This window comes from Plectropomus leopardus, chromosome 2 (genome assembly GCF_008729295.1).
Source record: "Plectropomus leopardus isolate mb chromosome 2, YSFRI_Pleo_2.0, whole genome shotgun sequence".
Classification (NCBI taxonomy): Eukaryota; Metazoa; Chordata; class Actinopteri; order Perciformes; family Serranidae; genus Plectropomus; species Plectropomus leopardus.
This window is the reverse complement of record NC_056464.1, coordinates 19,138,981-19,283,159: the sequence shown is the minus strand read 5'-3', so window position 1 is coordinate 19,283,159 and position 144,179 is coordinate 19,138,981. Positions and strand designations below refer to the sequence as shown.

At 39.5% G+C, this 144,179-nt stretch overlaps 6 protein-coding genes across 11 annotated transcripts; 1 reads left to right on the top strand and 5 right to left on the bottom strand.

Moving 5' to 3' along the window:
- Positions 1–43,518: 43,518 nt before the first annotated feature.
- eefsec (eukaryotic elongation factor, selenocysteine-tRNA-specific) lies at positions 43,519–56,868 on the bottom strand. The gene is made up of 7 exons (XM_042504032.1): positions 56,092–56,868; positions 53,702–53,909; positions 53,315–53,411; positions 51,978–52,142; positions 49,799–50,443; positions 48,098–48,254; positions 43,519–45,114 (listed from the first exon to the last, which is right to left on the bottom strand). Exons 1-7 carry the CDS (start codon positions 56,393–56,395, stop codon positions 44,933–44,935), a joined length of 1,758 nt encoding a protein of 585 aa, XP_042359966.1. The 5' UTR covers positions 56,396–56,868; the 3' UTR covers positions 43,519–44,932.
- A 135-nt stretch (positions 56,869–57,003) lies between these two features.
- On the top strand, positions 57,004–64,086 carry ruvbl1 (RuvB-like AAA ATPase 1). Its single transcript, XM_042504044.1, has 11 exons — positions 57,004–57,295; positions 58,492–58,578; positions 58,686–58,818; positions 59,743–59,894; positions 60,572–60,661; positions 61,364–61,513; positions 61,614–61,677; positions 61,767–61,965; positions 62,048–62,150; positions 62,232–62,323; positions 62,934–64,086. The coding sequence occupies exons 1-11, from the start codon at positions 57,155–57,157 to the stop codon at positions 63,091–63,093; spliced, it is 1,371 nt and encodes a 456-aa protein (XP_042359978.1). The 5' UTR covers positions 57,004–57,154; the 3' UTR covers positions 63,094–64,086.
- A 27-nt stretch (positions 64,087–64,113) lies between these two features.
- mustn1a (musculoskeletal, embryonic nuclear protein 1a) lies at positions 64,114–65,427 on the bottom strand. Its single transcript, XM_042504055.1, has 3 exons — positions 65,291–65,427; positions 65,055–65,184; positions 64,114–64,719 (listed from the first exon to the last, which is right to left on the bottom strand). The coding sequence occupies exons 1-3, from the start codon at positions 65,297–65,299 to the stop codon at positions 64,622–64,624; spliced, it is 237 nt and encodes a 78-aa protein (XP_042359989.1). The 5' UTR covers positions 65,300–65,427; the 3' UTR covers positions 64,114–64,621.
- Positions 65,428–66,826: 1,399 nt separating this feature from the next.
- Positions 66,827–70,922, bottom strand: rft1 (RFT1 homolog). Its single transcript, XM_042498532.1, has 10 exons — positions 70,687–70,922; positions 70,489–70,574; positions 70,226–70,348; positions 69,052–69,343; positions 68,834–68,968; positions 68,451–68,711; positions 68,215–68,359; positions 67,728–67,833; positions 67,402–67,651; positions 66,827–67,258 (listed from the first exon to the last, which is right to left on the bottom strand). The coding sequence occupies exons 1-10, from the start codon at positions 70,747–70,749 to the stop codon at positions 67,094–67,096; spliced, it is 1,626 nt and encodes a 541-aa protein (XP_042354466.1). The 5' UTR covers positions 70,750–70,922; the 3' UTR covers positions 66,827–67,093.
- Positions 70,923–71,811: 889 nt separating this feature from the next.
- prkcda (protein kinase C, delta a) lies at positions 71,812–89,920 on the bottom strand. 3 transcript variants are annotated; one of them, XM_042504023.1, is made up of 18 exons: positions 89,802–89,920; positions 85,406–85,568; positions 85,044–85,243; positions 84,888–84,954; positions 83,749–83,905; positions 83,240–83,271; positions 82,991–83,076; positions 82,309–82,438; positions 82,126–82,226; positions 80,693–80,789; positions 80,396–80,526; positions 79,604–79,777; positions 79,427–79,518; positions 76,295–76,357; positions 75,294–75,432; positions 74,970–75,158; positions 74,515–74,643; positions 71,812–72,840 (listed from the first exon to the last, which is right to left on the bottom strand). In XM_042504023.1, the coding sequence occupies exons 2-18, from the start codon at positions 85,512–85,514 to the stop codon at positions 72,682–72,684; spliced, it is 2,055 nt and encodes a 684-aa protein (XP_042359957.1). In that variant the 5' UTR covers positions 85,515–85,568; positions 89,802–89,920; the 3' UTR covers positions 71,812–72,681. The 3 variants fall into 3 exon arrangements, with proteins under 3 accessions (XP_042359957.1, XP_042359949.1, XP_042359941.1); XM_042504015.1 differs by having other exon boundaries at positions 85,406–85,538; XM_042504007.1 differs by having other exon boundaries at positions 85,406–85,535.
- Positions 89,921–96,956: 7,036 nt separating this feature from the next.
- LOC121959243 (FYVE, RhoGEF and PH domain-containing protein 5-like) lies at positions 96,957–140,309 on the bottom strand. Of its 4 annotated transcripts, none has more exons than XM_042508494.1 (21): positions 140,247–140,309; positions 119,781–122,298; positions 114,710–114,860; positions 114,154–114,212; positions 114,014–114,044; positions 112,163–112,314; positions 111,919–112,075; positions 107,694–107,784; positions 107,531–107,581; positions 106,216–106,274; positions 104,459–104,530; positions 104,171–104,239; positions 102,079–102,162; positions 101,133–101,212; positions 100,532–100,628; positions 100,223–100,360; positions 99,991–100,093; positions 98,582–98,718; positions 98,261–98,386; positions 97,955–98,109; positions 96,957–97,432 (listed from the first exon to the last, which is right to left on the bottom strand). In XM_042508494.1, exons 2-21 carry the CDS (start codon positions 122,222–122,224, stop codon positions 97,396–97,398), a joined length of 4,293 nt encoding a protein of 1,430 aa, XP_042364428.1. In that variant the 5' UTR covers positions 122,225–122,298; positions 140,247–140,309; the 3' UTR covers positions 96,957–97,395. The 4 variants fall into 4 exon arrangements, with proteins under 4 accessions (XP_042364428.1, XP_042364405.1, XP_042364422.1 ...); XM_042508471.1 differs by lacking the exon at positions 140,247–140,309 and adding an exon at positions 123,445–123,609; XM_042508488.1 differs by lacking the exon at positions 140,247–140,309 and adding an exon at positions 123,445–123,609 and having other exon boundaries at positions 98,288–98,386.
- Between the last annotated feature and the right edge of the window lie 3,870 nt (positions 140,310–144,179).

Below are 144,179 nucleotides of genomic sequence, written 5' to 3'. Positions count from 1 at the left end.
ATAATGGTAAGATTCTCTGTCCAGTTGCATTTTTTTAAATACTAGAAATAAGCAAATGTGCAAATGATAATTGTCAGTTTTCATATCACGGTATACCTTGTAACCTGTATATTGCTTCAACCCCAGTCATCACTATGATTTTCCTCTTAAACCAAACCACATTATCTTTACTTACCTAAACTTAACCCTGTAAGTTTATGTTTAGTACAAAGCTTTACATTAAGTACATAACATAATTTGTGGGGCGCTAATTCGTAGGATGCTCATTTTGCAAATGCAGCGTTCTCTCTTACTACTGGACCAATTTCAAAAACTGTTGTTCACTTTTGTCATTAGGACACAAAAACATTGGAAAAAAGGGTCCAGATTGAAAAATACTTAAGATTCCCTTTGTACTTGAATAGACCTTTTTTAATGTAAAAAAATATATCAGATATTTCCGGAACATTTGTCATGGGACCTTTATATAAACAGTGTGATCTTTTAAAGACTGTGTCTGCGAGAACAAGGGAGTTTCACCAGACTTAAAGAGGAATGCAGGGACGGGGAGAATTAAAGGCTATGAGAGGAAAAAGGAAAAGCAGAGTCCCATTAATAGGGCGAAACTTCAGAGCCAAATTACTGAGGCGCCGCAGAGATAGTGATCAGAGCGCAGCCGTACACCCTGGGTCTGTTAACGCAGCACTCAGTGCATTTACATCACCATCATTACCGTCCTTATCATTAACATCATTCAAAGCTACACATAAAGTCCATATAAAAGCTGTAATGGAGTACATTAGTTCACATTGGGAGAGGTGAGCGCTTTGGTTGGGTCCAAACTCGTCTCACAGAGAGGGGGATTACAAAAAAAGCAGCATTTTGGAGTCCCCCTTTCTTCTTTCAAAGGAGGAAGTGGTAGAGCCTAGGCGCTCTATGATTGGTCCCTGCAGACCAGCCCCGCGGCTCATTCGCTGGCTGGACCGTAATTTTGTTAAGGGCATGGGTTGCTTCCTGTGCTGGCTAAACATATCTGTGTAAATGAGGTTTGGGATGCCTGAGGGGAGCGGGGCTGGAGAGAGGAGGGGGGTCTCAGTTATGGAGCCAGTTGAACAGAGCACCACAGGGAGACAGAAGAGGGGGATTGAGGAGGGAGGACAGGGACGTGGAATGAGGAAGCAAGGCCGAGGTAATGGAGAGTAAATGAAGTGGAGATAGAGGTAGAAATACAGCTGCATCAAACTTGCATTAGCTTTGATTAACATGCCTGGTTTGAGTTACTGCTCTAACATTTCCAGACGTCAAACACAGTTGACCCAGCGAGCTGAGAGCTGTGTTCTCGCTGACCTCCCTGGGTCACTACCAGCCTAATGTCTCTCACAAAGCAGAACAAAAACAAACACGCCACGGTCCTCAACGGCTGAAAGTGCTATGACTCAAAGGGGTGTTATATGTCCTTAACCTCAATAAAACCTTCAATCATCTTTAGTTCAACTGAACTTCTCTCACTCTTAAGTATGTCAAATCCTCATGCAGCTCAGGAAGTGCTAATGGACTTGGACCAATTGTTCTTACAATTTAAAAGAGACAAAAGAAGACAGTGAATACGAGACGCCCTGAGCTGAGCAGCTGTTTTATGTTTGCTAATAAATACTGATCAGATCACTTCTCCTGCTCGAGTCTGCATGGCAGGAGCAACTCTACCCAACGGTCCACTCCAAATGCAATTACAGCTAAACAGTGACAGTTAGCGGCCCAGGAGCCAGGTACCCTCCACTCCCCCGTCCCCTGAGGCTGACACGCCCCTCTCTCCATCCCATCCATCCCTCCCCGGGCTCCATTGAGGCCCTCGCAGGCCCATAATTGGATTGTTCAGCAGTTAACTCCATTACAGCTGAGCAGTCAGGCACTTGATATTTCCAAGTTGTTGGCAGTAATTTGCTCCTATTAGCAGCTTTTGCTGAGAATAAGAGTCACCATGTAAACAGTCAACTAAGTAGGGTTTCGGTGTCCAGTCTGTGTGTGTTTGTGTGGATGCTCATGTGCAGAAAAGGGTGTTTGTTTCAGAGGGAGATTCAATTTGCGGAGTCAAATCTAATCAGAGGACACAGAAGTCTTGCAGGATAGAGTGTGTTGAAGTGGGTGTCACAGGGGCCTGGGTGGCTCTGGTTACCCCAGAAGTGATGCAGTAATGGGGCTGGGAGGCTGACGGCTGGTTCACCTCACGGCTGGTTCACCTAAACAGTACGCAGAGGAGGATGTAGACATGAGATATTTGAATAGCGTGTGTGCCTCTGTGTGTAGGAAAATTAAAATCACAATGCAAATATGCTCAAAGGATGGTTTAAGGCAATATCTCATGTCAGTGTCTCTGTCAGCACAATATAAAGTAAAATGATGCTTGTTATGAAATAAAACAATGAGATGCATGCAAACAGAAAAACTATTTAATTATCACATTCACTGTTTTGAATATGGTTGCTATTTTATTTCCATATTCTTGTATCTATTCTTTAACTAGGACTATCGTAGTTACACAGTGTGTTACATGGCTCCAAGGTATGACAGCATGTGGATCTTATTTGGAAAGTAGTAAAAGCTCATCTTACATGAAAACAGAAACCACAGACTAACATTATAATTTGTAACCAGAACTCCAAATATTACTGGAAAATATAGAGCCTGGATAAGACACAGGTCTATAGTCTTTGTAATCACAATTCTTTTGAATATAAAAGACCCAGCATAGTCAAAAATATAAGAAAAACTGTTTGCCAGAGTCCATCTATGTAGAAGTTTTTTTTACTACAACTGCATACGTCACAGGTTATATGTAACTTAAGAAGTAAAGGTGTTGTCTTTAAGAATATTTTACTTTGTTAAAGTTATATACAGAGCCTCACTTAAGTTATCGGCCGCATTTACACTAACTGTTCAAGGTGAGAATATTACACCATTATGCCACCTCGCCGTTCTGTGTGTAATGTGCAATCGCAGAAAGGGAGGAGCAGAGAGGTCTCACCTCTGAGCTGGGACAGGTGGTAGTAACAGTGCCATAATGACGTCTGCGTAAAACGAAAAGATGGAAAGCGAAAAAAGACTTGACCGTGGGTGGGAAGGTGGAAGATTTTAAAAGCAGCTGTAAGCAATTAACAACTAATTCAAAGAAGAAGAACAGCAGTCCTAAAGGTCCGCAAATTGAGAAAACAATGACATTTCGGAGCTTCTTACCCTCTGAGCAGAGGACAAGATCAGCCATCATATAACAGAGAAGGTGAACGATTATTTTTGACATATTATGTCTTTGTTACAAATGTGCTGCAGACATAGATATTATATGTCACACTGGAGGCTTTTGTGATACATGTCACACCTGTCATGCCTCTTTTGACTGAAGTATGCCGTGATGCAGTGTATAATCACACACTGGAGCTGAATGATGCCGCTGTCAATTGGTGTAAAAATGCAAGAATAAAGAAGGGATTTTGTTGCAGCCTTATTGCACGATCTCTGTATAAAAGCGGTTACCAACTTTTGTCTAACAATGCCAAATGAAAACATGGCTTCGTCGGAAATCCAAACCAACAAACAATTTAGTCCACTAAAAAAATATGTCCTAACCCTTAGTATGAGACCAGTCATACATGAAACGCATACTACTTCCACTTAAATACAATATATAATAACACTGGACACTACGCTGGCACAAAAATCTCAAAATGCGTTGCATCAAATATCACAATATTTGTAACAGAACGCAAACAAGACAGCTCACTAGTGTATCAGTTTAAGTGTTGATATAAGATTTCACTTTGATTGGCATAATTCATTTATTATTATTATTATTATACCAGTAGAGCTAAGGTTAGCATGGGTTTCCATGGTCAAAAAACAACATATTTAATACTCACTGTGACATATTAGAACAGTATTATCTTGTTGCGTGTGGATAGTAATTTGGCCTTATGCTTCGTCCAGGAACATGAGGAACATAAAACTGAGAGCAGCAGCAGCTCCAGGTCTCTACAGGAAGCAATAATCTAACTGACGATAACGATCTGAGTGAAGGAAAGAGGGTGGTGGGTGAATGGGGGGGGGGGACCTGACAGAAGGAGGGTTTTTTTCAGCTCTACTTTAGGTAGGTTATTTCTCCTGTTTAACCTGGAAAGAAATAACCTGTCTGCTCTAACTTCTTGCTGAGGTAGACCGAATGAACCTAGGTGCTGGAACAAAAGGCAAGTTTTTTCCTGCAACGTCCTGACAGTCCATCTGCAGAAGAATGGGAATATCTCTCTATACGTGGTGACAATGGTGTCCAAACCCAATCAATCACGGAGGAGGAAGGAAAAAAAATAAAAGGAAATGCCTGGAGTCTTGTTCTCATGTTAAATCAACCTTTTCTCTAGTTTGTCTACCTCCCTTTCACCTCGGCTCACCATGTGCAGAGAGAAAAGAGGAGAGCGGTTTCCTGACATTCATTCTGAGGACACAGAGTGAGGGGGAACTTGAAAGAGAGGGACCACGCAGGGTGCAGTGGAGGCAGAAAGACTAGTTGACTGAGAGAAAAAGGGGGATGGAGGAATTTTGGGGTTGTGTCTGGGTGTCTGTCCCTGTGGAGGACCTCTCCACCTGTCGGAGCCCACATTCCTGCACATTCCAGGGATCCCACAGACAAAGCGTGGTGAGAGGGCCAGGAACTGACCTTGGCTCTGCCTGTCAACAGCAGATCTCTCTGATAGAAATTGCAAGGGACCCAGACTCACATGTGCTTGATACAAGATGACACAAAAAAAACACATGACCAGGCAGGTGCAGATACACACACAAGCTAACACAAACAAAATACACAAAATTGTTCCATTTTTGGAAACAAATTGTGGAAACATTAAGATGATGATGATGAGCTGTCACCTTTGTTCAACAAACAGTTTGACATTTTGGCATATAGGCTTGTTTGCTTTCTTGCAGAGAGTTAAATAAAAAAGATCTAAACCCCTCTCATGTACATGCAGTAAATATGAAGCTACTACCAGTCCTCATCCCAAGGTCATCAAATACTAACACTTTGTCATGCCTCTTAGCGTCTAATACGGAACCACAAGGAATCCTTTAGCTTCTCAGTGAGAAGTGTCTGGCTTTTCACTACTCCAATGTGAACTCATATGTGACATTTTAGGCGATCTTAGCTGCTGCTGTAGTATAAAGAGCGACAATGTCAACATGGGTACGGGGTCGGGGTGGGTGGATGGATAGGTAAAACAAACACAGGACTTTTATTTTAACCCAATTCATGACCTTTTCCTGAACCCAATCATTGAGTTGAGAAGTTTCTTTTAAAAAAACACTGCATGCGTGAAACAAGTGAAAACCTATAAGTCTAAATCTGACATTAGAGGGGTACAAAAAGCATCATAGTTTGAAGTATAGGACCACTGACCAAGCTGCTGTATTTGACGAGCTAACCTGACTCTGTCCAAAGGTAAGCAACAAGTTTTTCAACAGTTAGGGCAAGCTGCTTCTTTCTGTTCTCAGTCTTAATGCAAAACCACACATTGCAAACATAAAAGTTATTTTAATCTTTTAGTCTCATTCTTGGCAAGAAAAGGCATACATCCTAAAATATTGCTTTAAAATATGACTTCTGTTGTTTTATAAATTCAAGTTAAATCAAGTTTGTCATATGTACAGATTGTCTGGATGGTTAAGTAGGGTGGACAACTGACAAAGTTATCCTAGAGATTTAATGTAAGCAAAACTTAATTATTATTAATTCTTTTTTTTTTTTTTGAGCTGAGACAGTGTAACAACCCGTGTTGAGACCTCTTTGTCTAACATCATGGTAAACAATACTTGGTTGTTTGTCTGACAGAAAAAGCTATTTGAAAACGTCATTTTGGGCTCCAGAAAATTGTAATGGCAATTTCTAAAAACTAATTAACTAACTAAAAGGTCTAACAATTAATTAGTTGAATATTCAGCTGTTTAAAAATCTAATATGATTGTAGTTGCCTATGTTATTGAGGGGTGGTCAGTTAGTCAATTAGTCAATCCACTGGTGAATATCAGCAGTTACCGGGGTTAAGGATGGTCATATTTTCACACACACTACAGTATATTCATATCAGATGAGCAGGAAACTAAAAGCCACAACAGGCTACAGCTCCACACAGACGGAAATATCCTGAAGCTATCTATCATATTGCTGTCTGTCCACTTCAGTTTCATACCAGTACGAGCTCTGAGCCATGCAGCATTTCAGCTGTTAACAGAGTGGAGGGACAGCAGTGATAGGTGGGGCCGGGAGTGTGGAGGGTGCAGTAGCTTATGAATGGAGTTCATTCTCCCTGAGAGGACTTCAAACAGGCCCGTATCAATCAGCCAGGTGGAGCACCGGCGGCTGAGCCGTGCCCGCCGGCCATCAGCCCAGTGGTTTCAGATGCACCGAGCATGCCCTCTCACACGACAGACTGACTGACACACTGACCAGGAGGGAGCCGACTGGACTGCAGTCAAACACACACACACACATCCACCCAAAACCTCAGGTCCTCTGGGACTCTGACAACAAGCTCCAACTTGGAAGCGCCAAGAATGGCTGAATGTCAACTCCACTGCAAGGCGCGTGCACACACACATCCAAATCTCATCCCCATCTTTTGTCTCCACTTTGTCTCTCATATGTTTTGATAGTAATACAGATACTTGACAACTGAAGGCAAAACTCCAGTCCTCTGCATGAATGTTAGACATGCTCATGCAGCGCTCCATCCGACATACCCTTACTTCTCACCTCACTACATAAAGAGCTCAACACTTCCCATAATGGTACTAAAGAATAAATCACAAGACGCAGAATCTTCTAATATAAACATAATTGCTTGGGATACTGGGCCTGTTTTTCATCATTAGTCTTGATGTTTATTATCATCATCACTAGGTCATTAAATGTATTGCGCATTTCAAACATGACAACATAAACTTTTAAAATGGATCCAAGTGTATTTCCTGTTGGAGTGTTTGTCAATGCAGTAGCTGACAAGAAGTAAGCAGAGACCTAAGCTGTTGCCATAGTAATGAAATAGTAATAAAATGGTTGATACAGACATGGCTCTACTCATATAAGGTGAAATATCTTAAATATTAAAATGTATTAAATGCACACATACCCACAGGTACACACAATAAGTCAACACATTGTCATCTCAAGGCTTTTCACGGCCGTCGTCATGTAATTCAGATGGCGAAGACACCCTGTGGCAACTCTAAGGGTCACAACCTTTTTTGTTCATGTGTAAATCACAGCTGTCTCCTGGGTGAAACACACTGTGGCATGTAATTAATGTAGTCAAATGGTCACGGTCAAGTTTAGGCAACAAAACTACTTCACCATTAACATCATATTTTGGGTTAAAAAAAGGATGTAACAGGGACGTACATGACATAAGAACGTGATGGACAGACGAAGTTACATAATGCTACATTAAAACAGCACTGACTTATTATTTTAATTGTTATTATTTATTTACCCCCCCCCTTTTTTTTCTATCAAGTATATACATGTTTTCATATGTCAAATGATTATTATTATTCATGTTTGAAAACATAACATACAAATAAAGTTGTAAAACAGCCTTGACTTTTGGTCTCAAACCGGACACAAACAGCAGTCTCCTGGGTGAAAGTCAGTGTTTGATATACCCATCCACTTCTCTCCCACCAAACTTCCTGGCCCTTCATCCTACCGCAGCTGCTCTGAGTAAGAATATTGCAGTGAATGGTTGAAAGCAAGGTGCGTCTCATAGGCCCGCCAAAGCATTTTCTAGTAACTGTCTTAGTTCCTACATTTTTCTCATAACTTATTACCAACTCTCCAATAAAAGCCCTAAAACCCCTCAAACATTTCAAAACACAAACAGTAAGAGCAAACACTCAGAGTTTGACCTAAAACATCTCTGAGTTATGTATGAGAATCATTTTACATTACGTCAATTTATGACAGGGATTTATAGGCACAAATGAGTGCTTAAAACACAGCATTACAGTACTCAAGATTGCTCTTGGTCTGAAGTACACTTTTTGAAGATCTCGATCTCATATCAGATTCGATTTCATTTTTACTTGTCTTGTCTCAGTCAGCCAAAGAGAATTTGGGATTGAAAATGACTTTTAGTTATTTTATCAAAACATTTGTCAAGGTACACTTATATATACACGCATGTATACAGTATGGCAATGGTGAATGAAGGTGAATGAAGGTGGAACTTAATTTGTATTCTGTGGTTGTTTTTATGGGAATGTGAATCTTTCAGATCAATTTGAGGACTTGCACTGGTTTCGTCTTGACCTGACTCTGTCTCAACCCCTCAGAGCCTTCATCTTGTCTCAGTCTCAATACACTGGTCTGACTTTGTCTCGGTTTAGGAGGTCTTGATTAAAACACTACTTAAACGTTAATTCTATCTATGAACTATCTATCCATCCATACAGCACTCCATCCATTCTTGTGTAACTCCAAACAGGTATCTGTGCTTCCTTCTTCCCTCTATGGAAAACAATGTTATAACTTCCTCTGCCTCCAGGCTTTAACCAGTCAACAATAGATAATAGATCAAACCAACAAAGCGGACAGACACACTACTGTACAGCTTCTCCAAGTTCAAACTGGCACGATGGCTGGGCCTCTCCGTGGGATCGTCTTTGTGTTTGTGCTGCAATTATGCGCTCTCTCTCATCCACCCTGCTCCCCTCGTGACCCCTGGGTAAGGGTCAACATCCAAGACGTCCCTTCCAACACATACAATGGACCTCCATTCACAAGCCAGGGGAGGACGTAAAGGAGGAGGAGAAGAACGTTCTCTCAGACATCAGACTCCCTATCACTCCATCTCTCCATCATTTCCCCTCATCTGTCTGAGCTGAGCAGACATTGCCCACATCCTCCTACAGCTACCAGACCCTCTGTCTGCCGCCCTCCTCTCAAACAAACCCACTCAGCCTATATCCTCCTGCTCTGCAAGACCAGGTTGTACACTTTGTGTGAAACCGTGCCAAAGCTGACTGGGAACGGCCTGCAGCGCCGAGCATGTCGAGCAAACTGCACCATCAAGTTTGCATCGTAAAAACACACAATTCATGATTTTCCCAAGTAGCAGCTGATTCCAAAGCATCCATGTGTCACCTGCTGCCCTGTGTGAATTCAGCCTGATGCCAGCGTCACAGTCAGACTGAGGGGTGGTGGAGGGGTGAGGGAGGGGAGAGCAGACCCTCAGGGCTAAGGGGGATAGAGGAGGGGAGTGGAGGACGGCAGTGGAGGGTGTACAGGGCTGGTGTTGATGGGTGGGCGGGGAGGCAGTGAGGATTTAAATGGAGATTGACGCCCAAGGGGTAACCTGGCAACAGGCAGGAGCTGCTGTCAGATTAGGATCTGAAAGAGAGAGATAACCACTTTACTGCCCCCTGGACTGAGGAGAGCTGGAGGGCTGCAGCGTGTGTGTGTGTGTGTGTGTGTGTGAGTGTGTTTAACCCACAGTGCCATGTAACAGGAGGCAGCTGCAGTGTTGTTTCTAAAGACCTGGTTAAAATGCCACACAGCAAAGCACATCCATCCATCACTGACTTCTATCTCTGAGACATAATGTATGAAGAGCACAAACACAATATAAACACACACGGGCATTTGTGGTACTTCACCTGCATGATTTAAAAATGTATGAAGAACATTTACTTAAATAAATACAATCTCTGTCTGGAATTTGACATTATGACAACACAGACAATAGACCACCAGCAGCCTGTATTTACATGACAATAGTCTATCGGGATGGTTTTATAACATCCATACAACAGCAAAGACAAACACCAACCTCTTTATGCAATGTGAAAGGTCAAAGGTCAGGCATGAAAAGACTGCTGAAACCTGTTAGCTGGGGAAAAAAATGTTTCTGAGAGCAGAGTAGCCTCTGAGCAAAATGATGTGGAGTTGTATTACTGATGAAAAGAATTGTTCAGGTTTAGGATGTCATGTGTTTAGAACAACAGACCAAAATTACCAACCATAGAGTCCTGAGACCTGCTGGTCAGTATGTCCTTCATTTTGAACATTGCCAGACTAAAAATCTCAATGATTATTTTATAAGATTAACAGAGACATTCTTGGTCCCCAGGGGATGAATCCTGCTGATTTCTATGGTACTGACCACTGTGACATTCACATTTGTGGTTTTTATAAATATCGAAACAACTATTGGATGGATTTTCTCATGAAATATGGTCCAGCCATTCATGTTCCCCTCAAGATGGCTTTTAATAACTTTGGTGATACCCTCACTTTATAGACCAGGACGCATGCATCTTTAACTGCCTGGAAAACAGATGCTCGGTGCTATTCTTGTGTGTAACTCTGTTCAAACTTTCAAGGATGTGTCTGAGGTTCCCAAGTGACTACAACCAGCATGGTATAATCGCCTACTTAGCAGAAATCCTGAGTGCGGAGCTGACCTTCCAGGTGTTTTTTTTTTTTTTAAATAAGCCCTTTTATATTGTCTGTGGTACAGATGTAAAGCTCAGGGAAGCCCTACATAAAAATGATCAACTTCTCTTGCGTATTTACCAGAGACTGATATTTACAGAAGAGAGGAGGAAAAAAATCTACCACCTGTGACTGTCTGATCCTCATCACATGACATGTAGTTCCAGAGGTTAAGACACTGCTGTCGCACCCTGAAAACAGATGCTTGGGAACACTTGCACATTGGGATGGTTTCACTGTGACTTGTGAGCACCCCTCCCACATTTCTTGAAAACAGTCATTTTGAGGGCGTAAAAATGTGGCATGTGAATGCGCAACACATTCTCATCCCAACTCATCATCACATGTCGCCACTTTTTCAGTGGACTTCCGCGTCATTATATTATGTTTTAGATATCCTTCTGCGTCTGCTGTTAATGCTCCGGGATGCCACTACCATGATGTCAACAAATGCCTGTGGTGGGGTGATATGGCACATGATTATGTTTAGACAACAGGAGCACATGTCACACACATCCAACCTACACCTAACTGTCAACAAACACACATGCTGGTATGGATGGTTAGGTTTAGGAGAAAGATGCAAATGGTTAGGTAAAAAACATCACATTCAGGTGGAGGTGAACACCAGACTCCTGCATTAAAGTCCACTGTTTGTGGGAACCATCCAGTGCCCCTCCCACCCACCCTATAGGCGCCCTTGTGCTTCAAAGCGGCACTATCTTACGAGTTCAGAATGAGAACAGGTTGGGCCCTATCTCAAGCACCATCATCAGGTCAAATTTTACAGTTTATCCAATACTTTGGCACCTGCAAAACTAACAACATTCCAATCTGCCTCTGCTTCATGTTTAGTACTATTTAGCAAATGTTTATCATACTAACACACTTAACTAAGATGGTGAACACAGAAAACATTGTACCTGCTTAAAATCAGAAGATTTGCATTAACATAATGAATATGTTAGCATGTTGACCTTAGCTCAAACCACCACTGTGCTTAAGAGATACTCTATAACAAAAGATTCCTCAATACAAGCTGTGCCAATGATATGAAATAGTATTCACTTGCAGTGGGCGTGATTGTCTCTCCCCCACATATATACCCCCACCTCCTTTGGAAGTGTAGTAAATGTTGTATGGATGAATGAAATATGATTTAAAACAAAACAACGCTATATACAGTACATACACATTTGTTTGTTTCTCATTTTGCCGCTCGTTTTTAATCTGCTATCTTAATTTCTGATATCAACCAATGTCAGTTGTTGCCAAATCTTGCCAAAGAGTATGTAGCAAAAAAAAGGGACATGTCTAAAACAAAGTTAATTTTCTCCTGATCTTTCTTTCTGAAAAAATGCCATTTCAGTGTCAGAATGTTTAGAGGGGTTGGGGCTTGTGACAAATGGGTCCAATATTTACGTCACTGACTGTGGGACCCAGGGAACAAACATAATCTGCACTTTCATTCACTTTTCCCATTGAAACAGATAGATTCAAGGCTGCTGCTAGTCTTCTCATGGTGCTGGGCAGTAGCAAAGCCCACGTGATGCAGGAAATGAATCTAAAGTGGGCTGTCTCAGTTTAGCAGTGGTCTCTGGCTTAAGAAGAGCCTCACAGAGATGCTACCATGTTGCAGTCTTGTTTTCTACTGGACTTAGCAATAAATGCTGCAGTTTATTGGATTTTACAAACTTAATTTACTACATAGACACTACACCTTAGTGGAACTTTTTTTTTGCTAAGAAAAAAAGATAAAATGGATTTATAAGAATACCAGTCCACCAGATAGACACATTGATTAATGAAGATCGACAAACTGATCAGACAGAGGATTGATGAATGCAACAAGCTGGCTCACAACAAACTTGTATCTGATGTCCAATACACTGACCGCCTCTCCAAGTCAATCAATCGAGTGAGTGACTCTCTTTATAAAAGTAGTAATCAATTAATCCGGATGACAAACAGCATTAAAATAATCCTGAATAATGAATGAAGACGGTTTGAGGAAAAGTTTAAATAGACACAACATTCAAGGAGCACGACAATCACAAAAATGCAAACCCTGTAAAATATACTAATGTGCAGGCACACACACACACACACACACAGACACACACATGCGTGCACACGTACACACACACACAAACACACTCGAAAACTGAAGACAGTTTCAAAGACACACACAAGCCCACTTGGGGCCTGCTGGCTGGCGGATTGAGAGGGATTTGTTGGACGGCACGCGACTGTGTCATGGCAGCGCCTCCACCTCCTGTCAGCTGTGTTTGTGCAGTGACCGGGTGGGAGGGGAGGGGGGGTCTAAAGAGGAGGACAGTCTGCATAAAAGAGCCAGAGAAAAAGAGCATGTAAATCTTCTCGACAAGGAAGAGGGCCGCAGAGACAGAAAAGAGGGGGCACGGGTGAAAGTTGAAACAATCACTTTTTCTTTTGTGCAGGTGTTTTTGTGTGTGCACGGGTGTAAAAGACAGAAAAGACAGTCTGCGTGGAGGGTGAATGACACAGACAGACTTAATGGCATTAACCAAATAGGCCGAGTTCAGATCTGCTTTCTTCTTTGGTTTAACTTTCTGATGATTTGCATTTGCCCTTCAGCAACTGCAAACACTGCTTGACTGTGTGTGTGTCTGTGTGTGTAAAACAGAGAGATGAGAAGAGTTGTTTAAGTTTACTTTTTTGAGTGCAACAAAGTGCATAAATCATCCTTATGTCATATTATATCTCTATACAAACTGTAGCTCTGCTTAATAATATGATATTTGTCTTAACAACTGTTTGATAAAATAGGGCTGTAATGAATGCCATGTCCATAAAAGAGTCACACAAAACCACACAAGGGTGCAAAGACAGATCTGGGCCATTACCTTCATTACAACCAAAAACCAAGGAAAAGCCAATAAACCAGCAGAGGATGGTCAGTCCATCTAAGAAGGAATACTAAAGATAAACACAGAGTGTTTTATTGTGGAGCCATAAAAATCAATTTACATTTTGACTATAAACCTAATCCACCATCAGAGCCATGAGTGTGGTCCGAGAATCTTCAAAGTGCATCTAACAGTACTTAATAACAGTGTGTGTCTGTGTGGTTGTTGCTATGCTGTAACCAAGCAAGCCTTTATTTACAAAGTAACATGCATTAAAATTTGTATCAACAGGTCATTCTTTTCAGTCATTATTAGTCAACAATGTGTTAAAGTCTAAAACAGCAACGGTTTAAGGTTTCTCTATTAGTACCCAAGGGTAAATTTGTTGCCTCAAATATAATGGAACTAGATGACACTTGGCTTGTTGTTTTAAAAAACAACAACTCAAAAGCAGTGCCTCTTTCTAGAAATCATGACCAGGTTACTAAAATTTACTAAACTGTTTAGCACTTATACTCCACTACAATTCAAAAAGAAATGTTCCTTTTACTCAGCTAGATACATCAAAAAATACAGTTGCTTTGATATTTGATATTTCGATGTCTATGTTGATCATATCAAATACAATGAATTTAATACAGTAAATTAAAACAACCAGAGTAAAATAAAATAAGTTGCAATTAGCAGCAAAATGCTTATGTAAATGTATCAGTAAAAATAATCCAATAGTATAATATATAATAATATGACATAATGCATAATGAGTATTTTAACTTTTATACTTTAAGTACATTTTGCTGATAACACTTTCATAGTTAAACTTAAGTGCAGGTTATTTTTACTTAAGTTACACATTTGAAACCTTTAACCACTGATGTTATTTTCCCAGATTTTGTTAAAACAATACAAACTTTAAACAGTTCATGTTGTTAATGTGAAGACTTTGTGATTCAGCTCATAAATAAATCACAAGCTAAAAGGCGGTATAACAATTTCTTTAAAAATACCTGTCTTTAAAATGAAGCCTTCTGGTACATTCAAACAACTATTGGACAAGATTGGAAATAAGTTTCGGAGCAAACCTGTTATAAACACAGTAAATAACGGTCAGGATTCTGTCATTTGATTATTAATATTCAACAGAGAGCAGGGATGGGAAGGCGAGGGCCATAAAGATGAGGGGATAAAAGAAAAAGAGGCCACTCTGGTTCTCATTTCCAGTCTGTGGACATTACCGCTTCATTAGCAGGCAGCATGTGCTAAATATTATTCTGACTCCGATGGCTATCACACTCCTATGTAATGAGATACAGGCCCTGTGAACACACACATCTTAGACGTTTTCTCTTCCCCTCCAACACCTCCTGACCCTCCTTTTACCTCTCAGCATGTGTGTATGTTAATGTGTCTGGAGTATATACAGTACACTTGTGAAAACTGTAGTGCAAACACCAGAGAAACCGAAGTGTAAGGAGAAGAGAATGATACAGATCCCTAAACTCTAATCCATATCATAGGCTACTACGTACATCTCCCTCCCTGCGATACCCAGATCTCATTTCAGCTCCAGGACTTTAGGACCTCGCTCTTCACTCTCATATCTCCCTCTGGCCGATTTAGGAGAATTATTCAAATGAAGGAGAAACTTTGTCCGATAAAGAGCCTCAGATGTTCTTTAAGGACCTTTGAAGGTTGCAGATGGAAAGGGGATTCCTCTAGAGTCGTTCCCTCATTAAGAATGATAATTGAGATCTGGATGTGTTTGATATACACCATTAAACTAAAGGTCTGAGCCAGTTACTGAGGGAGAGGATAGTTCAGGGCAAAGGGAAATTTTCCACTGTGGGAAGCCTCATGAGCATTTTAAATAATTCGTCATACACTTCAGTTCAACTCTGTTCAACATTTGCTACCATATTATAACAGAAGACAAAATCAGTTTGTAATATTAAATTAAAAGTTCTCTAAATCTAAATGACAGAACAGAAGTGTCTGGTCTGGTGTGTAAACACTTATTACTAAATTCATTTTAATGTGTAGCTGTGTATAGTTTCTTACTTTTCTTAGTTTCCTAAATTTTGGGGGTTCTTTTCATTGCAGAAGAAAATTTGTACTCATCCTTTATGTGAATTCACTACATGTGAAGTGAAGTCAGCGCTCGTTTTGCTCCAGCTGTGTCAACACGTTCTCAACTCGTCACATGTGCTGTTTGTGTTCATCATTTACCAAAGTTAAAGCACAAATATCACACAATAAAAAAAAAATACTGTTATAAAAATAAGAATCCCAAATTCCAAATGGCCACTGCCTGTGTCATGTGATTATTATTACTGATGCTTTTAACATGTAAGCAGTACTTTCATGTTGTAGCTGTTGGAGGGGAAGTTCATTGTAAGTACTACTACAACTGCAATAAACTGATAAACTTGTAGCTAAAGCTTAAAATCAGTGTTTCATATTTTATAAACACGTGTTTTTATGTAGAATCAAATATTTAAAGTATTTACATGACAGGTGTGAAATAAATATGATATAGCACCATAATTCTTTCAGTGATAGTGGTCAAGTTTTGCTTAAGTTTAAACTCAGTTGATTTTAATAATAACATCTACATTTTATCAAAATTTTGGATGAAAATCAATATACTGTATGTTGGAAGTAAAGACTGTTAGCACTTTTACGTTATATTATGTAGTCATCAGGGGAGAAAAAAAAAACAAATGTTGGGTATATTTTGAGGAGATCATATTAAGTAGCGAACAAAGTGTTAAAAGTGGACAGTATGAAATAGATTTTAGCACAGACTACATACATCCAAATTGCCCACTGTAAAGTGTAATCACATGACACACAGGATTTATAAATTTATAGTTATTTAAATTACCAGCAACATGGATGTAAAATTGTAGCAAACAAAATCACTGATAATAATCTGTCTCAACTCTCATCAAGAAATCAACAACTGTCAGAGAAGCATCTGGAGTGCCGGTGTTTCATGTGAATGCAATTAAACTTGACTTTCTGTTCCTTAACTCTATCTCCTCTTTTCATTTTCTCTCTTCTCAGAAAAGCATGCACACGCACACAGACACACACACACACACACAGACACACACACACACACACACACAGACACACAGACACACACACACACACACACACACACACACACACACACACACAGAAATCAGTCACTGGGTCTTGATTACTACTACCCCCTAGAGGTACATATTACAGCACAGGAATATCTTAAAGATAAAGGTTGGAACTACTGACATTAACTCTCAGTGGGTGAACAATATTTAACAGAGAAGAGTAAGTAAATAAACAACATGTGACACAAAAATCATCTAGCACAGAAAAATGGTTTCAGGGCAGAAAGTTTTATTTTTAATTTTTGTTGTGATTTATCGTGCTAGATATGTGTTCAGTTTGGCTATTACACAATAAGGCAAATATATAATTTACCTTAATTATGGCAAGACGGCAGCTGGAAATATGAGCTATTGTTATGTAAGAAATAGTTCAATGTAGTTTAACTCATTTAACTCTAACTTTCTCATATCAACAGGAAGTTTGCATTTCCAGTGTTTTACATAGGCCCAAAAAAACCCTCTGACTGCAGTAAGAATTAAAAATTGGAAAATTCAAATGTTACTCTGTGATTATGAACTATCGTGTCATTTTTTCGCAGAGCCCAATATCAGAAATCACAAATTTGCCTCAAGGGGCTTTACAATCTGTGCAGCATCTCTGTCTTTTTTTTTTTTTTACCTGTGCATCAGATAAAGAAAAACTCCCAAAAAAAACCTTCTAGCAGGGGAAACAATTGAAGAGACTTTGTGAAGAGCAATTGAGAAGGGATCTGTCTCCCTGGATAGAAAGACATGTAATAGACATTGTGTGTAAAGAATAGTAGCGGAGGAGGAAGCACTCAGATCCAAAGTAAAAGTACTGCAATATAAAAGAATACTCCATAAAAGTAAAACTCCTGCATTGAAAATGACAATAAGTAAAAGTATTAAAAGTAGGCCTACTCTCAGAGAAATAGCCCTTGTATGTGCTATACTATTCTTTATTGTGTGATGATCATTATTTTTGTATAAACAGCAATTTGCTGTTGTAGTAGGTCACTATGGAGCTAATCTGAACTTGTCATATTATGCTATTTTTTGCATGTAAAATCCCAGTTAAGCATGTACTGACACTTACATTCCACAAGGGCTGGCAAAAAAAATTTTAATGACTACATGATTGTTGTGGCCAATAAAAATATCACAATATAGAAAAAAGGAAAAAAAGACAAAAACAAACAAATAATGGTATTAGTCAAATTCATCTTTAACTTTGTTTACTGTGCATTTTGTCTCTTTTTTGGTAAATCAATTACATTCAAAATATGAGTTTAGGGATGTAGGGAGGGAGACAAAGCAAAAATGAAAAGTAACAGAAATTATTTAAGAGGTGCTGATTATTTACATAATATTATCAAATGTGTGTTATTAATGTGATATCAGTATTTCTTTTTCTTTTTTTAAAAAAATTTTTTATTAATACCATATCCACTACAAAACAAAAACTGCACTACTACTCTACTGGCCACATTCAGTAATACTGAAGTATATGTTACATAACATCTAAAAAGTAGGCTGGACTGCATGTGGATGGAGAAGCAAAGGATGTGTGGAAAAAGGATGGGGGTCAGGATATAATGTTGGGTATTATCAGTGTGTTGGAGCTGAACTCTGGTATCAGAGTGTTATCAGGCCATTTATGCCTTATTGCAGTGAGGCGTTATGACCTCCCAATCAGAGCCGGACTCAGAGATAAAGACCAATCAGAGCTCAGAGGGCCGATAAAAGCCAATCAGAGAGGAACAAAGTGATAAGGATGCAGACCTGGACCTGCAAGGTGATGAGCTCTGGCCTCCAAGCCACGCAAACCGCATGCAAATACACACACACGCAGACACACACACACACACACACACACACACACACACACACACACACACACACACACACACCCACACACACACACACCCACACACACACACACACACACACACACACACACACCCACACACACACACACACACACACACACACACACACACACACACACACACACTAGTGCAGTTAAGCTTTTTGCTGTGCATAAATATATTATAGCTGAAGTTTGTATTTAATATCCTAATCTATACAGGTCAGAGTTTGTTTCCCCTCCCTTTTCTTAATAAATTACAATATTTATGTTGGTCCTATTAAAATTGGTCTTATAACAGTAAAATACAGTACAATAAAATAGTCTGGGGTTTTTTTACAATACCACACAGGACAAGACACCTTCTGAAATTATCTGCACAGTAAAACATGGTGGTTCAATTATTTTTGTCACAACTAATAACTTGGAAATCATAACAAATTTCAAGACATTTTCTCCACTAAATTTTACTTTAAATGTAATACTTTTTAAAATAAAATTTAGTTTAATATTCAGTGTATTTAAAACAAAAATAACAAAAAACTAACATATGACCCTCTCACAAACACATTCACATTGAGAAAAAAATCACTTGTACTGTGTCATCCCAAACCTATTAAACCAGTTGTGTTATTTTTAACTTGAAAGTCTAATTAAAGGTCATGCATACAGTCGTGATGCCTTTAGCCTCAAACAGATGTGTAAACAGTAGGAGAGAACACAGAATATAAAATTTTGATTTCACAGATTCTCTTTGAATTGAGACACTGAAATAAATGTTTGTGCCTCTTTAAGATAAGGTAGAGACAAAACACAGCTCACACTTCAACCTTAAACCATGACTTTGCTACATACCTCATACATTTTGCATGCCTCTGCCCCGGCCAGTACAAACTTACAGCACAGCATGTTTTCTTTGGAAAGCTGTGAGACTATAATATATTCAAAGTATCTAAAATACTCCCCCCAATCCACTTCATTCAAAACTCTGACCGAGCAGCAGTCGACAAAGCACAGAAATGTTAAGCACAAATCAACAGAAATCAAACATTATCAAGCCTGACTCACTGTTTGGCTGGTCGCTCATTATTTGCAATGTTTACAATAAATCACACATGTAGTTCAAACACAGACCTGGCAGCGCTCAGCTAGTGTTCTTTCAGCAAAGAACCTGATTCTTATTTTCAACTATGCAAAGTGAAAGGGTTGAAAGGTGACAACAGGGTGGAGGAGAACATTTGAAAGACCTTCGGAAAAAATGAAAATGAAAGCTCGGAAAGAAAGAGATCACAAGCTGCAATTACAACGGCGTATTGCAGTGATGGAGGTGATAACGTGTGCACTGGGGCGAACAGAAAGCTGGAACTCTGAACCTCACCTCACCCCGTCTTCCTCCACCTCGAGCCCAAAGCGGCTGAGCAGAAGTCCTCGACTTCTTTCAAAGGGGTCTCCCTGAGGTCAAGCAAAGGTTGCATACAGGAAGGAGCTGAGAATTGCACAACGCAATCAGAACCTCTCATCTAATGGTAAGCCTGCTTCGTTTTCTTTTGTCTTTTCCATTTAAGCTGATTTTTCTTTTTTCTTTTCTTTTTTTTTTTTTTTTAAGCTGAGACTTTTTGGCCGAGGTTTTCTGTGCAGGCGATTATTGCACAATAAGTCACCCCTGTTAAAAAGAAAACTTTGCAATATGAGTAGGACGACATCTGCTGCTTTACAATGTAGTCAGACAGGAGATTGGTAAAAATCAGCTATTGCCAAAAAGCAGATTTATCTCCAAAATTTAAGACTTTTCTCTGTAAGATGTACTAACATCAAAGGGTCTTTATGTGTGTGTGTGTGTGTGTCAATAACAAAACTAAAAGGATGAGAGGACGTAGATGGTCTTCTCTGCTGCCATGGCAACAACCTCCATGGTCCTGTGTGCTCTTACAGTTGCAAAATGCTCAACACCAAATATGAATTAAGGTTGCCATGTGGAGTTTTCTGTCAACAAAGTTTTACTTTCACTGTTACTCACTGCACCCTAAGTGGGCCTCCTTGTGGCCTCACATCAATTCAATGATCAATGATGCAATATTATCAATGCAAAGTGAAAACATCAGTACATATTGTCATCTTTAAGAAATGCCTTTCTTTTAACATTTCTCAACATTCAAACAGTGATGCAGACTAGCATGAGGCAGTTAATGGTAAACAGACAAGAAAAAGACAATGAGTATATTGCTGATATGGTTTTGTATCAATCTCAGGCCTCTGGATTTAATCAAATTTAAATCATACCTTGGCAGACTTTGTGATAATAGGAAATGTCGTCCAAAGAATCCATATAATCTCATACCATAATGAAACTTGTGATCTTCACCTCTAGTGTCTGAAGACCCAGAGGCACGGCACTGGCAACACACTGGCTCTCGGGTAGCATCTCCACCAAACTTAAGTGGACTGGTAAATTGTCCAAATTTTTAGAAATCTTTGGTAATTTCAATGATTTCTGTTGTCTTACTACAGTATGCAGCAACAAGCACTTCTGCCAATGTTCCCCAAAGCACCTGCCTGTAGCAGGTGTGGACTGTAGCAGCAGCAGCAGCTGCTTTTAAAAAAACACTACTTTTTGGGGTGAGGTTCTTGTTGGTAGGCGGTTGTCAGGAAGCAGCTTTACATATATGGAGGCAGGCGAACCAAATGAAAATTGACATTACTGCCAATCAGCAGAATAGAATGAAACTGTTAGCCATAGTATAATGCCTCCCTCACATGCATTCTCATGTATACATCTGCGACGCAAACTAAAAATGGATGCCAATTTACCCATGTAGCAGTGGTCAAAAACTCCAGAGTATCTTCAAATACTGAAACTCACATCGCATGAGGCACATACTGTAGTCCATATACCGTATGCCTGAACATGCGCACGCACACACACACAAACACACACACACACACACACACACACCAACACACATCCATGTGCACGCACTCACAATTCACCTCCCTCTCACCCCTCTTCCCTGGGTGGGAGTCCATTTCCGTCTCCTGATACATAAATAAATAAAGGGGTATATAGTGCCCCAGGACTGAGATGGAAGAGACAGAGTGTTAAAGCCAGAGAGAGAGAAAGAAAAGAATAGTGGTGGACAGACGAAGGAGAAATGAAGAGGAGGAGGGGGGAGATGTAATTGTTTCCCAGCTCAGGGAAGTTCAGTCCCGATGCGACCGGGCCGTCTCTCCCCGTGGAGCCCACCTCCCCTCTCTCCCAGACACGAGAGGGAGGCCTCAATCAAATATACGAGCCACAGAACATGACCTGGCCAGTTCAGCAGGAAAAGAGGGGAGGAGGAGAGAGTCAGTGTGAATTGATTGAATTACACTCAGCCAAAAACACCATGTGTGGGGCTGAGAGTGGAGGGACTGACAGGCTGTGGTTCATAACGACTCGATACACTGATTAAGGCTGCTGTTGCGACTGCTATTTAACTTTAATGCTACACTACTGTCATTATAATATCAGTATCAGAGCCAAACGTGTGTGTGTGTGTGTGTGTGTGTGTGTGTGTGTGTGTGTGCATGCGCGTGCACGCTGAATGAGTCTTCAAGAAATAGAGAATTAAGGGGGAGAAATGAGGTTAATTGAGTTTGTTTTGTTTGGAGCCAATCTAATGAAGGGTGAAAGAAATAAAGTTACCGGTATGCCTATCGGGGACTGAAGGAAAGACACAGAAGAAGTGAAAAAAAAATTAGATTTCGAGCAAATACATTTGTCTTCTAGGGATCATATATCCTTTCCCTTTCTCTCATCTCGTCCCTCACTTTCCCATAGAGGAGAATAATAGCTCAAAGCACCAAAAATAATTAAGCTTCCAAATTTATTCATCTAATTTAAAATGGCCGTCCGCACAGAAGCATTGTGTACGGTAAAAAGGGGGTTTCCTTACGCTAATTCTCGCTGTAAGTGTTGTTTGTTGTCCTATCTCTTGCAGTCATATCAGTGTGGGCAACCGAAGTAAACTTCACCTGCCACTCATAAACAACCCGCCAGCTACATTAATTACACAGGACACATCGAGCGACATCAGTGGAATACGGTAACATGTCACCGTAACACAAAGACTGCTCTGTGGTATATCTGCAGTCTACTTATCTGCAGAGTCAAATTCACAGTAAACTTCAGATCTGCTTCAAACTTGAAAATGTTTGTGTCACTGCATTTTATAAAGTTAAGCCATATTCACACTGTATTTCAAATAGCTTTACGAGTGAACCTCATGTTAATGAGCAACACATTTTCAATCCGAACTTGTCAAATACCGACCCTTCGTCCGTGGCCCTACACATCAAAATATGACGCAGAAGGTACCCCTCAAGAGTCAGTTTTGGATGCTCAAGGATAACGTGTCAGTATGGGCTCATTACATACAATGTCTTATCAAAATAAACTTCAGTTTCCACAGGAAATGTGCGGTTTCCATTAAATGCATAGAGCCTCATTATGAAATAAAGTAAAGCAACAAAAGTGCATGCGTCACTAACATGTAATCACATCATTCTGTATTCTCACTCTAAAATCTGACGTTTTTGCGGGACCGTGAATGCAGCGCAGCAGGCTAAGTTTCCATGAGTTCTTGGAAACCTGATCTGTAGATCCCCTCACAGCCGATCAGATCACATCAATGGATGTGAGGAGATGTGTGCAGATGTTTGAATGAAAGCAAACTTCTAGACCCAGCAGAATTAACTTTTGTTTCAACTTTTCAATGTGCCTGATGTTCTGCTGGACTGTCTTTCCAAAGTGTGCCATAAATATACAAACAGTACATATATTCCAATATAGCGCCTAATTAATAGCCCAGCTCCAAAAACATATTTGTGGCAGCAGATTATTTAGCTATTGCGACCCACCACAAATACATGAGTGTGTGGGAAACCCTGTCTTTTCGATCTTTAGACTGCAGCACTTGCTCAGAGCCTCACATAATGTGGCCCCTGGTGTCTTTCATACAGATGCTAAAGGACGCCTCGGTGCATTGGTAACTGACGCATTGGGCCACTGACCATGTGTTGATATTTGATGAGTGGGGAATGAGACCAGGTTGAAATTAGAAATTACCGCCAAACGTCTGTGTTTCATGCATCGTTTTTGCACAGAAAAAGCTAAGTCTGTATTATCCAAATTTACTGACGTTATGCCCTGAATATGATGCACTATGCAATATGTCACACACGCCTCCAGGAGCAGTGCCAGACTATATGACAGAGTGGCCAAACTTACTTACAGCCTCTGGGCCTCTCATGTGATGTCATGGGGCCCAAAATACTTTTCTTGTGACTTACATGTCAAAATAGACATCTGTAAGTCAGCAAACCATTTTATTTATTTTTTTGTTTTTTTTAGGTACATCCACTTCCCGCTACAAAAACATGAACAGCCCTCATCATCTCCTAAAAGTTTAGAAGTTGAATCCTAAGTCATTTTTCCACTGTAAATCATGTGAGGTTGGGTTTGATAGAAACTTAAGTGGGCTCTTTGGGCCCATGGATGCAGAAGAAGTGGGTAATTTTATATTCGGAAAGTCAAACTTTTTAGGTTTAATGCGCCACTGAGCAAAATAAAGGAATGAAAAGGGCAGAAAATGGGCAAGGCGAAAACAAAAAAGACCAAATATCACAATTAAAAAAAACAGAGACGCCAATTTTCACAGGGTTAATATTATCACATGACCTCAGTGTTTGGGAAAATACTGAAGGTAATTTTCAGTATGATTTTTACTTGACAAATATGAACATGGCATGGGATTAAGATCACAGAAAACCTTAAAAAGTATTATAAGTTACTAGAGCTCCCCAGGTAATAGTAGTCTCATGCAAATAGAGCTTCATGTTATTCTATCCTCCATTTGATTTATATCTTTACTTTTTAAATTTTATTTATGTGTTGCCATTTATATTATTTGGTATCATTTTTCTTAATGCCTTTCTGTCATAAAGCAAAGGCGTGATATACAAACCCTCCTTGCCTTTCAGACTACAACGGCCAATAGATAACACACAGGCTTGCATACATGGAGTATTTGCTTACATTTGCATGAGTGTTATTTTCGGACTGGGATATCCAGACTGCATGAAGCCTCCATTGTTCTTAACTGCTGCATTAAACGCCTCAGGGTCTGCTTGGGACACATTTTGCTATAAAACAGAAACTGCCCTCAAGCATAGAGGCGAAATCCATCGTGTCATCTCACTGACCAATGAAAAGACTAACTGAGTGTTAAATCTCCAGTACAGAGCGACATTCGTGACAGAGGGCACCAGCCATGTATAAAAACTGGGGCATACAAACATTTTTTTTTTTGTCCTGTAAGATTCTAGAAAATCCAGCGCAGCAGTCATCTCCAAATCTCCAGCATCAGTGGGATATTGGGGTTTGAATGTAATTACTCTATGACCACTTAGTTCAGGCTGTCACTGCTAAGGTCACATGAATAAGCCTCCATATTTGTCCCTAATCGAGCCACTAATCTGAAAGATCTAAGAGCCTGAATCAATCCTCCATTCTGCCTTTATTGATCTCATCTCCTCCGTCTACCAGTTTCACTCCAGCTTTTACGTCTCCGTCTCCTCCTCACCATGCTCTTTGCAGTAATGGATACTGAAGATGTCAGGCAGATTTAACATTTATTGCTTATTTAAAACGGCCTCTGACCCACATACAATACCCTCCACCACGTCCCTGCAGACATGCCTAAAAAAGAGAAAGCAGCACGTCTCAGTGAGCGCAGTTAACGTTAAGGGGCTGTCACTTGCATTGTTGTTGCAGTAGCCATGAAATGATCAAGCTTGGCTAATGGCTGCCTTATCTCTGCACCAGGCTTAATAATGGCTGTTCAAAGCCGGCTCCTCCAGGTGGGAGTTATGTCATTAAGCCTCTATATTACACTCGGACTAACCACAATAACCATATGGTCTGAGCTCAGAGCAAGATACTGAAAGGTTTTTCAAAGCCTGGAGGCCTGCACCGACGGATCAAAGTAGGGCAACCTGATTGTAAATGCCTACATGTGTCGGTTGCTCCTGTGGTAGCAATTATGTGCATGCCTATTTGTGCGCGTACAGTCGCTTCATACCTTGCCTGCAGTGTTTTCATAGGCGGCTAAAGTGAGTAAAATTATTATTCAACATGTTCTAATTAATCAAATTGCACACGGCCAAACTGCGTGCTTCATTCATATTTATACGAAAAATTTGAAAACCCGGGGGGAAAATCATCCATGTTACAGAGTAACAAAATAGCAGGACAACAGTGTACAGAGGTTCATACATCACTAACAGAGTCCAAGACTAGACGACAGAGCGAGGACTGCAAAGGATGAGGCTTATAAAAGGGTACGAATTTATGCTTTTGAGATTAAGAGTGTTTGAGCAGGATAACAAGATGGACAGAGACAGACAGAGAAAGAAATGGACGAATGATGATGAAGAGCTCTTCCTCCTCTTTCATCCCTCCTTAATTTATATTGCAAGCCGTTAGTAAACTATAGTGGTTCAGCAGTGTAAAATTAACATTACTGACATAAGAGTACATCAAGAAGACAGAGTAACTGTCAGCAGTGCTTTAATTATGCAGCACAAATGTAAATACCCTTAATGGTATATAAGGATATACACTCACAGTTAGTGCATAGTGCTGATAGCACCCCCATGGGAACTTTTGTTTTGTTTTATTTATTATTAATTTATGCAGAAATGTTTTATTGACTATGGTGATTTTCATGTTTTTCACACGTGTTTTATGCCTCCATGAAGTCTTTAGGTTTGGTTTGTTTTGTTTCATATGAGCTCACCAAAGCAAACTCCATCTATGTTTCAGTGCCCAACAATGTATTATGTCTTTATTACTCCAATTTCTGTATATAATTAACATTAATCTCAATAACTTCTGTCCAAACTGATCTGCAAGATCTTTTTGGTGGTATTATTTTATATTTTTTTTACCACATTTTCTCTGTCATGCTCAGTTAGGATTACAATTGTTATTGTGGTCATCTGAATCAGAATCACATTTTACTTAGATGGCGACATATGTTGACAAGTAAAGGAAAGTAAATTTGATTTGATGGGTCTCAACATAACTATACACAATAGTGTAAAAAGATGTGTATAGGTTTTAGGCATTTTCCTAACAACTAATCTTGCTGACATTTGAAGGGAAGCTGAAACTCAAATTTGAGCATAATTTAATGTTATTTTGGTTCAATATTGTCTGGAAAATGTAGCATATATCATAATAGCTGTAATAATTAATCACATTTTTCAGTAACCACATTGTATTTTAAATGCTGGCGCAGTGTGTGGCAGTTTGCATTGTGCATTGTGAACATTATCCTACAAAAAAATTAAGACAACTCTAAAATCTCTAAATCAAAGTTAACAAAAAACATTCATTGAAAACAATATTTTTTGGGGAAAATTAATCTTCGTGCCTGATTATTACATTGGCATTTACATCACTGACATTCTCATTGGGTGAAAGTAATTGAACAATATAAAAAACATTTTAATAATAAGTATAGCGAACTAGTATTTCTGGTGCCGACTAAAAATGATAGCAACATTTAATCCTACAGAGCTGTAGAGCCTTTAGAACTTGTTTTTGACTGAAGTTAGGATTAGAAAGCTTAATTTTTTGCTTAAGGGTGAACGGCGTCTTTACAGAAAGACAAGTGCAACAAAAACACAAGTGTTTTTTTGTTAAAATGTTGTCACTTGATAGTTAAGAATAAGCATTGAACTATCAAAATAACGTGTTACCAAAAATGAGAGGAGAAACAGAGAAGAACAAGGGAGAGTTGAGGTCCCCTCTGACAGAAAGAGAAAGATGAGAGGAACAAAGCAGCGATGTTTGTGTTTGCTTCATTAGGATGAAGAGGAACGCACAGATTAGCTGAAGGAAGGAAATGACCTAAGATGTGTCTCCTGTAAGTCAAAACAACACCCAGATGAGTGAGCCACTCAGCTCACGCTTCCCATATGAAATGATCTCGATGAATAGACATCAGGATCATTTCATACAGAGGCTGCTCTCAGAGTTCACTGAGGCTTCAAATCAACCACACATTTTATTACACAGACACAGGGATTATAAAGATTAATACACAGAGAGATCTTATGGAGAGCGATCAGATCATGGCAATGACCATCACAGTTGTGGTGAGCGTGGTATTTACATGAACCCTGGCCAATCCAAATCACTGCTGCAAAAACATACACGGCAAAACAAAAACATACAGTACTGCAGTGCTAAATATAAATGTGTTAACTTCTAGTCTCTAATAGTCTCTAATAGCCAGACATTGTAAACATTCAAGGCTGAGCCCAAACCTAGATCTGGGGGCATGCTCCACTTAGGAAGTTTTTCCCCAATTACTAGCCGCTATATGCACTCTTTTTAAAGCAATTTGAGATAATAAAACACCTAAAAATCTGTACATCATTGTGGGAAAAACTTAATAGTTGCTGAGGGAAAAAGATCACCCTATAGTGCTGACATTGTATTTTGTATGTAATTGTTCCCCAACTGTCTTCATCATTCAAAACCAGTACAAAACAAATGCTAATTTTCCCTCCTGCCACCAAAAAGAGTCAAAAATCACCTGATGTTACTATTTTAAAACACATAACTCAGGTAGGAATTTGGCGTAAACACCCAGTGAGATGGCAGTGTCAGCAGCTGGGATTGGGACATTTTTTTAGCCACAGTTTTATCATAATTTATCTCAAGTCTTAGCCATGTAGGGGAACCAGATGTGGTATGACTTATTTATTGCGTCACGCCTAGTCTGGGCCGATGCTGGGCCACCTGGGCAGCATTATTAAACTTGCAACCTATTTTTGATGAGTACAGTTCACAGAATTAATGTCTCTTACAAATCTGCTACATTTAAATTTCTGACATAATAATCTGCTGCTCTTATTGCAAATCAAGATCCCAAACAATGACAGGTAACTGTGTTCTTCTCTGAATTGGACTTTAGGCCAACCGATTATTTAAGATTTCTTTAGGAAATAGCAAAGATTTAGAGTTTTTAAGAAAACATCCCGGGCCAAAGCCCTCGAAGCCACCCCACTGCTCCACCCCTGGTCTCTGAAATTGTGGATGAGGGAAAAACTTCAGTGTTTCATTTCTGATATTTACAGAAAACACAACCAGTAACAAGACTGGTGAGGGTGTTTTACAGTTTGTATTTGTCCCGTCAGCAAGTGACCGTTAGGCTGTATGAAAATATTCTCACTTTGTTTTGACTAAAAACACCCTTTCTCTCTTCTTCCGTCGCCATCACATTCTATTGCACATTGTCTGAGATCATTTTTAAAATGTATAAAATTAGTAACAGTTTTGACTATTGGATGGGTTATACATCATTCCCGTTTAGGCTGCAACTAACCATCTACTGATTATTTTCATTATTGATTATTTTTCAGATTACCCATGAACTTTTTAGTGTATGAAACAGTAATGAAAATCAACATCACAATCTTCCAGAGGCCAAGGTGACTTCTTGTGTTGTTTTGTTTGTCTTTATGAGTCCAACCAACAGTCCAAATAAAGTTATTTAAATCAACATATGAACTATAAAAAATAAAGTGTTACCCATGTAGAAAAAAGGAGAAAATCTTCACAGTTGAGAACCTGAAACAGGAGAATTTCCTCTAATATTTAATGCATTAAAAAAAACAGTTGCAGATTACATTCTTTCTATGGATTAAGATCATAATTAACAGGCTTTACTGCATCATAGACAAGAAAGTTACTCAAAAAAACAAAAAAATATGTTGAACCAGACAAGAAAATGCACTTTTCCAGATGATCTGTAGCTGTGATTAGATTTGCTTGTTGTGGTTTGAATTTGTTTTGGTGTTCCTGTGCTGCTCATCTGTGTCTAAACTTCATCGCCCCTCATCGTTGCAGTGTGATAGCTCACCTCCTCGCCGTCTGGATCTCAACTCACATCAAAGGTCTACTCATCACACCAATCCTGCCCTCGCACTGGCTGATAAAGCAACACCTCATGCGTAACTTCAACCACATCTCTTACTTCTGTGCAATCTTCCTATCTGTATGAAACCGGCCTGTACTTGTACGTCTGGGGTTTATTTTCTAGAACGTGAGACAAAACTGCAGAAAAGTGCTGCAAGGTGGAGAACTGCAGCAGTCAAATAAGACTAGAAAGAGAGACAATAATGTGCACACTGAACTTCACTGCAATGTCTGTCTGTGACAAGAAGAGATTCAGTTACATGCTTGAACGACTGTCTGGGCAAATCGGAAGCATTCAAGACACCCAACCTCCTCCCAGATATTGCTGATTAAATAATAAAAGCATGATAATCGAGGTTGCGTTTCTATTTATGAAATCTAATTCACAGGCTGGTCTACCACGGCCGCTGTCGTCCTGTCCACCCAAATCATTCCCAAACAGTCTGCCTGACTTCTGCACCCCATGCCAAATGCAGAGAGGGAGAAGAGGAAGGAGAAAAATAAATAAATCCTCAATTTTAATGGCTCATTTCCGTGGGACACTACCCTTAAGCCTTGGGCCTGACATCAGTAAAGAGACAACCCCTCAACCCCAATCCTCCATTAAATCTTCCCATCCGCACACACTCGGCGCTGCGCATAAGAGTCAGGAGTATGTCTAATCTGATTTTTCAGTTTGGGCCTCCTCTGCTGAGAGCAGACAGACAGTCGGATCTGCTGGTGGCAGGTCAGGTGAAGCCACCGGCCCAAACAGGCTCATGATTAGTTATTTATATGCTCGCTCACTTGTGTTTGTTTGTTTGTTTGTTAGTTTGTCTGTTTTTTTGTTTGTGTAAATGGGCAGATTAACTGTGAGAGTAAACAAACTGAATTTCTGGAAACATACAAAAGAGAAACAGTGATGGTTCATTAGTAAAAGTAGAATTTTGTGAACTTCTTAGTACAACTCAAATCCCAAAGTGTAATTTTTGGCCATATAAATGATCCTGTTAGTATATGTGAATGTATATAATATGACTTATGAAAACTGCAATACATTCCATGTTTACAAATTTTTGAAAAGATAAATAATGCAGAAAAAATTACGTTCTTTTTTACCCTCGCAAACTAAAGATACTATTGATGTATTTGAAATAAACACTCTTAATAATTTCAGTGCATCATTTCAAGATTAAGTTATCACACAAAATATCTTCATCTGAAGAAGCTGACTTTCCTTTAGATCTGCGGCTGACATCAACTCAAAGTCCACAGAGATGTTCTTGTGATACTGGGCTGTGTAAACAAACCTGACTTGACATGACCTTTAAAAAAATAATCCTGATCATTTACACTTTGCTTGAACCCCACTATTTAGCATTTGTAAGAAATAAATTAAAAGGAAATAAATGTCTTTATTGCACTCTATAGTGTTTTTGTAAGGGCATTGTGTTCATTAATGTATTTGCTGACAACAACAATCTGTGAGCATCAGTGTATAATGTTAATGAATTTTTTTTTTCAGTAAAACCACTTCCTGAATGTTTTAGAATGTTTTAACTATTCATATGCCAGTTATTGATGCTGAGAAATGGCTTTTTTCTTGAAAATGTCAGTATATCATCTTACAACTATGTGTTAGTGTATTATAAACAATGAAAAGTTCTAGCCAAACCCATCATAATTCAGTACTTAGGGACTACACTAAGGGTTGTTTATATTTCTTTAAATAATCACAGTTGTTTTGGGCCAAGATGCAGTGACGGCGACCTTGTAAAATTAGCGTTGGAGGGGAACTTGCTTTGATGGAACATTTACATGCGGAGAAACGAGCTCCGACATTAAAATGGCTAAATCTGTACAAAAGAAATCACCACATAAAACATTAAAAGACATTTTAGCATGTAGGGGGTTATTGCTGATGTTTTACGCACAGCTGTAAAGCCAGGGAGCATCTAATGGCAGACATCTACACACAATCTACATCCTGTGAGCCTGAGGCTTATCAAAAATCAGTCATTAGAAAAGTGGATAGGCACATATTTTAAAATGTGTGATAATTTTGCTCAGTGTCATACAACTAGTGTGTACTTTGTGTATGTGTGTGTACTTGTATGTGCCCAGCACTGATCTGTCCTATAGAGAATTGTAACATAATAATAAAGCGGCCATTTGACGCTCCAGGACGCAGATGTGGAATCAGATGAAGAAAGAAAAGACTGAGATATTTCGTTCGGCGCTATCAGTCACTGTATCTTCCGTTCAGTGTCACCCTCGAATGGCCTCTGCTCCTCTGTTGTCTCCTCGCAATGACGTTATGTACACACACCTGATGATTAATATGCAGCCACAAAGCAGTGAAAAGAGGAGCGAGGGGTAGAGGGAAAACAGAGGGGAGAGAGGCCTGATGGGAATCTTTTCGGGACAGTAAACACTGCATGAATTAACCTATCAGAGCGCTGATGATGTGAGGCGTGACCAGGCAACGAATGAGGAGCGGGCGAGAGGAGAGAGAATTTACAATAGTATACATAAATATAATGTGCTTAACAAAACAGCACAATAGAGCTTTTGAGAGTGTGTATATTTAGATGTAAATGATTGATTTCTCTACAGATATCTTGTATATATTTCAGGGGATATACTGTTAGTGCTGCTATTACACAAGTCAGAGGTATATTATATTATTTAACAGAATGCCTATGTATGCATGTGTGTATAAGTGTGAATAGTGCGTACTCAATGTCAATCAAGCCAGTTTCTAATTAAGAGTTGCTGTGCAAGGTATGCGATTGTTGCCAGGGAGGGAAATCACTATCAGCGTCCCATTTTCATATGAATGAGCTCTTTTAATTAAACTGAGCAGCTAATGAGAGCCTATATCAAAATAATACAATGTTTTACCAGCTATGTAAGAAGTGAACAAAAAAAAAAATATATGATGATGACATATAGGACGAAAAGGAGCCAGAGAGAGAGACAAACGGAAGTGAAAGGCAGCAGATTAACTGGTTCTGAGCAGAACCACAACAGATATCTGTTGTCTTTGAACCTGTAACGTTATTTCTGCGCTGACAGAAGTTCAAAGAATCCGGAGGCCCAGATTGAGTTAGACTTTGGTGCACAAAAGGAACGAGGAGGAGAAAGAGAGAGAGAGAATAAATGTCGACTTGCATGTTGTAAGTCTGGTACGCCGTCTGAGGGAGAAAGAAGCAGGAAGGGAGATCTCAGATGAAAAGCAGGGAAAAAAAAACTCTCCTCCATTGTTGGAGTCTGTGCGTTGGTGTGTGCGGTTGTCAGGCGTGCACACAGACTTGTGTGCCTGCTATAATTTCTCCATTTGAAGGTTAATTAACGCTTGAAGTAAAAGCTACAGGACTGCAAATCAAAGACAGTAAACAGTCTTCCAGCCGCCTTGGGGGATTATTAGAAAAATAAATGAAAGCTGCATAAAACAATTAAAATATTTGAAATGTGAACTTTGAGAGGCAGTTTTCCCTCCACTTTCCTTTGATAACACTAAAATGATCAAGGACAAGTGAAATAAACTTAGAGGCTAAGTGAGCATAACTGTACAAAACCATACAAAATGTGGAGGCTGTTTCTGCGATGTATTCACAGAAAAACAACATATAGAGTGTTAAAACAAACTGTTTTGAGTTTGTTTGCATGAGGAATTATCTCTGGTGTAAATTGGTGTAAAAGTACAGCAAAATTCTAACAGAAATGTACCGTATTTCCAAAATACAGTAAAACACTGTAAATCTAGATGCTTTTTGGAGCCAAAACAGTTAGCATAAACAACAGGCTGCTGTAAGCACTATGCAGTATTTTTCAATTTACCAAAAGTAGGCTTAATGGAGGGGCAGAAGCCACATGTAATACTACTGTAATAAATTTAACAGTAAGATACAGCTGAAGTAAATATGGTAGTGATTCCATAAAATTGTTTTATTTATTTTGAACATTCAAAATGAAATAGGGAAAAAATATAAGTAAGAAAACAATGCCAGATTATCCATCAGACATATTCAGTAAACAGAATAAGTATGTCATGTTCAAAAAGGAGTAGGAAATGTACACTTATTAAATCCTAATCCTTTTTTATTAATTTAATCAAAAAATATGAATATTTCCCCAGTATTCACTGTACACACCTTGATAAAATCAAACAATTACAGCTGCAGGTAGTTTACTGTAATTTTAACGGGAAAAATCCTACATTATAGGAAATGATAATGTAATAATTAGAAACTGAGAGGTTCTCCACTCTGCATCTACCACTCCAAACAGAAAACAACACATTATTGCAGCAGCCAGTGGCAAGCAGCAAAAAAAAAAAAAAAAAAACAATGAAAAGGGGCACAAAAATGCAATTTAGGCTCCTAAAAAAATTAGTAAGAAAGTGTGTGTGATGTTAGCTGTTAGGAGGGCAGTATATATATTTGATTTGGGGCTGTGCCGTGTGCATGTCAACACCCTCAATCTGGCAAACCAGAGGGATATGAGCTAATTAAGGAGGAGGACAACCAAAGGGGCAAAACAGAGAGGAGAAATCAAATTAAAGGCAGGAGGGGGGATTAGTGAGAGAAGCAAAGCACTTCTTCTACAGTTTAGCTGAAAAATGTAGAAAGAGAGGACGTGACAAAGTGGGGCGGTAAACCGTTAAAAAAAAAGTTAGAAAGATAGATTTGGAAGTTATTTCAGAACACATTTGCATCAAATGAACCCCCCTGCCCTGTTTTTATCCATTTGCCTGACTGTCCCTTTTCCTTGTCGTTTTCTCCCTGTCTTTGTCTGTCTCCTTTTAGTTCTCTCAGAGGAGCTGTCCCTGTCCCAGCCCTGGAGCTCGTATCTGATGGGCAGCGGGCCACTGTTTTCATAAACACAGTTTTTGGAGGGCCAGCATACATACATAAACAGCAGCACCACAGGCTGCAGTGTCAGATCTCCTCTAAACCTCCGTCACTCACTCTGCTCTTCTAAAAGCCCCATCAGGCAGTGTTTGGGCCAGCCTGACAGTGCCGGGCTTTCAGACGGGTCCCAGACAGAACCAGAGCCACGTTTGGGTCCTCCCGCAGACACTGAGCCCCCGCGGCCCCGTCAGAACCCCACTGTCCCTGCCTGTCAGTCCAGGATTAACTCTGTATACACACTGGGCCATTACAGTACACACAGCAGAGACCTCAGGGCACAATAAATATCCTTTAATCTGATAACCTTGTGTTTGCTTAAAAAAGAAAGTTATATAGAGGTTTGTGTGGGTTTAAAATGGTATGTTAGCATATTACTCTGCGAAGAACCTCTAAACAGTTTTTTTCTGATAATTAAAGAACCATTTGTGGTTTCCTACAGCTGAGACTCTGAGGTTCTTAAGTGTGCTTTTGGTTTTCTGTGGCACCAAAACCCTCTGCAAGGCAGTGCACCAGCTGTCATACACATATAAACATTTATATGGATACTTTTTTTTTTAACTATCCAGCTTCACAACAATAGGAGCCCAGCGACTCAGTCCCTAAGGATATGACTGTTGTCAGACTACTTCTCCAAACAATCTGCATTTTAAGTTGTTGGGTCTGAAGGGCTAAACTTTGTGTAGTGTGTATTCAGCAGCTTTATACATCTTAAAAGCTGAAAACAATAAGTCAACAAAGTCTAAAAAGAATAAGCCAACGGTATCTTGCACGGGACTCCTGTGTGAAAGTTGTGTACTCAACACACTCACCCACCAGATTTTACCACGCCCTCGGACAATATCACTCACTTGCAGTTCTGGCTGTACTTTTGTGAATTTTTTCTCATAAATTTATAACTTAAAGGTCAGAGAACATCTAAAATTATCTACTAGCCCTAGCAATGACCACTTTGCCCTAAACCTATATGGATGTATTGTTTTTTGGTTTGTTTTGTTTGTCAGCACCAGCTATTTTTAGTGAAAAAAAACTCTTAAAAACCCACTGTACACAACCTGCTCAACATTTACAAAGTTAGTGACTGGCTGGTAAATGTAGTTGAGCATTTAGTAGCTAAAGAGAGAAATATTTCCATCAGTAGTTGATGAAAACTAAAACAGAGCTAAAGGAAGAATGTATATGGACTGGTATTATCAGTCACACACCACATGAATAATAATATTGTTCTCTGTCTGCTTGATGTGTAAATAACTTTTTGCTAACAAGTACTCAATATCAACTTGAACGGCAGAGTTGTAATTAAACTTTTAAAAATGTAAAGAATTGTCATAAATTTAGGCTGCCGGACATTTTTTCCGTGTAATCAATTACAAGTACTCAAGTTACTCAACTATATGTAACATTACAACATCGATTACATTCAACAATTCAACTGTTTCACTTTGTCTGTAGATATTTAATAGATTAGAATATATGTGACAATTCATGAGCATACCTTCATATTTTCAGAATAATTAAATTGAACTTAAACTATTCACTCAGTGTGTAGTAAAGGCTGAGGTTGTTGAAGTGCAGCTGGATTATCCAAACAATGTTACAAGTTGCAATGTTCTAGCCTTTAAGATCGTCAGTGATAGAAAGTAACTAAATATGCTACATTGACTCAAGTACTGGACTTAAGTGCAGATTTAAGGTACTTGTAATTAACATGAGTATTTTAATCTCACACTTCTAACAATGCTTTTACCTCACTAGATATCAACAGGAAATACTGTACTTCATACCTCACTGTGTTTATTTTACAGTTAGTTACTTTTTTTCATAACAAAACATGTGCTTACAAAATATAAGACAATATTCAACATCAAACTACACAACAGAATATAAAGTAATTAAATAAAATGAGGAAAAGATCATGTTTTGGCTTAAAATAGCCAGTTTTGGTGCCACAATTTCTGCAGGAAATGCAGCAAATGAATTGTTTAAGAGCAGCCGGCTTCGTATTGTAATGGTCTCTGAGAGAGGACTGCAGCATGGCAGCCGTCTTAATGTTCTTTCTCTGAGAAAATTCAAAATGTAGACACTTCTATGTCAGACACATTAATATTAACATGTTACTATTTGCACTACTCTAATAAAAACAATAATTTGCTAAACATTTTTTAGGCTCAGCGGATTCAGAAAGCTAACAACACACACTGCTCGTCACATACGGAGTGAGTTAGGACTGTGACTAATGTAAACATAACATCTACCTCTGGGCTGCAGCCGACCAAATGGACTCCCCTTAAGACATTTCATTAGATTTTGAAACAAGCATGAAAATCCAAGAATAGTTGACATCTCTTTGACATCTTTTACAAGGTTATCCAGAGTGGAAGTGACTTTTCACATGACCCTACACATCACATGACCCCACCAGCAGCAATTTTAGTTGAACTGGACCCCCAGTTTTAATCGCTCCTCCCTGCAGCCTCAAGTCCCCTCAGCAGTAACACAATGCTCGAAAGGGAAGAGCTTCAGGCCTTTCCTTCAAATTCATTACTATGTTGGTTTAACATAATTATTGGGAACATTTTTGTGCCTACACAGAACCTCAAACTAAAATCCAGTAGTTTAGTAATCGTTAAGGCTCTGCGCTGAGCTGAAAGATAGTTTGACAAAAACTCAGATTAAGAGAGAAAAGTAAGATCAGCTGTTTTGCTGAAAATGTACATTTGCTTTGGGAAAAAATACGTTTTCGATCCACTTAAGTGAAGCCAGCAGGTGATAAATTGCATAGTGCCTTGTAAGAGGTTGTCGGGGATGTAATTCTTCGCTTATTTTACTTTTAGATCTTTTAAAGTCCTTATGAACATTTTTTTTACAAGTAGTCTTTTAAGTATTTACAATCTTGTCGAATTCACTGAATCAATAGAGCTTGGCTGACAATAAATTTTATATGGACTTCAATAAAACTGACATCTGAGAATTTAAAAAGTCTGATGATATTTTAGCATATAGTCATTTTTTACATAAATACAAAACATAAACAAGCGATATTTAAAATTTGTTTTATCAAAATATTGTGAACAAAATATCCAGTGAGAAATGTATTAGTTAAAAAATTAATTTGCCAGTAATCTCTGGTGTAGAAACAATGTGATGGTGACACAGTTTCAAACACTGATTTAAGATCGCAATACTATATTGTATCGTGACTTAGGTATTGTGATAATATTGTACTGTCGGGAGTAACTTAGAAAACATTAAACAAAAAACATGACACACTGATGTAATTTCTTATTTTAAATTAGTTCCATTTTAAATGATAGTTACAGCACAAGACTTTCTTTCTTCTCTGAAATTTGGCAGTAGTTAGTTGTTTTGCTTTATGGGATCCATAAAAATCAATGTGAACTCAAGAGGGGATTACTACGTAATTAACAGGTGTTTAAGAAAGATGAATAACGAAGTGAGACATGTCCTCCATGTTGCCGATATCTGATTCATCTCCGCTCCCTCACTTTTTCACTCATCACCTCAATCTCTGAGTCATAACTGCAGGATGAGATTTTACATCTTTCTGCCTCTCCCCCTCTCCTCTATATGTTAAAATTGAGTGACATTGACAGGTGAGCAGAGCACAGGCCGACATTTTTCAAGGTGATGCTGCAGGTGACCTCTGACCTGGACGACTAGAATCTGCTGAGCTCAGCTGTAATGATCGACTACTATTCTTCTCCCATCAACCTCGGCCTTTCACTGACCGTCCCCTCGACGAGTGACGAGGAGCAAAATGAGAGGATGACAGCAGCAGTAAAAAACAGACAGCTGTCTATGTGTGTGAGTGTGTATCTGTGTGTGTGTGTTTCATGACAGGGTATGGAAGCAGTATATCAATATATTGCTTTATTGAGGTGCCAGCACTAATTTGTGTGTTGTTTTTTTCTGTCTGCATAAATGAGAGAAGCACAGATATGCAAACTGTTCTGTACAATGAGGGTCTTCGAGGTGTTCCTGTCATTAGGCTGTACTGCTGAACCCTGGCAAAAAAAAACTGTGGCCAAATCGGCTGATGAGCCTCTTTGATATGCAAAGGAAATTTGGTTTTAGCCACCAATTGCAGAATTTCTGATCTTTTCTAAAACTAATTGACACACTTAAAGACTCTTAAAGTCTTGCACTACAAATTCGGACATTCAGAACTGTATACAGCTGGGCAGAGGATATGTCAATATGGAATTTAAATGGTCAGATTTATACAGATTTTAATAACATTACAATTTTACCCTCTCATGATATGTGCAACACAAACAAGTAAAATCTAAAAGTTTTTCTTTTGCAATTACATGACACAGAAAAAAGATAATTTTTCAACCTGGACCCTATTTTCCCATGTTTTTGTGTCCAAATGACACACAAACAACAATTTTTAGCCCAGTATAGAGAGAGAGAGAGAGAGAGAGTAGCCAGCAGAGGTAAAACAGGCTGCAAAGTCACTGTTCAAGGCAACAGTACAATGTCATGCATGTCCACTAAAAGTGCTTGTTTTAGTAACTGACAGCCTTAGTTTACTATTTTAAATGTCTGACAAAGAAATAAAATGTTTTCATGCCTTTAGCTCAATATCATCTGTTCGTGGATGTCTTCCTTCAACTACTCAATTTTCGAAAGACTTCAGAAGACTTCTCCTTGAGCATGACTTGGCAAAACACAAAACAAATAGACCAGATCAAGAGAAAGGTAAAGAGAAACAACAAAAAATGTTATGCAGTTTTAAATGTTTTGCAATATGCGGAGTATTGCAATATACTGTTACTTATTACCTTTTTTCAACTGCAAAATAATGAAAAACTTTTTCAACATTTGTTTTTATGGAACAAGATAATTTTCAGTTCATTTCACTCTTTATATTAAAAAAAATGATACTTGTTTGTAAATTGATGCAATATCGCCATGCAAAATATTGCAATAATATGCTCTATCCATTCCCCAATGCAGGACAATAACTTTGTGGTGATCTAAATACGAAAACAAAGTTCAGGAGGACAGACAGCAAGTCTGACGTTGCACCTTAATATAGGTATTATTGGCAGGCCCATATTTGTGACCACGATTTACAAAAGCATGGGTTAAAAAAAAAAAAAGACTTTCACAGCTGATGGGGGGGATGGAAGATAAGCAGTGCCGGAAATGGAGGAGTCGCCTGAAAGAGGCTGCGGCGGTATTAATTAAACAATGCCCATTTTAATCATAGCTAATTATATTTGCAGGCGAGGGTTGAGAGGAGTGAGGGGGCTGAGGGTGATTCTATCTGTGTCTGTGCTCATTAGTACGGTGGAGCTGTCTGATACAGCTTCTGTCATCAAATAATCAGCAGTAAACATAATCTCTGTCAGAGGGAGGTGATACTGTTAAAACCAGTGTAGTTAAGACCAACAGCAGCACGTAAACAGAGCTGGGGATGGATCAACCACAGACATATGTGAAAAAATATACTTCTAGAGCTGCTTTCAAGCTTGAAAAATATGCCGTCAGACAATAAAAAAGGGAATAGTCTGGAGTAAGATGAAAATATATCTGAGCAAAAGAGAGCACGCTGGCAGCCAAACCACCTCCCCACTGGTTAAACTGTTAATTAATGTTGCACCCATTTATCAGTCAAATGGCTGCTAATTAGTCTTTTCAATCTCCTCTGCCTTGAACCACATTTTAAACTCTTTTCTTACCCTCCTCCTTTGCCTTGTCAATATCCAGCCGCCGTTCCCTTCCCTGTTTCTTTCTCTGCCCGTTATCTCAGCTCATCAGTGAGCGTTTCCCATCTATAAACATTCAGGAGCTCAGATGTTGACCCTCGACTCCCGGCTGACCTGCAGGTCACCAGCAAAAAAGGGACAGGGGGATTGAAGGGAAATCATCATGGCTGTGTCTTATCTCAACAGTGGAAGAGGAGTGATTTAAAAGGCGGCAGTATTGTGGGGAATTGTAGTTACTGGCACTGGGCTTCAAATACAGGTCAGAAATTGAGAAGAAGAAAAGAAGGTTTGATCACTTTCCTATGTCTGGTGTCCAGCTCTTAGCGTGGCTTGATGACAATGAGTGTGTGTGGACATGTGTTAGTCATGTTTTATACATAAATCTGTTTGCACAATCGCATTGTGGGGACTTGCTTTTCTTTTGGGGACAACACTTAAAGGAATATTTTTGCAGATTTTCAACCAGTTTTGAGTCCCTCAGTCGACTGAGATTGCTTAAAGTCGATCAGTTGGTTTTTTACTGTGCAGTGTGCTTCTGGGGACGTTTTGGCCCCCAGAATTTGCTGCGGATTGAGCGCTTGTGACTTTCACGCACTTGCAGCTGCAGACATGCAGGCAGCGGCATGGAGAGAGAGAGACCGAACCTTACGGTGAAGAAGTGGTTAATTTACGCCACAGCAACCTATTACTATACAGCCGTTTATCAAACATAAACCAAGACCTTGTTACTGTACTGCCTGTTTCCTGCCAAAAAATGTCTTCAGAAATATATTTTAGAGCCCTGTTAGGCTGCAATACAAGAAAATGTGAGCAGGTACCATAGCATTTCCTGTATTGTAAAAATTAAGGCTGAAAAAAAAAGGTCAAACAGCAAAACTAGGTCATGCTGATGAAATATGAAGCTAAATTCTGTTACTGTGTTGCCAATTTCTTGCCATTTAACTGCAATTCGAGTTTGTTTGTCAGAATGGCCCATCTCACTTTATGTCACCCACTGGCAGGGGCGTTTACGGTGATGTGTTAAAACTGAACGTGTGAGCTTGTAGTTACAACATGGGAAGTTGTACCACGTCGGGTTGGGGGGATGTTCATATATATTCTTCAGGTTGTTCTATGCAGCGCAGAAGGACTGTCTCTGTGAGCCATTGTCCTCCTGCTCTCTCTGTCTGGCTACCATGACCTAACACAGCACAACCTGATCTCATCACTACTTCTCCTTGAGCTTTTGCACTTAGGCCAAGGCCCTGCAGCAGCTTCCTCTTGAGAAAAAGCAAATGCCCTTTTTCTCTGTTTTCTCTGCTCATGTAGCACCAGTTTCAAAAGTTTTTGTGTCTTTTTACTTCTTAAACAGCCCAGGTTTATAGGTAAAACCATTTTTCCAGCAGGGAAATACTTCTTTAAGTCTACTATGACATAAATCACTCAATCTTACAGTGAACACTTGGGTTAAGATTAGGGTAATGTTAGGTGTGTGTGTGTGTGTGTGTGTGTGTGTGTGTGTGTGTGTGTGTGTGTGTGTGTGTGTGTGTGTGTGTGTGTGTGTGTGTGTGTGTGGTGTGTGTGTGTGTGGTGTGTGTGTGTGTGTGAGAGAGAGAGAGAGAGAAGATCTGAGGTGAGAACGCACTCCAAGCTGCAGTCCCAGAGCCTCCCTGTCTGTTACTTCCTGCCACAATCAGCTACGGCTCTTAAAGCAGATTATGCAGGCCGACGAAAACCTCTTCACCTAAGCTCGGAAAGGACTATGGTGTCTCTCTCTCGCCATGCACATGTGTGTGTGCGCACACAGACACACAACAGGATTAGCATGCATGTTAAAACATAGTGGGGGAAACGCGCTGCACACGTCTGTGTTAATGAAACGCAACAGGATCTTTATCAAGACAAGGAGAACGAAAATAATCATCTTCTAACAAGACGCACTGGCAAATTGAATCAGCATTTACAATTATATTACAGCAAAATGCATTTGATTTTTCCAATTAAGTTATAATGCAACACAAGAATGGCTTTCAGCTAAATTAATTTGTAGTTTGTAGTTTTGTAGTTTTAAAGAGGATAACATGCAGATACAGATATTTAATATGGAACTAATTTATATATTGACACTAGTTTTTAGATTTAAAAAATATATATATTGACTATAGCAGCAATGGCACAAATATATCATGGTCATGGTCTGCCTCTGAAATAATGACATTAAAGGAAATATTTAGGAGCCCAAAAGATGATTCCTATTACTGTCTCTCATGATTGGACATCAGACTAGTAATGGACACAGAAAAAGGTTTTCAATAAAAACCAGAATGGATGGAGAATGAAAGAGGGGGGTGGAGCAAGAAAGAAGAGAAATTGGAGAGACACAGGGAGTAAAAAGCGAGAGATTTTTTTTTTTTTTACTCCCCCGTCTGGTTTTCTATAAGAGGAACGAGAGGAGATAAGACTAAAAGGACTGTCACTCAGAGGAACAATCCTTCCAGTGTCCCCTCTTGCTCCTGCTGCTCCTCCCTCCTCCCTCTCTCTCCAATTTCCACAGATTCCTGCTGAGATAGAGTTGCTGTTCACAGGGACAGTTTGCTGACATCATCTGCTACATACTGAGTGTCCTGCACTCTCACTGTCCCGCCCCACAACACTTCTGTGACAGGATGGACACACAAACACTCACAGACACAGAGACATAATCATTTCCACCTTACAGTCGTCAATGAATGATTAATAACGCCATCAATCACCTCCAATATGGATTGTAACTGTTCCTACCATTTCCCGTTTGTTATTTCATCATAAACTCATTCAATTGTTTGTCACCGAGCACTCATTCAACATATTTTACAATGAGAGACAAAGAAGTTAAAACATCGCAGATTAAAGACCACCATAAGGTTACACTTACAGCAGGTAATGTCCATCTCTAAATACTCCAGTACACCATATATTTATTGCTTTCACAATGATTATAATGTATATACAAGTACCAAAGTAGCCAGAGATAAATCTCTAAATTTTATACCATGTATTGATCATTGCTTCTGCAGACCAGTGTAACACGATTCAGTGGGCAGTTTCAGTAGTAGGTTCACCTTTTATGGTTATTAGTTACAGCTGGGATTGTATATGAATCGAATTGATTCTGGACAGACTATGACACCTGGAAAACTCATTCAAAAAATTATAAGGCGCATTTTGCTACACAGTATGGATGACAGCAGAACAAACTAACCAGAAAGAAATGCATGTTAGACACACATTTAAGTTTAGAGTTCAGTATATATTTGGTTTGTATGAACTGCAAATACCACATGTGGATACAGCATCTGTTTTGACTACTGCACATATGCCGTAAGTATTGCACATACAAACTACATGGAGAGTCTATATTGTGCTTCTGTAAAAAGAGAAAAACACAACTAGAATACACATTACTATTATATTCTCATTGTATGTATCAAGGTTACCGCCAATAATCACACAGAAAATACAGTTACAGCACAGGTTTGCTTTATTTGTCTTGCTGAAAAGGTCAGTGTCTAATTAGCCCACGCAAGCTTGTGATATGATTGCTATTTTTGATGAAATGCTGCTATTACTGCTATTAAAGTAAAATTAAATGAAAAAGACAAATATTTAAATATGGATAAATCATTTTTAAATCACACAGCAACAACCAATAAAACCTGAAACAGAACATGACCTTTATCCCGGCTGGAGAGAAAGACGCAGAAAATGAGTACAGAGATCTGTGAAAATCTGAGTTAATTATTTCAGTAATGCTAGCTACAGCAGGGTTGCACGATGTATGGTTGAGGGTTTTTTTTTTTTGATTTTTAAAATCATCATCATGATGTCAACTTGGGTGAATAAAGGCATCACGAAAAACTGCAATTTTTAGTTTTGTTTGTTGAAAGACAGTATCGAGAGAAATCTTCTCTTTAAAATGTAAGTCATTACTTTTTTATTGTGCCTTCTGTGGTCAGGTCGATCTTTAATATGTTTAATGAAAGAATGTTGGGAATAATTTCTTTTCATTTTTTATGATGCATTCTATTTTAGGAGTATACTGAAAGCAGGCACATCTTCACATCTGATTTTTCCCTGCAAGTAATCATTATCGGGACATAGGGGTTACAACTGTATGTGATTTTAACGATACAATCAAGCAAAAAGCGTCTCTGATGATATCACAGTATCCATATTAAATAATTATTTTTATCAACAGTTACAATGACTTTTTTGGATGAATAAATGCTAAATTATAATTTAAATTTATTTAAACTTTAAACAGTTGAGGAGGAAAGACAATGCACGACAGATTCTGTGTCCAGTTGCATTTTTTTCAATATAGTAGACAAGCAAATAGATAATGAGAGTATGATGACTGCCAGTTTTTTTTCAGTATATGGTTTCATGGTTTACTGCTGCAACCCTGTTGCGACATTCAACAATGTCAATGCATATCGTACATTTTTCTGCTGCCCTTATGTTAGCTGTTGTTTCTGTGCCAATCAAGGCTCCAATGATTCAGAAACATACTGGGAAAGAAATTTGCTGCAAGTCAAAAGAATTGATTCTGACTTACAAAGAGGAACAAAAGTACTGATTTTTTAAGACAACTCAAATGAAACAGAGGAGCGGCCTCCGCCCTTATGATGTAGCAAAGTGGATTAAGTCCATCTCCATAAAGGGAGATAAAAACAATCGTCGTTTCACATGCATTCAGCATTCCACAATCATTGCATTTCAGCAGACTGCCTCCATCAGAGGCTGATAGCAGAAAACGATCATACCGCTGATACAGAGGCCCGTATTCCCCTCACCCCTACATGACCTCTGAAGCTACCCTCTGCCTGTCTGCAACACTGTGACACAACGTCAGGCTGAAGTGCGCGCAACTCAGGTCAAGACTGAACCATCTTCTTATGAGGATCAAAGATGTACCGCTTGAAATGCAAATGAATGCTAACAGGCTGAGAATCTGTTTTGGGCTCCTCTTCATTTCCCGGTCCACCTTTGCTGCCACCTTTCCCTTTCTTCTTAGAGGTGGAGGATAACAACTGCTTGGTTTCTGGACAAAGACCCTCTGAAGGAAAGATAAACAGTCAGGTCAAGTAAAAAGGTTGATTATCTAAAAAAAATATGACGATTATATAAACGGATCCCCTCATGCAATAAATCTAGATTATGTTGTCCTACACCATGTACAGTAGGTCATCATCTCAGTGCAGGTATATCTGATGCTTGATAGAGATATTTTCTTCCCTGTTATGTGTGCAGTAGGTGCTGTATCAGAGCCTGTTCAGTGTGCTGACCTCGAGATCAACTGATGCCTTCATCCTCCTGATGTAACCGATGAAAATGTGCAGAAAACTAGGTCTCAGCTGCTCCTCTGTGTTACGCTGGCTCATTCTGATGCTCCTCCTTTACTTGGGCCTCGTTCTCAGCCACACTGAGCTCTTTTCTGTGAACTCTGAGCTCAAGCACGCACTACAAATTCTTCTGTGCCATCATATCTACCACCTTGTCGTTCTGTACGTGGCTGCTTGTTTGCCATTTTGCGCACGGAAGGTAAGAAATGTTCTGTCTCTGCTTTACATGCTGGCTGCCTGACCTCACATGCAACGGCGCCAGCATTCTTCTTGTTATCGTTATGCCAATGTGAGGGTTGTTATGGTTGCAGCGCCGACAGAAATCTCTCTGTGTTATCTACGATCAGCTGAAAATGTCCGTTTACCACCACAGAACACGCTCACACACCCTGAGTTAAATGATTTGTGTTCACATTTAAGTGACACATAGGAAGTGAACTTTTTACACGTTCATACTCACATTTCTAGAAATATGTTTGCCCATACTATATAAAAAACTACTACATAATACAAAAAGTGCACAGAATAAAAGAGAAATAGGAAAACCACTGAAGCATAAGAATCAAGATATATGCATGTGAAGGATTAAGGATACGACTACTCAGACAGTGTCCAAAATTTACACTAAATAAGCACCAAATATGGAAAGAAATTGGCTTGGTGGGGAAATAAAATGGGGTCAGTAGCCCAGTTGGCAGCAAGTTTATTTTGGAAGAGCAGTGTAACACCAGGTTTAAACCGCTGTGTTTTTTGTGCCTTTACCAGATAAGAGCATGAAGGAATGATAATCTTGCTGTGCCCCTAAATTCATGAGCAGAATATTGTTAAAAACTCTTATTCCAGCAGATTTGGAGATTTTGAGTAGCGAAGAGAGCATTTTAGGGTTAAACAAAACATGAAATCAGATGGTTTTTAATTGAAGAAAAGAGGAAACAAACAGCAAATGAATGGGTAATGAAAACAATGCAGGCCAATAAATAATGCAGGTATGAGCAGCAGGTATGAACAACAGAAAGCGGTGAAGGTGGCATGAAAGCAGACACGCTTACTATGCAAAAAGAAAAACAATTTAGAGAAAGCCTATGGAGCAATAGGCAGTCATAGAAACTCACAATACTGACAAACAGTTGCACAATGTATTGTTGTTTTTTCATCGTTATCTGGATGTCACCTTGCATCCTCAACACATCACGCAAGACTGCAGTATTGCTCAGAGATTTCATAAGTTGAAAGACAGTATCAGTAGAAAAATGCACTTTAAAATGTTACTATTATTCTTTTTCTTTTTGTCCTTTGTTTTGAGTTCAATGTTAATCTGTTTAATAAAATAATGTTGGAAATAATTCCCTTTTTTTAAATTCCACAAGCAATTTGTTGTATTTTAGCAGTATATTATAGTCCCTCTGTATTCCACACACAGCAATATATATTATTAGAGTCCCTCTGGCAACTAAAATGTAAAGAAGTGCTTCATTTCAAGTGCCAGTAATATTCATTACTCAACAGAGTGACTGATGAGTTTTGAACCACAGACAGACAATGATGTAAACTGATTTAATGTGTAGAGTGGTTCTAATGACCTTGTCTACATGTTTGTTCACTAACTGTTCATCTGCTTTTTATTATGTTGTCTCCTGCCTTAGGTGAGCGGAAGATAAAGCTCTACCCTTGTGGACAATAAAGATTTATTATTATTTATCTCATACTAATAAGAACAGAAAACTGAGTACACTTGTAATATCATCATTGTGATATTTTACACCGTTATGGCATACTGCATGTTTTCCTCATGTCATGCAGCCATACTAACAAACAGCAACAAGTCATGCATACCAAGAAAAGCAAACTATATATACAGCAGCTTTGCAGAGTTGCAGCATGCAATTTGCACATTTGTACCATCATGCATATGCAAAGCTTGCAAAAGACTTAATTGCAAATGCCAAACCTTCAGTGTTTAAAATGTCAGCAGTAAAGGAGAAATATATCTGAAGCCATCATGAAACTAACACGAGTAGAAGGTAGATTTATGAGTCGTTTTTTAAACAGTTTAAAAAATGAAAAACAAGCGTATTATTGTTGTCAAAAATATGGAATTCTTAACATCCAAAACATTCTTCCCCCTAGAATTGATAAATTGATATCAGCTGCGCTTTCTTGTTCTATCATATTTTTATAAGTAGAATAGTGCCATCTTTGTCCTAATGCCAGCAGGCAGTCTCAGATATTATGTTCATGAGTGAAGATGTGTGCGTTCGTGTGTCTGAGACTTTTGAGTATGCAAACGTGGGGCAGTGGAGAGGATGTAGGTGAGGTTCTCTTTCTAAATGTTTTTGTTTTCCCTTCCCTCCCGGTGTGGAGCAGTGGTTTCGGAGCAACAGAAGGTAAAATAAACACAGAACAGACTTCCCCCGGAACACAGGCAATCCCCAGAGGAATCCTGGGAATGTGGCTCAGGATGTCAGGCCTACCACTCTTACCGCATCCTGAAAACTGTCTGCAGAGCCCCATTGGCCAAGGAAAGATAGACAGGGTGCTCTGGATGTGTGTATTGATGAGGAGGGAGTCTTGTACATGCAACATTATAAAAAGTGAGTTTTACATGACTCAGCCTCCATTAAACAGTATCAGTTGTTTGGGCACTGGTGTGTGTCAGCAATGAAGAAACAATAACGTCTCACCTCAGGTAATCCTTACCTTGTACTCGGATCTTGAACTTCCCACTCTGTCCGAACCCACCCTCGATAACGCCAGTCTCGCCTGTCGACAGTGTGACCTTCAACCCCACAAAGAGTTGGAGGTTCGTCTCCTTCTTGAACAGGTTGCGGCCAATCACAGTGTAATCATCAGTAACCTGAGCACAAGGAAAAGCCTTATGAGCAGCAGTACTAATGGCAGATGAAATAGAAGTACAAAATGTGACAGATGTGATTAAAAGTACTTGTTAAATGGTTTGCGAACATGTGATCTAATTATGGCTGAGAAAATGTCAGGATGTGTTTTAGTTTGATCTCATTTTTCCTTCCTTTGATTCCTGTTGTCGTGATTCCACTCATCATGGCGGTGTGAGGAAGAGCTTAGTCTCTGTCCTCTGCCCTCATCAAATGTACCACTCGCCGTCAGCCACATTCCTCGAGACTCGCCGCCTGGCTGTCTCGCACTCTCTCTTTCATCCTCCTGCACATTTTATGCTATATTTGTTTGTATTTCTTTCTTATCATCCATCACTAAGTCGATCTAACCCGCCACTAATCTGATAACATGAGGGCACCGCTCTGTCTCCAGCTCACCCCACCACCACCAGCTCTTCCTCTCTTCTCTGCCTAACCCTCATTCATTCCTGAACATTTGACCCCAACGTCCCTCAAGCGTGACTGATGCGCTGATAAAAAAAAAAAAAAAAAAAAAATACAGTAGCTGTACACGTCTGACAGACCATATGAATTGTGACTGAACGAGGCCGTCATATCTCAACAATGCCAGTAATGTGTTCCTTAACAAAAAGAAATTCTTAAGTCTTGAAACATAAATGCCTCTCTGCGGGAGACAGATGAAGGACAAATGTAACATCACATGACCACAGTCTGACCTCTCGCACACGCCGTTCTACTCCTGAGTCAGTGACTGGAGCTGTCAACAGCCTGAGGTGCTAACAGCAGGAAACTAGTTTGCACACTTGACCCATGACCTGAGTGTGACCCTGAACGAGGGAGCACACAGAGAAACTGAACTGTACAGCGCAGAATGACAAGAGTCATAACATCTTCAGTGAAAATACAAACTGTGAGAAGTTGGAGGGTGTCGACTTTTTGGAAAATTAAATCAGATGAAGTCAATAAGAAAACAACAGCATGAGAGAAGATGAGATATGGACCAGCATGAACTCGAGATCAGTATTTAGGACAGAACATAACAGCAGTAATATCGGAACAAAAGTTAAAACGACATGTTTGAGAGAGAGAACGAAGCTGAGCAAGGGAAGAGGAGGGAACTCACACAGTCATGTGGGTATTCCTGTGCCACTCAGGTGTGTCTAAACAGTGCCAGCCTCTGACAGCCAGACAGGGCTAGTGGCGTCAGTTGGCCACCCACGCACGCCTCTATGTCACAGCACATGCTAAGGCATGCGTACCCACCCATGCCTCAAACACTGATCACCAGGGCTGCATGTGCATGCTTGTTTGTGTGTGCATGTTTGTGATTGTACAATAGGGGCTCTGTCTGAGAGACACGCTCCAGTGCCACCAGCAATGAGAAACATCCAAAGAAGAATCAAAGCCAGAGGGGAGTACAAGGTGACAGAGAGGGCAGAGGATCAGGGACAACACTCAAGGGTGAACAGAAAAGATGACGGTCAGAAAAAGAATATTTTGATAAACTGCTGAGTGTCACACTCACCCTTTCCACCTGTCCCTCCTTGTGTTTCGTCTTGTAGATGCGAAGACGAGGCAAGGCAGCCTCAGCATAGCCTTTATCTTCAAAACCCTGGAGCAGGCGGCCTTGAAAGGCTAACCGGCATGCATTGGCGTGGATGTCTGTGTCCAGTTTGGAACCAATCACCAGGCAGAGCGAGGGGCATGTGACTGGCCGCTCAAACTCCAACAAGGCCCACTGCTCAGGGTCAGGGCCTGAACTCGCCTCTCCCTGACCGGTGACATATTCGTCCTGGTAGAAGTATTCCCGGTCGAAGGTAAAGGGTGTGTCCAGTGAGCAGGGCTGTGATGGAGGTGGTTTAGTGTCTGAGGGGGGCTCAGAGGAAACCATAGGTGGCAGGCCAAAGAAGGTAACCCTCGCCATGACTGTCTCATGACCAACGGTGATATGGAACTTGGCACGGGTGGAAAGAGAGCCTTTGAAGTAGCCGATCTTCCTCACAGAGATGACAGCTGCATAGAGGGTGCGCAGGGACCCTGGGGTGCAAATCACACCACGTTCTAACAGTTTAGGGTCAAATTGTGTAACGCACACACCCACACGATCCCCCTGCATGGCCCCTGACACTGGCTTCCGAAACATCTGCACCGACTTAATCTTCTTGGTCACCTGATGGCAGAGAAACACAGATTTCAAACATCAGTTTAACAGGTTTTTATTTAACATCGAAAGAACAGATTTGGAACATAACTCACAAGTAAAGCAGACAGTTCATAAATCCACTATATGTTACATATGTTACATTAACACTGCAAAGAGATCATAGAGAATGGCCATGCATGTATTTGCAGTTTTATTTGTCTTTTTTTTTTTTTTGCTTTTTATTTTGTTTGTTACCATTTTCAAATTCTTCTGCAGGTCTTTCATTTTAAATTTTAATTTAATATAAATAAACTTTAATTTTACATTTAAATTATTAAATATTAAATTATACAAGCATAGAATAGAACATGAGATTAAATACCAAAAAAACATCAGTTTTTATCTCTTCAGTACAGAGACGTGTTATAATATATTTAAGTTAAAGGGCCTGACAGAGGACTTTTTTTGTCAATAAAATATGCACATATGTAAGTGCACAGCTCAATAAATATGCACAAGTTGCAGTTTATGCTACTTCCTTCTTTAAAAGATAACAGAGTTACTTGTCAAATATTTATTTTGGCCATTAATGGCAAAGACTTTCAATGATTGAATACATACATGCTGAGACCTTCAAAAAGCCCCAAAAAAAGGGTATATGATATTACAAAATAGTGTTCATTATAAGTTACAAAGACGCTTAAAGGAATATAAACAGAAGATGTTGTTTTTTTGGTTGAAATGCTTTATTGAAACTTAAGACCATTTTTAAGGAAGTATGTGTAAAAAGTCTCCCTTTTGAAAATAAAAGTTCATGTTCTCAGTCCCATTGCATTTTTTTTTGTCAACACTGTGGATAAACAAATGTACATGACAAAATAGACATCAATTTTTATACTATGGTATACTTAAACTGGTATACTGCTTCAACCCTATACTGTATGTGGTTTATTTGAGGGAAAAAATAACACTTGACACAGGAAAAATGACAATTTGGATATGTATTTAAATGATATCAAGCTTTGATAAAAAACTTAATTATAGCTGATGATGTGCTTTGTTGAAACTATAAATCTCCAACAAATCACAAGTATACAAATGACCAATTAAAAGATATCTATCTTACTCCCTGTCCATCTAACCCATCTGTGATTGTAGGATCGGCATACCACAATGTTGTTGTGGTTGTTTTTGTTGTTTATAGCACAGTGACCAAATCAACAGCAGTGGCACAGATCAAGGCTCCAACAAATGTTAATTTAGCCATTTGCTGCCACCAAGAGGTGAACATGAACACCGCAGGCAAAACTGCTGAGCATGGCTGAACGTGTGCATCTGGTCTAAATTACCCAACTCCTGTGCTGCCAGTCCACCCCCAGTCCCCTCATCCTTCCCTCACATTAAACTGACACATCCTCTGCACTCTCTCGGACATCCCTCCTTCTGTCTGCCCACATCCAGGCAACTTCTGAACTTCCGAATCTCTGTGGTTTCTTTGGAGAATTTCCAGCACTCTGGTATGTTACCTGCTTATAGATATCAGAGATTTAGAGGAGCGTACCTTTAGTGCTGGGATTTCCACAGTGTCATTAATAGCCAGTGACCCCTGCAGGATGGTTCCAGTCATGACTGTTCCCTGACCACGGATGGAGAAGCAGTGGTCCACAGCCATCAGGAGGTCACCTCCGGGGTCTCTCTGAGGAAGGTACGTCTGTTTCTTCAAAAGCTGAGGCAGACAACCAAAAGGGCATGAAGAAAGACACAATTATATATACACAAAAGATAACTGCTGTCATAATACTGCAAGGTCACACACGCACAGACCAGATAATGTTGAGGCACTAATTAGATCCATATCTATCTGGTGCTAAGTTTGACTGTGAGGTGGCTTCAAAAACTCTGCAAACACAAACAAACACACACAAAACACACACACACACACACACACACACACACACACACACACACACACACTCTTGTGTCATTAGTGCTGCGAGTCATTCTGCTGTTTTCACAACCCAAAGAAAAATGATATAATCTCTTCAACTACAGCATTATGTGTCAGGTAAGTTTGACAAGACTACAGCCTGACCAAAAATCAGTGAGGCCAATATTAGCTCACTGCAGACACATTTGTATCAGTGTGTATAGTATTTTAGCCAATAATTAACTAACTGCAGTACAGAAATTGCAAATATATTTTAGCTGAGACTGCCGGACCAAATTTCTGGGCTGGTACGGTCGCCGATATTTCACAGTGAGCTTTTCTGATCACATAATAATAACATAATACATAACACACATAATCACAGAAAAGCACACCCATTGCACAAGACTGTAGGCAGCGCTTTTTCATTAGTCATTGCGTAATGTATGATTTATGTGAGAGAGTGCTATGTATTTCACAATGGGAATTGCAGAAGGGGCAGCACCACTAACTGACCTCACACCACTGGTTATCTGATGTTGCCATGTCGTAAGAATCTTAACTTTGTTTAATAGAAATAATCTGTAGATTTCAATATCCAGTAATGATCAGGCCATAGATAAGAGTTGCAAAAACTGACATAAATGTGCACTTCTTAAAATAAAACTTCTCGTGATTATTTGAGGTAAATCACCATAAAATAAGTCACCCTAAAATGTTTTTGCATATCAAATACGTAACATACAGTGATCAGCAGTTGCTAGTAACCACTGCCATGTTCATACTTTATACTTAATACTTTGTTGACTGAACAAAGAAAGTTTTCTGTTGTTGTTAGTTTCAGTTGTGTGGTGAGTTTCCTTGAACAATGTCAGCTGACTAACAGCGATTGTTCATACAAGAGAACTTATGTGCTCTTTTGAGCTAAATTAGTAACAATGGAAGGGGACCAGTGTGTTTCCGGACTTTACCTCTATTAACTCTGGCACTCCATGTGGCTCCTCTGAGTCAGGAGCCTCTGGGCCCCCGGGCTTCGCTGCCACAGCAATCACTGGACATTCCTTAAATCTGGCCAACAGCACAAACAGTCATATTGGAGTCACTCCATGCTTTGATGCTGAAGTAATGATTAAAGTTGCTCTGAATAAAAAAAACAAGTGGGTCTGACAGACCAACAGCAGGAGTGCAGAGAGGGAGATTGTGTGCGTAATGAATGAGGAAGTTTGACAGGAGATTCGATCCTGGGCCCCTGGGAGTACATGGGATGCCCTAACCCACTTAGCTGTCTGGGACCACATTTCCACACTATCCTGATACATTCTTTTACTTTGTTCTTTTTAGGTGTATAAAATGCAGACCTGGTGCTCTCCAGAGTTTTGTGCAGCCTCTTTGTCATTTTCTCAATAGCACTCTGTCTCTTGTTGGGCGGCAGCAGGTCAGTTTTGTTCAGGACGACCACCATACAACGGCAGGTCAGCTCTCCTATCAGCAAACACTCCGCAGTCTGAGTCTGCAGCCCTTTTACCACATCCACCACAAGCATCATCAGATCAATGATTTGGGCTCCTAGAGAAGGCAAAAAATGCAAGATTATAAAGCAGACAATGATAACGCAAACAGCACTGGATGCAGATAGCCAAAAACAGTAGGACAAATAGAGAAATTAGAGGAGAGGTGCACTAAAGCAAAGAGAGAGTAAAAGGCTAGAGGGTTGAAACCAGAGCTGCAGCTCGCTTGGTTGTCTTTCCTTTCCCTCTTTTCTTTTCCTGACTTTGGCAGTCTCTCTTTCCTGTGTTCCCCTCTTTTCTCTCCTTCTATTTGGCTCCCTCTCTTTCCTGTATTCTCCCCACTTGGGACAGGAGGGGAAGTTTAAAACATACCCCAATCCCCACACTTTCCTTCCTCCCTAATCTACAGCATGTGCCACCCCACTGGCTCTTAAGTTTTATTTTTGGTTACAAAACACAGCAGCATTCAGTGTGCCTCTAGTCTAGTCTAGTCATTATTTCTGCATAACTGTGTATCCAACACTCTTTAAGTTGAAACAAAAGTCTGATCTGGGTGTTCACTTCGGTGTCAAAAGATAATGACTAAAAGAGAAATCGGGCAATACAGACAGAATCCCTCTAAGTGAGTGTCCTCATTATCTGTCCTCATTATTTGCAGAGAAAAAGCGCCCTCTGCTGAATAAGCCAAACATGTGCATTTGGTAACAGTGAGGATGTAGTGTGAGCAGCATTGGACTGTCAACACCACAGCATAAAGACAGTAAGATCTTTGTCAAGAGCACAGGCTAGGAGATGTAATAATATATGAACTTATGTTCTTTACACACACTGGTACTGATATTGCAGTGTGTTCTCTTTTGATATTGATATAGATACAAACTAGCACAAAGCAGTATTAGTGTTTATGTTATTATATCACTCTTGATAAGGGTAGTAAAGCTGCAACAGCTAACTGTTAGATATCAACTATTACTAATGTCTAATGCAACAGGCCTGCAATATACAAGCTTTGTGAAGGTTATAATGTTCAGTATAATGAAATGTTTCTAATATTTACTCCACCCCCCTTAACATGAATGGGATGGGAAAATAATGCTACAAATCTAGTAATACAAACTTCAGTCTCTAAAATAACCACAACATTGAATGACCATCTCTCGGTTTAATGAACATTACAACCTTCATGAAGGCAGAATACATTAGATGTGGTGTGTTTTACTGTATGTGTGTATCTAATAAATTGTCAACAGCGTGTTGTTGGTGAGGTAAAGTTGCTGTCGCCTCAGCTATGCTATACAAGTCAACCTATACGATGCTGACACTTCAGATACGTAGGTTCGAGTCAGCAGTTAAGGGGAGAGTTAAGGGAAAAGTAACTTACATTGCTTGGTGACAGATTCTCGGCTTTGTGAAGGCATGTTAGAAATTTAAGGTAAAGCATTGACACATCTGAAACCCATTTTCACATTTGTGAAACCTTTATCTGTGACGATGCAAAAAAAGATTTCACTGAATTTTTTGCATGTTGACCGTATTAGACTAGGTCAAAATCAAAAACCACTAAACTGTTGACAGGGGAAACATGATTAGATTATCCTAGAGATGCAACAGATTATTTAAAACACAATTTCAGATTTGTGAAACCTGTATTCGTCTTATGAAAAAAGGTAAATTTCAATGCATTTTTTAAATCCAGACCACATTTAACTCAGTCCAAATAAAAAATCTCTACATTTAGACAGGTCAAATTTGGACTAGATTATCCCAGAAAGCTACTTATTAATCAAAACACAATTTCAGATTTGTGAAAGTGTTTATCACACATAAGATCATATTGGACCAGGTCCATATAAAGATTTCAAAGACCTGAAACTGTGATTTAAATAATTTTTAGCCTCTCTGGGATGATCTTGTCTAGATTTGATCTGTCTAGGTATATTGGTTTTTGATCTCGACCTGGTTTACTGTGGTCATCGTGGAAAAAGCAATGAAATGTGAAAATAAATTTCAGACAGCGTTTCAGGCTTTGCTTTAAATGTCTAACATGCTTCCACCATAGTAAGAGGTGCGAAAAGGCCCCTTAACTCTCCCCTTAACTGCCGAATCGGAAGCTGGGAACTGAAAGCGCACTTCAGTGTTGTTGAACGTATCCTAACCGTATCCCATGTGTTTACCACCTTGTCATTCACTGTCATCAGTGACAAATGCACCAAAACTTGCGGAGAAATCAGAGAACTCACCCCCAATGATAGTCCGAATAAGAGAAGCGTGTCCCGGACAATCCACTAAGGTGAACTGCAGGCTGTCATACTGCTGCTGGCCTCCGCTGTCCCGCAGGTGATCCGGAAGGTCCACCGTGAAGGAGGAGAAGCCGAGGTCCAGCGTGATGCCCCTCTCTCGGGACTGCGGGTTCTTGTCGAAGGCAGCCGTGGAGGCGGTGCTGCTTAGCGCTCTGGCAAGCGACGTCTTCCCGCTGTCGACATGTCCGAGCACCCCGACGTTGAAATTTAACGTTTTGGTGCGGGTGTCAGCAGAGTCTGACATTTTGACAAAAGTTTGTGTAATGCTAATCAACGGCGTGCGTGTTATATTTACTCAGACCTGGACCTTGAACTCAACTCCAACCGAATCATCGACGGGCGTTATTAGCTGTCCACAGTTTTAACGTTCGTTGTTATATCAAAGCGGTTTTAATTTGTTTTAGGGTAATAAAGCACATACAGGTACTGATAAGACTTTAACGTTACTTAAACGTCAGTGTCGCCCATCCTCGCTACAACATGCTAAAGCGGAGCATGCTTTTAGAAGCTAACAACAGTAAAACGAGGAAAACTGACCTGACATAACCACTCTTAAACTAAAACTTAACTGTAAAGCGTCGGTGGGGCGACCAAAACCCTTTATCTTCTTATTTCTGCAGTCATTTGCGACTCTTATGTACACTTTCACAAGTTTCTAGCAGTTTCTACTACGACAGGGCAACTGAAACACCAACGGAAATGAATACTCTCATGGGCGGGGTTTTGATATATGAAAGTGATTGACAGAGACTTGAGCCAATTGGCACGTTGGATCTGCGGATAGGGTCCAATCGTTGTTCTTAGATGTCAAAGTAGGCTGTACTTCAGGGTATCATTTCCGCTGATTTTCCCTAGTAACCCACATGGAAACCGATTTCCCTGTGTTTTGAGTTTGGGCGCCGATTGCGGCGGTGAGAAATTATCTAAGGCTCGGGAGGAAATTTCTTCATCGTAAACCCGCCGTGTTGTTTCTACATCATATTACTGTAAAGTAATATTAACTATGAAGATCGAGGAGGTAAAAAGCACCACTAAAACTCAGCGGATCGCCTCTCACAGTCATGTCAAAGGACTCGGGCTAGATGAGGCCGGGAATGCTAAACAGACCTCATGTGGGCTAGTCGGCCAGGAGGCTGCAAGAGAGGTATGTTCATGTTTCGCTGCAGTAAGGGTATTCTGTTATTATTTTTACGATGTATTTTGAGAGCTGAGAATTTTTTTTTTGCAGACACGATTTCGCTCATAGCAGGCGCTCAGGTGCTCCTACAAGCTAGCTCCGTTAGCCCTGTGGTATCGTTGTGACATACTCAGGTCAGAGGTGAGCTAAAGGGAAAGTCCATCCTAAATAGTGGTCACATTAAAAAATTTAATTGAAGAGTAAATGGATGTTTTTTCTGTTTAATGGAAAAACAGTATTCACATAAAAAAATATGTTTTTAAAAAATGTATATATCCACAATCTGTCACCAGTTGATAACAAAGTACCAGCTTCAAAAACTGTCAATCACATATAGACATCTAGTCGTGAATATTTCCTGGTTTCCTCACTCCTCTATGAGTGTAAATGTATTATTGTTGGGATACGGATAAAATAAGACATTTGCGGACGTCTTGGTAAACATTAATCAACATTTTTCACCATTTTTTGTTTCTTTTAAGACAAAAATAATCAACTGTGACAAAATATTAGTTGTAGCCCTAGCTCACAACAAGGTACTTGTATTATGGTTAAACATCCAGGGTTTAGGATTTATGGGAATCTAGCGGTGACTGTTTACCCCTACGCTAACCATTCCCTTTCCAAGTGACAGAGAGCCTATGATGGCTTTCAGTTTTAGAAATAATGCAAAAGACCCTCTCTAGAGTCAGTGTTTGAGTTGTCCGCTCTGGGCTACCGTAGAGAGGTGCAATATGGCGGACTCCGTGGATGAGGACCCTTTCCCACATATAAAGGGCTCATTCTAAGCTAACGAAAACACAACAATTCTAAACAAATAAAAAAATAATTATGGGGCACCCAGTAGCTCACCAGGTAGAGCAGACACCTCATGTACAAGGGCTATGTCCTTGCCGCAGAGGCAGCAGGTACGACTCCAACCTGCAGGTCTTTGCTGCATGTCATCCCCTCCCTCTTCGCCTTTCACGCTTAGCCTGTCCTATCAGAGGCAAAGGCAAAAATGCAAAATAAATATTTTTAAAAAAAAACTATAATTATGAATAATTCATTTGTGCTAACAGATCACCCTAAATCATACACACTGGTCCTTTCAATCCTGTTGACATTTTACCATCATATGTCAACATATAATGGTAGTATATTTTTTTCGTCTTATTCATCAGGCTTGTGGCATCATTGTCGAGCTGATCCGCTCAAAGAAAATGGCAGGAAGAGCAGTGTTACTGGCAGGGCCACCCGGTACAGGAAAGGTAAGTGTGCAGTGTTTATTTATTTGCAACACAGCAGTAAAGCCTATTAAATGTGGCTTTTGTTGTTGCTGCTGCAGATAGTGACTCTTTTCTACTTGTTCCTCCAGACTGCCCTCGCCTTGGCTGTAGCTCAGGAGTTGGGAAACAAGGTGCCTTTCTGCCCCATGGTTGGCAGCGAGGTCTACTCATCTGAGATTAAAAAAACAGAAGTACTGATGGAGAATTTCAGGAGGGCCATTGGTGAGTGTCACTTAAATACGAGTTGGCTTCATAGCCATATTGTCCTCCACCACCAAGACAAGTCACTGTGACTGTGGTTGGTGTGTGAGTTGGCAGTTGTAAAACTGTCATAATTGTGTACAAAAATGCAGTTTTAAATATTGCTTAAAAGGTAAATTAGATGGATATTTTTACAGAAGGAAAATGCAGATTTTAAGAAACAGACAAAGTTATGTAATCACTAGACTTTCTACTGAGACATTCTAATAAAAAAGGTCTCAGTAAAAATAGTGTTACATACCACTTGGACTAAAATCTGAAAAAGATTAAAGGACCTTCTATGTTCAACTCACTCCCTCCATGAGAAGTCCTTGGACAGGAAGAGCAAGGTGTCCTACACACACCGTTCTCATGAGCTGAAAGGCAATACTTGACAGAGGATTTATGAGAACGGTGTTGAGAAGGAAGGAAGGCTGGTGAGGGGGAAGGGGTTTGCCTGACTGCTGATGGTACCTGTCGTGGGGAAGGAAATAGAGCTTAGGCAGAGGGAGAGTGGTCGTCAGCACCTTTGCTCCTCCCCTAGAACAGGATCCCCGGGCGGGCGGGGGGTTCATTTTGTAGTTGTCATCACTCTGCCGATAAGAGCGCTGTGACAGACAGTCCCTGCCTTAAGCTTTGCTGTCTGACCCTCACCGCAGCGGATCAGCCACCTGTGTGCTGCTCGTACTCGGTGCCACCGGCAGCATGAAAGAGGAATGGGAGTGTGATCACATTACACAAGATGATGCCCAGACATTTCACTGGCACGCGCACACGTGTTCCCTCTCTGTAATAAAATGCATTGTTCAGTAGACTGAAGGATGTGTCGGCTTAATTGATACAGGAATATAAAGGCCCGATTGAGTTCTCACTCTGCGCCGTGCGTCTAATGTCGTCCACATTCAGGACTGCGTATCAAAGAAACAAAGGAGGTGTATGAAGGGGAGGTGACAGAGCTGACCCCCTGTGAGACCGAGAATCCCATGGGTGGCTACGGAAAAACCATCAGCCACGTCATCATCGGCCTGAAGACGGGCAAAGGCACGAAGCAGCTCAAGGTCAGACTGGGAGCCAAAATCTTTTTCTTTTTTTTTTATCTTTCATTGCACTTGTCCTTTTGATGTACTGTTAAGTACCATAAGCTACGCTGCATGTATAAACAGTGCAACGGTGATAGGGACTGAGTTGATTGAAACTTTTGCACTTGCTGGAACATTTTATGGTGTTCTTTAGAGAGAAAGAACAAAATAGCTTTTAATTTTAGTGCACGCTGGAACAAAATACTATTCACTTGTACTTTTTAGAAATCTGGTCTTAAACCTCCTAATTTCTGTGTGCAATGGTTTTACTTCACTGTATTTTAATATACATCTTCATTATTTTTTTAATTATCTATCAAAGCATCGACCCTATTTACAAAACTGAGAGCTGTTACCTGTGTTTCATTTTATATCTTATTTATCCTAATTTATCCATCACACTTTCCCTATTCTGAGTTCGAATGGCTTTTATTACTTTTTTGGTGGTATTGCCCTTTCTCTGTTTGTTTGTTTTTTCTTTCTGTAATTGACTTGTCACTGTAAATAAGGGTCGCCCTCAATGATATAACTAAAATTTGATTTAGTGCAAAAAACTCTGACCTGATGTTTGGATTTTGAGTATAATGCTGTACTAACACTAATGAACAAGATGAGGACCAATCTAACTTAAAAACTCTTGTCTCCTGTTTCTTTAGCTGGACCCCAGTATTTATGAGAGTCTTCAGAAAGAGCGTGTGGAAGTGGGAGATGTCATCTACATTGAAGCCAACAGTGGAGCTGTCAAGGTATCACTATATTACTCTAATGTTGTCCTGCTTCACAACTGTCAGTAATTTTGATCTGCCGATCAAAGCAGAATAGAGCATAGTACATACTGGAGTTTAATCCACCTGATCGTTTAGTTCACAAGTGATATATGTCACATGAAAAGCTTTTCATGTAACATATATCACTTGGTTGGACCAAACTTCAGCGTTTTCTGTCCTGTCTGTCCTCTTTAGTCCTTCACGGTGGCATTCTTTCATCTCTTTCAGCTCTGCATGAAAGCTCTGCTGCGTTTCTACTGTACTCTGGAATGAGCCTCTCTCATTCCTGCAGCTCTCTCTATCTCTCCATCTCCCACAATGCCTCTTTTCCAGCAGTGGGGCTTGTGGCCTGTGTTGACAGGCCAGGATGACGGTTCCTTTAATCGGTGCAGGTGGGCCGAGGGCGCTGGTCGGCTCAAGTCAGAGACCTGGAGGAGGGCTGGTCGACACATTTGTTACTGTTGACAGCCGCATCATGACCTGCCCTCTGAAACGCTTTCATCCCCTGGCCTCATGTCCTCCTCTCTGCGATGGGCTGGCATTGGGTTCAATCATACACCTGCTGTCCCTCTGCGCTGTCTTTTGTTTCACGGTGTTCCAGAGCAATGTGAGACATTTATTTTGGGGTACATTTTTAAAGTCCTCTTAATAATACAGTTCGGTTTTACTGTGTCTTTGCAGAGACAAGGTCGCTGTGACACTTTTGCTACAGAGTTCGACCTGGAAGCAGAGGAGTATGTGCCGCTGCCCAAAGGTGATGTCCACAAAAAGAAGGAGATAGTCCAAGATGTCACACTGCATGACCTGGATGTTGCAAATGCCAGACCCCAGGTATATAAATACAAATATTCCTATACATTTATATCTTACATAAAGAATTGCATAATTATCCCATTTATGTTTAATGTAATTGCTAATTTTTTGTTCTCAGGGAGGCCAGGACATTCTCTCCATGATGGGACAACTGATGAAGCCCAAAAAGACAGAAATCACAGGTAGAAAAATACTGACAACTTCCCAACACCAGCTGCCTTTACCACTATTTGGCTTTTATTGTTTCTGTCCCTGTTTTCTCCTGTTTTAGATAAGCTGCGTGCTGAGATTAACAAGGTGGTGAACCGCTACATTGACCAGGGTGTAGCTGAGCTCGTACCTGGTGTGCTGTTTGTGGACGAGGTGCACATGCTGGACATCGAATGCTTCACATACCTCCATAGAGCACTCGAGAGTACCATCGCCCCCATCGTTGTATTCGCCTCTAACAGGGGAAACTGTTTAATTAGGTAGAAAAAGTCAAAATACAGCAGAAAAGAGCATTTTTCTCACAAATATTTGTGATATTTACAATCATCTGTTTCTCACCAGGGGGACAGAGGACATCAGCTCTCCACACGGGATTCCTCTGGACTTGCTGGACAGAGTCATGATAATTCGCACCATGCTGTACACACCACAGGAGATGAAGCAGGTGAGTCGCAGCATCAAAGTAGCTGCGTGTTTGATGTGTGCCATCTTGTGCATGTGTCACTAATGACACTGTGGTTTGTAGATAATAAAGATCCGCGCTCAGACAGAGGGGATCAATATCAGCGAGGAAGCTCTTACACATCTGGCAGAGATCGGCACCAAGACCACCCTCAGGTAAGAACTCACATGGTGTCAGCGTTACCATATTTGCACATACCCAAAAACCTGTAGATATCCAAGTCTTTCAGAATATTTAAAAGCAGGTATGTTTCTCCTTCCGACCAAAATGTGGGCTTCATTTTTGGTCATGTATCTCTACCCCATGAACTTGCAAACTGTGGACTCGTTGGTTTGTGAACAACATATCCATGACAAACACACAGAGCTGACCATAAACAGGCAAGAGGTTGTGTGTTGCAAACGTGCGGTAAAAGCCACAATTGAGACTCCAATTCTGAATTTGCTCCAAAGAATACTCCTAAAACCTGAACAATATCAGCATATCTCACTCATCTTAACCTGGAAATGCTACATTCACAAATCTTATCCGTGCCAAAACATAATGCCTCGAGCCATGGCTATCACCGACGCAGAGGCATAAAAACTGGTTCTTTTACAAAAAAAAGTCAAAATTACTACTAAAGTAAACTTTCAAAGGGAAATTTAGTGTAGAAAGATACATTTAGGACGAGCAACTCCTTTCCTTCTCCTTTATATTGTAAGCTGCATTATACTGTATATGTGTGAGTATACCAAGTGTCTCATATTTCCGGTTTCCTCTCAGGTACGCTGTACAGCTGCTGACTCCAGCTAACCTGCTAGGTCGTGTTCAGGGAAAAGAGAGCGTGGAGAGAGAGCAGGTAGAAGAAATCAATGAGCTGTTCTACGACGCCAAGTCCTCCGCCAAGATCCTCCAAGATCAGCATCACAAGTTTATGAAATAAAACTGTATTTCTAGGTTGTTGTTTTTTTTTTCTTTCACAACTGGCAAGGCCGGTGCTCTCAGCCAGCTGTTACATGGTTCACGTTGATTCTCCATCTTTTTTATGTGCTTTGTTTCTTTGCACTTCTCCATCTTTACCCTCCACACCATGGCTACTTCTAGTGTCCATGCCTCATCTGCATAAGTAGTTTTGTTCTAATAAAGTTTTATTAATTTTGTTGTTTATGACAATAATTTTTTGAATAAAAAGCAAAAACACAAATTGGTGCAGTTGTCTTTGATATTATTGTATATGTTTATTCTTTTTTGTTTCTTACATAATTGACTATATCACTGGCAGTTCTTATAATAAAACAGGAACAATGAGACTGTATGTTGCAATAAATTTACAAGAGATTTCAACTTTTTTTTCAGTGTCACAAAAATCCTTTTCTTGCCATTCTTATGTGCAATAGGTATTTTTCACATAAGCTATTTTGACATCTCAAAGCAGGAAAAGCACAGCAGGAGCACACAGCTCCACTTAGCTGGTTGTTTCAGAATCCAGGTATCATGATTGCTGGGTCTTTGTCACTGGAACACAAACAGAATGGAGCCTCGGTTGCATGGATGGTTAACTGAGCGGGCCTGCAGCGCAGAAGGCAAAGGCCCAGGGTCTGTGTGTGTGCTGCTTGGGCAGAGACAGACGGTATTTTCTGGTTGCACGTTATTGCATCTTGGCAGTTATAGGGCTAAAATTAGTGCGTTCACTGATGTGTTTCCATCACTGCCGATCACAGCCAGAGCCGATAGCAGCCTGTGACTACTGCAGAGTAATTTGACTTAGGTTTAAAGGGTGATTTGTTGCCTTTTCCATTATATTCAAAAGCCAGCTGTTGGCAGATTTTTTTTGTGCAGCGTGAAAGGGGCTAATGTAACACATACCAGCCAACAAGAGACTCAAATGAGAGATGCAGAACAACTATATAGAAAAAAGAAGAACTACAGAAAGGGGGGGGGGAAGCCCAAAAAAAGATGCAAAACGGCCACAAAATCTCCGTCTGGCTTCTAGAAGCCAGACGGAGATTTTTGCCTATCTGTGCTCAGGATACCAATTCTCTGCATACTCTGCCCATGCATGATTCATGTTATTAGTAACACCTGTGCTTTTCCCACCATGACAAGTTAAAATGTCAGCCATGACAAAGGCCTGAGGTTTCAATCAAATTCTCGCTCTTACATTTCTTCATTTTTGCCCCGCACCCCGAACTGTGCGTAAATGATTGTGTGACACAAACTGCAATAAAAGTTAAATAAACAAAATTCTCTTAAAAAGAAAGAACTGGCTTACCAGTTTGTTGAAATTCTTCTGTTTGAGGAAGTTGATTATCACCATAATAAAAGTGCAGAAACACACCACAACCAAACAGCATTGAGTGCAAAAACACAAGCTTGGGGACAATGAAGAACACCCAAAACAGCAACTGATCTCAAATGCCCTTAAAGCAGAACAGGTGTTTTCCATCCAATCATGGTCAGGACGTCCACTGCTACTTCCTGATTGGTCGAGCTGAACGTGTGTTAAAAACAGTCTCCCCTCCTGACCTCACCCCACTGAACACAGATGGAGCAGTTTTACCCATTTTCTCTGTGAAGGAAAAGCAACAACAGTAAGAATATGTTCCTTCTAATTAGGCACTGAGAAGAGTTATGTAATATTGTGGATGTGCTCTTGTATAAATACACACACTTGGGGAGAGAAAAGACTCCCATCATAACAGCCCTCCTTCCCTCTCTGTATATGGAGTGGAAACTCATGAGGAAACGCCCCTCACACAAACTCAGCCATAATGTGGTCTTATCTTAACCAGATGCAAAAAACAAAAGACTAATTCCTTGAATCTGTAAAACTAGTGTCAAATCATATCTCCATGTTTATTTATGTGTGTGTGTGTGTGTGTGTGTGTGTGTGCGTGTCCTCACCGCACTCCTCCATTACTTCAAACGTCTTGCTCTTCGGTGGCCCACTTGAACCAAGTTTGCTCTTTGCTTCAGTCAGGTCTTCCTCTCTCACCTCAGGACGCTGCATTTGTTCATCTTCTTCCTGACCCGGCTGAGGGGCCATGAAAAGAAATAAATACAACAACCCACATCTGTAAATTCCTGGCTGTCTATGTTGGTAGAAAGTTTAAAAACATTTTTAAAACACTAAAACTTACCTGAGACATGTTGTTTGAGCAGCTGAAGATATGCCGTAAGTAAATCTCCTCTGTCAGCTTTCCTTTTCTAACCCAACACACACTCGCTTATATATACACAACCCAGCAGTGATTCTCCAGTGGACAATAAATCTGTTCTTGAGACTATTAAATGACGTAACGAGTGTAAACGCTCCTCCTCTTCTCCTGGCTTTCCTCATGTTCTGTCCTCCCTGCTGCTTCATTAGGAAATGATGAGATCAGAGCTACAACTTGTGGCATTACATTTCCCCAGATGAATCCCAGACATGTAAGAATATCAAACATGTCTCTCTGGGTATCTCCCCCGGCCTTCTGAAGCAAAACCAACACTTTCTAACACCACTGCTTATATAAGAAAACTTGATTCAAAGTTCAAAAGGTATGACTCAAAAGATAAGAAGCTGTCTATAAAACTTCCCAACAAACTTTATACTAAGTCTGACTCTGACTCTATGTTCAAAAAGTAGGACAGAGAATAAGCATTGCCCTGCTTTGAGGGAATGTTGTTTCCACCCATTCCTGCTTATTTCCCATAATTACATCACTATTCAGCCCTCAGGGACACTAAATGCAGTGGCCATTGGTTCAGAGAAAGGACAACAAATGTGTTTCCAAGCAACATGCCAAATAACTGCTGAACTCAAACCTGCTTCACTCCCACGGAGTAAATATGAAATGAAGTAAAACACTGTTGCAAACATATTGTGCAACCCCGTGCTGTAGGAAGTGTATACTTCCTAACAGAAGTGGGACCAATTCTTTTTTTGCAAGTCACAAATAAGTCTCTCGTCTTTGTGCTCAAGTCCTAAGTTTTGTTAGCTCGTGCAACTTGATAGGACGTTGTACGATTGGGTTAAACTAGTCGATCTGGGGAGTAAGTGCTGGGAAAGTCATGTGACATCCTAAAAATATACATTTGAGGAAATGAAAACATTTGAAATGATTTGAATGAAAACACACAACACAAAACATTTTAAACATTAAAATGAAGACACGCACCATTTTGCAAAAGAATAATTCCCTACTTCTTTACCTTATCAAAAACAAATCCCTAAAAGTATAAATCATAAGATGCAGCGCATGCACAAGCTAATGGTGAAATAAATTTGTTTCCATAAACAAACTACAATAAAATGATTGTCACCACCAATTTAAATTGATCTAACTGAATCAAGTGTGCCAATTCTTTACACAGCATTAATTAGAAAGATTATTTATATTTTTAAGACATGTCATGTTATCATATTAACTTCAACTGTACATTTAGTTTTTACTGAAATATGTTAAATAGCCTAAAAAACTTCTGGGAAATTGGGAAAAGTGAGCATGAAAATTGGAATTTTGGTGCTCTGACAACATCTGGACCTACATGACAGACCCTTTAGGCTGCTTACTTCAGAAAATTTATATTTCTTTAATTAAATTTAATATAATAACACACATATAACACTGCCTTGATTTAATATGGAGGACAATGCATTCATATAACAAATTTGACTGTTTAAAAAAAAAACCAAAACATTAATTTCTGTATCGGCCACAATTAGATCCTCAAAACATTGTTACAAGTTTGTTCATACTTACATGAGCCAACACGGGAATGATCCAGTAAAAATATATATTATCATTACACACACACGCATTCACATACACACACAAGGTCAGTTTTCCTAAGTTTATCCTTCGTTGTAGTCAGTAAATGTTGACCAGCAGCTCCCGCTGGAACTTTTGTACTGAAACAGAAGTGTTCTTCCAGTCCCGTACATCCACTTCCTGTCCAATCTAAGTGTGTTTCTTTCTGTACTGGGGCAAGAGCTGAGTCCTCACGAACTGAATAAGTCGAGTCTCTGTTAGAAGAACGGCTACCAACACACCGAGCAGACATACCGCTCCTACACCGATGTGGACCAGCCTTAACAGCCAGCCGCTGTCACAGCAGAACACACCCTGCAAACAATAGAGAAGTTAAAGTTAGGGCAGCTGATTTGCACAAGATTCAGCAAAAATTACAAAGACTAAAATTGCAATGTAATGTTGATGTTTAGAGATAAAAACTCAGTGTAGAATGAATAGACATGACGCTTTTGTACCTCAGATAGCGCTGTGACAACAGCACTGACAGCAAGTGCCAGCAGTAAGAGTGGGGAGGGCAGCAGGCCTCGCAGTGGTTTCCATTGACTGGACTGAAAATATCGGTGGATGTAAAGCAGGCTGTGCAAGATGCGGAGGCCCATGTTCAGGCAGTTTGCCAGTATGAAGCCCACACCGCCAGCCCACCACGTCAACATGTAGGACAGGAACAGGAAAGACACAGACAGAGCCAGCATCACAAAGTTGTACCTGGAGACAAAACACAAGCACAGTGTTAACTGACAGGCTAAATGACATGTATAATATGTATTTTTACATTACTTACTTGTCAACCTCTTCTTTGCTCATGGCAGCAAACACAAAGCACTCCGTTACACCGTTTACAGCAAGCAGGAGAACGTAGCAGCTGTACCATCGTAGCAAAATCGGCCCTTTAACAACAAAGACACAACAGCAGTGACTAAGAACAGAGAGCATAAAGGATTTGTCTCATATTCGCAAAACAGCCAGAGGGTTCTTTTTTTTTTTTTTTTTTTGTATTTCTGTGGTTCTTTTATATCATGCTCCAGCCTGATCACTAAGGTTGTAGTGAGAGTGCCTTCTGTTTTATCCCCAAAAACTGTGGAAATCTCTTCCTCTGGATAATAAAATTGCAAGTTATCTCTGTAAAGCACCATCTGTATTTTTAAAGAGAAGCAAAGTTCAATTTCAACTTTTTCTCAATTCTAACATTTGTTTAGATCTGCTGGTTTGGGTTATTTTGTTTTGTTTAAGTTTTACTAGGTGAGGCATTTTCGGCTGCATGTTTGTACCTGCCCCGCTGCTGAGCAGAGAGCCACCATAAATGTCCAGAGCCAGGTGGGAGTAGGCGTAGCCAAACACTGAGATAATCAGTCCGATCACCAGCACCAGTTTCAGCAGACACTCCAGGACCTCGGCTGCCATGGCAGCATCTTCCTGTAAACAAAACACACAATGTTAAGCAAACTCAACGAGTCATTTTTACCAATTAACAAAGAATTTTTGCGTTTACATCTAAGACTAAAACCTGTTTTTGACTTTTGACATCACGTCCTCGCTGCAGCACTTTGGCAAAGAAGATGTAGAAGCTTTCCTCGATGGGCAAGAAGATGAAGCGAGCCACCATGGACCCCAGATTACAGACGATGTCATAAACTCCCTGGTCTCCAAAGCTGAGGACATTCAGGAAGGTCATGACGTACCGCTCACCTTCTGTCAGGATCTGCTTCAGGAAGGACTGTTTGAAGAAGCTCCATGTGAGCCGGGCCAGAGTCCAATCAATCAGCGGCTACAAAGAGAACAATAGATGAGGATCATTAGTCCCGCATGGTAGCAGTTTCTCTTGTGATGTGTCGGTTTGATTAAAGATAGATCATGAATAATAAATAGTAATATCTTGTCGTCTCCTACCTCTCCATCAGCTCTACGGGGCAAAAGTTCTCCAACATGGTGCAGAGGAAAACCCATCTTGACTGCCTCTTTGGAGCCCAAGAAACGGATGAAGTAAACAGCGTAGCACAGCACCAGGAATACTGTGTACATTAACTAAGAAAAGCCCACAGTTTAAAATCATGACATACAGGAATAATTATGGAAATAATGCATAGCGACTTTAGCTCATTTCTTACATCAGCAGCAGAGAAGACGTAAAGGCCCCATTCACGTGCAAACACCACCAGCACCACGGTTACGCTCCCCTTAGCGATCATTCCTAAGCTCTCAGCGACCACCTTGAGTCGGACAAACATGTGAGCTTGAGCCAGGACATAAAGGGGCTCAGATAGGAGCTCCAGTACTGCTGACAAGGCAAACAACACCACAGCAGGGCCATAATAAGGGACAGTCTGGGGGTCTGGGACCTCCAGGAGCCACAGCCACACGCAGATCAGCAGGACTGCCCAAAAAACACCCAGAGGCACCCTGAAAGGTGAGAAAGACACACTGAAAAATGTACAAGATGAATAAACTTTCATCATTTTGTAATGGTTGTATTTTTGTTATGTACTGTGGCACTGCTCTACAGCTGACACGCACATGAGAGCTTAAACATAAAAGAAAACTAAAGAAATGATCCTTTTTGTTCCCTGTAATTATGAATGACATAATTACTGAAAATGTACAGGAGTCAGGGTTCCAACACATTTTCATGGACAAAATATCAAAACCTTTCAGTGACTTTTCAAGAACCCATAATCTTAAAAAAAAAAATATTGGCACACTTGCCTGGCATTTTTCAAACGTACATTCCTTCATTTTCTCTGTGCTTTCCGTCTCTCCCTTCATGTGTGCCAACTAGCTAAAAAATATGTTTGAAAAGAGTTTGAATCTGATATTTGATGGTAAACAAAACGTCACACAACAATGCATATTAGAGCATGATTATGTGGACAGCCAAAGAAAATGTAGTTGCCATTATGCTAAATCACGGGGAAGCATTTCCACTGAAAATTACTGTAATAATTTTATCACATACACAAAAATTTTTGCTAAAATACATCTTGTTGCTGACACCATCCACAGCAATACACTGCTTAGCTTCCATGTCAGACTCCAGTCCACTTCTCCAAACTGGGGGTGCACCAACCACCATCTACTGTACGTAATATACTGTCCATGGACAAATACCCCAAACAACCCCACGCCAAAAAACTAAACCATCTCTTTATTCCCTTATTAAATTTTCAGTAATGATGCTTTAATTATGTTTTATGATAATTTTGTATGTTTTTATGTCATGTGTTGTTAATGTTAATGTGTTTTAAGCTCTTCTGCGCTTATTTATTAACTGTCAAATCAACTCACATCAGCCATAGCAGGTTGATAACTTGTCTCCAGCTGTGGTTTGTTCCAGATACCCCACTCAGACAGGCTCTCCGGAAAGCTTCTCTGGATAGAAACACTAATGTGGAGTACAGCAGAGTAAGCCTGCATGATAAAAAAAACAACAACAACAACAACACACGTACACGTTACAATAGCTGCTGCAGTGAAATGCTATGGCATTGTGTTATTTCTTCTTTTGGCTGTTGGCACTGTCCTCTCATCTCAGCCCCTGTCATCCTTACCTGACGTTAACGACTCCAATTAGCTCTTTGGTCACAAACCGCAGTGTGAATGCATTCAGCAAAAAGGTGAAGACACGGAATAGCACCTGAGATTTAACACAAAAAAAGAAAAAGAAAGAAGTAAGTAATGAATAAAACACTGGCCTGGTATGGTTATATAGCTCCAGTGTGTGTGTGTGTGTGTGTGAGTTCATGTACCTGTATAAGCACATTATAGGATGCTAAAGTAGTAGCACTCTTCAATACATCCTGAGAACTCATGTTGGACTTTCTATGACTCGCTGGAAATCTTTTTCAAGCAGCTTTCTGCGACATTAAATCATTATAGACTCATACAGGGTTTACCGTTAGTATGGCTACCTAAAAAGCAAAGACAATACTGCATAATTCCTAAAAAAAAAAAAAAACCCGTGCGGGATTACATTTGCTGAATGGCAGTGAAAGCTGGAAGGCTAGAGCTACAAGCTATAAGAGGTGGTAGTAGCACTTCCGTACACATTGTACGTCCGAAAACCACGTTACGCGGTGACGTCGAGGAGCGTCACGGCCACTGAGCTGTCGCTAGAGGGCGTAGCCTTTCCTCTGATCTATAGGACAAGATAATATTTATACGCCGTCTATGGCTCATAAGCCTCATACACAACAGTTATATCCCTTAATCTTTATCTCTATGCGGTGGTGGAATATAACTTAGTAAATTTTCTCAAGTACTGAGTATGAATCTGATGTACTTGTTCATTATTTGAGTATTTTCTTCTCATGCCACTTAATCGTTGTACTCTATATCTCAGAGGGAAATATTGTACCTCTTACCTCGCTACAGTGACAGCCTCAGTTATTTTACAAAGTACTATTTTTGCATTAAAAAAACATGAAGTTTAAGAAATACAGCTGCAACGAATCAGTCAATTCACAGAAAATGAATTAACTAATGATTAACTATAATTTTGTCTTTTTTGTGTGTGTTTATAGATATATATAATTTTGAGGGTTTTTTTTCTTTGCATTGGGTACTTATAGTTTTAATACTTTAAGTACTTGTCTCTTATTACTTAAGTACAATTTTCATTGCAGGACCTTTACTTGTAACTGTTCCATATATATGAGAGGGCAGGGGTGGTGTAAATAGAGAAAAACATAAAAATACACAAAATATCTTTAAACACAATACATTAGTGCAATTGATCCCAAAATGAATATCTGTATGGATGTTCCAAAATAACAGCAAAAAACTACATTAATTACGTGTCACATCTCACCTTTCCGAAGTCTGCCCTGTCTAAACCCTCTACATTGCAGCTGTTTAAAAAAAAACATCAGATGTGGGAGTTGATGGTTTTTTAATCAGATGTAAAAGATGGAGACAGTAAAAAAAGTACATCCTCAGCGAACCGATATACATGTTAAAACAAAATACATATACATTGTCTATATACAGCATTTCAGTAACTACCCACTTATTGTTTAAGGTGGCGTACCTTTACTTCACCATTTGCACCTGACTGCATCCGACTGTCCACTGACTGGTCATCTGAGAGCAGCTGTTACAGATTCAGTTTGTTCTTTACATGGCACTGAAGAGTCAATCACCACCAGCTGTTCTTTTTCAACATGATTCATAGAGTCAAAGGCATGAATTCAGACGTTTCAAAGACAGATAACACACATTATTAATCTAAATTTAAAGATGGACAGGGTTGGGGTTTTTTTTGGTCTGAGATGTGTTTACATGCAATCAGCTCATTCACACAAACAACCTACATTTGAAGTAAACAGCATAATTTTTTCTATGGGTTTCTTCCCATCTTTATACTTTTTTCTCCCCCACTTGGGTTGAACTGAATGTTACAAAAAGGAACACAAAATGCCTGCAAATGGTAGCGGTGACGTCAAGTGGAATGTAAAGATTTTCAACCTACCCCCCTAATATTATTACTCATACAGGCCTTCACAACCTAGACAAATAATAAGCATGCACACAAACACAACGTCAATATGTACAGTACAAGGGCATGTTTCTACTCTTATCGTTTTTACTCGTACCCTCGGAGAGTAGTTTGTGCTTACAATAAGGTCACACGAATACTGATTGTGGAGCAGCTCGCTCGTGTGCAAGTTGAACAATGTGACGGAATAAGGGAACTGTCCGTAAGCAGTAGAAATGTGACCAAGCTCTGACTGCCATCACAACAGTCACTTTTCTAAAAGGTGCTCCATCTTCGGGTTGATGAATGAAAAGCCAGCAAATGCCGTCTGATCCATGGAGTCTATGAAGTTCTTATCGCTGTAGGAGAGACGAGGCTTCTCACTGAGGAACTCCCGATCAAAGTTGCTGCAATCATTCGGTGCTTTCTGTAATTGACAATAATGGTTATCAAGATACCACGTTTTTAAACTTTGATGTAACTGTAGCAGGGTTACCACACATTTTTAACAATCAATTTTTAACACTTTTCCATAATATTTTACCTCATCTAATGACTTTAAAACAGGCATGGTAACCACACGGTTGACATTTCTGCAATCAAATTGCCATACTAAAAACTCGACTACAACTATTTTTGGCTGTTTGTCCTTACTGCCCTTATTGATTAGACTGTGTAAAAACAATTACATCCACTGAGTGACAATACTGCAAAAAAATATTGACATCTGAGAGCTGAGGAAAAAATGGAAGTTGATTGGTAGAAAGTGCTCTTCTTCTCTGAACTTAATGGGACACAAAGTTGAAGTCAGAAAAAATATTATCCGATTTCATGTTCTACACCTCTTTATGATTATATTTTTGTTGAATGGCACGAATGTTACAATCTAATGTATTCTTATTTTACGAGGGAAAAAGTGGCTGACCGCTCAGCTGAGTTGCCAAATGACAGTCGGAGACCTGACGCTATCTTTACTTCAGCATAAACACTGCATTAGATCATGACATTTATTGCCAATTTCCTTTTTAGACTGAGTTATGTGTTTTATCTTATGATTGGCCTTTATATAAAGACATTTACTCTTAACTTGAAAGGATGGATTGGTTTCATTTAGCACAGTTAACTTACACTCTTTGTTTTTTTGCCCACACACTTCACACTAGGGTTTCCCCCTGAAAGTCAGAGATTTGAATCATCAGTCCGAGACCCCTCAGTCTACTGAGATAGATTCAAGTCGAAAAGTCGTGTTGTGATTTTTGCTAGTCAGTACACTGTGCAGTGTACTTCTGGGGACATTTTGGTAGCCACATATTGCAGCGTAGTGAGTGCAGTGTTGACTTTCATGTTGCTCTTTGGTAGAGGCTGCTAGGAAAAGGTCTGTAAGACTCAGAGAGAACACTATCATTTTCTTTTCTCTTCTGCTTAGAAGTGGTTAAAATCCAGCTCACAGCAACTTGATACAATACAGTATCTGGCTTTTGTGAATGTGTGATGAACAACACTGTTCATTAATTCATACAGAAACAGAACAGCTCTCTCATTTTAGTGTAGAGCGTCAGACTACATTCACGAACGCACCCTATATTGCATGAACGCAGCTATTAGTCTGAACTTCCTGCTGAGCCCCATTCAAACTTTACAGCTTCACATGAACTCATGACTCATGACACATGACTCATCAAATATTTATACTGAACTGAAAAATAGAAATAAAATCCTAGGTACCCAAAACAGGATAATTTCTTTTTTTTTTTTTTTTTGCAAATCAACAACCTGCACAATGTGCTGGTACAAAAAATGGCATTGAACATGTGCCAACACATTTGTAATATTGATAATATTTATAACAACCTGTGTTTAAATTCTAAATATAGATCTGTTTTTTTTTATAGCTTTGGTACTTTCGATGCTATCGAATGTATCATTTTAAACGTAAAAAAAAAATTACTACATTTTTTGACAGCATTAGGTGTCAACAAACGTATCTCAGCAGAATGATAAAACAGAGGCGATGATGACAGATTATAGACATGCGTTAACACTGCACATGATACTTTTTTTCATAAGTGAATCCTCAGTGACCTGTATGTGAGGGGCTTACCACTTTGGGTTTGAAGGGGGGTTCAACCTCTCTACTCTCCAAAGCCGGCCAGTTGATGGCCTTGAAGAAGGGGTGTAGACGGATATGACCCACGACTCCAAGCCTGCGTGTGGGATCTCTCTCAAACAACTGTAGGGAAACATAGTCGGTAGGGTTAAGTGATGAATGCATCTCATTAAATCTCAAAACTGGCTTCTTTTCAGCTACATATCTTTACATAATTTAATTCAATTTAAACTGATTTAATCAACTTCTAAACACTTCAAACACTGGTGTCACTGTAGACACATTTCAGGTACATAGCTTTACATTATTTAATGCAATTTCAACAGATTTAATCAACTTCTAATCCTTTTAAACCATAAAATAATCAAACATGGAAACAACCGACTTTCCCTGAAGCACCGATGGTGCCCTATGACAGATGTATTTTGTATAAAAGCTTTGGTACAGACCCGCTCAAGCAGGTCCTTGCACTCCTTGTTGATCCAGCGAGGATAGTGGGGAGTGTCCATGCGGATGGACTCAAACAGCTCATCTTCATCATCCCCATGAAAAGGTGACTGGCCAACCAGCATTTCATACAGCAACACCCCAAATGACCACCAGTCAACGGAGAATGAGTATTTCTGCCCCAGCAGGATCTGAGGTCAAAAATAATGAATGAAGAGTTATTCCAGGTGGACAGAATTTGTTGCTTGCAGAACAATGAAAACAAATCAGCTGCACATTTGAATATTTCCGAACGAGAAAGAGTCTCAAAGTATGAAACACTCTACCTCTGGAGCGATATAGTCTGGAGTACCACAGAAAGTTGTAGCACGATTCTCTCCAAACACGTTCTCCTTACACATGCCAAAGTCGGCAATCTTTATGTGTCCCTCATGATCCAGCATCACATTGTCCAACTTCAGGTCTCTGAAAACAAAACACAGCAAGACTGGAAACAAGCAGGAATAATTCCAAAGATAATAGAATTGGATTTGGAATTATAAGGTTTCATCTGATGATTTTGAGTTAATCAAAATAATGTTATAATGCCACTTCAGGCTTGCATGTTTTAAATGAATTTTTAGAGGATTCAAATATGTGATTAAAAAATGATGTGCCTTAATAGTTTTGCCAGATGGACTGTGAAATCTTGAATGCTCACAGTTTGCAAAATGCTTTCAAGAACTATACCAGTGGTTTTGTATCTCTTATGCTTTAAATAAAAGTCATACTGATGACTATTTTTTAAAACATAACTTAAATCTAAGTTTCATTTTTTCCTGGCAGCCACTGAGTTCAGACCATTTGACTATGACTTGAAGCTTGCATGAGATAGGTAATCCATAACTGTGAATATTTAGTTCACTGGTTATGTGTTGATTTACTAGACATTTAAACAATATAGATAGTAGAAGTTAAACAATATTCTTCCATGGTTATGCAATTGCAAGTAGTTAGACTGGTTTTAGGGTGAGCTTTTTTACTGCAAGAAATGAACAAATTTTCCTCAACAGACCCTGCTTGCAACTGCATTACCACACAATGATAATCAAACTTTCAGAGAAAAGAAAACGTGTCAAAATGCGTGGGATTACCTAACCGAGCAAGTTTCAAGTGTTATCAAGTTCATTTTCACATTGCACTTGCAATGTGTCTCTGCCTTTATTTTGTGGGAGAGAGGAAAATAATCCAATATGGTCAGCTGTGATGTAAAGAATATGGTATAATATGAAAAATTAAAAGTGTGGTCATTTAATGCATGTACTGTGGTGTATGTTTTTGCTCTGACCTGTAGATGATCCCTTTGCTATGTAAGAACTGAAGACCACAAATGATCTCAGCAGAGTAGAATCTGGGGAGACAAAAGGCAAAAACAGACAGATATCAACGACTCGTCTCTGGCAGAAAGCTACAGGTCTGCACTGCGGCTAGCTCACTAGTGAGTTGGCAGCTGAACACTGGTGTCACTGCAGACTCATTTCAGTGTCGAGCTGAATTATTGAGGAGGACATTTGTATGGAGTAGCAGACAGGTGAATAATGCTCTCATAATGTGAAACCTGAGAGCCGCGGTGCGCCGAAAGATTAGCTAACTCTGACCTGCTTCTCTTGTCATCTGTGTCAGGTGAAACGATTGCGTCTTGAGAGAAGATAAAGCAGACTCTGCTCTAAACCAATAACTTGTCATTCACAGTAAATGACTAACTGACAAGAACTGAAGAGTGTCAGGTTTTATCTATTTATTATTTCTCATTTAATACCCTTACAAGTTAGATGTGCACACATGTATGAACGTGCACATCTAAAACTGCTCTACAAACAACACCGCAAACACAATACAGAAAATAAAATGAAATCAAGATATGTGTAAGGAAGATGGGCTCCGCTATGTGAGGAACGCTGAGAGTTTTGACTACACTCTGCAGCTCTGGGTCAGCGGGTTAGCAGTAGCAACAGGGAGAACAGGGTCTTTGTGCTTACAGAGATCACCAGAAACTCTGCGGTTCAGTTGCAGCCTGAGGAAAAGTATTGCAAAACTAAATCCAGGAGATACTTTTCATTCCACTGTGACAACTTGTGCAGCAACACCCAAGTTTATTTATCATTATATTCAAACATATATGCAAGCAAACATGGAAGCACATGAACATATTGTGAGATAATGAAACAGTCCACTCCTGTTCTTCACTCACTGAGGAAAAATTATCCACCCAGGCTGAATAGTCACTGAGTGAGGAGGGTTTTAGTGGGTGCCAACACAAGATCAGGTGTCTGTGTTTGCTAAGTAGAGAATTACTCCTGTCATCTTATGGGTGCAGGACACAGCCACCAGTTTAACTACAGGAAGTGTTACAGCAGACCACATTTAAATGTCAGTGCTCAACCTACTTTTTAGACTAACAAGAGTATGTAAGTCTAATCTGCATATCTTGGCTGTCCTCTGATCTTGTGTATTTTTGCTTCCAGGTTTGTGAACATGAAACTACACAAGACCTTGCTGTTTTCCTTATTTGTTTATCCTTAAGTTCCTCAAAATAATAATAAAAAAATCCTCTACAACTGGGTAAATTCTGTGATACAATTGAAAACACTTCAGAAAAGCAACTAATGGTCCTTGTGGTGAGACAGATCTCTCGACTATCACTGTTTTGTTTCAACAAGGTGAAATCAATATGCTATAATCAATACGAATTCAGAGTCTTCATAAATGAAATTCCTTTTCAGTCAGTCCTGTCACCCTCAGCCGTTATTATCGGTCTTTTATTGAGAGCCTCATGTGTTTTTCATTTATCTGCTGGTTTCACAGCCTCTCACTGAAAGACAGATACAGTCTAAACAGCATAGTCAAAATCTGCTCTAAGATCACAGGAGTGACTCAAAGGTACTTGGCCACTTTTTGCAATCAACAGATCCTTCAGAAAGCAACAAGTATTAACAAGTGTTTTAGCGTCTTCTGGACAGAATCTTGCAGATGAATTTTCTGTTGCCACTGGGGCGTTGTTTTGTTTTACCTGCTTGTAAGACTGACAGCCATTCAAAATCTTTTATTCCATCTGCAATTTATGTTTTAAAGTCTCTGTAAATGTAATCACCTATTTGATTTTATTGTTTTTTTATTTTATTGACAATGAAACTTAACTTTATTACATTTATGGATTCCTTTATTCCACTGAACTCATTGACATATTATTATTATCTATTTATGTGTCTATATGTTACTGCATGTGTACACAGCAAGCTGTTCAAACAAGTTGCACCCGGTGGGATTAATAAAGTTAATCCCAAATCTGAATATTCACTAGTGACTGGGACGGGGGTCTTTGAAGAATTGGTCTCACAGCACCTGCAAAGCAATGTTTCACTACCACCTCTATGCTTGTAAATGTGAGACTCTTTAAAACTTTAGCTGGCAGTGGCTCAGGTGCCACAACACCCTCTTTTACCACTATGCTATTGTTTTTTGGTTTTTTTGGAGGGATTCCCACAGAGTGATGAGTAGAGAGGTGGGTGGTAGCAACTGATACCTTCCCTTACACAGTACAGAGGCACTGAGAGCTGCTCAGTCCTTACAAGGCCAGACTTCTAGTGAGCAGCAGCTACAGTAAGTGACACCAGCCCCCATCCAGCAGGGTTCAGTATATCTTGTAAACAAAAAAAAACCCATAAAGGGAGAGAGATACAAAGAGATACGCGGAGAGTAAACACTGGGTCGTCTTTAAAAGTGCCTGCTTTCCATCAGATCGTTGATTCTGTATGTGTTAGTCCCTGCACAGCTGCAGGGACTCCAGAGCGCTGAGTAATGATGGCAGGTCAGGGTTCCTGCAGTTTAAGGCAAGGTAGATTTAAGATTTTTCAATACTTTTTAATGCCTCCTGGAATTAAGTTTAAGACCAATTTTATTTCACCCAAATGTTTATTGTTTCATAAAACAATGACCTTTTTGTCCAGTGAAGAGTTAGATTATCTATGTAAAATGTTGGAAAAACAACCCTTTTTAGAGTGGAACACATGGAAGACTATGAACATATGATATCATCATGAAAGTATCCACTGGGTTTACCAACAGAAGTGTAAAATATCTGGAATTTCTAGATGGTTTTCTGGGCAATTGGCTTGGATTCCTATCTTGGCAACTTTAAGAAAGGAATTTAAGAAGTTATTTAACCAAAAATTAGATGTTACCAATTATTGAGATTTCACAATGCAGCTTCAGAAAAACGATTCATAAAATCTAACTTACCGTGTCTGAGACAATTTGAAAGAATAATTTAAGTCAGTTTAATACCAATAAAGGCCTAATTTTTAGATTAATGAATCCAATGCCTTTTAAGACTTTTTAAGGATCCACTGTAACCCTGCAGGTATTGTGTGTGGGTTTTCACTCTGTATATTATTATGTCTGCGTGACAGGTGTGACTCACGTTGATCTGTAGAGTTCAAAGCGCCCTCTATCCTGAATATGAAACATCAGGTCCCCTCCATTCAGGTACTCCATCACAAAAAACAGATGCTCCTGTTGACAAATTTCACTGTGAGTACTGAGGATACAATTAAAACCAATGATGTTGAATAGATAAAAAAATAATTAGATTAACTACCTTGGTTTGGAAGGTGGAGTAAAGGTGTGTGAGGAAGGGGTTTTCCCAGGCTAAAGCCAAAACCCTCTTCTCTACCATAGTGCACTCCACATCATCATCCATCAGCACAACATCTTTCTTCAGAGCCTTCACTGCAAAATACTCTCCACGACCCTTCAGCTCTGCCAGGAGAACCTGTGTTGTGAAGTAAGGAAATATAGGAGAGAATCTTGTATTGTTCTTAGTTTTATTAAGAGCGGGAAGCTTGAAATGTTAATTAACTCTTTGAAACTTGGATCGACATCAGTTTTCTTGTGTAAATGCCTTTTAAAAGCATTTAAACCTTTAAAAAAGTGGGCATATTGGTTTTACTTCTTTAAAAAACATGGAGAGAAAGGCAATCAGCAACTTGGCGTGAAATGTCTTGCAAATGAGAATAAGAATAGTAAAACTTGACAGGAGAGAGAGAAAGAGAGCGACAGAACAATATATTTATTCATTTATTTTTGCACTTTTTCCAGGTGATTTTGTTGTTTTTCTGTCGCCAATTTCAGTAATTTTTTGTTTTTGTTTTTTTTAATCATTTCTTGTTGTGTAGCTCATTGCTTTCTTGCCATGTTTTCTCAGGTTTCAAAGGATTAAATACCTTATCTTCAAGTAATAGTTCGATAAAACACCTACATTATTTAATGACATCAGACAAATGTTGCTGACTGCAGTATTGTTGATTCACTCATGGGCATCCTCTCCCTCTAGGGTTAGGGTTTTTAAAACAGCAGTTTAATATTTAACTTCACACTGACATGATTGTACCTTGCCAAAGCTGCCTTTTCCCAAAACCTTGTGGAAGGTGAAGTTGTCCACGTTGATGCGGGTCAAATGGGTAATACGAGACTGAGGCCGTGGGTTGGACCCCTCCCACAGTCTTCCATAGGGAGATGTATCTAGTGGACATACAATTACCACACATTAAAATTACTTATTCATGTAGTTATCTAAACACTAAACAACGTTGCAAATTATTTTTCAAGTAGTGTTATCAGTACAGAGCCTATACTGCCCAAATGACTGCATGTAAGTTCATACACATACAGAAAAACACACACTGACCATTTATATCCAGTTCAGCAAGCTTGTTCACCTCATCGTAAATTCCAATATCAGGCAGATTAGGCAGGTTCGGATCTGAACGGCGGGTGGACGACTTCTGATAAAACAGATGAAGAAAAAAATAGTCATGAAGTAGCCAGACAAATAGTTTCCCAGAAGTGGTTAACAACTAATTGTGTTACATCTGCTGTGAACACATCCTGTCTGATTCTTCTCTTTATCAGTCATCATGTGCACTGAATGTCCCCAAAACTACATTCATTTAGAGGCCTGAAAAAAGAGAACAAGCAAACTAGGGGTTCCACAATGAGCCAGTCCTCAAATACCAGATGTCACACCTTCAGCAATTCGTCAACACACACTGGGGCTTTGAAGTTCCACATCCAGTATGATGGTTGGTAACACTTTATTTTGATGGTCCACTGTTTATGATGAACTTTCTATCACAGGATTAGAATTTGTTAGTAAATAATGAATATATGAACTGGATTTACTCCGTAAAATGAGGTCCAGAGTTACAGCTAGGATAGTGACATTTTGTTGATAACCTACCTTGGTCATACACTAAACTTTTACTACTTCCAAGATCAGGATATTTATGTTTCATAATAGCTTTTTTCAGATGCGAGACCCGCGGTCACACTCTTCTGCCTCATCTTGCATATTCTTAATCTTCATTCAAAACAAAGCTGCATCCAACATGATAAGTGAACATTTTAAAGTGGAAACAGTCAGTTTTTCCACTTTTTCCCCCTAGTGTTTCCATTTGGTATTATTGACAGACATCCTCTGTGTTGTAAATGGAGCCTTCATTGATCAGGAGATCATACCGGGTGGCACACAGAATTGCACAGTGAAAGCAAGGCTTGTAAATGCAGATAGTGTCATTATTCTATAGCCATTACATTGTGCAATCAACATTTACCTCATAAGTTAAAGCAATGAAAGTGTCTAAATCCACTTACATTTTTTAATAGTTTTTTTTGTCATGATTTTCATCTAGATCACAACATGCAGACATGTAGTTGTCAGGATGTTTTTAATGTGGTTTCTTTTCCCATTTATCATCACTCTATCATTAAAAAGGCAAAGTTATTGTGATTTTTTTGTGATTTTTTTGCCACAAGAGAGTTCAGTACCACCCCTGGACTTGGACAACATCCAAAATAAGTGTTACCAAGCTCGCTTCAGACTCGCCTCCAGACCAACTACTTGTGAATACAAAACAATACCATTTTTGTAAGCATAAATGTTATCTAAACCATCTCAGTATACTTGGAGCTCAGAGATAGTGTAATCAGATATCCACAGTGTTTAAAAGGGCCATGGCATGATTTAATTAGGTGGTATGTTAATAAAGTCAGACTTGTCCTTCAGTTTGGATTTGACTGGCCCATGCATTGAATAACTTGTGACTGCTTCCGTGAACTCACCTGGCCAACTTGCGTGAGCGCTTCAGCTAGTAGTTTTTGGTTAATACCACAAAGGTTGGCTACTTTATCCTGACACTTGTGATGGACATTCATGGCACAATCTACAAATGAAACAAAAATTAGCTGTTAAAGATAAAAGTGCACTTACATTCCAATAATAATTCGATCATATCTGCACTGTACCTTCACACTTGAGGCCTTGTTTGACAAGACCCCACAGCAGACTTCCACAGTGGTCGCAGAAGGTGGGACTCATGTAGTTGTTGGTCTTGAAACGGTGTGGCATGTCAATTTTAAAGCGCTCCTTCTGGAACTGCGGGGACAAATGGGATTCCTCATCTCCATGAATGATCGGTAGCAAAGGAATTGTAACCAGTGGCCTGCGAATCCTCACAGGCCTGCGCACCTGCCTCATTTTTTTTCTTTTCTTTTTGCTTCCCTCTCTAAGCTTATACTGTCAGGGACCACACTGCGGGATAAAAAGTTCCCTGTTTGTTCTCATGTCTACCTCTACACTGATTTGAAGTGCTCCTCTGAGACCACACCCAGTGTGTGTGCTTGATTATTTCCATGTAATCATTATCTATGTCTGTTGGTCTTTGACTGTCCTTATCCATCAATACTGATGATCATTGATCATTATTAGATGTGGACCCTGACTGGTGTCTGCCTTTGTATTAAACTCTGATTCAGCAATACCCTCCAGTTTAAGGATGTTACCATCATTGTTCAGACTGTTAAGATGGGATAATTTACTACAACAGCAAAAACTAGCGTTAGAAAAAGCCCACACTAGACTGAAATTGTGAGACATATGGAGAACGCTCACAGTACATGCTGTACTGCACAAATATGTGATACGTACCACAGTATCCCGACTGTTGGCAGCAGTACCGGTACATCTGCCGATGATTTTGTCTATGCATTTCTTATGGATGGCTGCATTGCATTCTGATTTAAAGAAAAAAAAAGACATTTGTGTATTTTGATCCAGCATCTGAGCATATCAAATACACCATACATATTTTTATTAATATACTTCCTAATGCATTAGACTGCCATTTAAAGAATTGCAAAAAAACACAGTGGAGTTTTTTAATTATAGTACACTTACGTCTGCATTTATAGCCTTGCTTGTTGAGTCCCCTGTGGGAGGCAAGGTGACACAAATGGGTCAGTCTGTATCATTCTTTGATCATGTGAATGTGAATAGTTTGTTGATTAATCAGTTAGAGATAACGAACAACTGCAGAACACCCATGCCTTCTTCTATAAACTTCCTCTCCTGAGACCAAAATAGTCTTCAAAGCACATCCGTAGCCTCCAAAGACGACAAACATTTACATAACCACAGACAGATGTTACAATTTAAAGAGTTAAATTGGCCTAATAGATTTGATCAGTAACACTGCAAACAACCACTTCATCTAACTCACTTTGAGGTAAATGAGCATTGAGCAACTCAGAGGGCATTTAAACGCTGCCAAATATCAGAAAGTTCCCAAACACTGTTTTTAATCTCATTGTGCGTGTTGCTGTTGTTTATCTGATCTGTGGTTTATCAGCTCCCCTTTAGCTGCCTCGAAGGTGTTTTTATAGGGCTGAAGAGTTGGCCGGACTGACCAGACAAATTCTCTGCACACAGAGCAGAAAGTGGGCTGTCTGAAGAACGTGGCGATGAACTCGTGGTTCTTTATGAAGTGGATCTTGGCCTGTTTGATGGCCCCTCGTCTACGGTTCAGGGTAGGAGCCTCTTCCTCCTTGGCAGCCTGCTTATTCTCTTCAAGATACACAAAGAGACACAGATCAGTCACCCCACAACACTGTAAAGGAAAAACAAAAGTCATTTTGTGTATGTTACAAAAAGGCTGTCTTAATGATAATCTAATGGACACCCAAAGAAACTGCCCACATGAACGTCTGTGAATTATGAGACTGAATTAGCAAGAAAAACTCTTACAAGTGGCTAGACAGTCTGTGTATATATGGGGGTAGGGGCAAGAGGTTAAAAATCAAAGAATGGTAACTATAGACTGACCTATAGATTGTGGAGCTATTTATAAAGTTTTATCAACATGTATTAGGGTAAAGTGAAGAGCAGATGTAGAGAGGATTCACCCACTTTTCTACTCTGCTCCATTTCTCATTCAGCTTCTCAGTGATGGGGTCTAACATGAACACATGTGGGCAGTTTCTGCATTTATTTGTGTTTTGTGTTTTCTGTGCTGTGCTGATTTGAAATGGGTGTGTCTAAGTTAGAAAAAAGGTGATGTCACGTATGTCTGTACACTGAGGGCTAGGGCTAGGCAATATCTTGTAATTAAATCCTTATATAATATGAGACTCGATATCTTCTTAGATTTTGGATATCATATTATTGTTAACCTTATTGGGGTTTTTAAACTGACTGTTCTAGCTGTTGTATTATTTGCCTTTACCCACTTAATCATATCCACATTGCTGATGATTATTTATCAAAAATCTTGTGGTGTAAATCTTTTGTGAAAGTACTAATAGTCAACCCTAAAATATCATCACAATACTGAAATCAAGGTATTTGGTCAAAAATATTGTGATAGTTGTTTTTTTCCGTATCAACTTGCCTCCAGACTGGTGACAACCCAAAGATGGGCCAAAATCAGGGAACCAGAGAAAAAAAAAAACAACCAAACAGCTACGGAAAATTTTACAGATTACAGAAAAATGTCCACAAGCAGAGAAAAGGGGAAATTAAATGATGTTTTTATTTTTATTTAATTTACCTGTATCACCTCCCTCGAGAAAATACTGTACTGCCATCATTACTTTCCCAGAGGGATGGAGATCGACCTGAACACACATTAGACACACCGACTGTTACACATACACAGCATGAGATATCGCTCTGCAGGGAAAGAGGACAATCTGAAATGTCCTACCCAGAACTCAGCACGCCCGTTGGCTTTCTTGCAACGCTCAGCAAGGACAGACACTCCAACAGTGACCTCAGCCAGCGGCTCCTCTGCTGTCTTCATTAGCAGTACCTCAAGCACACGACCCTCATAGATGTGCGCATCAAAAGTGGCCTTCCAAGCCGGGTACATGGTGGGTTTTCGCTGAACCAGGGTCTTGCCTCGTTCTAAGGAAGAGCATGAGAGAGAAATGTACAGAGCGAGAAAAGAAAGAAATGTCTTTGATGTTTTCAATCACAGGAAATTTGGGTGATTTATGACATCATTTTCACAGAAAATGCAACTTCTGTTAACGACAGGGTGGTGTAGGCTATCAAAGAGTTTCTCACCAGTTGTCAAGGCCTCCTTCATCTTGATTGCACAGAAAGGCGGGTCAGCTAGAGTAGGCAGGATGCCCAAGTCGTACGAGTTAAAGGCAATTCTCAAGAAAGGAGCCATGGTGACGAGTACCAAGGTCACCTGCTTCCAGAGATGGACAAACACAGTGTCACCCTGGTGACATACATTATATCTATAATGACATGTTAGTTATACACACAGTTAGAGTTCATCATCATGTTATCATTGCATTAACACACTGTTGCATAATTTGCAGCAATACAGCTGAATCAAAGGTACGCATTAAGATAAGTGTTACAGGTGTCTATGTTTAAACTGAGACCAAACAATATCAAAGAAACAAGATAACAAAGTGCTCCTTTAATTGATGTCTGAGAAGCAGTTTTAAAACATATTTATGACATCCTGTCAGACATGTGCATGCACACACAAAATCAGTAGATGGCTGGGTCAGCAAGGACAGAGCGACTTCTGCTGAGGTCAAGTCAATTATATTTATTAAGCCCATTATCACAAATTACAAATGTGCCTCTAGTAGCTTTGCAATCTGTTCACCTCTATCCTAAGACCCTCAATTAGGATTCAGAACCCCCCCCCCCAAAAAAAAAAAAAAAGAAGAAAAAAAAAGAAAGAAAACACAGAAAGAAAAACAGGGCAGAAATCCATATTTCAGGACAGATGTACATTCAGTAGATATGTTGTGTACAGAATAGACCAACGTAAAAATCTAAACTTGGAAATGTGTCATCTCACTCTTCTACTAAGTCTTAACCACATGGAGGAAGGCCGCGAATGTTTTCACACGTTCATCAACAACACCTGCTTGTGTGTGAGGGACCAACTATTTTTTTAAAAAGATTTTTTTGGGGCTTTTATTGCCCTTAATGGACGGGACAGTTTGAGCGTGAAAGGGGGAGAGAGAGAGGGGGCAACATGCAGCAAAGGGTTGAGGTCATAATCAAACCCGCGGCCACTGCAGCGAGGATACAACCTCTGTATATGGGGTGCTGCTCTGTCCACTGAGCCACCAGGCGCCCTGTGAAGGACTGAGTATTGATGGTGTTTTGTATGAGATTCCAAAGGTGGTTGTTAGAGGTAAAAAAAACAAAACAAAACATAATGATCATATGACCTATGTTCCAATATAACACTATAGCCAACTTGTTTGTTGGAAAAAGGCTAATTAAACTCAACTATTGAATAAACAGTTCAAAAGCATCATTTTGGGTTCTTGTGATGAGCATTTGTCTTTTTTTTAACCAATCTGAGACAGAATGACCGAGTAATTAAATTATTGGAAAAAAAAACATGGATCAGAGATAATGACCACCAGTGGCATGGTATCCCTGTGCATTAGGGGTGAAATATATACTGACATATTTGTGGGAAATCAATATCACCCTACGTACTGGGCTGTTGGCAGTTGCTGATTTTTACTGGTTGCATAAGCTTACATGTACCTAAGATGGAACCTCAGTTTTTTTTGTAGAAGTCTATACACCACCAATTTCTGTAAGTGTAATGCAAAAGGTGACACTCATCAATCTAACACGTTGGCTGGGCCAGGCCCGTCAGTCACACCCTTGCATATTCTGTCCAACACCTCCATGTATGAAACACATCCACAATGTTAAATGTGCCAACATCATTTCAGCCTCTGCTGCTTGGTTGGCTCTCTGTCACTGTATTTTCTTGACTATAGTTTCTGAAAGACTGCAGCTGCAATAGTAGAGGTGTTTTCCTGTATCACAAATGCTGAGCAGGCCTCAGCATGTTACTAATCCAAAAACAAGCATGCAGCACACCACAGTAGGCCTAGTTGGTATTCACAATCCTGAACCCATAACCGCCCACACTGAGACCAGAAAAGTAAGACACTGAAAAAAAAAGAAAGAAAAAAAAAGTATGCAATACAAGGGGAAGTTGATGAACGACCATATTCACTGACTCACCCGCGGCTGCTGTGAGCTGTGATGTCAGGGTTTTTGGAGTTAATCAATAGCAAGCACACTGTGCTATTGAGGGCTGTAGTGATTGATTACCTAGCAGACTGTTCATGTGCAGTTTCGATTTGTTCCATTAGTTAAATTCACTAGTTATGTCCCCTGCACCAGTATAGTGTATCTTGCGAACTCCCACCTAACTTCCTAACATTCATTTTTACACAACTCAATTCCTGATACCTGCATTAATGACCAATAGAAAAGCGGGCTTGTCAGCAGGGCTCACAAGTACTACTACAAAGGTTAAACTATGTAATATTACATTATCATTCCTAGAATAAGGGCTTTGAAGCACTGTGATCACACTAAAGAACTCTGTGTTTGTGCATGATTGATTGTATTTAAACCTTAACATCTCAAAACATATATAAGCAGCTATAATACACGTATTGGATGCATAGTGTATAATACAGTTGTAGCAGTGGCATTAGTAGCCTGTCTACAGGTATATCAGCCGGATGTAATTATAACACTACTATCAAGCTTTTTGACAATTATTTGGTTTAATAAGTGAAGGAGGCACACATACACACAGTGAGGACAATTCTGTCCACACAAGTTTAGCTTGTTTTAGCACTCATTTCAATATGTGAAGTGAGCTGAACAGCTGTACTCACAGTTACATGGATTCTCCTAGTAAATTCTATGTCAAAAGGATTACGATATTACACTTAAAGGTGTGCCATATCATATTGTTCACAATAATACCAGTAGACTTTTTAATATGATTTTTTTTTAAATCATATTGTGATAATGGCAATTTTTTCGACTTGTTCACATAATGATGTCATACCGTTACGCAGGCAACAAGCATGACTAAGACCAAATTTGCTACCCATTAATTTTATTCTTTACAGATAATTTTTGTTTATTTTTACTGAATATGTGAGGGCAAATTATTATGTTTATGCTGACATATAAATCTATCATGCTTATTTTGTTGCAATTGTACATTCTTGTAATAAATAATGAAATATATTTTATATTTTTCAGTATTTTGTTATATGATCAAGAATATTGTTAGTGTAAAAATACCCTGAAATATTATGATATTATTATAGGGCCATAGCATCCACTCTTACACTTGAGTAAAAGTAGCAATACCACATTGTAAAACGACTCCACTGCATACAGAAGTCATGCATGTGCTGTAATGTATCAAGAATAAAATGTACTTGTGAAGCAGAGAAAAAAAGTGACAGAGAAATAGGGAGGGAAATAGTACCTCTGCTCTACTGTGACAGGAAAAAGAGAGGGAGATTGTATGGTGATATGAATGTAATGGCCACCTCAAAACATAAGCAATAAATCTGCAGCCTATCTGCATCACACCTCACTCTTATTGCTTGTGATGAAAACTTGTACTCAAATGCAGCCTACTACTGTGTCACACACATAAACACGCACGTGGTGAAATCGTAATTATGCTATAAACACTTTACAACCAGCTTTAAAGCCTGCACGATGTTAAACACAAAGTAACATGAAGCTGGTGCAGTGATTTACACCACAGCTGGGACCTTGCAACCATTTGAAGAGTGCATCTGATTTTCTTTATGCAACATTTCTGTCACTGAAGGATGTGGTTTACTGTTACTTGCAGAGATGTCACGTCACGCCACAGGCAACTGAATGATATTGTCCTCATAACACACATCGTCTGTTTATTTAAAAAAAAAAAGAAAAAAAGACTCCCTTTTTGGCTGTCTAGACCTGCCTGCATTCCTCCTCGCGCCCGGTGTTACAACGTATCCTGTGACCCGAGAGATTCTGTGACCTCGACTGGAATTCCATACAGGCACCATGGCAGCACAATTGTTTAGCTAACCCTGCGTTAAAAACTGTCAAAGTGTCCCCGAAGAGTTAACATAGGGTTACACATTTTGAGAGATATCATAGCACAAAGATGTGACCAGTATCAATCAGTTTTAAAACCTCACCTGTCACTGTTAAATCAACCAGTCTGTGTGTTCATGCATCGTGGAGCCTGTAGCGGCACATAGCCTCATCTGACAGATCACAGATTCCGTCGCACCGTTCGAGTTTAATTAAAAGAGGATGCGGAAAAAGTTGGTCAGGGTGGTTATTTTAGCTCGTTACGCGGTGACAATGTTTTAAATGGGCGTAAAACAGGCGTAGACTTTGTGTTAACGTTACTACTGTAAGTTGACGTACGTTTTCAATCAGACAAACTGTCAAAAATTAGCAAACGTTAGCGCCAACGCTCACGGTCAAACGAGTGGGTCGCTACAGTTTGTTCCACAGTAGATGAAACAAGGATAGGGGGTCTGTTTGTGGGTATTTGAGCAAGTCTTTCCAAAACTCCAAACAGCCCAACTTTTGTGAAAACCTCGACTAAAAACAATATTGAAAGCAGCCTCACCTCGCCCTGCAAACTCGACGCCGGTTCTTTATCCCCGCAGCACGACGAAAGTTGCAGTTTTCTCTTCCTCTCGTTTTTTCGCTCTGTGATTCCGTCGATTGAGGAAGTGTGGCGCGCGCTTGCAGTGGCTTTCTCGGCAGGCTGTGACGTTTACCTGCTACACACACACACATACATACACACACACACACACACACACACACACACACACTAAGCGGTCCGTGTGCCCCGCTAGTTTCACTGCACCCAGTTGCCCTATTTTGAATAAAGGTCCTGTCTGTTATTACAGTGTTTAATGGGTTGGACATTCACTTGAATTTCAAACAAAAACACGTCTCAGCCACACGTTTTGCATCTAAGCCCCCGTGGCTGATTGACACGTGCGTCCATCACTGCAGACCTGTTGCTCACCTGAGCTGGCAGGAACCTGCCCAGGCAACTTTAACTGTAGATACAATCTGCATTGCTGGTGAGTGTGCCCTAGATTACTGCAGCATAGCCTAGCGTGTGGGGGAAGAGATGGTTTTTTTTCCACTTAAAGTGTTTGTGTGGCAGGGGGTGGGGTCACGTGGCTGGTTTACTGTAGGCTGCGGGGGTAGTTTTAAGGTTTGAGCGAGTTTTTTTGTGGGTGAGGAGGTGGCAGATTTGGCTCCTGCAGCCAAAGGATATTTTCTTGTTCTAAACTAACACAGCAGCACTCCAAATTATCCACATCCTTTATTTATTTCATGCCTGCATTCACCCCCTCACACACACACACACACACACACCCTACACACACATCTAAATTTATGTTTGTACAAATGAGCAAGGGCAGGCTATTCTCATCGGATGACACTAATAAAAATATTGTCTGGAGTGAACAAAAACATAACTGAGGAATGTGGGAGATGGATTCCTGCAGATTGAGTCCTTATTAGCTAAATGTTACAATTTGGTTTAAGAGTATGAGAGTATATGTGCTGCTGTAAGTGAATGTAAGGTGAACCCTTCCAGGGACAGGCTGACCGGGCACAGGTGTGCCAGTGATCCCCTCTCTGTTCCATGGACTTACATAATAAGCAAATTGTGAGTCATGGCAGACACAGGATGTCTACAGTCAAGACTAGGTGTGTGTGCACTAAAAACCTTTAATGCCTGGCTGCTCTTCTCCGACTCTCACAGATGCATACTCAAAGCTTGAGGAACCCCCTCCTGCTCCTCTTCTAGCAAACACACACACACATCTACACATACCAACTGTTATGATCTGCCCGTGGGATGTATAGGCTGAAGAACAGGCGGATGTTAAATTTAGCAAACAGAGCAGATGCACACAGAAACTCCCCATGCATGGAGTGGATCCACAAGGCTGTACGACTCAGCTTGGACACACACAGAGAAAGTTACATCATTTGTAGCTGAGTTTGCTATTATGATGTGTCAATATATTAATTGGTTGTTATTTTAATGGATTCACCCCAAGAAGTTGCAAGATCAATCTCAGTTTTCACAATATGATTTCCTATGATTAGTGAATATCATTACATCCTCTTGGCATCTAAAAATCATTAAATTGAAACAATCCGTAAAAGCAAAATTACTCTACTCAAAATTGCTTACCTATTATGTCAACACTAAGATCAGAACCTACAATCAGGGGTCACAAATGCAGTTTGACGTTGCCACTGTTTAAACTTATATCTCACCCATTGTGGTAACCAGTGGTTTAAACATTAAAGGATCATCTATAAAATAGGGCAGAAAAAGAAATACAATTTTATCTAACAGGACTGAGAATGTGTGTAAAGTGGACAGGTCACTGTTGGCAAAGCATGTTGAATACAGTACGTTCATTTAATATAAGTCGAGTGTTGCTTAGCATAAGACTATCTCTCTCCAAAGAACTCAATGCTCATTAAACAACAACAACTTATAACTTGATAGCTTAATCCATACAGAAATCCAACAGTAAATCCACAGACGAAGACAATAACAGATTAAGCCACTGTGATGTCACCTGTTATTTGTTGACTCCAATTTTAAACATGAATGTATAAAGGGAACTGGACAGTGTTGGAGGCAGGCCCTGTCCACTCCTACGAAAGATGTTCAGCGGCACATGACATAGGTGTCAAAAAATGTTGCAATTTCATGAACGTACTGAAATAGTACCAACTATAGGTGCGCCTATAGGCTACTCTATATATCAAGGGTTACACCACAGTTACGTTACCTAACCAATCTTGCAGCTGTGCTGGCAACTTTTGAATTGATGGCACCCATCAATCACTCAGAGCAGCTACACCCTTAATTATGTGTAACTTTAAGCATTAATAAAATGCAAACAGGTAAGTCATATAAAAATTCACACCCATACAGTTGTCATGAGCAGGGAAATTGACTGTAGAGATCAGACTGTAAACATTTAAATTTTGCTGTTAAATTGGGCATTTTAACATGAGGGTCTACCCAGCTAACAGGGAACGTTCCCACAACCTTGGCTGATGTTACCTACAAGTTGCTTTAATGTTTTAAACAAAACATTTTAAGCTATTGTTCAAAGAATGTTTTAAGGACGTTTATCTTTTCAAATAATGTCCCTGCAAGGTTAAATGCTGAAGATGTTACATTATAACTGTCACATATTGAGGATGTTTTGGTGATGTTGAAAGATCATAGAGTGTTCTTATATAAAACGTTCACACAATGTTACATGAGAACAAAGGAAGAACATTTTCAAAACAACATTCAGAACACATTATTGAGGCCTGAGATTACAGAGCATTTTCAAATGAAAATGTAATATAATGTGATATGTTAAAAAAACAAAAACTATTTTTGTATGTTTATAAAGAATGTTACCTTAACTTTAAGAAGAATGTTCTGGAATCTAATAGAAAACTTGCCACTGAAAACATTATTAAAACATTGCATTGGTTGCATTGTACCATTCTAAGAATGTTTTTAGAATAAAAAATTGCTAACAGGAATGAGGATTACTCATATTTAGAACCAGCCTCAAGTGGCCATTCGAGGAACTGCAGTTTTTTTTGCACTTATGCATTAGCTTCATTTTTCAGCCCCTGAAGTTGCCACTTTTGTAAAATCCACAGTACTTTGTTTTATGTGTGCTGTGCCGGACTATTTCTTGACTTTCTGGGGCCTTTTCTGGTTGCTTGGCAACTGGACCAAGAAATAGTCCAGCACAGAACCCCCCACAAAACACAACTGGTCACATGAGACATAATGTATTAATTAATGCGCTTTAGAAGTCCTTTTTGCTGCCTTTGGACAGAGGCCAGCTGTTTTGCCCAGTTTCCAGTTTCCATAAGAGTGGAATAAATCTTCTCATCTAGTTCATGACAAGAAAGCTAGGAGTCCTTTTTCCCAAAATGTCAAACTATGCTTTAAATATAAACTCTGACTATCTTTGTCCAGGTTCAAAGACTGCACAGATTTTACATCCCTCAGTGACAGCTGCCAGCCCTGCTGACACGTGTTTATTCCCTCTCTGCAGATAGCTGCCGGTGACAGAATGGTCACAAGAGAATGGAAAGCACGACGCACGCTCCATGTTTAGGCACCAGGGACAACGAATGTTCAGTCGTAGGTGCAGAGTGTGCTGAAGGCTGTGTGTTTCTCTCCGTTTGTCCTGTTGAGGGAGAGTGGGCTATTTAAAGCTTTAGGGGAGGTGGAATAGGTGTAACATTGACTTGGCAGTGTAGGCTGCAAAAGAGTTTGCAAAGTGGGACATAAGAGTGTGTCCCTCTGTTCTTCCAGCCCCTCCACATCTTTTTATTCTCTCCCTCTCCCCATCTCTGAAGGGCGCCAAGATACATGAGGAAAGGTGCAAACCCAGAAATGTCAAACCAATGTCAAGGGGACACGGCTATTATCCCCTTTGTCGTATTTCTCAGTATTTTTTAATTTAAATCTTTCTGCTATTACATAATAAAGTCTTTTCTTTACCCCTGAGGATCTGCCGCCCACACAACAAAGATGAGAAGGCATGCTGTTGTAACTCACGACATCAACAAAAACACTGCATTGGCTTCTCAGACTAAAACTGAAAATGGCCAGAAAGTTTGTCTCCAAAAAGAACTCTGCTGTCAGAGCATCATGGTCAAGACAAAAAAAAGCCATATATGAGAAAGTTCAGATCATAAAACTATTTCAGCTTCTTTTGCATCAGCCGCTGATGACTCCTGAGGCTGAGCACGTATACCAGAGCTGAATGCATCCGACCGTATTGAGTAGGCTGTGTGTGTATGATTGATTATTTGCTTTTCTCTCCATCGCTCCTGCCTGCAGCGATATGGAAGTAAGCTTGGATTATGACACTGTTGCTGCCCCACTGTCAAAAGTCTGTCAGACCCACAGCAAGCTTTCAGCACTTGTTGCGATAATTAATTAGCACATAGAGGATCTTTAAAAGTGCAGCTGGGCTTTCCAGTTTGTCTTGTTTATTCTTCAGCGAGCTCAAGTTAACAATTTCCTGATTCTTGCTGCTTTGCAGCGACCAGAAAAAACATAAGCAGAAGTAGTATATGGTAAAAAAAAAAAGCAAACAGCAAACTGCTTTACATACAGAAGCTGTGAGAAAACACTTCTGTATTCAGGTGAACTGGGTTATTTATCTGATTTGTTCTTGTGTCTTGGCAACTACTCAGTGTCAGTGTTGTATAAAGATGACATCAAGTACATTTTCCACTCAGCGCTGAAACACAGCCAATTAAGAGAGGTTATTCCAGCAGAAGGATTCAGTCAGAAGGAGCAGGTGCAGGAAACGTGGGATGATACGTAGCTTTTAAAAAGCTGTCAGAAATTTGTGTATTTTGTCATAATCAAAAGCAAAAAAGGAAAGAAAACATGACAGAGATTTGAAAAAAGAGTGAAGCGACAGAGGAGGGAGAAAACAGAATTAGGGCTAGAGAGGGAGAGCAGAGTGATGAATGATCTGTCCTCTATATAGGACGAGGTGTCTGCAACTTTTCAGGAGCCCCAGAAAGCAAACTTTCTGCCGGATATCATTCTGGGTCAGGCAGCCTCAGGGGGGAGACAAGAAGCAGAGCAGGCCTGGCCTTTCTTTGGCCGTACAGCACACTGGTCTGCACATCACTCAGTCCCCTGTGTCTTCAGCTCAAACAGCTCAAAATGTTATCTAAAACGCTCGCCAGCTTGGTGTTTCATCAGATCAGGCCACACATTGATTACATGTCAGTGCAGACTTATGTTGGGGAGGGGCTATAATGTGTCTATTTTCAATGTATGTATTGACTGAGCTTCATCAGCAAGGACACAGTGACAGGAATTCAACATCAGTCTGTTGTAATTTAATATTTAATCCACCTGCCATCTAGAGGACGTGAGGAACATGAATGGATTACTGAATGGGCCTACCAGGCAAAGACCCAGGGGCCAAAAGTGTCAGGGGCTCTTCGGCCTTTAACTGCACAATGTCACTCAAATGAACATGTACCGACCAAGAGAATCAAATTAATCACATAGAGATGCAAAGGAACTGCAAAGAGACACTAACAAACTATTTAAAGGAACAAAAACGACAAAAAAATACCTTACAGAAACACAAAACATCTGCAAAGAGATGCAAGATTACCTCAAAGAGACACAGAATGAGCAAAAAAAGATGCAAAATGACCTAAAGAGATACAAAATGATCTCAAAGAGACACAAAACAACCCAAAGAGTAAAAAATAACCCACAGACACAAAATGACCTCAAAGACACTTAAAACAAGACCCAAATTACCCCAGACACAGATCGACCAAAAATAAAGACATAAAATGACCAAAAAAAGACACAAACTAAGCTCAAGAGACACAAAATGGAGAAAGAGAAAACAGACACACAGTTTTCATCGTTAAAACCTCCTTTACTTGATTTTTAAACAATAGTGTTAAAAATTCTAACTTAATATATCATCCGCTACAGTAAAAAGTCCAAAACACTGATCATGTAGAGCAGTGAAATCAGTGATTCATCGTTCAGTCGAGGGCAGCAAATCCTGTGCACAACTGGATCTGTAATTGGCAACATTTTAAAAAGTATGTTAAGCAAATCAAGTCAGTTAATTAAAGTTGTTGAAGCTTTTGGCCTCTGAGATGAAGGTACACTCATGTTTCTTTTTCAGGTTCAATCCTTTTTCTATAAGTGCAAAAAAAAAGTATACAAACTGTTTATATTCACTGTTTTATCTCCAGCGATACAGTGCATGGCAAAGCTACAGACATTTCTATACATATAACATTACTCATTCTTTGATACAGCCTGTGCTTCAGGGTGTTAGTCATAGAGATGCATTTAATCCAGTGGAGGAACACATGTTGAATGGAAGCATAACTAATTCATTTTTATAACTAAAGATCAGGCCATTCCAGATTTAGGCATATTTGAACGAGGTTGAAATGTGTTACTATTTTTCCACCCTCTGTGGAAACGACAGCAGAATGGTTGTGGTTAAAGGTACAGTGTGCTGGATTTAGTGGCATCTAGCAGTGAGGACTGCAGACTGCATACAGCTGAAACTTCTCCCATGTGGCAAGTGTGAACTCTCGGTTAGGATTCCTTTAGTGTTAATTGTTCAGAGGGTTTTTTTGGCAAGAGCCAAATTATCGTCCGAGGTCTCTCTTTCTCCAAATCAAAAGGACCTAGTGACTAAAACACTGAATAAAACAGTTTCACAAATCAGAGTTTCAGCAGCAGGTTACTAGCCCACCTCTTTTCCTAAATAACTTAAGATACAGGCGTCTTTACTGGGAGCTGAATAATCCGCAGAGGTCTCTTCATCTCCAAAACAAATGGATCTTGTAATTTAAGACACTTAATTAAGCAATTTCACATTAAAAATCAGTGTTTTTCCAAGGCTGTTCATTGTGGAGGGGCAGCTAACTACGGTGGCTGACACATAAACATGAATGGCCCTATCTAGAGCCAGTGTTTGGTTTGCCCCTTCTGTAGAAACATGGTGGTGCAACATGGCGATTTCCATGGACGAGGACCCGCTCCCTATAGATATAAACGACTCATTCAAAGGAAACAAAAACCCAACAGTTCTTATTTTTGGGTGGTTATACACAAAAGAAAACATTCTTTTTTATATTCTATTGCTGCCAATATATCCCCCTAATTCCTACACACTGGACCTTTAACATTTATGTTTGTTCTGTTATCATAATTATGTCTTTATGTTGTTTTTTTTTTTAATATTTAATATGGTGAAAAAATACTAGAAATCATAGAATATCTTTCTTTTCCTAAAATCTTGCCCAGGATTTGGAGGAATGTTGCTGATCAAGTTTTGGGGGAAATACAGGTCACATCAGTGTAATGTTCCACACTGGCAGGTTTCTGGGCCAACGCTTCTCATGGCTCTCAGTGTCACACCTGCGGTATCAGCAGGCAGGGACACTGGAGGTTTACAAAGTAGGTAATCATGTCCCCTCTCAAAGAACAAGATGTCTTCTTTTTTATTCAGTCCTCATTATAACTTGCAGACATAATCAAATATCATTATCTTTCCCTTTTCGTTTCTCAGTCTGTTTGTAGCAGGAGAAAAGTAGCAGACCTCTATTTCCACCCGAAGTAGCTGATCCTATAAAACTGTGGCTTCCTCCATGGCGTTTACCCACCTGTACAAGAAGAGGATGTTCCATTAGGAGAAAAACAGCTTGTATTGCAGTTGTGTTAAAATAGTAACTTCAGTCTGTTTCACCTAAACACTTCCAGTTCTGTGCCTGTCAGTGTGACGTATGGCTACATTACTAACTGAACTAACTTTACTGCAGCAGACTCCTGGGAATGAAAAATAAAAGCATTTTGCCCTAGAGGAGTGACCAACTTTTCTGTTTTTGTAAACTCTGCACATTGCTACTAAAAACTCCAAATTTGGTGTTGCTTATGTTTCCACTTCAGAGAAGTCAAGTCAGGGATCACATGGTTATCTGTGGGTCAAAGAAAACGATCCAATCATGGGCCCATTTAACCCCCTGGGACCCACTGGTTGATGTGAAAGTTAGAAGCTTGATTGTTTTTATTAGTTTTTTTCTCTTTCGATTGCAACTGTTCACTAGCAACCCTGTGAGTCAGACTAATACTTTTTTGTTCATTGCTAAACATTTTAAAATTAGCTGTGAAGTAGACATGCCTCTCACCTCTGGGCTGTGAAGTTGTCCTCAGCTTTAAAGGAGTAATACAAAGTGTTTTTGTGATAAAGCTGGAAGATGTTGGCCTCCTCTTCTCCTCCCTGCTGCTCAGGCAGTTTCACTGTGAAACCCAGCAGAGGTAAAGTCTCTGATGCTACTTTCTCCTGCGAACAGATGATTCATCACGGGAACAGAAATCGTTTGTAAGATACAGTGATTTAACTGTGGGCACTTTTAGTTACAGATATCACTGTTTAAAGATAAAGTTTGAATATGTGCTGTTCAGGTTAAAGGGGAGTGCATGTTTCCCCTCACCTCTTGGGCTCGGTAGGTGTAAAGCACCTTGTCTCTTAGGAGGAACCACAGTCTCTTCCAGTTCCTCTTGCTCTTCTTGCTGCGCTGCAGAGTGCCACTGATGGAGCCCTCCTCCGACACTGTCACCTGCACGACACAGGAGCACGGGGAGACTGATAACTACCACTGTTACTTACAAAACACATCGGCCTTATCAACAATTGTTCAGTAATCTATGCAGCTTCCTAAAAAAGGCCCACCTAAAAATATGATTTTGGGTGTACGCTATATTTGCAGTTTTTTCACTGCCCTCTCATGCGGCAGGTGCAGTTGCAGGTGTACCTGGGTGAAGGAGATGGTGCCTTTGCGATGTCTCCAGATGTTGGGAGGATGAATGTTTTGGAACACAGCAGAGAGAGGACGACTGGAGCGGTTTGGACGAGGGCTACTCTTACCTGACAGTGGAGACACGTCGCCTCCTGCAGAAATATACAAATGCTTTATTGTTTAAGTATGTATGTATGATCCATGTTCTAAGCATTCATGTGTACTGGGATGTTGGTAAGCATGCTGTGTGATGGAGCCCAAGACAAATTTCCCTTGTTTAAGGGTTTTGTTGTTGTTTTTTTGTGGGGGAGTCCTTTTCTGCTGTAAGGGTTCAAGAACAGAGGGATGTTGCATAAAGTCCTCTGAGGCAAATTGTGATTTATCAATGAAATTGAAATTGAACTGAAATTATTATTTGTATGGGCCTTTGAGGTGTGCTTTGTGACTGGGCTAAAATGAGCTTTGATTCAAAATGACTAATCCGTAAAATGCTCTGGGTTGGTTTGTGTATGAAATGTGTTATATAAATAAGTCTGCCTTGCCTTACTTGGATATCTGTCAGGTCAAAACGTTTGAAAAGTTGTTATCACTACTATAATAATAAAAAATGCACACCAAAAGGCTGACAGGCTCTGTGACAGCTGGTATGATTCACCATCTAAACCACTCAGGGTGGTAAAACAATTGATAGGAAACAATTCAATAAGTGCATATTAAAAAAAGTACATAAGGAAAAAGACAGTAATGCAAAGGCCATGTCATATCAAACATATATCTTAATTAATAAAACATCATAACACAGTCCATCATCCTATATTTTTGCATCACGTGCACTCAAAAATATATTAGTAGTATTATAGAGGCAAAACAAAGGATTTCCACAAGATGTTAAATATGTTACTGAAAATAAAGGGTAAGTTCTTCTTCAGAATGAAACTTTGATTTCACTATCCAAGGGTGTAACACACTGAATTCAGTTATGGTTTTTTTTTTTTTTTTTTGGACTTGTTTCAGAAGTTTCACATGATTCTCATCCTAAACTCAGCGTCCCGTGAAACTACAGAATGTTAAGATGCAACTGGCAATGATATATTTGATGTTCACTATGTTAAAATATTACTTTCTTACTTTATTTCTGCCTTTCCAAATATATTACTTTCCTTTCTTGTATAAATATATTTCCTGTAAACTTAACTCATTTTTCCAAAATCTGCCAGCTCAGTCTGATTTCAGTCCAATTTAAGTGGGACATTCCTCCTGTATTTACATTAGTGTGATGCTGCGTCTCACGTCAGGAGTAACTTATTGCTCCTACTGGTTACAAGAGGAATAAAAAATACAAAAATGTGAGGCCTGACAAGCTGATTGATTGATGTAAAAATAAATAAATAAATGAATTGAAAAAATTGAGCAGCGTTTCCCACCTCTCTTCTTTAGCTCGTTGTAACAGTGATCACACACTTTGGCCATCCTGTCTTTCATATATTTCAGTGGATATCTGTTCCTGGAGCAGCTCCGACAAACAATCTGTGTCAAACATAAATAAACCACAGGCACATTGAAAAGTCCACAAGAATTCAGCAGCAAACTAAACTCATATATCAAACATATATCAAAGTGTTGTGGAGCTCTGTGTTTTGTTTGTGTGTGACTCACTCTTCCGCAGCCATAGCAGTGGTGTCTTCGCAGAGTGAGGCTGAAATCTGAGGTGCAGTTCATGCACATCATCACTTGTGAGACTGGAACAAGTGTGGGAGCTTTCTCTCCCAGAGTCAGCCGCAGACGATCTCTGACCTGGAACAAACACAGAGAAACATAAAAACAGACTAAAACGCTCTGCAGAGATTGATGATGATGACCAATAGCGTCAGTCTCTCTGGTTGGACGTGGATGAGTATGATTCAGGAAAAAAATTGATAAAGTAATAACTTCAAAGATGAATACAGAGAAGCAGAGTTTGCTCACCTCTCCTGAGCAGCCGTTGAGTGCTACAGATCCTCTGGCATGTTCAGTCACAGTGCGACTCAGAGTGTAAAACCAGTCCTCTCTTTCAATAAAGGAACTGCAAAAAGTACACACAGAACCACTACACTGTTAGATAATTACTACAAGTATTTTTAAATTTTAATCAAAACTCTTATTAAATATTAAGTGTATAGTATGCAGGATTGTCCTAAAACAACAATATATAAACTCATATAAGAATAATCCCTCTCAATCATCACTTGTGACCCACTGGATGTGTGTGCCGGTGCATTTAAATGCAGAGACTCTGCCCTCCGCCTGTATTTCATCATTTTCTTGTTATTTTGTGTACAGGTGAGGTCAAGACTTCATAAGAAATGTGGCAAACAGGTGCCTGACTGTTAGCAGCAAGCACCCTAGTACGAAAATCATGGATAAAATGCCAAATAAACAAAAATGCTTTTCCTTTTCATTGCTATGAAAAGGATCTGGGGTTGGATTTTACTTTGGCAAACAAGCACTGAAACAAACAGTAACCAAAAAAATTCCTGCACAGTGTACCTTTAACGATTATCCAAACCGTACACGCACTGTGACCCACCTTGCAGACAGAGTGATGGAGATGTCTGATCCTTCGATCCTAAGAGCATTTTGGACATTTTCCACGATGGGTTTACTGACCTGGAAAATCAGTAAGATCATAAATCAAAGATCGGGAGGTGAAACGTATTTTTCCGTTCTCAAATCCTCTTTTACCTGCAAACCGTTTAATTAAAAAATGAATCCTTCTGATTGGAATAAGTTACTTTTAAATATCCATTCTCTGTCATCCCTTTGCTTATTTAAATATGTTTTGTTTTCTCATCTCAGAACATGAGATCAATCCTTTTTCTTTAGTTCGGTCTACTCTACAGTTGTACTTTTTTCTTAATTTTTTCCCATTCCCTGTTACTTATTTAGTTTGTTGTTTGTCAGTGTTGTGTCATATAGCATTGTGTACTGCTCTGTTTTCCATTTGTTTTGTGTTTGTTGGGGATCCCCTTGCAAACAAGATCATACATCTCACAAGGTTTATCCCTACATAAAAAAATAGTATCTAATCTAATAGTATATTTATCATTGAATACTTTCATGGCTTCAGTTTTTACAGGTGTTAAAACAATAATGCCAGTTTTAATTGCATATAGGGAAAACATGGTTATAAATCATCTCGTGTTGCACTGAATTGGTGAAGAAAACATTTTTCTCACATGCCTTTATGGTAAACCAAGAATCCAGAAACTGAGAAAATTCTTGATATATATTCGAGTAAAAAGGGGGCCACCTTTAATAACAGCAAAACTATATAATAAAATTGGTTTAAAACTCTCCCACAACTTGTGCAGTATAATTTAAATTTCTCATATTTAGTCTTATGCTTCAGTTCTACCAGTTTTTATGTTCACCAGAGGTATGCAGGAAAAACGCAAATTAACCTAACACATGATGAGTAAATGATATACAAATGGTTGTTTAGGAGGTGAAGTATTCCTTTAATGGACTCTGACCTTCAGGCCGGTGAGTGGCAGAGTATTCTTTAGTCTGTATTTCCCGTCCTGCTGAGGGTAGGTGTACAGCAGCACGTCATTCATCTACAAACAGACAGAGATAACAATAATAAGTCACAATAAATCTGCAGGACAAAGAAGTGCAGATCAGAGGACATTTTTTTGTTAATCATCAGTCAGGCATTTGCATCAGTCTTCCAGTGGAGGGCACTCTACTACAAAACTTTGCATCGATGAGTTCACACAGTTGACTTACTTGGCAAGTAAAATTTCAAACTAAACTGTGTATTTTTTCTTGTATTTTTGACAGTATGGAGTACAGCCACACTGCTTATTATTAATGTTAATATTTTTTTGGAACATAATAATAATGGACTATTTTCTAATAATCCTCTCCTCTTTTTTAAATAAAGTTTTAGGCAAAAATTTCTGGCAATTTGTGGGACATTTCTTGCCAAATTGGTCCTTGCCTTTTCTTTTCCTGTGGTTTCAAAGGAAGTCACACCAATTTGCTCCATTTTCAAAGGGTCAGATAGCTTGTACAAGAAGTCTGAATGCAGCACAAGAAAACTGATGTCAATCTAGGTTTCAAAGGGTTAAACTTTAAAACTTTTTAGACCTCAAATGTTACACAAAATTTAAAGCTCCCCTTCATATAACAATGTGCTTATTGTTGCTTCACCTGAGCCTCACTGTGCAGAATGATGTACATGCAGAATTTGACACTCAAAGGCTGTTTTTACAGCCATCTACTGAATCTATGCATTTATAAATTCAAAAACCTCGTATTCATTTTTATGATTATACATGAAACAGATACTTCTGTAACAAAGTGGCTGATGTCAAACTGGATCATTAACCTCTGCATCATTTCTCCAGTGTTTGTTGTTGTTATGAGACTGGCAGCTCCTGCAGACTTGTTTTATGATGCTGTCTCCCAAATTAATAATAGCCGATAACACGTGATCAGCGTCTGGGTTAATAAACTGGCAGGATAAAAGTTACAAAGCGATTATTACTGACATCCTCCAGAAGAGATGTTTACGAGCTTTTTTAGTGGTGAACCCAGATCACAAATTTCAAAAACGCCACAGGAGGGAAAAGCAATGTGCTTTGATGATGCTCTATGGATAATTCGCGAAGGCGTTTAATTTTCTAATCTCTCTTGATTAGAACATTTCAGGCTTTTCTTTATGTTATGATTTTCACAAGCTTAATGTCTGGCACAGTGTTTCCTCTGCCTCTGTGACTCACTCATTTTCAGTGATCTCTTTCATGAAATAAATGACGTCATGACAAACAGAGCTGCAATTATTAATCAATTAATATATTAGTTGTCTATAATCACATTAATCAGCAACTAATGTGATTAGCAATTAAATGGTTTGCATAATTTTTTAAGGGAAAAAAAGTAAAAATTCTCTAATTCCAGCTTCTTAAATGTAATTTTTTTCTGGTTTCTTTACTCTTCTGTGACTGAATATGTTTGGGTTGTGGACAGAACAAGACATTTAAAGGACTCCTCTTGGGCTTTGTCAAACACTTTTTGATATTTCTAACAATTTTCTGACATTTTATAGACCAAACGACTGATAGATTAATCGAGGAAAATGATCAACAGATTAATCTACAATTAAAATAATTTTCAATTGCAGCCCTCGTAACAAAATAACACAAATTACACTGTGACCTGTTTATACTCGACATAAAACTTTATGAATTTAGATCCTTCGCCCCTCCCTCTACATTGCTGTTTACTTTATCATGATCTTAGCTGTCTGTGTTCAGAGAGAATGTGAGTCATAAGGGTTTACAGGTGCATACGAATAAGAGGCTGGTGTTGACCTTCGCTGTGTTGTCAGTGAAAAAAAACGGCTCAGGAAGTCAGCATTCAGAAACATCCTGCCAGGAAACCTGCTCTTAATAGCTCAGTCTGGACATAGAAACACGGCAGACAGAAAATGCATGACTCTACATTTTAGACAGAGATGTCTTCAGAAGTAGTTAGATGATGAAGCAAAAATAAAGATTATTAGTATAACCACCAGCACATGTGTGTGTGTAAAGACTACAAACAGGAAGCAGCGTTTACCAGAAACAGATGGCGGGGTTGTCGACTCTTCCTGCTGACCTTCATCAGAGTGCCCTCCTTCACAAACACCTGATACATAAACACATATTAGTTGGATCAAGTCAAACTGAACACTTCACCATTTATCTGATCATGACACCCAGCGGGCATCTGCAATAATTAATGCTGTTTTAAAAGTGCACCGGCCGGGGATTCCCAGCTGAGTGATTGTGTAAAGGGCAACACAGGGGCGGTGCAGGGCAGACAGGGTGGGCTGGCAAAGAAACAATGCTGTTATCAGAGTCGTACCCTGCCAGGCTGCAGCAGGTCCCGCTGGCCACGAACACTGTACTCTATGTTGACCAGACGCAACAAGTTCTCCTGAGACACAAAGAGAGAAAAGAGCAGAGAGACGGGGAGAGAAAACAAGACGAGAAATGATGAAAGAGCCCATCACCAGACATTTTCCCGTAAACCACAAACTATTTTTCTCTGTTTGACTATTTTTACAACTCCCTTTGTTTTTCTACATAGTCATCTCTTTACAATGAGCCACTTTATTTTGAAATGCAATTATTTGGCACGTGGTTCTAACTACAACTACTGTAGCTTTTAAAAAACAAGAGCCTCTTTTTGAGTCTGTCAGCAGTGCTTTGAGTTAAATGCCTCGTCAGCATGCTAACGTGCTGAAATGACAATGCTAAAAATTAAGGGTTCATTTGCAAAATATGTGTGTACAAGCCAGGGAATATAAGTGAAACTGGTGTTTGTGGTTTCGATATCTACAAGTTTTCAATTTCAAATCGTTTTTGTTATTGTGCACACAAAGGAATAACAATCAAACTGGTGGTTTATTCATTTAAGATATGCCTTTATCTGTCTTTGCCATTAAAACCTTTTCAAATGCTGATGGTTAGTTGGTCTATTCATCATCTCAGTTGAATCTGTGAGCATACAAACATTTTGTTAATTAGCACTAAGAACAAAGCAGAGCTGATGGGAGTGATGTTGTCAATTTCATAGGGCTGTGGTTGTGAATCAAAGTATTGTAAAATGAATGTTATCCATTTATAGTTTTTTGAGACACTCACTCAAACCACAAACATCAGTTTCGTGGTGATGCTATAAGAAAAGTCAGGGAATCCTTGCTGTTAGGATTCAGCATCTCAGAACAACAAATGTCTGTACAACATTTTGTCAGCTCATGAAGGAAAAACCTTTTTATTGGAAAACTAATTATTTTTGACCTGCTTGTGGCGCTCAAGGCAAAGTGAGGGTGCCAACAAAGTCATTAGTATTCATCGTCAGGGCACTATGAACCAAAGTTCATGGCAATCCATCCAATACTTGTTGAGATATTTCAGTCTGGACTAAAGCATTAAACACACCCCCAGCAAGTGGCCACAAGATAAACCTGGGGGGTTGCCAAATAATTAACTTCAGAAAGAAATAGAAAAAAACCCATCAGATTTCTACTAAACTATTTTTTTTTTCATACTTCCCTCTTAGTGTTGATTTTTGAAGGGACCACACATCAAAAATGGTGAAAACCACATGTTTGACACCTCAGCAGTGTGGAAGACGATAAGATTTAATTTAAAAAAAGCCAGAGCTTGGTCTACTGAAAACAGATTTTACCTTTAGTAAAGAGCAAAATTTATTTTTACAACATTAGAAACAGGAGAACTGTTCAAGTAATGCCATTTTGATAACTTGTTGGGGTGAAAATTATCTCATATTTCTCCCTCTGTATACATTTAGTCAAACCTGTAGTGTGAAAAGGGACGCTACATTTACTCAGGAAGCAGTTAAGTCTCATTCTTAAGTAATCTGTTTTGGACATAAACTTTAGGGTGGCAACTGGGCAGGGAAGAACCTTTTCCTAAATTTATAGAATTACAGAGTTTTGAACACACAAAAACAAGCTATAGTGTTTCAAGTATTCAGCTGTGAGATTCAAATGTTCAATACTGATCAAGGTTTAGGTTGAAAATAAGAAATATGTCATTCTGAATGCAAATGTTTTTTGGGTTCAAGAGTTACGCACGCCTGCACATAACACTCACCCCATGTTTTAAGCTGTCATTTGCTTGATCTGCAATGTCGGACACTACGGCCACAGCAGCTGTAAAACACAAACACAGAGGAATCATTGAAAACCTGACATGTTAAAGGGGAACTACAGCATTTCTCAACCTGGACCCTATTTTCCCATGTTTTTGTGTCTAAGTTACTAATGGAAACAACAGTTTTTGACATTGGTCCAGTTTTGAGAGAGAGGGCTGCAGACGGCAGCAGCGAAAGGTAACCATTGTGGGCAGTTGTGCATCATCAATTCACGTCCACTGAAAGTGTTTGTGTTTGCCACTGACAAACTCAGATTGTTATTTTAAGGTCCTGACAACAGTATGGAAAGGATCCACACAGTGATAGACCTCTTTGGTAAGTTGTTTAACCAGAAACAACCCTGAAATTGCTATCATCAAACACATCAGACTCTGGAATTTTATCACTATAAAACACACTTCAGTCAAAGTTGACAAAAATAAAAACAAAAACACAAAGGCAGTCTTAGTTCATCTCTTCACTGTTCCAACTATCACCAGCTATGGTTTGGTTGAAATAATTCACCCAGTTAAGTGTGAAATATATGCTGGTTCTATACACTCTAAAATCACTGTTTATATAATGGCTTCTGGTAAGCTTGACGAAAGCATTTTTTGGTCTGTTTCTGATTAAACAAGAAGGATCTTGTTCTTTAACAACAAGTCCCATCTCTGTAGTGTCCTCTTCATAATGTTTTCATACACTTAGAATAATAAATAATAATTTGTCAGTGGCAAAAACAAGCACTTTTGGTGGTTGTACACTGATGGAGCATAAATGCCCTAAGTGGTTAAACTGCAGCTTGTTTAGCTGCTTCCAGCTGTAGCTCTGTAACTCAATACTGTATCAGTTTCAAAAACCGTTGCTCCCATGAGTCACTTATACTCAAAAACAATACATTATTGTAACTGATTAGATGTTTCTTTGTTCTTTGTCTGCATGTAGAAAGTCACCAAACATAAAACTCAAAATGAGTCAGGAATGCGGATGTGTCTGGACTGGGGTGGCTCCCTTATCGGAGATAAGAGATAGTGTTGCTGTGACTGGCTGTCTCATGAATTACACATTACAGTCTTCACACAGAGGAGAGCTGCCCAGTGGGTTTCTACCCTGAACAAAAAAAAATTAAATTGGCTCTCTCATGGCCATCTCTCCATGCCAAATGAGAGCAAATAAACTCCCTATAAACACAGAGCCACACACACAGGCCAGTAAAACGCTCTCCTGTGAGTCACTGCCTCTGTCCACACCGTGTCTGCTGTTTGTTCACGGTACCTTGGGTGTCCTCATATTCCTTGGAATCGGGGGAGAGGTTGTTCAGGTAATCTGTGAGAGCAGTGAGAGAAAATGAATGCCTCCTGAGAGACATGTATGCAACCACTATAAGGGAAAATTAAAAGTAAGAAAAGCTACATCTTGTCCTTTACATGAGACTCACCAGTGAGGAGCATGCGGTACTGAGCCACACGCACGATGACCTGCAGCAGCTGATGTTTCAGAGACACTTTTTCCCCAGCTGGACTCTGCTGCTGAGACAAATAAAGCAAAAACAAATACAATATTAACATTTTCACTGCATCATTGCTGCACATTCGGGACAGATTTGCTGTAGAAATCCACATGAACAGCATTTCGGGGCATCAAAGGGAAAATGAATCACAGCTTCTGTGAATGTCAAACAGTATTGGTGGTAAATGTAGTTGATTTTACAATGTTTTGACTGAATCGGATGTTCAGCTGTATTTATTTGAGCTAGATTAATGGCTGAAGAAATGCAGCTGAGAGAGGCTATGGTTGCCATGCAGAGGAGATGGCCGGAGAGGACCCTTCAGATCCTGAGCTGCCGAGAGTAAACACTGACTGGTGGTGTCTTTGCTCAAACTGTCCTACGATGCCAAAAGAAACTGAATCATTCTGCTACAATGAATTTTAACATGGGCAGTTGGTCTTGGATGCTGTTGCTGTTGCCAACCTGGTCAAAGCCAGTGAGTGAGTTACTATGCATGACAGTTTACTCCTCACGTGGAAAGAAGTGTGCTGGAGACCTTCTTCTATTTTGTTAAGTTGCCTCTTAGCAAATGCTTTGAGTAATTTAAGTTGGGCTTTTATTGTGAAAAGTAAAAAACAGAGGGAGTGAAGGAGTAATGCTAATTAATAATAGCTGTAGCTGCTGCTGTCTTTGTTCACACCAGAACAGACTATGAAGCCTACATGTTTTTAATTTTGTTAAGAATATAAATATAGGAGCAACTTAATCTACACTACTTTTTATCTGACCATTAGAGGTTCACATGCAATGCATCCTGGTAAATGTAGGCACTGCCAGCACAAGTCCTTAAGCAGGAGAACTCAGCTTTTTTCTGTTAGTATGACATGCATTGAGAATTTATTGCTTCAGCTGACCACATTTACCATCAAAACTGACCGGACATCTACATAAAAGATGACAAAGTTTCCCTTTAAACCAGTCAAAGGATCTCACAGAGTGTGTAAAAAACTTTGGTAAAAAAAAGAAAGAAAAAAAGGTTGCACTGAGAGGCAAATATATATATATATAACAACACTGGACCTTAGCGCAGAACCACCCGTCATATTTAAGTGTGAACAAGGGCCAATAACACAGACTGCTGGTCAGCACCGTGCCACAGGATAACAAGTGTGTGCGTCTGTGTGTGTGACTGTGTGCATCTGAAAGTACAGAAAACAACAAGACTACAAATCTGTATGTACTAACAACCTCTTTTTAAATTTATCATTTTATTAATAATAAGTAATCTCTCTCTCTCTCTCTCTCACACCCACACACACACACACACACACACACACACACACACACACACACACACAAAGAGTAATAATTATAATATCTTACCTAGAGCTTTAGTTTTTAGGTCCTTTTGTAAAAAAAAAATGCATTTCAAACAGATTTAATTTAAAGTGTGGAAAAACTGTTCAGTCAGCAGAATCCAATTTTATATCTCAAAATTAGAAACTAAAAATTAATAAAAGACATAATGATGAGAGGCAAACAGAGAAAAGAGCTTACTCTTAGCATGGACATTAATACACAAAAGTGCTTTAGAGAATCTGAGGACTTTTAAACGTGGGATGCTCTTAAATCAGACAGAGAAAACTGCCCAGCTCTGCAAAGACTTTGTGCCAAGTCTTCCCCTCAGTGGTCTATAAAATGGAGGGAAAATATTGAAAACTCCTTTGTCCATGGCTGTTTAATATTTGATTGTAAATTAAAAAGTGGATCATTAACAGATGCTGCAATCTCCCTGTTGAACTGCCAAGCAACCCATCATATACCCTATTTTTTTATGTTTCATATTTTAAAAGTATCAGCTTAATAGCTTCTGTGGCTGACTGGTTTTAAAAACACTATCCTGTGTCTGTTTTTTAATTGAGGCTAATTATAACTCCTCACTAAAGGGCATTGTTTGGATATGTTGGGAAATCCAACCTACATAAATTTTAAGATCCCCCTGTTTTTTAAAGAGACATTCGGCAGTTAATTGTTGTTCTGAGTGGCTCCTACCAGACTTATTAGTTGATAACATCTTAACATGCGGTCTAAATTTTTCCTTTGGGTGTCATGACAGCTTCTTTTAACAGCCAAGAACACTTTGTAGCTTTAAATTAAATCACTTCTTTTATTCACTTAGCTGTCTGCATGTTTCGCTTAAACTGTTTAAGGATTTGCATGCTTTAATTTTAGTGTCAAGGGCTTTCTTCTCTCTCACACACACAGGTTAATACCAAACACAATACAACAGCTCTGCTACTACAAAACACACACTTCATCTCTGTCGCTGCACACAAATGCACACTGAACTCTGCTGTTAAGAGATAATGTGCAGAGATAAGTGAGGCACTTGATAACTATCAAATACCAGAGGTTAAAAGGAAAGTTTCACTGTGATTTTTCATCAAAACTTCTGCTTTCCTTGTAGTCATGTTTTCCTGTTGTTTATAAATTTATGTAGTTAGCAAAACCATTTAAATGTGCAAAATATACAAGTTTGTTTTCTGTTTTTTCACGCATGCTGGAATTCCAAATTTTATTTTCAATAAACTATAAATCAATGGCAATTATTCATTTATTATCCGTAACTGCTTATCAGGGTCACAGGAAGGCTGGAGCTTATCCAGCTGCAGCTCTATCTGTAGGGCGAGAAGTGGGGTACACCCCGGACAGGTTTCCAGAAACACATCACAGGGATGACACATTGAGACAGAAAACCATTCACACTAGGAGTAACTAGAATCACAAATTAACCTAACCTGCATGCTTTTGGACTTTGGAAAGAGACGGAGAACCCTGAAACAACCCACACTTACAAAAGAAGAACATGCAAACTCCACACAAAAGGGCACCAGCAGGCCAGCAGATTCACACCCGAAACCCTCTTCTTGTGAGGTGACAGTGCACCACCGTGCCGCCACAAGTGACAGCTGAAGCTGCCAAAAGTACTGAAGCTTTTTCAATACCATGTTTTTAAATTACATGATCTCCATTATTATACATTGGATAGTAAAGTAAAGTATTGGAACTATAAAAAATCACATCGACAATCAGATTTTCAACCCAGGCCGTAACACTGAACCAACAGGAAAGATAATCAACTGGTCCTCAACCTGTAGCTGCTGGTTCATTTTCAACAGCAACAAACCACCACGTGACTGGAGGCGTGCGTTTTAAGACTGTCCTTTTTCTTCTTTTTGTCATGGTATTGAAAGACAAATTATTTATTGTTTTTTTTATTGTATTGAAATTTGAAATTCTGGTATTGTGAAACCCTAGTAGCAACACAGTGAAACCAAATAGAGGGGAAGAACGAGTGAGGACGAGGAGGACAAAACCATATAGGTCAAGACTTTTCTTGCTGATGAGCAAAAAATGCACTTAAATGCACCCAGCAGGGTTTCGTTATTGTATTTATATACCCAAATTTATCATTACATGGCAAAAAAACATTAAAATAGTACTGTGCATGCATAAGTATGAATGTGTGGTATAAAAAAATAGTGATGTGCTTTGCTATGAGCACATCAGAGGGCATTTAAGGGTGCTTTAACGCCTGACCTGCTGGTTCGGTTAAAACAAATTCAGGGTGTTTGTCTGATTAATATGGTTCATTTGGACTGCAGTGAAATCTGTCAATTAAACCTTGGTGTGGACTACATAACGAAACCCAAGACTGTCTGAAAAGGTGGACTCTGGCAGTTTGTTTGTGATGTGAAAGCAAACTAACCAACCACATGATTTCAAGATAGTAGATATGTGATTTCGGCCATTCACCAGGATTTGATTTCCCTTTGTGGGTCCTGATGATGCAGGATGACAATTGTCAAAACTGTTTAATCAATGAGATACCTTTCAGTCAGTATGACTTTGTGTTTTTTACTCCCCTTGGTTCATTTGTAAAAAGAACAGGAACTGAACCAGAACTATAATACAACCATGTATCATTTATTTCCTTTTGGACAAAACCAAATGAACCAAACTACAGGTGTGAAAGCACCTCAATTTTTATAGACTATTCATACTGTTGTATCTGTGTGTGAATAACTTTGAAAAGTTATGGGTTTAAATGTAATTTTTATGAACTGTCCATTGCAATTAACATTTTGTGTTAGAGTGGCTCTGTAGCTCTGACCTCAAACTGTTGAACAATGGCGGCAAAGGCAGGTGACGTCCGGCAGCTGTCCTCCAGCAGGTTCATACTGCGGTCGTAGTGGCCAATATAAGTGGTGAAAACCAGGAACTCTGCTTTTCTGGAGAGGAAGACATCTGCAATCCTCTGGCTCTCCTCCCTGAACGACAGAGAAACAGAGGTGAGAGTGTGGACAGTAGCTCTGTTTTAGTTAAAGCATATGTGATTGTGCGTGTGCACATTTTACCAATGTCGGATACGATACTCCAGCTCGGTGAGGATCCTGCGGTGCAGAGTGTAAACATCGGGCAGCTCATTGAGAATCTCTCGAAGTCTCTCTTCATCCAACACAGGATCCCCCTCATCCCCGACTGCAGCCCCCACTGCTTCCCGAAAGTCCTGGCACATGGGTGAGTGTTGACAAGTGGTTATTTTTTAAAGTTTCTATTCAGAATCTCACTAAACTTATAGTTTAAATGAAGTTGCTTTTCTTCCATTTTTCTTTTCTTTTTTTTAAATAACAAGATAATATCTGACAGCAGGAAGTAAATGAGCTATTGTATCAAGAAATCTCATCATTGATAAGAACACCGAAGCAATGGTGGTCTAGATCGGGGGGTTAATCTCCACACCAGAGGGATACATCGAGGAAATGGAAGCGAGACGACAGCACTTGATCACCCTCATTATCAATGTGGAGGTATCCCTCCGTAAGGCACACTGACTGCTCTGACTGCCTCTGTGAAGTTCCTCAGACACCAACAGATCAGACTGTGTTGTAGAGTGTAGTTTTCAGGTGTTAATAAGCAAAGATGGGTATGGTTAGGATTTTATTGATAGCGATATCAATACTGATACTGCTTACCGATACGCTCACTGACACTACTCTCTATAATTTGATGCACAAAATAAGGACATGACATAAAAAAGATTTGAAGATTTCACAGTTATTTCATTATTTTGCAGAAATAACAAGTAAACCCAACAAATGTCTGCTGCCTTAAAGCTGCTTCACTACCAGACGCTAAACTTACGATATTAATAATAACAATAACAACAATAACACACTTTTGAATGTTAAGCCCTGTCAATGATGACTGAAGTACACAGAATTTAAATACAAAGTTATGCAATGTTAAACATAATCACCTAATGCGGGCAGCTTTGTCATCATTAAGGGACTGTTAGGAATTTAATCATGCCACAATGTTTTCCAAAAAATTTTAATCAGTGTGTGGCGGTAGCTGGCGCTTGGGTGAGGGGGTGGATTCAGAAAACGTTCTGGGTTTTTTTGTGTGTGTCCTTTTCATTCTGTGTCCCTTCTCTAAATTCTGAGCTTTTTGCAGGTCCGTGAATGCAGCGCTGGCAAAACTCCTAATGAGTTTTTTTTATTCCCTCAGCATCAATTTGCGGAGTTTGAGTCACAGGCTGAATAAATGATGAGACTATCCTATTAGTGCTAATCGGAGCAGCTTGATGGACGAGAGGAGCAGCTGCTGCAGAGGCAAGTGAAAGCAAATTTTAAGACCCAGAGCAATAAACGGTTAAAATTCACTTTCACTGCACCTTGAGTTCTGCTACTCCGTCTGTGCCCAGAGTGCGCTCTGCGGTCTGAGTTTGGCGCAATAAATTTTCACAAGGTATTCCAATAGCGCTCCTAATGACCTGTTCAGCTCCATAAATAGAAAATCAATATGTGGCACCCAATGTTGATACTGTGACAGGTCGCCACAAATAAATAAATGAGTGTGAAACTGTGCCACCTATTTTAGAATGAATGAATGGCACATAAATAGTAATAGCAGCATCATTCGTCCAGGACTGACCAGTTATAAAGCACCACCAATTTAGTAACTGTTCTCAATACATATCCCTATTAATGAGTGTCAGGCAAATGTTACAGGAAATGAGCGATTTTGTGCTTCGTGGATCTACTCAGATACACAACATAAATAGCATTATATAAATGTTGATTCATACAGAGTTCAGAGAGCCTACTGTAGAAACGACTGCAATTCTCTCCCATAGAGAATATCTAGATACATACATGAGAATTAGATTGTAACATTATATTTAAAAGATTAGATGCATCACTTACTTCCTGGAGCAGCTTGAGGGCTTTCACGTGTCTGTGGATGGAAAAATTAAAACACAATCAAACAGGGACGCGAAGGGAACCTAATTAGTTTGGAACACCTAAGATGTTTGATAAGGGAAATTAGTTTACATGTCACTTACAATCTCTCTGTATCCACCAGCTCCTTCGCGATGTAAAAAGCTCTGGATCGGCCGTCGGGCTGTAAACAATCATATTTTTTACTTGTAATAAGCCCCGGGTTAGAAAGAGCTGAACATTTTTGGCACCAGTTCAACAAATATAGCTGGCTCCCCTCTAAACATCGTCTCTACGGGGCAATCAAATTCTAAATAATGAGTTTAGGCTTGTGGTAGCCCATTAACCTCCATTAACCCACATTAAAATCCAAGCTTGTGAGGGCAATTTTCCAATTGCCCAAGGTGAAACACAGTTCACTTTGTTTTATTTTGTTCAGATTTTTTTTCTTGAAATAGGTCATTATGTGTATCCAGCGTTTGGAAAAAGGTAACGTAAAATAAAATGGATAAACTCATTTTTAAAGGTGAAAATAAGAAATTGAACGACTTGTCAACAAATTAATTACAAACAAACACAATGCATGATATCTAAACTTTCACAGCAGGAATCTAAAATTCTGTTGTATGAGTCTTTATTTCCACCTCTACACTAATTCAACACACATTTGTCAAGACTGACCTGTCTGTCATAAATGCTGTCTGCGACTCCGTCCTCCTCCTCAGAGGTGCGTCCTTGTTCTTCTTCACCCGCCGTCTCTTCCACATCACCCACTGAGACAGACTGTGGAGCAACAGCCATCGAACACACGTTGTAGGCTTCTGTATAGGCACTGTTGAGAAAGAGGGGTGCTATGGTGAAATATAGGATTCAGGGCTGCTTCTGGTTAAACAAAAAGGATCCAACTTTTTGACAAAAATGTTGATCTCTGTAGGATCCTTTCTATAATGTTGTCAGACACTTTTAATAATAATCTGAGCCTGTCAGTAGCAAACAAGCACTTTTAGTGGACTTAAATTGACGTCATGCTATTGCCCCAGTTGGTTACATTACAACTTATTTTGCTCTCACTCTAATGGACCAGTTTAAAAAATGATTGCCTTCATTAGTCACTTAGACACAAAAACATGGGAAAAAGGGTACAGGTTGAAAAATACTGAAGTTACCCTTTAAAGAAATAGTTTTACATTTTGGGTAATCATTTTTTTCAATTTCTCTGTAGATGATGCCACTCTCATGTCTGCACAGCACACACACAGCCTGCTGAATGCTGTCTTAGCTTAGCCCATAGCTGGAAACAGGGAAAACAGCCTGGCTCTGTTCTGAGGTAATGAAATCTGTGTGCCAGCTCCGCTACATAGCATTAATAAATAACGTTTCTATCTTGTTCTCTATATTTCTCAGAGCAAAAGAAACGTCAGGGGAAAAAAAATGTATAAGAGAAATCTATGTACCTATTTGTTTTCCCTTTAATCATCTTGTGACCCATGATGAGGTGCTTAACCTAAGATTGGGAACCACTGGCCAACTGTATGGTTTTTTGTTTTTTGTTACAACATACCCTCATTCATGTGAGAATAAATCAGATGAGTTTCATTTAATCATATGTGCCATCTTTATGGTCCTTCACAGTCGACTACATTGAAATATCACTACAATAAATATATTCAGTGTTAGAAGCAAATGTGAATAGATAAAACATTTCCGGTCTAGAGAAACCAATAAAGTGATCCTGAAAGGCCTGCGGTAACAACTGTACCCAACCAGGGACGCATGTCGGTATTTTATGCTACGAGATTCTCTTCTGCAGGGAGCCCAAATGAATATGCTAATGGCTGCGGCTCAGTGGGGAGTGTATGCTATGCAAATAAAAACACACTCTTAAGTTACAGTAATGATGCAGTAGTCCTCTATGTGACCAGTTGCCTTGCCAATGTTTCTGCCATGTTTCACTCCAAGCACCGGTGGATTTAACCCCACTGAGAGGCAAATTAGCTACGTATGAACAGCGTATGCGAGCAGTTCAGATCTCTGCAACGCACACATTAGAGTTGCACGGCCCATTACTGTTCACCGGATCAAACTTCAGAGGAGACACCAGGGGGTTTTTGAACCACAAACTACATGCTTAGTTTCTATATTAGGCTTTTATATCACTCCCACAGAAACTGCCTCTGTCACCTCTCACAGTCCTGCTGTTGTATGAAGGCTCAAGGCAAAATCTATGGAGATAAATTACACAAGGAGATAAAATAGTATCAATTTTCTTTTTGCCCCAGGTTCATCTGTGAGCCTATTTGCTCCAGTGATAGCAGTGATGGGGCGAATGATCTCCAAACTATGATCTGCTAATATCACCCCCTCAGGCTACTGCGAAACTAACAGTCTCGACACAGCAAAGCAATATCCACACGGACTCTGCTGTCCGTGTGGATATTGCTTTGCTGTGTTTACAGCTGATGTGTTCACTAGAAGCTCAAAGTGTGGAAAATTAAAATCAGACTGCTGTCTTTGTTTAATATTAGCATATTACAATCAAGCTCTTAAGAGTCTTGCAGTCATATATTTTGTGATAGAAGAGCAACGACCAAAAAAGAGCTGCTGCTTAATGAGGTGTCCAATGTTTTAGCCACCTTCACTAGCCCTGATTTGCATTAAGAGTATGGGGAAACAAGTGTCTTTTTTTAAATTTAGATTTAGATTTTATATATTCAAGACCATAGTTGCTTAGTATGCAAAATGTGCAATATAATAATGACAAAACATGGCACCCGGGAGGAATTAAGTGCAAGATAAGGAGGCAGCCTGTTTACATATACAGTAACTTTTGGCTTATCTGAATGTAATAACAAAATAATTTTTTTCAGCAGACATTATTAATTCGGCTGAGGGGACCTGGGGCAGCGAGCCCACAGTTGGGGCTGCAACTAATGATTACTTTCACTGTCGATTAATCTTCCCATTACTATCTCGATTAATCAATTAATCATTTTGTCTTAGAAAGTTCTGGAAATAGTGAAAAATGACCATCACAATTTCCTTAACCTTAAGTCACACACTCAAATGCCTCAATTAAAATTATTATGATATAAAACAACAATCATCTCAACAGAGAAGATGGAAATAATGAAAGCTAAAACAATAAGGATTTATCAAAATTGTTGCCAACTATTTTTTTCTGTCAATCAACTGATCAATTAAAGCTGCAGTTGCTAACTTTTATAATAATAACCTTTTGTCATATTTGCTGAAACCATCACTATATTCACACAGTAGTTCATGAAAAAGATGTCTGTGAAAAAAGTCACGTCCCGCCTCCCCTCCTACTGTCTCTGATGGTGTTTGTTTGATTTGGCAGCAGTGCACCAAAAACAACCAATCAGAGCTGCAGAGTCTTTCAAGCAGCTGTCAATCACGCCAATTATGACTCTTGTCAAATTGTCAAATGAGGTGGCGTTGATCAAATATGAATGAAGATTCTGTAACTACTACATAAACAGGATGGAATGAAAATTTAGTTTCTATTGTATTTAGGCAAAGCAAGATGAAGCAGCACATAGCACATTTTATACAGCAGGGCAATTCAAAGTGCTGATTTATGTGTATTATGTCCATTTGAGTTCTGAGGAAATACAAAAAATTAAGTATTAATATCAAATTTCTGTGCTTCTGTATATTCGTGCCTGTGTTTTACAGTTTTTCTTGCACACACAACCACGATGGTAAACATGATGAGAGGGAAGCACTGCAGTGAACAACTGCTGACTACAGAACATCCTGAGATTTTATCTCAGCCTGTTGTTCCTTGACTGGCTGGAGAAGAGCAATGACTTCAAAATGCTCTGACTATTAATCATCCTGAGAGGCCTGCATGATATGGGCACAGCTAACAGGAATGCAGGGGGGGATGGGTTAATGTCAGCGCAGCATGGCTGATCATACCAACAAATAACACCAAAGCAGGGAGGTGAGAAGCTCTACCTACAGCATCAACATGAGGGACAGCTTTAACACCTAAAAAGATGATATATGAATGAAACTAGCCTGTTTTAACATAAATCTGAAGAGACTACCCCACACCTCCAACAGCACCTCCAGCGTTTCCTCCTCTACCACCCAACATGCCCCAACAACACACACACACACACATCATGAGGGAAGCTTCTGCATTGTCCTCCCTACCACTGATCACCACTTCCACGTCTGTGTGATTTCATCGTCGGGGGACTCAACGTCATAAATAGTTATAAATCCTCTTCCTCAGGGGCATTGTTAAACCTACACAGTGTCCGAGCAGTAATAAAAAAGACTTGTGCTGCTCAGTGTAAAAGATGGCAAGGATCACTAATATTATGTCCAGATGCATCAATCTACATGAAAACACATCCTGTACACAGACACAAGTTTTAGGGGCATACCTTTATGGAGAGCAAAGTAAGCCTGTCAGTGGGTCCATTACTGTGGTCTAAACTGAAATATCCTGACAACCACTTGATGGATTGCCATGAAAATGTGTACAGACGTTCACATGCCCCAGAGGATGAATCTGTATTATGCTGGTGGTACCTTGACTCTTCTGACTTTGTCCACTTGTTTGGTCAATGACCAAATAGCTATATATCTCTATAGCACATAATGGGAACCTGAAAAAGATGTTCCCCTGCTCTGTAATTGCCTTATATGACATGAGTTAGGTTAGAGGACTACAGTCATATCTGATTGCAACTTCACCAGTACATGTCCCGCTGCATGACCACTATGCACGACCAGAATTTTTCTCCCATTTATTACATATTGGAAGCAACTGATTCGCTGCACAAAGTTTGCTGGGATACCTGCAATAGAGGCCTAGCTGGTGGTGCAATGATAGGGAGTGACAATTCAAAAATTCAAGCGGTGTTCACATCAAGACAGCCAGTCAAGCTGCGACTCTCTGATCAGCTCTTTGTACAACCCAGAAATGCTGAAATGAGACAAATGTTATATATAAAGTTGTTGATAATACATCAGTGTTTTCAACAAATGTCTTGGTTTCAGTCATATTGCACATGTGAGCCATTTCTAGTTGAATTTGTAAATATGCTTTATTGTAATTTTAACGCTCTTGTGTTGAGCTGGTAGAGAAGGGGGTGGGGGGACTGTCAGTGCGGAGTTTATGCAGATTGGTTGCGTACAATAGGCATGCACCATTAGTCTAAATGAATGAAATTAGTCTAAATAACTTTTTATAAACTGATAACTTGCCATCATGTTTCAACTGTAGCCAAGCCATTACTCCCTACTCCACTCATTTATGAAGCCCTTAAACCAACTGTATTTACAACAATCTCATAAATATTTCACAAAAAAAGCCTTGTGTCAAAAGTTGATGAGATTCTGTCCACAGAAACGTGGTCAGAAGCCTTTTATTGTGAAACGGAGACAGGAAAGGTTGAATAAAACAGATGTTTGAGTATTTGTTCGTGTCTGTAACAGATGTAGACATTGAACTGCAGTAAAAGGAGGTTTAAAGTCACTATGACAATTAAAACTCCATGTCTCCGTGACTCCACAGGCTTTTTTTTGCTAAAAACCGAGCACGTCACTCAGAAAAAATTGGCGAGCCTACGGTTCACTAAATGTGCCACAGCTCATCCGCGTGGCTCAGACATACAGCTGCTCTAACCTGTTACATGGGGGACAAAAAACAACAGGTATTGAGCTCAAATTCAACCTTACATGTCTGTAGACTTTTGTAATCTTGTTTGCATACCTTTCTGTTTCCTGTTCAGTTGACTGAGTTTTACTCTTGAACCCAGGGAGGCTGCTCATGTCCACATAACCGTCAGTTTCATTAGCAGAGGACAGCACGCGACTGGGACGGTCGAAGAAGTCTGTGAACAGTGGCTGTCGGACGGGCCTCCGCTGTGGTACCTGAACATTCTCGTAATCCGAGCTGATGGCGGGGACATTCTCATAGTCCGAGGTATCTGCATTGGGGAAGGAGATGGAGCGAGGCTTGGTCAAGGGAAGAGGAATGAAAGGCACACGGGAGCGGTCCTCAAAAGACTCCACCCGGACAACGCTGCGATTGAGAAAGGCCACCGAATTCCCTTTTCGTTTGCTCTCCTGGTAGAGCAAGAGGGAGGACACTGGCTCAGATGAAACAGGTTTACTCGCAAAGCGTGAGTTGAGTTGTGGAGAGCTACTGATGCTGCGTCTATCTGGGTCCAGCAGTCTGCTGGGCGTGTGGTGGTTGGAGTCTGGTGAGGACTTGAATAAGGACGGGTTGACATCCACCACAGGCTTGCTCTCTGTTTTCCTTCTAAATTTAAGCATCAGGAAACGTTTAATGGAGGATTTCTTTTTCCTGTTTTTCTCCGATGAATCTCCCTCTATAAGAAGCGAGGGGGAACTCTTTGTGATGGGCCTCTTGGTGATGTATGCCAGCTCAAATGGAGGTGGGATGTCCACTACGGATGTTGGAGTGGAGAGGCTGCTGGATGACAGAGGTGAGCACCGTGAGAAGCTTCCAGATGAACAAATGGCACCTCCCTGTCTCGGGGATCCTTCCATGTAGCTGTAGACACCCAGAGGCATGTCTTGTCCCTCCATGGAAAGGGAGCGGGGGTACAGAGACAAATAGTGGGGTTTGCTGTAGCTCTTGGGCCGCATTGAGCTCAACATGGGGCTGCTGCTCAACGCAGGTTGTCCAAATCCACTCATGTAAGGCCTCTGAACAAACTGCACTCCTATCTCAGCCACGTTATCATTATTGCGGTGTGACAGTGAGCGGGAGCGCCCCTCTGCTGTCTTATTATGAAAAGGAAAAACATTTTCACCCTCTGAGCTGTGCCCTGGTTCCTCGTACACATGCTCATCAGTGATGTCCTGCTCCGTGTCAGTGGTGTCATCCAGGAACGGCACTATGTGACCGTCCAGGTGTTCCTCAAAGACGGAGTCACTCGGAGAAAGCAGCTGGCTTTCCGAGAGAGAAGATGTAAGTGAGGTGTCAGTGTCTGTCGGCACTGAGATGGACACCAGCCTGAACCTCGGCTGGCAGCCTTCGTCATCGAGCAAAGCCTCCACTGTACGAGCTTTGGAGTCTTGAATCCTTTTCTGGAATATTCTCACCTTGTTTTCATTGCTGTTTAAGCTGCTGTACTCAAAACTGTTTCCAACTGCCACGTAATCCTCAGAGGACACACACTCTGTTTGTCCGTTTCCTGTTTCCTCATAATTCCCAGCTGATATTTCACTGCTGTTTACAGATGAAAGTGGACTCTGTGGTGCTCCGTGAGCTTTGTTATTCCTTGGCATCATATCTCTGTTAATAATGTCCTTTGAAGAGACGTAATAAGGCTCATGAGCTGGATCATTCTCCTCAGCATCATCATTAGTTGCGTCACAAGCCTGATTGTGATCTTCAGGGATGAAGTCAGAAAAACCAATGTTCTGCAGGTTTTCACCCTTTTCCTTCATTTTATGGCCACATCTAAACTTTAGGATGTTGCAAGTGATGCCACAGTCAGGAGCAGATTCCTCTTCTTTCTCCTCTCCATCTGTTAGAAAAACTTGTGTATCAGCGTCCTTAATGTTCTCATTGCTGAGGAGAGCCGGTTCGTCTGTGAGGGACTCCGTTAGATCATCTGCTGTACAGTCATCATCCTTGATTTGGAGCTGCCTCTCCCTCATGTCTCGATTTTCAGAGGAACAGCAGCCAGCATCTTCATCAATGCTATTAACAGAAATGTTTCCCACTGAGAGGCCATCTGTGTCAGCCAGCGCCTCGCCGGCGTCACAACCATCGGCGTCCATGTCCTCAGTCACATCCGTGTCAACCATCTCCACCATGTCCTCGGAGTCAGCTGTGACTCCAGCATCACTGACCCAAAGTGTTTCCAGGGAGTCCACCTCCTCTGTAAGAGCGCTGTCGGTTAACCCCCAGTCCTCGTCCATCTTATGAATCACGTCTTCTTCCTCTTCCTTTTCCGCCTCTCCGTCCTCCCACCCTTGAACATCTTTGAGGATGTAGGCATTAAATTGTTTCTCTGCAACCACTTTGTTTAGACTGTTCTCTGTCTCGTGGTCCTCGTCAGCCTCGCCATCTGGAGTCAGTAAGCCGCCGTTGATGCATCCTCCCTCGTTGCAGTTAAGCTGTGGTGTGACTTTAGGTTTTGGGGCGATAGAAGGTTTGGGACCCCTGGCTGCGGACATGAGAGGGGAGGGCAGCTTATGGCTGGCGTGACAAACAAATCTTGGCTTCGGAGCAACCGAAGGCTTGGTGCAGTCTGAAAGAACAACAGGAAAAGGAAACTGTAAGATTATGCGCTTTAAAATAGCTTACAGGTCATTTGTATTGTGTCCCTGTGACCTAGAACAGCTCAAAGATTCAAACCTCACACATAATAACAGCATAATAGAGTGTGTAAAAACCCCATTTTGATGATTATTGTCATGTGGTCGCAATTTGACTATTTTCTTTACAAAATGAACACTTTTTTGTCAATAAATAACTATCAAATGTAGGTCAGCTGAAGTTTTTCTGATACTATCCACAAAGAGTTTCCCAAACTAAAGCTTTGCTTATAAAACTACATTAAATGGGAATTAAATTGAGTCATTATACACCCTTTGAGAAAGAGTACAAAAAAATCTAAGGGATTTCCCTCACTCACTTCCTGTGATTCAAGTGAGAGAAACCCCTCTCAAGCTGCACTTAATGCTTTGAGGAAAATACTGTATATAAAGCGACAAAACGGAACACCTGTATTTCTTGCAAGGACGTAGATTTTGTTTCAACATTGGGGGAGACATACGAAAGGGGGGTTTGTGGGTCCTCTGACAGAAAATTTTGAGCATCAAACACTTACTTTCCTGCAATATGGTGAGTTTTTCTACATAGATCTGCATCCCGAAATCTACACCTATGAATACAACATATGATTGCTTTTGGAGAAGGAACTGAGCTGATAAAATAAATTAGGTTTACCATTCAACTTTTCTTATATACTAAAAATGCACTCCAGATTTTGGTACAATGAGTTTTTACCCCCCAAGCTGCAAAAAAAAAAAAAAAAAAATCCTATGTCCACATGAGTTTTTAGCCCAAATAAGTTTCATCAATGTTAAATCACACCGAAAGCTCTGCTTTTCTGTTAAACAGGTATTTAGTGCAAAAATCGCCAATAAAAGACATGAAACATGAAAAACACTGCGTGAAACACAGTTTGGTTTGTTTCAAATCCTGTTACAACCGCTGGATTTATCATCTTTTAGGTACAAAAAAAAAGTCAAATATAAGAAGATTAAAAGTAAACTTTATGTCCAGCTCTATGCTTAATGTTCACTTGCTCGAGTGTACACTAAATAGCCTATTGAGCACATAGTAAAATATACGCTTTGGTTAAAACCCCTCTTGTCCTGTAAGATCTCACCTGTGTTCATTTTGGCGAAGCGACCGTCTCCAACATCTCGTCCACGGGATACCTTCGGTCCACAAAATGTTTAAAAAAATAAAACGTGTAAAAAAACGGAGCCGGACTCGGCTGGACTGTGCAAACACAGAGTGAGTGAGTCTGCCTGAACACAGCTCTGTCTAATCTTCCTCTGAGAGGGAAAACGCTGCTCAGCTGATCGTTTGTGCGTCCTACAGCGCGCAGGACGCGACTGGAAACCAAATGGAGAAGAAGAAAGGGAAAAAAAGCTCGATCCGCTCGGCATTACACCACAGAGACCAGTATCACTGTTACAGCAGCAGCAGGTCCAGTCAGGTGTGGAAATGTGAGCATCAGCCTAAAAATGACGACTGATTAGTATTTCAGTTTAGAGCAAGGGGTAAATGATAAAGCTGCAAAGGATTTGATCTTTTGACAGTTAAAGTGAGTTATAGATCCGTTAAATTTCAGACATTGCCACCGAATTTATGATGAACTTGTCAGTAAGAACTTGTCTTGATCAAACACTGAACTATATATGAAAAAAGTAACTTTTTGATAGATGATAATATAAATAATGCTGCCACTTTTCAATAGCTTAAGACATGTTTAAGGAAGGGTCTTTGAGTTACAGTCACTAATTGATTTATCAAATAAATCGTACACAAATGAGTTATTGATTGGTCATGAGAAAAACTTTTGGAGTTGTGAAAAATGTGATGACTAATGACTTGGTCATTAAACACCTAAGTCACACAATAACACAAAAAGCCTAAATGATCAGCTGCGGTAGACCAGCAGCTCCTGTGTTCAGCCATGTGAAATCACTATTTGGTCTCAACAGAACTCCTCAAATAATCCAAACTACCCCTCTGAGAAAATGTCTCAGGGTTCCCACAGATTTTCATGGACAAAATTTCCAAACTTTTCCATAAATTTTCAAGTTAAAGATTTTTTTCTTGCCCTTCTTGCCCAGTATTTTTTTCTTTCTTTTTTTTTCTACTCTATTCAAACATAATTCCAGCTAGTTGGCATACAGGAAGGGAGAGTCGAACCCAGGGAGAGAATAACAAAACATACATGATGGCAAACAAATCACATTCAGACATCGACACATATTAGAGCTACATTAAGCTGCAGAAAATCAATTTGCCATTACATTACAATATATGGAGGGATATTCATGAAAGATTACTGTAACCATTTAATGAAATTCCATGACTTCCCAAAACCTCATGACTTTTCCAGGGCTGGAAAATGCAATTGTGAAAGTCCATGACTTTTCCAGGATAATCATGACCGTGGGAACCCTGATGTCCGGCAATGGCTTTCTTGATTGCTGCATGTACAACTTTAAACGAGATATCTTCTCCCATTACAACCCCTTATATGTTACAAAGATAGATCACAGGGCAGGTATTTGGGATTCCACAACCCAAACTATTTTTAACAACTGTATTAATATTTCCATAGTATAACCTCTTCTTTGTACAGTTCCAAAAAAAATATGCAAGTGGGACAAAATAATATTTTTACCTTAAAAACATGAGGTACTTTTACGCTGATTTAATCAAAGCTTCCCTTCATGCTTTCCACAATTTCTGAACGTTTAGCTCCAGTGTGATTATACATTCTCAGATCCCACTCAGTTATGGATGATATTATCATAATTCTCAGTACTGATCATGTCTTACTTTTTTTTTTTTTTTTTTTTTTAAAGTTCTGCGCATGTGATCTGAAATTAGCGCTCCTTCATTGATGAACCAGTCTGTTTCCCTGTGTGATCAGTGCACAACAGGCTCTGTTCTGCATAACAGGAAACTGTTCTCCCTGTTTCCTGCACAGCCCAACTTCACATCCTTCGCAGTTTATGGACATCGTGTTCACATTTAACCCCTCTGTGAATTCACCATGACTCACTGGGGGTGAAGTAAGGGAAGCTATTTTTACTCCTGAATTATGGTCAGCTGGTGGAGATTTATTACAATAAAAAATATCTGTGCTGTGTGTCACAAATTCAGGAGCAACAAACAGGAGTGTAACAATGGGGAGTGGCTCTGAGGGGGATCAGTACAGCGGCAGGAAGAGAAAAAAGGGACCTCAGTACTACAACGACCCTTTTTCGGCCCATGAAACATGTTCACATTAGAAAGAGTTACATACAGCACATTACGAATTGCTCTAAGAGAGGTTGATCCTGTCCAAACAGCACAGTGAAGAGTCTACTTGGTAAACTGAAGCTTTCCGAAACACAACGCAGAGGCGTTCTCTGCTGTCAAGTCTGTTAAACACACTGATGAACAGTCACTTCTTATATTTTTGTGCATCACACTCTAAAGTCAAACATCAATCCATGGCTACAAGAGGAACTCTAAACACAATACTCCACAGCTACTGATATGATCGCAATTATGTTATCTGTTCACTGTCTGTTCATACATGACTCAATGCAAAACCTGAGACAAAAATTCACACACTAACTAAAACACTAAACACTGAGGTACCAGAGAGCGTCTCTCAGTGTGCTGTTCTTGAGACTATAAAGCGTATTGTCACTAAGAGAGTGTTCGGCTCATTGATAAACATAATGTGGCTGCACCTTTGACCACCCTTTTGTCCGTGCAATAATTGTGTTTACATATTGAGTCAATAAAGGGGAGGAAGGTGAGCTCTGCAGCCTGCAGCACGACAGAATAATGACAGATCCTCTGACAAACATGACCGATAGGGAAACATGTTTTGGGATGTGGACATGTGCCCACACCAGCGCACACACCAGCACACGCACACACACACACACACACACACACACACACACACACACACACACACAATAAAAAGGGCTAAAGCATAAGGCTGGTGCTATGTAATATTGTGAAGAAATCAAATATTAAGACCAGAACAAACAATACGGTAGTATTAAAACTTCCTCAGTAACCTGTTCTCATTTCCCGGGCGTCAGATACTGCTGCTTTGTTGCACCCTTCTGCATCTCATAGCGACACATGGGGCACCCTTTAGCGTCTCTATGTGACACACAGCTGAATCACATTGTAACACATGGTTAATGTTGTGAGACGGTCAGGGTCAGGTTTAGGCAACAAACTACTTGGTTTGGCTTAGAAATATGAAATTATATTAGATATGATAAAATAACATGATTATGATAGATTATCAAAAATGCATTCCACAAAAGAGACAAGCAGACACACACACTCAGACACACAAGCAAACAGAGACAGAGCTCTATGTGATAAGAAAAGGTCAGAGGAGCCGAATCGCGTCCTGACCAGTACGGAGAAATGTGTGTCTGTATGTATGAATGGCCAGGTGACTGATGACAGGCTGCTGCGTGACAATTGACATTTAGCATTAATAGGTGAATCTTTAAAAACTGATCACAAATATATACTTTGATTTTTAAAATACACGCAACAACTTCCTAAACCAGCTGGACACCGCCGTTTGTAACTAACTACTCAAACAGGTGTAACTTGTGCATATGTTGAGGACTATTTTCTGCTGCAGATTAATACACATTTGGGCTCTCGTGAGTATTTACAGCAACAGGACAGTGTTTAGGGGACTGACTCAAAATAAACTAGTGTTTTTGTTTACATTAATACAGGAACTGTGTTTTTAATAGTTTATGGATGATAATGGAGCTCTATGGGACAGATGAATATTAGGTTTTTACGACACAAAAAAGTGCTTGTTATGATCATGTTTTTGGTTAAAATAGGTAAATTTGTTACATACTGTCATAAAAATACATACTTAACAACACAACACATACTTAAATTGGGTGATGCTATGCTAAACCAAAAATGTGAATTTTGGTTTCCAATGGGACACAAACCACAGTCTCCTGGATAAAAGTCTTGTTTTGTTTGACCCAACCACCTCCCCTCCCTCCAGCTCTGCACAGGCTTTCTCGCTCTTTATATTCACTCTTATTAATCTGTCGTTGGTTTATGTATTTATTGGGTTTTGTCAAGAATAAGTAAAATACAAAATATCCTCAGACTTAGCTGTTAGTGGTTTGAGTATTTCCTCTTAATACAACTACAGAGCACAAGTGTGTGCTGATTCTTCCAGCCTGCACTATAACCCAGTGGCCTGTGCCCGTCTTCAAATCAAAATGAATGAGTGTATTTATCGATTAGAGGTTCAACACCTCATCAATAAATTGTCCTTTATCTTAGCAGATCTCTGTCATAAAAGGGTTGGGATGTAGGAGATCCAAGTCAGACACGTGTACCGTCATGATATACTGCATGTGTGCAGTAACAGTATTGAACACCATTGGTATGTTTTTGGTTACAAATTAGAAAACCAATTAGAGCCATGTAGAGTGTGAACCTGAGGTCCATCTCTGTTTGTGTGTCTCCTGTTTGCGTCAGGCAAGGAAGGAGTGTGTCTCCTCCTCTCTGCTGCTCTGAGGTGAAACAATAAGACTGGAGCTTAAAAAAGGAACTCCATCTTGATATACTCCTTCCTGTGACTGTTTTCAACTCTTTCAGCAAAACTGGAGCACGGAGGGCGTAGTCACCAAACTTAAAGGATAATTCCAGTTATTTTCAACCTGGGCCTCATTGTCCTACTTTTTGACATCATCACAGGTTTGTTTTTTTAAAAAATAGCACTGTGACATTTTCTGACTCATTCTTGGTCTCCTTTTAGCCACTTAAGTTTTACTTGTTTTATATCTGAATCTGGTCCATGAATACAATAAGTTATGCAGTCTATTAGACTTCCCTGTGTATTTTTTTTACATCTTCACTATAATGAAAAATATTTTTAAAAGGTATGTAGATGTTTTCTGTAATTTGGTTAAAGATATGTCAATATACTTGGTCTAACTTGTAATGTAAAAAAAAGAAAGGAACTATTAGACAAATTGTTTAGTTTTAATGACAACAAATTGAAAAAGAAAGAAACTAAGTTACTGTCTTCACCAGTTCCTATTGTCAAAAAAATACATATGCAACGTAAAACAGAAAAAACAAAGATGCACCTTTGTGTATCCTTGGAAAGTATTGTTGACCTGTTTTGTCTTTGGCGAGACTGAATCTAAACTGTCAAGTATCTGAACCAATAGGATGCAGGAATAAACTGTTGTCACTGCTGTCTAATTTTAGATCCCCTTCACATCATGATGAGGAAGAAAACACAGCTGGATGGTTGTTTTTGTTCTTCTGTGAGAACTTTCTGACAAGTGCACAATGGGATAAGTTCTGAAAAAAGGAAAGCTGTAAAAATGAGATTTATGGCGTACACAAAATGTTGAAAAAAGGCTTTCGTTTATACATGCACATATCTATTATACTACCATGTGTTTGTCGAAGTGTCTTTGTCTAAATGTGTTTAAATCTTTGCACAAACTTGTTTATGTCAGCTATTTACCTTGATAGGAACCAATAAAATCACAGATCGTTAATGAAATACTAAGAGAAGTACAGCCATCTGTACTCAGAGGAAATATTTTTACTATAAATATTGAGGCAAAAATGTGTTATTGCTGATTAGAAGTGCTTCTTATGCTCTTAACACATTGTCAACATACCTTTGCATTCAGTATTTGTACACTGGTTTTAACATTTATATGCTGAAGAAATTCAGCAGCATAATATACACATTAAAACACTTGCTGAGATTTATTCATCGGCTTTGACTTCAGCAAATTCATCACTGCTGATTTAAGTGACTGCTATTAACCGAAACTGAAACATCAGTCAGACTGTTGTCATGGGAAGCAATAAGTCCAATGACCATATTAATTTGAGCACAGATCGCACATCTCCGTAAAACCACACTGGATTAACATGGACTGGCCCTCCGTCATGAGTGTCATATGTATGTGTGCTTGTGTTTGTATGCAGTGGATGAAACACATTTAACTCTTCAGGTGTTGGCTGTGAATTTAACACGAGGGTGCAAAATTATAATGGTGAGTAAAGTAAAAAAAAAACACAGGATTTATACATCCAGTAAACCTGCCACAAAGATTCACCTGAATTTGATATTTTATCTACTCTTCATATTACTATAATGAAGTAGGTTTTAAATCCCGTTTTTTAAGAAATGCCAACAAATTCTTCTAATAAAAATCAGAAAGTCACCTTGTTTCTGCCTATAACAAAATGTTTAAGTGCACTAATTTATCACTAACTGTAAAACAATTACTGAGAGTTGATGAAAAGAGTAACACTGTACCACTCTCTAGTCTGTATGGTTAACATAAAGCTATATCCCACAACCAGTTGGCTTTTCTCAACATTAAGACAGAAACATTAGCCTCACTCAGTTTGAAGGTAACAAAATCCGGCTGCCAACTTGTTCTCGCCGAGTGGCTAACTTGTGGTTTAACTCTACAATAACTTGAATGGGGATACAATTATTTAATAGGGCGAGTCTTCTACTTATTGAAACATTATTGAACCAAATGGATCAAATCCTGATAGTGTAACATGTTTGTTTCTTTTTTCTTTATTTTCTTTTTTTTTGGGAGGGGGGGCGCAGTTGTGACACAACACTGAAAAAAAATATCTAAAAAAATATCTATATCTAAAGAAGTTCAAAGTCAGGTGCTGTCCCTGACAGCTTGCTATTACTTGACAACGAGCAGTAAATTCCTAATTGCCTCGTAAATGCTCCTGGCCAAAAAGTAGTCATGCACACATTCCCCATAAAACAGCAAATTGTTGTTCTTACACAGATTTAACAATCAAGATATATGGTGTAAATTACTAAGCTTTAGAGGTGCCGGTAGGTGGATTTTTAAAAAATCTTTGAGCAGAGCCAGGCTAGCAGTTTCAAGTCTGTATGCTACACTACGCAAACCAGATGCTGGCTGAGTAGTGTATTTACCGTACAATCTTCTCATCTAACTCAAGAAAAAGGCAAAAATGTCAAAATGTCAGACTATTGCTTTAATGAATAAATTTACACCTACACATTACTTTGATGACATACATATGAACTCTACTATCACTTTTTTGTTGATTTTTTTAAGTGAGAAATGGCTTACTCTACTCTACGGGGATTTCTTTAAAAAACAGTGCATAGACTCACACAAAAGTAATCCCTCTGTCATCACTCATGATCCAACAGAAGTGTGCGGCAGTGTATTCATCCGCAGAGACTCTGACTGTATTTTCTCATTATTTTCTGTGCTTGGGACATATGTGCCCCCACAGTGCTCAGATGAGGTCGGGACTTTATAAAAAAGTAGTGACCCGGTGCCAGATCGTAAGCAGCAGGCATCCAAGAGACACAGTGCAGAAAAAAATGCAAATATTGCCAAACCCCAAACAAGAAATAAATCTGGAGTTGGCTTTTACTTTCACTTTCACTGGCGAGAATGTTTACAAACAGAAACAAACAATTCTTCATACCTTCAATGTTTGAGTTACTGTATATTTAAAATCTGTTGCTCGCTTTGGTTTGGAAAACTGCAATTTAAGTTTCATTAATAATGAAGAGAAATACAGGGAGGATAGACTCTGCTGTTAGAGGCAACATTAATCTTCTGCTAAAGGAAACATTGAGATGCAAGCAGCTCCTTAACAGCCCCTGGATCTAACAATCAATACTGGCCATGTGACACCAGAGCCAACAAGAGTGACATCGGTGCTGCCAAGAAACATTGCCTGCGCCCTTTCAGGCATTTAATCTAAACAAAGTCACTGACAGTCACATTTCACCATCAAACCTCATCTGACAGCACAGAGCACATTTTAAACTCTTACTCACTCTCCAGCTGCTGCCTCTTCCTCATGTGTGTGTCACAAGACTCATAAATCTACCCAAAATGGTTTTATTGATTAAGATACTGACGCTAATAACAAAAAGTCTAGTTCTCAAACACAGCCTTAATCAACAGTATGTTGTGTGACTTGTTTTCTTTTATTAAAACAATCTAATATGGTTGTTGTATGGTAGTCACTATTTCTGGTTTTAGCGGCATTTAAAAGGACACCGCAGGTTAAACATCACAGCTCAACAAAAGAAAAAGCCTGGGTGAGTTGAGGTGCCACAGCATGTTTGGACGTGTCTCTCAGGATAGAGAGGACTAAACAGCAAGGAAGCTTTTGGACAGCCAAGATTACAGCTGAAATGTTGCAAAACTTGCTTCAATGGGATAGTTCAACCGAAAAATTCTTGTTGTTTTTTGGCACATTGAGCACCACAATCCGAGTACCATCTAGTTCCATCATATTGAAGAGAAGGCAGACATCTCTATGGCCGATATTGCCAACACTCAAAAGCTAAAACCACAATAATATAGACCATGATTGATAAATAGCACTACAGCTAAGAGGAAAAATATGTATTTTGATTTTGGAGTGAACTGTTCCTTTAAATAGGGAAAAGACTATTAATCATAGCAAATAAACTATAACTATAATTTGCAATAGCAAGTGCTGTAGTGGACGCTGATTTGTGACACCCAGGAATACACTTATTTTTTTTTAAAGACCAATGAAAGAAATGCTGAGTTGCACTGAGTCACAGAACTAGCAGAGCAGAGGCTAAACTGGACATGATGTAAGGACTTTGCCTCCCTATGAGCAAAAAAACATTATTAGTAGTAGTAGTAGTAGTAGTAGTAGTTTGATTATTATTAATTTTATTTATTTGTGGATGTATTTCTTTTTTTTTTCAATGCCTCCTGTGGACAGGTGTTGCTAATTCGCGTTTTGCCCCAAACGCTAAACACAGGACATCTGGTTTCTTATGTGTTAATGTACATTTCTAATGCTACTGTGTTAATCATAGCAAATAAACTATAACTATAATTTGCAATAGCAAGTGCTGTAGTGGACGCTGATTTGTGACACCCAGGAATACACTTATTTTTTTTTAAAGACCAATGAAAGAAATGCTGAGTTGCACTGAGTCACAGAACTAGCAGAGCAGAGGCTAAACTGGACATGATGTAAGGACTTTGGCTCTCTATGAGCAAAAAAACCCCCAAAACCCCCACAAATGCCATCAAAGTTTGTTTTGACTATAACCTAACTCTCACTGGTGCATGCATGTGTGATCAAAACACATTTTTACAGCCCTGGCCACTTCAAACTAATGACAGACAATAAAACAAATAGATAAATCTCTAATGTGAAAAAACCAAAACTGCTCTACTTTTGGCAGAACATTACGTCTCCATGCAAGACCCCATCACTGGTAGAAACAGCCTGATTGAGAAAATATGTTTGAGAGCTTTTAAACTTCAATAAACATGGCTACCTTTGTGGCCTGTAAAGGCAGTATTTTATTCTCTGTAGCCTGCTTAATCCCCCACACACATTCACAACCTCGTAGCTGCTTTTAACAAGTACATATGTACAGTGCAATTTGGCATTTGAACATAACAGGCAACATGTCATGTTGTTCAACACCTTGTTCTGTATTCCACCTTCAGATGGTCAAGGAAGAGGTGACACTGTCAAATGAGTTATATGAAACTGCTTGGGGTAACATGTCTTCTTGTCCATAAAATCTTCATAAACATGACACTTACATATGTAGCGTATTTATCACTGCGACATTACAAATTCAGTCACATTTTATTTAAAGAATTGCAACCACTGTGCGCGTAAAAGCTTCCATCTGCTTGTGAATCTGTGCTTTAGAAAGGAGGTCCTTTGCTAAATATATTGAAAACATACATATAAAGACTCTGAAGTGTAACGTAAACACAAATGCTGCCTGTATTTGCTGCATCTGTAACTGCAGGTAGGGTGCATGCTGGGTGGTTTAGAGCAGGCAGAGGGTGAGAGTGGACTGCCAATGAGTCCACAGCCCCTTTCCTTCCTTTTTCAGTCCCTTTCTTCCTTTCACACAAGCAGAATTTATGAGGCCATTACGAGTGTGCATGCAGTGTCAACAGTGCCCAGCTAATATCTTTATCCAGCACCGTGAGGAGCGGGGGGCCTGTCAGACACCACGTACACCGCCCAGGAGACAAACTGCCCTCCCAGCTCACAGCTGAGCTGAACACACACACATAAACACTTAATATATTTAACATGCTTCAGCATTTCAAACACATTAGCTGGCTTCTTTAAGGCAACCGGCAACTTAAATAATGAATTCAGCCTGTGCCTCCACTTATAATAAACAAATCTGTTCATTAAAGGAGGAGGCTGAGACCTGGTCAGATGCCCAGAGGGCTAAAATCAATGCAGCGCACCTTGTAATAAGCCAACATATTGAGAATATATGCCAAATAATGCTGAGTGTTTTTTTTTTAATACAAACAAAAATGTTGCTATAGCATGGACTATGGCCAGTGGTGAAAGAAGCATGCAGATCCTTTATCCAAGTAAAAGTACTAATACCACACTGTTAAAACACTCTGTTACATGTAAAAGTACAGAACTGTAACTAAGTATTATCAGGAAAATGTACTTAGAGTATTTAAAGTATCCAGTGCAGAAAAAATATTAATTATTTTAAAAAAAGAAGAATAAAACACCCCAAAACTCAACAGTATTAAAAAAAAAAAGAAAAAAGAGAGAGAGGACAAAAAAAAAACATCAAAAAAAGGAAGACGAAAAAAATAAATCCCCGAAATCTCAAGCTTAAAATATTTGGCAAAAACAGTTGTTTCAAACCTTGTTGGCTTGTGATGATTCAGTCTGTATGTTTTCACATGACTAATTGGGCATTACAGTGGTTATCAGCCTCATGGATTTATTTTTTTATTTTTTTATTTAATCTGAGTTAACAGGATCCTATACCAACCAGTAGGTTTACAATACGGTAATCAGCCCATTAAATGCCAGTATTGGGAGCAGGTTTTTTTTGGTTTTTTTTTAACGTTTTGCTTTCACTTATGATAGATTTAGATACTAATACTATGTGGTATGGTTTAAAAAAATCATGATTTGGCTAAAATTAAAAAAAGATTTGTACCTAATGTCAATGTAAAATAACTCAATGATGACTTTTGGTTTCTCACAAGACACAAACCCCAGTCTCCTGAGAAAAGTCCTGTTTGTTTGACCCGTCTACTACCCCAACATTACTAACAACTCAGAACCTAGTCGTCAGTGTAACAGGACGCTTCTAACCCACATCTGTGATGATGACGACCACTTCTGATGTCCATTTCAGTAACTGCTGATGTTTCTTTTCATGGGATTTCCCCAAGATGGCAGCACGGTCAAACGCAGCGGCCCGGAGCTCTTCATGGTTCGGCAGTTTTTTTGTTTTGTGCGTCATTCTATGTTCTCTGAATTTACTTATTTCAGTTGTTTGTGTTTGTTCTTGTGCTGTTGCTGAAGAGTCACCAACGTGACTTTTGTTGTTTTAAACAATGACAATAAAGATCTTATCTTATCTTATCCTATTTATTGACAATAAAAGCATGTTGCCAATCAAATACTTCAACATTTTAATGTTGGCTTATTTTGTTTTATGACAAAAGGGAGTTTTATAAAGCATGTTTATATTTCTCAAAGCAGAGGTAAATAGGTATCAGGATAAAACTCATTTGAATCAGCAAATGATACCCAGCCCAAATTTTAAAAACAGGGTCAACAGAGAGCAGAGGTGTTATTTACAACATAAATTCAGCTGTCCCATGGTATCAGTTGAGCTGCCGCCAAATGCTGTCATTAGAGACTCTGCGGGGCCTTTGTCCCTGTTTCTCTGATCCATCTGCTGCTGGGGAGACGCTGCAGCAGACCTGCCATCACGCTCACTGGCACCAGTCTGTTTTGCATGTGGCTGTTTGACACATCACAGCAGGAAGGGCATTATGGCCTGCTGGTGGCACGAGCGGCTCAATAGCTGCGGCAGCATTAGCTCTCATTACGCACACACCAACTCATTACAGCTCACCGTGGGGTGATGCTGACAGAGGGACCCGGGCCTCCATCTGAAGAGCATCGTCTCACAGTGTGGAGGTGGCGATACACACCAGTGGAAGACAATATTCACTGATGGACCATTAAAGAAGCCCATAGCAGCAAAACAGTGCTCTTGTTGAGCAGAGTGGGATGTTGAGGCAATAATGTGCTTTAATTGTCTGCCCAATGGACGCTGCCCTGATTTGATAGCGTGTGGTCAAATCAGTCTGTCAGACTTTTTTTAGTTGTATTTCTCATGCCTCTTTTTATTATGTGCAGATTTTGTCCTACAAATTATGAAAGAACTACTTCAAGGACCAATTTTAACAGGTGATATGAGGTGATATTATTCTTTTGTAGTTGTAGTAGCAGCATGAGTTTTACTAGCAGTGGGATCACTCCAGCACATACAGGAGTGTTGAACATTTTGCCACCTTAGATGTATAAAGCTTCTACCTGTGTTCTGAGCAGTTCAAAGACATTGAGTTTCAAAGTTTTGCATTGCAAATACCATAAATGAAATGAACCTTTTTGTTTTCTGAATATTCTAAAAATGCTTTTTTTTTTTACATAGTTACTATGTTGTGACATCATTGGGAATATATGACAACTCAATTTCTACAGAAGAAAGTCAGAAAAATTGTGTAATTCTAAGGAGCCAGTTTTTTAGAACAGGGACCTCCTATTGTGTCACTTGAGATGATTCTCTGAATATTTTCATGTCTCTCGTTTGCTCTTGCCTGTAACTGATATGTGTGTCTCTTGCTAAAAAAGTTACAAAACCACTTATTGTTGCTTGCAAAAATGTCATTAGGCTTGTAAAAATAACACAGCCCATTGGCCAATATGTTTCAACACTTTGTAAATGTTAACAAACTAGCCAACCTTGCCATTATTGATAAGTGCCGCACAGTAATTAAGCACTGGAGCTAGCTCACATGATTGCACAGGGAGTCATGAGTACATTATCAGTAATGTTGTGGACTGGACTCTGTGGGACCCTTTCTAAAGACCTGGGACTTAAAACAAGTCTAAGTGAGTGGGCAATGGCCCCTTCCCTACTTCCAAACCCTGTACTTCGGGGCCTCCCATCTTCTTACTCGACCTTCAAAGTGATCTTAACTACACACCTGTAAAGTAATTATGACTGCATCTTGCAAGGTTGCGATGTTATGGCATTGAAAAATCTGACTGCAGACAGACAGACAGACAGACAGACAGACAGACGTTTTAACGCCTGGCAAAATACTTTAAATGTCCTCTGTGGTAGTTCCTGCTACAATAGGTGTCACCAGGACCACATTTTACCATGTTCACACACACATTCTCACACTCACACACACAAACACACATCATGAAAACAATACCAGCCATCCCAGTGTTGTTGAAGCTGGTAATTAAAGCAGAAACAGTAATTATAGGGAATAAACAGATGGAAAAAGGTTCAAAAACTGGCTGCCATCCTTCTCTTTGCGCCTTTCTATTTCTGTTTCCCGCTGCTTCTCATTTAGTTTATATCATGAGACATTTCTACAAGGACTTTGACAACAGATCACAAGTTAAACTCCTGCAGCGTTTCACAGCTGAGATAAGCAACAACTTGCATCCCAAAGCGAGAATCACGTCAAGTGGATAGGAAATGAAACCAACTGGCTGTGGTTCAGGATCTCAGGCGGTACAGAACATAAGGTGAAATTAATTTAATTGGATAAACCTGCTTACGTATCAGAAATGAAATGTAATAAGCTCTAATGAATGTTCGATTTTGCACTTGTCTCTCTTTTAGTCTTGCTGGACCTCACAGAAAGCCCCCCTATTGTTTTATGACTCCGCTGAAAAACTAATCTAAAAGTTACTCTACTACTTGTCAAGCAGTTTTTGATCATTGTTCTCTTAAACTAATATGTCTTTCTTTTACCTGAAGTTGGCATGCTTTTAAAACTTTACTGCGATTTATGTCAAAATGTCCTGTTTACAATCCATTTCCTGACCATCTGTCCTGAACAAATTCTCTCAACATTTGCACCAGTGTCCAAGGTTATGGTTTGGTTTTTGGAGCATCCCAGTTATGTGTTGTGCATGTAAACATCACATCCTGGTTTTGAGAAACCTTCCTGCTGGAGTAAATACAAAAATAACACTTTTTTCATTTCTTATCATGGCTCATAAATATTTTGCAACAACTTAAGAGTGTGTGAGAAAACTTGACCTGAAAGCTGCAACCTAACTTTAATTAAAAACTGCATTATTTGGCCATTTTTTATGAACCTCTCATTATCCTGCAGTAGTTTTCTAAATTTGTTTGCTGGCTCAATATGCTTGATTTTAGTGATAGAGCCTTAATGGCCTATTATCCTTAATGGAGCCAGTGGTATTCCCTTTATTCCCTTCACTTGTTTTTATGTTAATGTCAGTAATTTAAAGAAGAATCTTAAACTGATCCTATAAACTCAGAATCCTGTCTCTTTTGGCTATTTTTGTCTCTGTTGTTGCATTGTAAAATTGCTCTTTTGTTCACTAACACTTCCTGTATCAAATATTCATTCAGTTCAGTGAATAAGTTGCAGGATCTGCACTGGGATTGACAATTTATGAGTTTGATTCCCTCTCCCAGTTTGTGAGTCCAGCTCCCAGATGGCTCGTTGAAACTCTGCATCATAAAACTTCCCTGAGAATTAAAAACGTCTTACAGACGAGTGTCTTCTCTGATCCTGTACGGCATGGGTCTCAGTAGAGTTACACCAGCAGTGAACTGTGTGCAAATACTGGGGAAGGTCTGTGTAGCGTCCAAGTACACGCAAAGCAAAGAGGCTCCAGGAAGTTACTGTTAGTCAGGTAGAAACTGTTGTTCTTACACTTTTACACAGAGTAAACAAACAAGATATGCCCCATTAATTACTGAGCTTTATAGAGTTGTTGGATGGATTTTTGCTTTTCTCACCTTCGGACAGAGTCAGGATAACTGTTTTCTTCTGTTTCCACTTTCTGTGCAAAGGTAATCTAACCGGCTGCAAGCTGTAGCTGCACATTTAACAGACAAATATAAAAGCAATATCAATCTTCTTATCTAGGTCTCTGCAAGAAAGCAAATAAGTCTCGTAATAACAAGTACATCAATCCCTTCATGTGAGCTACTGGACTCCCTAAAAACCCCCTGGTGTTGGAGGATGTTGCAGTTCACGCTTCAGCAAGCGTTATGATCTCAGTCCGTGCTCTGAGTGCAGGTTCATACTTAATATGATAAACCTTGTGCACCTTTGTAAGAATTTAATTACTTTGGCTTAATGAAAATGAGAAGTTGGACTGAGAGGCAAAGTATGGGTTAGGTTTAGTTCTAAAGCTTGGAATTAAGCAAACTAAACAAAATAATACACACATACAATATGAGATCAGTTTAAATGATGCATGCCAAGTATGAAGGCATACAGGATATAGTATTCATGTTTTCCAATAATTTGTGTATTTCTTCTCACACCTGTGTACATGAAGACTGAGCATCTGGGCATCTATTAATACCAGATACTACATTGATGTCAAAATTAAGACATCCCATCTAAACTGATTTTTGTTCTTGTACATAATTTAATCCATCTTAATGTCAATATGTTTTCACACTATTTAATTGTACATACTTTTCAGTATAACGTTAAATGGACCTGCACTTGTATAGCACTTTTCTAGTTATTTTGACCATCAAAAGTATTCTCACACTATGATTCACAATCACACACTGGTGGTTACGGCGACCACCTGCTCCTCAGGTTTTTATGCATTTACACAAAATCACACACTGATGGAACAGCCAACCTTCTAATTACAGGATAACCCGCTCTACCTCAGAGCCACATCCACCCAGCCATTACAATTGTCAATATCAGAATTTATCAGCAGTAAGGTAAAATCATTTGAAAATCTGCAGTGAAATTGTGTCCTGGTTGCAGCTTTGCCAGCAGTACAAGGAGTAAAAATCTAAGTGTACCTTCATGAATCAATGATAATTGAAAAAAAATAAATAAATCATCTCCGTTTGAAGCTACAGTTAGGTACCAGGTCTTCTTGGGGTATGACCTTGAGGTTATGGCAAAGATCTCGTTACTAAACAAATTTAGGTAACAGTTTAGCTAGCTTACCCAAAAAGTGATGAGACAACCCAAATCGAACCCACTGCACATCAGGGTCGCAACACACATCATGCATGACAAAGGACATAACCGCCCCCGAGTAAAACACGAGAGAGAGATCCGAGATTCAGTTTGAATCTGATTAATTAGACTGATTTAAGGTGTTTGGGGTACAAGACTTGTTTTTAGTCTCACCGTGGTCAGAGGAACCACATGATTTTTAAATGGTTTCTATATTGTATTCATTTAAGGAGCTCTCCATTGCAAATATTGAAATTGCATGTACTATATCTATGTTACTTTAGGTAACTTTAGGTTTTTTATATTGTATTTAGAAAAAGAGGTTGTGCTTTAACAAGGGGATTCTCAGCAAACTGCTACACCAAAAATCCAGTGAGCTTATTCCACTAAAGCTCAAAAGACAGCACTTCTCAAGTCTCCAAGTCAAGGAGGACAAAATACTCACACCTCACTTATTTATGTGGCTCACTTACTTATTTTGGTGTTTTGTTTTGTTTAGTTTTTTAACAACTAAGTGTACCTTACCCTAAAAGAGTTTTCATATTGTACAAAAACTGTCTTCTGAACAATAATATCTCGTGAACAAAGCATCTTACTGCTGCTGCTTCTGTGCCCAGTTGTTTACTTTTTATATTTGTGTTAGATGGTGCCATTACAGATGTGGATCAGTACAGTCACAACCCAGAACAGATCCAGACTAATAACACCAAAACTGAGCATGAAACCTCTGCAGCACTCTTGTGTCACTGAGTAAATGGTAATATCTATCAGGTCTGTGAAGGGATGTATTTGATCTTACCATGTCGGAGGTTTCATTTGGCTCGTCGAGGGAGTAAACATCACAGGTTATTGTCCTGGCCCTTCCTTAGCTGCCTTTCATCTGAGTAAAGCTGCATTAACAAGAGGCCAGACCTGCTCCTGCTGCTCCCTCTCTGGATCAAGGACCTGCAGAGCCATTAAGACAACATTGATTGCCTGCCCAGGACATAAGACAGAATTACTGAGGAACAAGTGTCAAACCTCATAACCCTCCTCATAAAGGCTAAATTAGCTCCTACGCTACAGTAGCTTTATAGCTGCACTTAAAAAATATCAACAGTCAACTGACACCTAAACTGTGTGTGTGTGACAGTACGTCTAAACATTGTTTACGTGACTGCAGGTTACACAGATAATGCTTGCCAAAACAACGGAAAAATGACTACAAATAAACTATTTGGAGAAATCACATTAGCTGTGAAGCGGTGCTGAAGGTCATTTAATTTATATTATGAAAGCAGCAGGATGCCATTTTCCTCAGCCACAGCAGGATTAAACTGCCACAACTAAATGCAGAGATCATTTGTCAGTGCAGCCGGTGTCTGAGAGGAGGGCGGATCTGTCAATGAGACACTCCCTCCTGTCCCTAATAAGTGATGAGACTCAATAAAGTGGTGGGTCAGCAACTAACCAGAGAATATGCACATTTTTCTGTTCATTATTAGTGCTGTGATAACTCTACACAGAAGAGATTTCATGCTCTTTTTAGTGCAGGGTGGATGGTCAGCTGCTCTGAGTGCTACAGCCACTGTTTGTTTTGTAGGACCAAAATATTGTCCTGTTGTCTGCAGTCATACTCGCAGCTCTGCAGCACTTTGAGCTAAATGCTAACATGCAAATGTTAGCATGTATACTGTGTACTATTTTCACCATTTTAGTTTAGCATTTAGCTTTGAAAAGTTGGATTCTTGACCCTGGACTGTGACGCAGATGAGCATGGTAATTCAGCTCCCTAAACGGCAAGATGCAATAATGGGCCAACACTAATTACCAGCCCTCTCCTCCTAAGCAGCGGTTAAACATCGATCAACATTATTCTGCATCAAGTTTGAAAGAGAGACTGAATATGTGAGAGATATACTATGAAAAGAAGTAAGGACCCTGATGTTCTCACAGACTTCTGTCCTTGCTGCTCTCTACTGTTTATCTGTTCTCTGGCCTGTCGGTGACATCAAACTGACACACCAAAAAAAAAAAAAAAAACACAGCACACAGAAAAGCATACTCATCTTCTGCAGAGCTGTGTACACAGATCTGCTCTACTGGCAATGGTAAAGCAGTCTATAGCTTATTATTAGTGGGTTTACCTGTTTTAAAAACCGTGTTAATTTTGTGTTGTCATGGTGACTACACCCAGTTCTTTAATGGACATGAATATGTTCCAAACTTTAGGGCAATCCATTAATAGATGTTGAGAAACTTAACTCAGAACCACAAATATTAATCTCATGGTGGTGCTACAGGAAAAGTTGGAGGATCTTAGTCATAAGAATTTATCCTCTGGGAACCATGAACATCTGTACAAAAATTCATGTCACTTCATATCCTAGATGTTGAGATATTTCAGCCCAGATCAAAGTGGTTGATAATCTAACTACCAGACTGATTTAAGATTACTTTACTTGTCACAAGAGACATTTCAAATAAAGCCTGCCATGTAAAAAATAAAAGTGCAGCAATGGACATAAGACATAAAGTGACATTAGCCTTGCCATGGCTAAAAATAGAAAAACACTAAGCACCTGTGCACTTTTATTTGTGCTGAATTATTCTGTTGTAAACCTCATTAAACATGGGTGTTCTTCATTGTTATGAATATTAGTGTGTACTACATTATGGATGCAGGGAAGAAACCTATTTAAATCCCTGTACGACTGTCAGTCACTGAGATTTTGTCACTGTATCAGCATCATCTCACCTCCTAAGCAGCGAATTTACTCAGGCAGCAAATTGGCTTCAACAAATCAAACACATCTGTTCACAAACACACTTAAACACATACTGTATGAGAACACACCAATAAAGACACACACACTTACCAGAGGAACAGTAGTGAAGCTGTCTGAGTGTGTATTTCCCACTCTGCTTGGGCTGATCTAACTTGAGGCTGCAGGAACAAATAAGGGGAAATAAACACAGTTTAAGGTCACAACAAGGTCAACAATCCATCACACCGGGAAGAGAAACACTTCTTCATACAAGAGAGCCACAAACTACTTCTCTTTCTGCCTGACAGAGGAAACAAGTGAGGCAGAGATCAAGCCAAATATCTCATTTAGAGGGTAATGGGGTGATCTGGTCTCTGATCTGTGGTCAAGTTCCAGCTCTTCAAGTCAAACTACCGACAACTATCAACTCTTCTCAACTGGACCAGGACAGGGACGCTTCAACACATGTAAACAAACACAATCTGCTGGTAGAAATGTTGTCTTCTGTAACTTCAGACAACATATCTGGATCTGCTTTATTTGTGTAATTCACTGGTTCCTTAATTGAGGCTCATGACCCCCATGCAAGGTCTCCAAAGTTTCACAGGGGTTACTTTTTTAATTTAGGTTATTATTCAAGATATAAACTTTTTTTTAATCTTGCAGGATAAGGGCACAATGAAGACCTCAAGGTTTATTAACAGAGTCTTCACTTCCTGCTAAACAACCTCGTCCTTCATGCGAAAAGAACGCCGTTAAAACAACCAAGAGCTAACAGAAATGGTCGAGTCTCAATGAGAATAAAAAAATCAATTTGTCAAAAAGAAGTCTATTAATCATGTATGATTGTTCCTATTTTTTGACAAATTGATTTTTTATTCTCTTAGCAACCATGTCCCAAAGATAACAGATGAAATTGATACCACATTAAAATCTTGATAAAGCATGCAGTTAGATCCATGTACATGTATTCACTGTTAGACAGAAAGTTCACAATCTGCAAGACTACCTTTCGTGACTTAAATATGTATTTATGTTTTTTTGTTGTTATTTTAGTTTCTGTAGGTGCAGATGCTGCTTTTGCTTTCGTTGTGTCCTTGCTTTGTAAACTGAACTCTGATGCAATATTTACAGCAAATACTCAGCTCAAAATTCATCCAAATGGCTCTTTTTACACAAAGTTCTTTCAGTTATTATGTCGACTGTTTGGGTTAATTGTAAAGTTTATCAGTTGTTCTGCACTATTGCTGTTATGCATTGAATATAATCATCTATAAAGTATATCAGTCAGGGATTGTCAGTTTAGTCAACATAAAACTGGTATAACTGATCCAGATTTAAGGCACATGATATTTTGCCAGAGGGAGGCTACAGTTTTGTTTACATTAATTAAAACCTGTGAAATTCAGAATCACATCACATAGTCAAAGGTAGTTTACAGTCTAATTTTGTGATGTGCATTGAAGTAACATTGGTAACAGTACATGAATCTGATGTTATTAAATCATCTTCTTCTGTTATGAATTCTCTGCACATTACACACAGAGCTCTTTTTAAAGATATTCACTGGTCGCACGATAATATATCACCACAGAAGACCTTGGCCTTTGAGTCTGTGTCATGTTGCTGAGGATAAATGTGTTCCTCTAGCATTAATTATCCAGCTTACATTACTGAAACGCTTAATTCCACTGTGAGGAGCACATAAGAAAGATCTGAAATAATTCAAAATGCATTAAAAGTGTCTTAGACTAAAGATTTTAAATTGTTATTGAGACTCACCGGCTCATGTGTACACAGGTACTGGAACTGGCACACGTGTGTTGAGGACGGAGGGAGGAGGTGATGCAGAGCAGCAGGATGTGTCCGGATGGGCATCAGGGAGCAGCAATGACGACGTTCAATTCAAGTTATTTATGGCTTTACAGTCATGCTCATGCTCAGTCATGCTTTCAGCAACACAGTAAAACTCTCTTGCACTTCCA

What these genes read in the sequence shown, in the direction of transcription:
- eefsec (XM_042504032.1), bottom strand. Translation starts at nt 56,395, where the DNA reads ATGTCAGACTCTGCTGACACCCGCACCAAAACGTTAAATTTCAACGTC. An exon ending in AAAACTCTGGAGAGCACCAG is followed by an intron (nt 53,412 to 53,701) that starts GTCTGCATTTTA and finishes GCTGTTGGCCAG; the next exon opens with ATTTAAGGAATGTCCAGTGA. An exon ending in AGGAGGGACAGGTGGAAAGG is followed by an intron (nt 48,255 to 49,798) that starts GTGAGTGTGACA and finishes CCTTGTGCTCAG; the next exon opens with GTTACTGATGATTACACTGT.
- ruvbl1 (XM_042504044.1), top strand. Translation starts at nt 57,155, where the DNA reads ATGAAGATCGAGGAGGTAAAAAGCACCACTAAAACTCAGCGGATCGCC. An exon ending in GGCCACCCGGTACAGGAAAG is followed by an intron (nt 58,579 to 58,685) that starts GTAAGTGTGCAG and finishes TTGTTCCTCCAG; the next exon opens with ACTGCCCTCGCCTTGGCTGT. An exon ending in GAATTTCAGGAGGGCCATTG is followed by an intron (nt 58,819 to 59,742) that starts GTGAGTGTCACT and finishes GTCCACATTCAG; the next exon opens with GACTGCGTATCAAAGAAACA.
- mustn1a (XM_042504055.1), bottom strand. An exon ending in TGAAGTAATGGAGGAGTGCG is followed by an intron (nt 64,720 to 65,054) that starts GTGAGGACACGC and finishes TTTCCTTCACAG; the next exon opens with AGAAAATGGGTAAAACTGCT.
- rft1 (XM_042498532.1), bottom strand. Translation starts at nt 70,749, where the DNA reads ATGAGTTCTCAGGATGTATTGAAGAGTGCTACTACTTTAGCATCCTAT. An exon ending in CCTATAATGTGCTTATACAG is followed by an intron (nt 70,575 to 70,686) that starts GTACATGAACTC and finishes GTTAAATCTCAG; the next exon opens with GTGCTATTCCGTGTCTTCAC. An exon ending in ACGTCTTCTCTGCTGCTGAT is followed by an intron (nt 68,969 to 69,051) that starts GTAAGAAATGAG and finishes GGCTTTTCTTAG; the next exon opens with TTAATGTACACAGTATTCCT.
- prkcda (XM_042504023.1), bottom strand. Translation starts at nt 85,514, where the DNA reads ATGGCTCCTTTCTTGAGAATTGCCTTTAACTCGTACGACTTGGGCATC. An exon ending in CGCTCACGCAAGTTGGCCAG is followed by an intron (nt 80,790 to 82,125) that starts GTGAGTTCACGG and finishes CTGTTTTATCAG; the next exon opens with AAGTCGTCCACCCGCCGTTC. An exon ending in CAGACTATATCGCTCCAGAG is followed by an intron (nt 75,159 to 75,293) that starts GTAGAGTGTTTC and finishes TTTTGACCTCAG; the next exon opens with ATCCTGCTGGGGCAGAAATA.
- LOC121959243 (XM_042508471.1), bottom strand. An exon ending in CTGGTGGATACAGAGAGATT is followed by an intron (nt 114,045 to 114,153) that starts GTAAGTGACATG and finishes TTCCATCCACAG; the next exon opens with ACACGTGAAAGCCCTCAAGC. An exon ending in CCCTCAAGCTGCTCCAGGAA is followed by an intron (nt 112,315 to 114,013) that starts GTAAGTGATGCA and finishes CCCATGTGCCAG; the next exon opens with GACTTTCGGGAAGCAGTGGG.